General features: G+C 42.5%; 1 protein-coding gene across 1 annotated transcript; it reads left to right on the top strand.

The window, feature by feature from the left end:
• The first annotated feature begins 76,431 nt into the window (after window positions 1-76,431).
• On the top strand, window positions 76,432-134,551 carry STING1 (stimulator of interferon response cGAMP interactor 1). Its single transcript, XM_075859957.1, has 6 exons — window positions 76,432-76,682; window positions 86,189-86,366; window positions 101,882-101,990; window positions 103,174-103,412; window positions 122,180-122,366; window positions 134,395-134,551. Exons 1-6 carry the CDS (start codon window positions 76,432-76,434, stop codon window positions 134,508-134,510), a joined length of 1,080 nt encoding a protein of 359 aa, XP_075716072.1. The 3' UTR covers window positions 134,511-134,551.
• The last annotated feature ends 9,628 nt before the right edge of the window (window positions 134,552-144,179 follow it).

Here is a 144,179-nt window from a genome sequence, read left to right as displayed (position 1 = left end):
ACAAAAATGTATTTATTTTATAAATAAGTGATTTTATTGCACAAACGCTGCAAAACATAACAAAATTATATACATCTGGTATCGCTGTAATCGTACCGACCCGCAGAATAAAGTATAATGGTCATGTATAGCCCAGGGTGAAGGCCATAAAAAAACGAATAAAAAACATTGTCAGAATTGATGGTTTTTGGTCACCTTGCTTGCCAAAAAATGGAATAAAACGTGATCAAAAAAATTTCTGGTACCCCAAAATGGTACCAATGAAAACTACAGATTGTCCCGCAAAGAATAAACCCCCACACAGCTCCGGTGGAGAAAAAATAAAAAAGTTCTGGCTCCCAGAATATGGCGATGCAAAATGTGCAGAATGTTCCAAAAGCAGATAAGATCGGGCGCCATTTATCAGTGCGACACCGGCCACATATCTGCGGATTATTATTTATTTACTGCATTATTATACCCTCTTATTATACCCTGATGTACTCCGCACAGATAACATATACCCTGATGTACTCCGCACAGATAACATATACCCTGATGTACCCCGCACAGATAACATATGCCCCCACATTACAAACTGAAACACCAGTAAAACCCCAAACAGAACAACTACCAAGCTACATCTGCGCCCCAAAAGCCAAATGACTCTCCCTCCCTTCTGAGCCCTGCAGCATGCCCAAACAGCAGTTTACGTCCACAGATATGGCATCGCCATATCCGGGAGAACCCGGTTAATATTTTATGAGGTATTTCTCTTCAGTGGCACAAACTGGGCATAACATGTAGTGCACTAAAATGGCATATGAGTGGAAAATTTTAATTTTCACTCCGCACCATGCGCTGCGCATTAACCCCTTCGCGCACCACAACATAGCATGTCGTAGTGTGGGGGGTGATGTATGGAGCGTCTCACGTGAAAAATAAAGAATTTAAAACGCCAAAATCGCTGTTTTTTTGGTAACCTTGGCTCTAGCTAAAAATTTAATAAAAAGTGCTCAAAAAGTTGTATGTACCAAAAAATGGTACCAATAAAAACGACCGCTTGTCCCTCAATAAATAAGCCCTCATACCGCTCTATTGACTGAAAAATAAAAAAGTTGTGGCTCTTGGAACGCGGGGAGGAAAAAACTAAAAAGGAAAAGAAAAAAATGGATCAGTCCAGAAAGGGTTAATTACTTTCTAATGAAAAACCATTTATGACCACACGTGGGGTATTGCTGTACTCGGGAGAAATTGCTTTACAAATGTTGGGCAGCTTTTACCCCCTTTATCCTTTGTAAAATTGAAAAAAATGCAACATTTTAGTGGAACAAATGTTGATATTCATTTTCATGGCCCAATTCTAATAAATCCTGCAAAAGACTTGTGGGGTCTAAATGCCCACTATATCCCTAGATAGATTCTTTAAGTGGTGTAATTTCCACTTTTGGGGGGTTTCCCCTGTTTTGGCCTCTCAGGGGCTTTGCAAATGCTACATGGCACCCAAAAACCATTTCAGCTAAATTTGAGCTCCAAAAGCCAAATAGCGCTCCTTGCCTTCTAAGCCTTGCTATGGGTCCAAACAGCACTTTATTACCACATATGGCGTATTTATGTAATCGGGAGAAATTGTTTTACAAATGTTGGGGTGCTTTTTCGCCTTTATTCCTTGTAAAAATTAAAAATGGCTACCTTTTTTCAGAAAAAAAGTTGATTTATACCTTTACAGAATAATTCCAATGAATTCAGCAAAACAACCGTGGGGTCAAAATGCTAACTTTACCCCTAGAAAATTCCTTGATGAGTGTAGTTTCCAAAATGGGGTCACTTTCCGGGGGATTCCACTATTTTGTTCCCTCCAGTGCAATTCAAACGCGACACGGCACTGAAAACTATACCAGCAAAATCAGAATTTCAAAATCCAAATGGTGCTCCTTCCCTTCTGAGTCCTGCTGTGGGTCCAAACAGCAGTTTATTACCACATATGGGGTATTGCTATAATCAGGAGAAATTGCTTTACATATGTTGGGGTGTTTTTTCTCTTTTATTCCTTGAAAAAATTACAAATTTCTACGTTTTTTCAGAAAAAAAGTAGATTTTCACCTTCACAAACTAATTCAAATAAATTTAGCAAAAAAACTGTGGGTTCAAAATGCTAATTATACCCCTAGATAAATTCCCTGAGGGGTCTAGTTTCCAAAATGAGGTCACTTTTGGGGGTCTTTATTGTTTTGGCCCCACAAGACCTCTTCAAACCTGACATGGTACCTAAAATATATGCTAAAAAAAAGGAGGCCCCAAAATCCACCAGGTGCTCCTTTGCTTCTGAGGCCGGTGTTTCAGTCCATGACCGCACTAGGGCCACATGTGGAGTATTTCTAAAAACTGCAGAATCTGGGCAATAAATAATAAGTTACATTTCTCGGGTAAAACCTTCTGTGGTATAGAAAAAAATGTATTACAAATGAATTTTGTAAAAAAAAAATGAAATTTGTAACTTTCACCTCTACATTGCTTTAATTCCTGTGAAACGCCTAAAGGGTTAATACACTTTCTGAATGCTGTTTTGAATACTTTGAGGGGTGCAGTTTTCAAAATGGGGTGATTTATGGGGACTTTCTAATATATAAGGCCCTCAAAGCCACTTCAGAACTGAACTGGTCCTTGTAAAAATCGCCTTTTGAAATTTTCTTGAAAATATGAGAAATCGCTGCTACAGTTCTAAGTCTTGTAACGTCCTAGGAAAATAAAAGAATGTTCAAAAAACGATGCAAACATAAAGTAGACATATGGGAAATGTTAACTAGTAACTATTTTGTGTGGTATTACTATCTGTTTTACAAGCAGATACATTTAAATTGAGAAAAATGCTAATTTTTGCAAATTTTCTCCAAATCTTGGTGTTTTTTACAAATAAATATTGAATTTATCAACCAAATTTTTTCACTAACATAAAGTACAATATGTCACGAGAAAGCAATCTCAGAATCGCTTGGATAGGTAAAAGCATTCCGGAGTTATTACCACATAAAGTGACACATGTCAGATTTGAAAAATCGGCTTCGTCCTGAAGGCCAAAACAGGCTCAGTCCTGAAGGGGATAAGGCAGAAACCTTCATCCACCCATGCCAGAGATTGGACGCCCACCAATTTGCAGGAATTAAAAAAAATTTGGGGGTTCACTCTAAATATGGGTATTGTCAAAAAGCCCTCCATTAGGTCTTACTGGTCAACAAGACCCGCCCAAGCCACCCCAGTATATTCTGCAGTAATGCCCAGGTCTCGTTATGAGACAATAATGAGGTTCCTCCACTTCAACGCACAGGCCCCCCCAAGTACCGATGCAAACCGGGATCGGTTGTTCAAAATTAGACCACTGATAAATTCCCTGAATAATTTATTTCTGCAACTCTACACCCCTGAGCAGAATGTAAGTGTGGACGAATCCCTCCTCAACTTCCATGGAAGACTTAGCTTTCGCCAATATCTACCTTCCAAAAGGGCAAGATATGGCGTTAAGCTGCATAAACTGTGCAAAAGCGGGTCAGGATATACCACCGCCTTCAGGATTTAAGAAGGGCGGGACCGCTCAATAAATGTTCCTGGATGCCCCCCTGATCTTTCCACCAGCAGCAAAATTGTGTGGGAGATAATGCAGCCTCTGCTTCACAAGGGGTACCACCTGTACTGCGACAATTTTTATTGCCCCTGTTTAGGCATTTGCATGCTGCAAGGACTGGGGCATGTGGTACCATGCGCAAAAATCGAATTGGTTTTCCACAGCAATTAGTGGGGAAGCGCATGGTAAAGGGGGACTCCTGTGCTTATGCATCTGAAGAATTGCTGGCGGTCAAGTTCAGGGATTGCAAAGATGTGTATGTGCTAAGCACGATTCATACCGCAGGAACAGTGGCAGTGAGGGAAAGAGGGGCAACATCGGACAAGCACAAACCAGTGAGCGTGTCCGAATATAACAAGTACATGGGGGGGGTGTGGATTTAAGCGACCAGGTTTTACAGCCCTATTTAGTAAAGCGAAAAACAAAAACTTGGTACAAAAAAGTGCCCATTTATTTGTTACAGGTGGCAATCCACAATTCATTTGTGCTCTACAAAAAAAACAGAGGCAGAGACACATACCTGGATTTCCAGGAGAAAATGATTTAAGGCCTCATATTTGATGTTCAGGACACCCGAGAATGCCCCCAGTCTGAGGATGTCATGCGACTGACTGAAAGACACTTCATCAGTCGGATTCCCCCAACACCAACCAGAAGCAACCCGCAGAAAAAGTGCCGCGCCTGCAGAAAAGACGGGCACCGCAAAGAGTCCAGATATTTCTGTCCCTCATATCCCTCGCAACCAGGCCTGTGCATTGAGCCATGTTTTAAAAAAATACCACACTGTTCTGCATTATTAGATTTTAGTTAATTCGTTGAAAATATATTTGCCCTACATTACATTTTTATTTTTCCCCTGATTTTACTCCAAGGGTGAGGGAGGGAATGGGTGGGGGGTGGATGTCATGTTTGCTTATTTTCTAAAGTTCATCTGCTGGAGAGCCCCATTTGCATAAACCTGCAATTTCTTATTTTAGAAAACCCCAAAAAATAAATTCCCATTATACCCCTAGATGAATATTTTGGGATTTCTGCTTCAAGAGCAGATATTTTGGAAGTGTTATAGAAACTCTGTTGAGTTTTGTAAAACCAGCTTTGAAAAAAAGCGATTTGTGAAATAAGCTTCTTCTATCGTCCACCCTCCTACTTCTCTATGTGATAAATAAGGCACACATATTTGGTATCCCCATGCACAGGAGAAGTGGAAGAATGTGAAAGGAATTTTGTCCGTGGTCTATACCGTGTGTGAAAAATGCTGGCATAAACTGACGCATTTGCTAAGAAAAAGCTAATTTTATTTTGTTCCATCTTATTCAAGAAACTTTCAGAAGAAAACTGGACTGTCTAAAAATATGATAAACCCCTTGAAGGAAACCTTGTGGGGTCTACTTGTGTGAATGAAGTCATTTATGGGGTGTTTCTAATGTTTCAGCAGCATTAGGCCCCCCAGAAAACAGTATGCGGCTATAAAATCAAATGCAGAATTCCTGGACCGAAAAGGCCAAAAAGCCTCCTTTTATGCCAAGCCCTGGCACATGCCCGCACAGTGAATAAGGCACACATATTTGGTATCCCCATGCACAGGAGAAGTGGAAGAATGTGAAAGGAATTTTGTCCGTGGTCTATACCGTGTGTGAAAAATGCTGGCATAAACTGACGCATTTGCTAAGAAAAAGCTAATTTTATTTTGTTCCATCTTATTCAAGAAACTTTCAGAAGAAAACTGGACTGTCTAAAAATATGATAAACCCCTTGAAGGAAACCTTGTGGGGTCTACTTGTGTGAATGAAGTCATTTATGGGGTGTTTCTAATGTTTCAGCAGCATTAGGCCCCCCAGAAAACAGTATGCGGCTATAAAATCAAATGCAGAATTCCTGGACCGAAAAGGCCAAAAAGCCTCCTTTTATGCCAAGCCCTGGCACATGCCCGCACAGTGAATAAGGCACACATATTTGGTATCCCCATGCACGGGAGAAGTGGAAGAATGTGAAAGGAGATGAATTTTGTACGTGGTCAATACCGTGTGTGAAAAATGCTGGCATAAACTGACGCAATTGCTAAATTCTTGCATTTTTTTTCCAATTTTGCCCACTTTAGAGAAAAAAATAAAAATGATATATACTGACAAATGCCACTAAAACAAAGCCCTATCTGTCCTTTAAAAAGAGTGTAAAATTGAAAGATGAACTTTATTCACCTGCAGAGTTATAGTCATCTAAAGAAGCAAATAGCAAAATTGCGAAATTTGCTCAGGTCATTTAGCTGTAAAACAGCCTAGTCCTTAACCGGTTAAAATATGAGAAATTGCCGCTAAAGTTCTAAGCCTTGTGACGTCCTAGAAAAATAAAAGTACGTTCAAAAAATGATGCAAACATAAAGTAGACATATGGGAAATGTTAATTAGTAACTATTTTGTGTGGTATTACTATCTGTTTCACAAGCACATACGTTTAAATTTAGAAAAATGCTAATTTTTTAAAATTTTCTCTAAAGTTTGGTGTTTTTCAGAAATAAATATCAAATTTATCGACCAATTTTTTTCACTAACATAATGTACAACATGTCACGAGAAAACAATCTCAGAATCGCTTGGATAGGTAAAAGCATTGCGAAGTTATTACCACATAAAGTAACACATGTCAGATTTGAAAAAATCATCTGTGTCCTGAAGGCCACAGGGGGGGCTGTATGGCGTTACCTACAGGGGGGGCTGTATGGCGTTACCTACAGGGGGGGCTGTATGATGTTATCTACAGAGGGGGCTGTATGGTGTTATCTACAGGGGGGCTGTATGGCGTTATCTACAGGGGGGGGGGGCTGTATGGCGTTATCTACAGGGGGGTTGTAAAAAAGGCACTATCTACAAGGGGGGGTTGTGTGACACCCAGTCAAAAGTTTGCTATGGGGCCCAGTCTTTCCTAGTTATGCCCCTGAATAGGGCTGTGCTGGGTCTAGTAAGACCCAGCAGCAGTCTGCCACTAACGGCACCCGGTGATCATGTGACCAGTCACATGATCACCGGGATCAATAGAGTGCTGCCACTGCCTCTATTCATATACACAGTGCTGTGTAGAAGAGATCAGAGAAGATACTGAAAGCTTCTTCTATCTTCTCCTCAGGGTCCCCGGGAGTCACTGACTGCCGGAGACCCGACATTCAGCGGCCCGATCGCTTGGGCAGCAAGCTAAAATGCGCTCCATAAATAGTCTATGGTGCGGGTTTTAAGGACCTCGACCGCCGGCCGTAAATACACAGCCAGCGGTCGGGTACCGGTTAAAGAGATGTAATTCCTAAACCCTTCCCCAAATTGAGATGTGACTACCATTAAACCTGAGAGTCTGCACTTTAAGCCCATATTGATTATATAACTGTATATTCAAATAATTATGGACCTAACTGTATTGTATGCTGTGAGAAACACAGTATTCACAGTAAACACAGTATTCACAGTAAACACAGTATTCACAGTAAACACAGTATTCACAGTAAACACAGTATTCTAGGAACTTCAGCACAGGACAGGATATACTTTATGGGCTGCAAGGAGACTCTCAAGAGAGCATATACATTCTAGGAATTTCAATACCGAACAAGCTACAATGTATGGCTGCAGGGAGAAACTCAAAGGAGCATGTATATTCTAGGCTCAATGCTTAGTGACCAGATAAGCTTTAGCTTCCTCCCTATGTATGTGCAGGGGGCCATCTTGTGGCCAATATAGGGAAATGTTATTACTGTCCTTGTAATGACGTTATGACAATGAGCTAAATGGAATTTGAGATTTGTGGTGTACTGTCTAATCTTTCTAAGTAATAATTAGCCATATGATTCCATATCTATCATCTGTCTATCTATCTATCTATCTATCTATCTATCTATCTATCTATCTATCTATCTATCTATCTATCTATCTATCTATCTATCTATCTATCTATCTATCTATCTATCTATCTATCTATCTATCTATCTGAAAAATAAATGGCGACAGCACACTGCGAACACCAATGCCACCTAAGCCACTAAATATAAATAAATATGCATTACTGCTAAATCTACTTACAAATAGGGAGGTTCTTAGTGCACATTTTGATCAAAAAGTGTTTGCCCACCTGCCACAACAAGGCGACCTCTGTAAGGTGGGGACCTACTCTGCACATACACCCAGAACTGGGACTAAGCCTACATATATATCTGGGGATGGTAGGAACCAGCATTAAACTAATTAAAATCACCCAGGGCATCTATCTATCTATCTATCTATCTATCTATCTATCTATCTATCTATCTATCTATCTATCTATCTATCTATCTATCTATCTATCTATCTATCTATCTATCTATCTATCTATCTAGCAGAAAAATAAATGGCGACAGCACACTGCGAATACCAATGCCACCTAAGCCACTAAATTTAAATAAATATCTATCTACATTGCTCTAAATGTTATAGGAGTGTGGGGGGGTTCGTTATAAATCTATTTTGTGGGGGAGGGGGACTTCTGTATAGTTAATTTTGTAGTGTAAGAGCTTATTATAAATTATATGTGGGGGAGGGGAACTTGGCTGCAAATGTTATGTATTGGGGAGAGAGAATTATTTACAGATCATTTTTGTGGGGGAGAGCAACTTGATTACATGGGTAGGAAAACAGAAAACACAGGGCAGATACACTGTGTAAAACTACACAGAATATCCACCCTGGAAACCGAAGGGCATTCCACCTGAAAAACCGCACCAAATTTTGGTGCAGTTTTTCTGGGTGGCATATCTGCTGCTGAAAAACTGCAGAAATAGTAATTAGAAAAACCTTATACTTACTCCCGGCCATAGTCATAGCGACGAGTATTCTGTTCTAAGCGCAGCCCGGCCTCTTGGGAGGACGCTGTAGCAAGGCCTACCTTAGGGGTGTGCGACCTGTGCCACACGGGGATTCCGCTCCTTCAGGGAGATACAGTGTGGAAAGATATAACACAGCTGAGAATCTCCTCTCTGGGGGTGGAAAAGCAAAATCATGCTGAACTCCGTAAGAGATTAATTAAACCTTGGGGAGTGGGGAGACAAATAGCAGTGGTCAGGAAAAAGGATTTGGAATACAGTTCAAAAGCTCAACCCCGCCAAATAATCTGTTGGAGGTGTCATAACCCTGGGCACATAGCAGCACATTGTCCTTTGGGGTTAGATCCCATGGAATGTGATGTGGCTTGATGATGCTCCTTGTTTGCATACCCTGTCTGCAGTGCTGTGCCATACCGAACAGGGGGTCCCCAGATGTGCCAGGTGACTGTCAATGGCAACTTTGTAACTGCTGTCCTGGGCTCAGGGATCCTGGTAACCCTTCTTAGGGATAATCTTTCATATGTGTTGCATGCGCCTGAAAAAAGCATGGCGGTGATGTCTGTTCATAGGGATGTTAAGGACAATCCCACAAAGTGGGCATGGTAAAAGACTTGGGGTAATTCTCCCAATGTTATTAATGCTATCAATGCTAATGAGGGGGTCTTCTGTGTATGAGTCTGTGATTAATGAAATGCACACTGAAAAGGTAGAGGAAATCACAGATTTACCTGATAATTTGGTGTTCCCCAAGAGCCGGGAGCTGACAAACGGTATTCTTTTTTTGAAATTCACAACAATCTATTATATTGGATGACCAAAGCTATCAATGAAGTTGTGGAACAACTAGTGTTCCCAGGGGCCTATACAAAAATGGTGTTAGACATGGCTCATTCTTAAGTGTTGGGGGTTCATCTAGCTACAGATAAGACTAGAGAGCGTATCTTTCAGAGGCTCTATTGGTTTGGTTGCTATGAAGAAATTGAAAACTACTGTAGATCTTGCCCTACCTGCCAGTTAAATGCTCCCGTGTCTCATTTCAGAAACCCTTTGTTGACCCTTCCTGTCATCGAGGTGCAGTTTAAGCAGATTGCAATGCATATAGTGGGACCATTAGTCAAGTCTGCTAGGGGACATCAGTACATATTGGTAGTTCTAGAATATGCTACCCTATACCGAGAGGTGATTCCTTTGAGAAACATCTCGGCTATGTGTATTGCTCGTGAGTTGTTTCATATATACACTAGGGTGGGTCTTCCCAAAGAAATCTTGATTTATGTCCAAGGTGATGAAAGAATTATGTAAAATTCTTAAGATCAAACCATTAAGAACTTCTGTGTACCCTCCGCAAACAGATGGACTGGTAGAGAGGTTTAATAAGACCTTGAAAGCAATGTTAATAAAAGCTGTTGAAAAAGATGGTAAAGATTGGGATTTTCTTTTGCCATATTTGTTATTATCAATCAGGGAAGATCCGCAGGCCTCTACAGGGTTTTCCCCATTTGAGTTGCCATATTGTAGGCACCCTCATGGTCTGCTTGATGTAGCTAAGGAGACATGGGAGAATGGAAGCCACACCACATAAAAGTGTAATTGATCATATTACACAAATGCAGGATAGAATTTCTAAGGTGATGCCAATAGTGAAGGAACACCTACAAAGCGCACAAAAAGCTCAACGAAGTGTATACAATCGCTCTGCTAGAATTAGGGGGTTCAAGCCAGGTGACCGGGTTCTAATACTAGGTCCTACCGTTGGGAGGATGTTCTTAGCTACACTACCGTTCAAAAGTTTAGGGTCACTTAGAAATTTCCTTATTTTTGCAAGAAAAGCACAGTTTTTTTCAATGAAGATAACATTAAATTAATCAGAAATACACTCTATACATTGTTAATGTGCTAAATGACTATTCTAGCTGCAAACGTCTGGTTTTTAATGCAATATCTACATAGGTGTATAGAGGCTCATTTCCAGCAACCATCACTCCAGTGTTCTAATGGTACATTGTGTTTGCTAACTGTGTTAGAAGGCTAATGGGTGATTAGAAAACACTTGAAACCCCTTGTGCAATTATGTTAGCACCGCTGTAAACAGTTTTGCTGTTTAGAGGAGCTATAAAACTGACCTTCCTTTGAGCTAGTTGAGAATCTGGAGCATTACATTTGTGGGTTCGATGAAACTCTCAAAATGGCTAGAAAAAGAGAGCTTTCATGTAAAACTCGACAGTCTATTCTCGTTCTTAGAAATTAAGGCTATTCCATGCGAGAAATTGCCAAGAAACTGAAGATTTCCTACAACGGTGTATACTACTCCCTTCAGAGGACAGCACACACAGGCTCTAACCAGAGTAGAAAGAGAAGTGGGAGGCCCCGCTGCACAACTGAGCAACAAGACAAGTACATTAGAGTCTCTAGTTTGAGAAATAGACGCCTCACAGGTCCTCAACTGGCAGCTTCATTAAATAGTACCCGCAAAATGCCAGTGTCAACGTCTACAGTGAAGAGGCGACTCCGGGATGCTGGCCTTCAGGGCAGAGTGGCAAAGAAAAAGCCATATCTGAGACTGGCTAATAAAAGGAAAAGATTAATATGGGCAAAAGCACACAGACATTGGACAGAGGAAGATTGGAAAAAAGTGTTATGGACAGACGAATCGAAGTTTGAGGTGTTTGGATCACACAGAAGAACATTTGTGAGACGCAGAACAACTGAAAAGATGCTGGAAGAGTGCCTAACGCCATCTGTCAAGCATGGTGGAGGTAATGTGATGATCTGGGGTTGCTTTGCTGCTGGTAAAGTGGGAGATTTGTACAAGATTTTGAATAAAGAAGGCTATCACTCCATTTTGCAACGCCATGCCATACCCTGTGGACAGCGCTTGATTGGAGCCAATTTCATCCTACAACAGGACAAGGACCCAAAGCACACCTCCAATTATGCAAGAACTATTTAGTGAAGAAGCAGGCAGCTGGTATTCTATCTGTAATGGAGTAGCCAGCGCAGTCACCAGATCTCAACCCCATAGAGCTGTTGTGGGAGCAGCTTGACCGTATGGTACGCAAGAAGTGCCCATCAAGCCAATCCAACTTATGGGAGGGGCTTCTGGAAGAATGGGGTGAAATTTCTCCCGATTACCTCAGCAAATTAACAGCTAGAATGCCAAAGGTCTGCAATGCTGTAATTGCTGCAAATGGAGCATTCTTTGACAAAAGCAAAGTTTGAAGGAGAAAATTATTATTTTAAATAAAAATCATTATTTCTAACCTTGTCAATGTCTTGACTATATTTTCTAGTCATTTTGCAACTCATTTGATAAATATAAGTGTGAGTTTTCATGGAAAACACAAAATTGGGTGACCCCAAACTTTTGAACGGTAGTGTAAGTGGCAGGGACCTTTTGAGATCCTGGAAAAAGTTGGAGATGTAAATTATAGCGTGCATCAGCCAGGCAAAAGGAAACCAGTGCAAATATATCATGTGAACTTGACTAAGCCCTGGAGAGAAAGGGAGTCACTGCCAGCACTAGCTTGCTCTGCCCCTGGTCCTGACCCAGAATTCCATAAGGTGACAATTCCTGATACTTTGTCTTGTTCTCAAAAACAGGAGAGTAAGACATTTTTGCAACACAATAAGGACATGTTTTCTAGCTTGCTGGGTTGCACTAATATTATTGAACATGATATCATTACTGAGCCACAGGTAAAAGTGAAGGTGAAACCTTACAGAATTCCAGAAACCCGTAGATGGGCTATCTCACAAGAAATCCATTTAAAAATCCCAAAGTGAATGGTCTAGCCCAATTGTATTCGTCCCTAAACCAAACGGAAGTTGGCGCTTCTTTAATGATTTTCGGAAACTTAATGAGGTTTCAAAAATGGATGCCTATCCTATGCCCTGGTTGGACAAACTAATTGAAAGGTTAGGACCGGCTAGATACATAACAACTCTGGACCTCACAAAAGGGTATTGGAAAATACCTTTGGCAAAAGAGGCTCAAGAGAAAAACTGCTTTTTCTACCCCTGATGGGTGTTTTCAGTATATCAGGATGCCTTGAGTTGAAAGGAGCCCCTTCCACGTTTCAAAGGGCAATGGATGAAATATTAATTCCCCAAAAGGAATTTGCAGCGGCCTACTTAGGTGACATTGTGATCTTTAGCCTCGATTGGAAAAGCCATTTAAGTAAGGTGCAGGCTGTTTTAGATTCACTTAGAAATCAGGGTTTACTGCCAACCCAGAAAATTGTGCTATTGGCACGGAACAGGCAAAGTACTCGGGCTACATTGTAGGAAGAGATATGATTAAACCTCAAGTCAATAGGGTAGAGGCAATACAAGATTGGCCACGTCCTCTTACAAAAAAGCTAGTGAAGGCTTTCTTGGGCATTGTTGGGTATTACCGACTGTTTGTGTCTAACTTTGCCAGTATTGCAGCTCCTTTGTCTGATCTTGCAGAAGGTAAAAAAACTGTAATGATACAATGGTCCGATGAGGCAGAAAAGCATTTAGAGAGTTGAAAATGGCATTATGTAGAGAGACAGTGTTGACAGCACCAGATTTGCTTATATACAGGGTGGGCCATTTATATGGATACACCTAAATAAAATGGGAATGGTTGGTGATATTAACTTCCTGTTTGTGGCACATTAGTATGTGCGTGGGTGGGGCACCCCTACCTAAACTTGACCTCATACAGGTAAGTACCAAATAAAAATAAAGGAAAAAGAGGGTTAAACCAAATGACCTTTAATTAATGACCATAAAAGTAACTGAAGGAAAACAGGAGGAAAAAAAGGGGGGGGGGGCGCCGTGTTACCATGAGGGGCTATGCTGTAAACAGGCTAATAGCCCCTGTTCATGAATTTTACACCAGAGTTACGAGCTACAAAACCGTCACTGTCCTTCATAATAATCATTGAAAGTAGAACTGTTGTCCCAATGACCTTCTACTATGCTGGGTGCAGGAAGATACTGTCTCTATGGCTTATTTTTACATCTAAATAAAGGGTTTGAGCGGAAAAAATTAAAATAGAAAACACTTGAAGGGGTGCAAATAAGAGACGTAAGTAAATGGACAAGACAGATCAGATGCCAAAATATCCACTGTTATGAACGCGGTCATGGACCGCTGCCGCTCACCCTCGGCGAATGGCCGTGACAGCAGCTTCCCTGCTGTCTGCCAGCATCTCCCTCAGAGACGCCAGCTGGCGTGGCCTACCCGTCCTGGACTTCCTTATAGTGTGCGCTTGTCCTCGGCCTTAAAGGGCCAGCATACGCATTTCCTAAAAGTTCCCTACCCTATCCCCAGTGTACTCTGGACTATAAAAAGGGCTCCGCCCTTTCACCCCTTGCCTAAGCATTGTTAATAATCCCATGTTCGTCTTTGCAAATGGTCCCTTAGTGTCATCCTGTTCCAGTTGTTTCCTGTGCCTTGCTACCTGTATCCTGTATCCCGTGCTGTATTATTTTTCCTGAGCCTGTTTAGTGATTGGAGTCATGTCCTGTTACACCCGTTGTCTAGCGCAACCTGCTGCACCATCTGGACTATTTCAGGTACCCTTGTGCTACGAGGGAAAGGAAGCACAACAATGATACTAGACATTGATAAGACATTCAGTGTTATATTCATATGTCCGGACACCGATCACTGAATAATTACAAGGGACTTGCTTAGTAAAGGATCACAAAATCAAGATTTATTCACTTAGTCTGTTACGCTTCCAATGTGTAAGTTCATATCAACTCCTTTTTTTTCTCTCTCTAAATATCTTCTCACAATCTCCACCTTGTCTCAGCCATGGTACATGATCAATTACCCTGAACTTTAATTGATTAACCAAATTGCCTCCTTCAAATGCTGAGGAACAGGTAGATCTAATTTTTTCCATATTGTACTTCTATGTTTATTGATCTGTTCCATTATCTCAGTCGTGGTTTCACCCACGTAAATTATAACTTTAGGGACACTAAATTGTACGCAACATAACTTGATCTTCATGTGTATCTTCCTCTGATATTATGTTGTGACCACTATAGTAGTAAGATGTGTTTAACCCCTTAACGACCACCAATACGCCTTTTCACGGCAGACGTTAAGGGTACTTATGCCAGAGTACTGCCTTTTCACGGCGCTGTGACATAAGCCCGGCACGGGTGTCCTGTGACGGTTAAAGCGGGTGTCGGGCGGTCTAAAGACAGCCGGGCACCTGCTCTAACGGGTGGGATCGATATCACCCGTTTAACCCCTTAGATGCGGCGCTCAATTTCGAGCGCCACATCAAAGTGGTTTTGGAGGGAGGGTGCTCACTCTCTCACCCCAGCGGCACCCTGCAATTGCAATCGCAGGGTGCTGATGGCAGCCAGGGGCCTAACACATGTTGTGTATTGCCATATCCGGGAGAACCCACATTACAGTTATGGGGTGTATTTCTCCAGTGGCACATGCTGGGCTCAATATATTGGACACTGACATGGCATATATATATAAAAACAATTGCAAATCTCGCTCTGCACCATCTGCTGCGCATTATCTTTTACACAGTATCTGTGGGGTAAAAATGCTCACTACACCTCTAGATGAATTTCTTAAGGGGTGTCGTTTTTAAAATGGGGTCACTTCTCGGGGGTTTCAACTTTACTGGTACCTCAGGGGCTTCTGCATACATGACTTAGCACCAGAAAAGCTCCAGTTGGCCAAATGGTGGTCCTTTCCTTCTGAGCCCTCCCATGGGCCCTAACGGCAGTTTATCGCCACAAATGGGGTATTGCCGCACTCAAGACAAATTGGATAACAAAATTGGGTATTTTGTTCCCTGTGAAAATAAGAAATTTTTAAAAAAATGATATCTTATTGGAAAAAATGTCATTTTGTAATTTCATAGCCAAATATGTGCTGTGAAAAAACTGTGATGAAAATGGTAGCAACAACCATACCGTGTTTCCCCGATAGTAAGACACCCCCGATTGTAAGACGTATCGGGGGTTTCAGGGGGGTCGGCTAATATAAGCCGTACCCCGAAAGTAAGACATATGTCTTACTTTCGAGGAAACACGGGGGTATTGCCGCCTCCTGCCCACTTCCGCGCCGCCCCCCTCTCCATACGTCACCGCGCCGTCCTGTGATGGCGCGGGTACTGAGACTGTACCCACGCGATCAGCGGCAGGAGCACGGCTGTTATACACAGCCTGGCTCCTGCTGCAACTGCCGGAATCGAAGCGCGCGCCGATTCCGGCAGTTTAACCCATTAAATGCCGCTGTCAATAGTGACAGCGGCATTTAATGTGTTTGACAGAGGGCGGAGCTCCCTCTGTCACCCGATCGGCGCCCCCGCAAACAAATCGCGGGTCGCCGTCGGGTTTCCATGACAGCCGGGGGTCTAACAAAGACCCCCAGGTCTGCCTTCAGCATCTGCCTGTTAGGCGATGCCGGAGGCATGACCTAATAGGTTGCCTGTCAGTTTTACACTGACAGGCAATAATGCTTCGGTATACTAAGTATACCAAAGCATTATATATGCGATCGGCACATCGCATAGTGAAGTCCCCTGGTGGGACTAAAAAAAAAAATGTAAAACAGTTAAATAAAGTTTGTGAAAAAAAAAAATATAATAATTCGACAATTTTTTTCCAATATAAGACATACCCCGAAAGTAAGACATAGTGGGGCTTTTGGGGATAAAAAAAAAGTAAGACACTGTCTTACTTTCGGGGAAACATGGTACATTAATTTCTTGAGGGGTGTAGTTTCCAAAATGGGGTCACTTTTGGGGGATTCCTACTGTTTTGGCACCTCAACACCTCTTCAAACCTGCCATGCTGCCTAAAATATATTCTAATAAAAAAAGAGGCCCCAAAATGCACTAGATGCTTCTTTGCTTCTGGGGCTTGTGTTTTAGTCCACGAGCACACTAGAGCCACATGTGGGACATTTCTAAAAACTGCAGAATCTGGACAATACATATTTAGTAGTGTTTCTCTGGTAAAACCTTCTGTGTTACAGAAAAAAAATGGAATAAAATTGAAATTCAGCAAGAAAAATGAAATTCGCTAATTTCACCTCCAATCAATCCTGTGAAATTCCTAAAGGGTTAAAAAACACGTTCTAGATGCTGTTTTGAATACTTTGAGGGGTCTAGTTTTCAAAATAGGGTGTTTTATGGGGGTTTCTAATACATAGGCCCCTCAAAGCCACTTCGGAACCGAACAGGTACCTTAAAAAAAAGGCTTTTGAAATTTTCTTAAAAATATGAGAAATTGCTGTTTATGTTCTAAGCCTTGTAACATCCAAGAAAAATAAAAGAATGTTCAAAAAACGATGCCAATCTAAAGTAGACATATGGGAAATGTCAACTAGTAACTATTTTGGGTGGTATAACCATCTTTTTTACTAGCAGATGCATTTAAATTCTGAAAAATGCCATTTTTTAAAATACATTTTCTCAAAATTTTGCAATTTTTCACCAATAAACACTGAAAATATATCGTCAAAATTTCACCACTAACATAAAGCCCAATGTGTCATGAGAAAACATTCTCAGAATCGCTTGGATAGGTTTAAGCATTCTGACGTTATTAAAACATAAAGTGAAATATGTGAGATTTGAAAAATGGGCTCTGAGCCTTAAGGCCAAAACTAAGCTGCGTCCTTAAGGGGTTAAGGTTCAAAATAGGCTAGTCATTAAGGGGTTAGCTAAATTACCCCAGTTACAGCATCCCAAGCAGGTAAAAGAAACCTTTTTGGGAGGTATCAATTATGTCTGTACTGACTTTTTCAAAGGAACAACTTTAACCATTTTGACCTTTGGATTAACACCTATGACATCATAGAAGGATGATGAAACTCCATGACCTGTTGACAACCTGTTGACAACGCCTCAGAAATTCACTATTTCCTTTACTGACATCTGAAAATGTCAAGATAAAATGAATTCTTTGTGTGAACAATGTTCTTCAGGCCTCCATACCCAAAACCCTTGCTTTACGTTTTTGCAGCAACATTGGATAAACTTATTTCACATTTATTCCACTCATATCCGATTTTGTGTTATCAGAAACCATCATCCTCTCAAGAGTTGGCTGCATATAAGTAAATCCTACATGTGATGAGGGTGGTTGCTATCATACTTGAGCATAATATTCCTGACTGTGGGTTTTACAAACAGGTATGTTATTAGATTCCACCCTCCACGTACACGGATGTTTCTAGATACTGCAAAGATTTGGAATACAGTTCAAAAGCTCAACCCCGCCAAATAATCTGTTGGAGGTGTCATAACCCTGGGCACATAGCAGCACATTGTCCTTTGGGGTTAGATCCCATGGAATGTGATGTGGCTTGATGATGCTCCTTGTTTGCATACCCTGTCTGCAGTGCTGTGCCATACCGAACAGGGGGTCACCAGATGTGCCAGGTGACTGTCAATGGCAACTTTGTAACTGCTGTCCTGGGCTCAGGGATCCTGGTAACCCTTCTTAGGGATAATCTTTCATATGTGTTGCATGCGCCTGAAAAAAGCATGGCGGTGATGTCTGTTCATAGGGATGTTAAGGACAATCCCACAAAGTGGGCATGGTAAAAGACTTGGGGTAATTCTCCCAATGTTATTAATGCTATCAATGCTAATGAGGGGGTCTTCTGTCTATGAGTCTGTGATTAATGAAATGCACACTGAAAAGGTAGAGGAAATCACAGATTTACCTGATAATTTGGTGTTCCCCAAGAGCCGGGAGCTGACAAACGGTATTCTTTTTTTGAAATTCACAACAATCTATTATATTGGATGACCAAAGCTATCAATGAAGTTGTGGAACAACTAGTGTTCCCAGGGGCCTATACAAAAATGGTGTTAGACATGGCTCATTCTTAAGTGTTGGGGGTTCATCTAGCTACAGATAAGACTAGAGAGCGTATCTTTCAGAGGCTCTATTGGTTTGGTTGCTATGAAGAAATTGAAAACTACTGTAGATCTTGCCCTACCTGCCAGTTAAATGCTCCCGTGTCTCATTTCAGAAACCCTTTGTTGACCCTTCCTGTCATCGAGGTGCAGTTTAAAGAGGCTCTGTCACCAGATTTTGCAACCCCTATCTGCTATTGCAGCAGATAGGCGCTGCAATGTAGATTACAGTAACGTTTTTATTTTTAAAAAACGAGCATTTTTGGCCAAGTTATGACCATTTTTGTAGTTATGCAAATGATGCTTGCAAAAGTCCAAGTGGGTGTGTTTAAAAGTAAAAGTCCAAGTGGGCGTGTATTATGTGCGTACATCGGGGCGTTTTTAATACTTTCACTAGCTGGGCGCTCTGAAGAGAAGTAACATCCTCTTCTCTTCAGAACGCCCAGCTTCTGACAGTGCAGATCTGTGACGTCACTCACAGGTCCTGCATCGTGACGGCCACATCGGCACCAGAGGCTACAGTTGATTCTGCAGCAGCATCAGCGTTTGCAGGTAAGATCGACTTACCTGCAAACGCTGATGCTGCTGCAGAATCAACTGTAGCCTCTGGTGCCGATGTGGCCGTCACGATGCAGGACCTGTGAGTGACGTCACAGATCTGCACTGTCACAAGCTGGGCGTTCTGAAGAGAAGAGGATGTTACTTCTCTTCAGAGCGCCCAGCAAGTGAAAGTATTAAAAACGCCCCGATGTACGCACATAATACACGCCCACTTGGACTTTTACTTTTAAACACACCCACTTGGACTTTTGCAAGCCTCATTTGCATAACTACAAAAATGGTCATAACTTGGCCAAAAATGCTCGTTTTTTAAAAATAAAAACGTTACTGTACTCTACATTGCAGCGCCTATCTGCTGCAATAGCAGATAGGGGTTGCAAAATCTGGTGACAGAGCCTCTTTAAGCAGATTGCAATGCATATAGTGGGACCATTAGTCAAGTCTGCTAGGGGACATCAGTACATATTGGTAGTTCTAGATTATGCTACCCTATACCGAGAGGCGATTCCTTTGAGAAACATCTCGGCTATGTGTATTGCTCGTGAGTTGTTTCATATATACACTAGGGTGGGTCTTCCCAAAGAAATCTTGATTTATGTCCAAGGTGATGAAAGAATTATGTAAAATTCTTAAGATCAAACCATTAAGAACTTCTGTGTACCCTCCGCAAACAGATGGACTGGTAGAGAGGTTTAATAAGACCTTGAAAGCAATGTTAATAAAAGCTGTTGAAAAAGATGGTAAAGATTGGGATTTTCTTTTGCCATATTTGTTATTATCAATCAGGGAAGATCCGCAGGCCTCTACAGGGTTTTGTAGAGGCCTGCAAAGATACTGCAAAGATTCCTTAAAGGCAGTCATAGTAAATTGTACTTCCGCTAATTCTGCATAGAGCATCTCATGGAATTCTATATTGCTCCACCATCACAGGATATGCTTCATGTAGTAAAATGTATATACGAATCTGTTCTCAAAGAAGGCCAGAAAGATATTCGCATATGTAGGGACCATATTTGACCCATAGCTGTCCCCTTACATAGTAAAAAGAAGAAGTCCTCTCCAAGGAGAAAATAATTCTTCCTGCGGACCAGTTCTAATAAATCTAAAACATATGCAAGTTGGAGAGTATCCTGTGTTGGATAGCACCCTAGGGACCACAGCCAACCCTCTATTGTGTTTGATAAAAATATAACGCAATATCACGTAAAATTAAACTTAATAGAAGACATCAAGTACATCAATCATCTTTAACAAAATATCGCTGACATAGGAGCACGTAGTGGTGGCAAACTGGCTGATAACCTTACCCAATAAAACAGCTATAGTATTAAAAATGGAATCCCTACCCAAGACAATAGGTCTTCCAGGAGTGTTTATAGGCTTTTGTGAATTTGCAGTAAAATGTACACTATAGGAGTCATCAATTACCTCTATAATTTCTGCACAGAGAGCTCTATCCACCAAAAACCACGACAAGTACAATAAGAGAAAAAATGATGGATCTACCTGTTCTACAACATTTTGTTGAAAGAGGCTATTCAGTAAATCAATTGAAATTCAGGGTAATTGATCATGTACCATTGCTGAGACAATGTGGAGATTGTGAGAAGTTATTGGGAACTTTTTTTTTTTTTTTATGGATTTACACATTGCAAGTGTTGAAGCCTAAGGCATTAAATCTTGATTTTAAGGGTGGCCGGGTGGTGGATGCAGATCCTCCCCTAAGCAAATCCCTTGAAAGTATTAAGTGATCAGCGACCAGACATATAAATGTTATATTGAATATCTTATCAATGTCCGGTATCTTCATTTTGCTGTCTTTATAAACATCTTATTAATATGTGGCATCCCTACTATAGCCTTTCTGATATGTTTTTATCACCTCTGAAACCCCGCACAATTGGAGGCCATACATAGTACGGTCATGATCACACTGTTCTGATAGACGCAGTGTGATAGCAATGCAATGTCACCCCGTCATGAATGTATCACCCCTGTGAAATGGATAAGGCTTGGGATACAATAGGGGAGGAAGCCGGGTAATATTTTTGGTTAGGCATGCACTTATTATAGTTTTTTGCAAACAGACATGCATAGTTATGGTGACAGATCCATGCAAGGTATATCTACTGATGATGCGCATGTTGGGTCTGTCGAATGCCGATAGTGATTTGGCTATGATTGCTGACATGTGAAGTGAGTGCTTGAGGACATTGAACCAGCCTAGTCGCTTTATTCAGGAGATGAGCAGTAGAAAGTAAGGAACGCTGAATTAATGGGACATAATTGATCATGTGGAAGCTGCTCCCGATCACCGGTATACCACCTGGAACAGAATATAATGAAGACTTAGAAGAATAAGAATATGCATAGTCTTTGATGCATTGTAACACGTGGATTGTATACACCTTTTCACAGGGGCGTAACTAGGAAAGACTGGGCCCCATAGCAAACTTTTGACTGGGGCCCCCCCTCCCCTGGGTGTCACACAACCCCCCCCCTTGTAGATAGTGCCTTTTTTACAGCCCCCCCTGTAGAGAACGCCATACAGCCCCCTGTAGATAACGCCATACAGCCCCCCTGTAGATAACGCCATACAGCCCCCCTGTAGATAACGCCATACAGCCCCCTGTAGATAACGCCATACAGCCCCCCTGTAGATAACGCCATACAGCCCCTCCTGTAGATAACGCCATACAGCCCCCCTGTAGATAACACCATACAGCCCCCCTGTAGATAACGCCATACAGCCCCCCTGTAGATAACGCCATACAGCCCCCCTGTAGATAACGCCATACAGCCCCCCTGTAGAGAACGCCATACAGCCCCCCTGTAGATAACGCCATACAGCCCCCCTGTAGATAACGCCATACAGCCCCCTGCAGAGAATGCCATACAGCCCCCCCTGTAGAGAACGCCATACAGCCCCCCCCTGTAGAGAACGCCATACAGCCCCCCCCTGTAGAGAACGCCATACAGCCCCCCCTGTAGAGAACGCCATACAGCCCCCCCTGTAGAGAACGCCATACAGCCCCCCCTGTAGGGAACGCCATACAGCCCCCCCTGTAGGGAACGCCATACAGCTCCCCCCCTGTAGGGAACGCCATACAGCTCCCCCCCTGTAGGGAACGCCATACAGCTCCCCCCCCCTGTAGGGAACGCCATACAGCCACCCCCCTGTAGGGAACGCCATACAGCCACCCCCCTGTAGGGAACGCTATACAGCGTCCCCCCTCCCAAAAAAATGCAACCTACAGTGTGTCCTACAAAATACATGTATCCCCTCTCCACAGAATCTCCACAGGATAGGGGATACATGTGTGATCGCTGGCAGCGATAGGGAGAACGGGGGACTGAAAGTCCCCTGAAGTTCTCCATGACTAACCTCTGACTTCCGGCGTCTGCGCAGCTCAATAAAAATGAAAGGAGCGTTGGTCACGCATGCGCACAAGCACGACCGGCGCTCCATTCATTTCTACGGAGCTGCCGACACAGACCCCTTTCAGTCCCCCGTTCTCCCTATCAATGCCAGCGATCACACATGTATCCCCTATCCTGTGGAGAACTTTTTTATTTGTTGGGCTAACGACGTGATTTTTGCGACGTTTTTTCCGTAGACAATGCAGGTTTCATTTTTTATCGTTTTTATACACCCCTTTTTTGCTATTTTAGAATTTTTATTCATAAAGTTTGAATTTTTTTTTACCCTAAAATAGACCTTTTATTTGTGATCGTCATTGTCTACCGTAAATTTGTATATATTACATGTCTATATTAGGGTAATTAGGTCAGCGCTAGCGTTACAACAATGATTGGCGGGGGGAACGTTTTTTTTTTGGGTTGGGTATTTTATGTGTATTTATTATTTAATTTTTTTTTGCACTTTACTTTACTATTTTTTTATTACTATGGTCTGTCCCCCAAAGGTCAAAGAAGACCTTTGGGGAACTTTATATATTTTTTTTCTTTCTTTTACACCATGCTTTTCCACTGTAACTGGAGCGGCACAGCAGCCCCAGTTACAGGGGAAATCAGCCCTCTCATAGTGACGATTGTCACTAATAGGGCTGTGCTGGGTCTAGTAAGACCCAGCAGCAGTCTGCCACTAACGGCACCCGGCGATCATGTGACCAGTCACATGATCACCGGGAGGAATAGAGACAGCGCCGCTGCTGCTGTCTCTATTCCTGTACACAGCGCGCATTCAGCGCTGTGTAAAAGAGATCAGAGAAGACAGAAGCAGCGAAAGCTGCTCCTATCTTCTCCTCAGGGTCCCCGGCAGTGACTGACTGCCGGAGACCCGACATTCAGCTGCCCGATCGCGCGGGCAGCAAGTTAAAACCCGAGCCGTAAAAAGTCTATGGCTCGGGTTTTAAGGACCCTGACCGCTGGCCGTAAAAAGACAGCCAGCGGTCAGGAACCAGTTAATGGCAGAGCGGGGAGATACCTCCCTGCTCTGCCGTACTGTTCAGTGGCGTCCCGCTGTAGCAGCCATAGCGGCTGCTAGGGAAGCCTCCGGCCATGGTGGGGGCCCGTGCCGGCGGGCGACACGGGCCCCCTCATGCCGCGGGCCCCGTAGCAGCCGCTACTGCTGCTACGGCGGTAGTTACGCCACTGCCTTTTGATAGGTGCTTTAATATGTATTGGGAATGTCACTTCAAGGGGTTGTACCAGAAACAAAAAAATTATCCCCTATTCATAGGATAGGTGATAATTTTCTGATCACCCCCACTGATCTTTAGAATGGGATACTGAACGTCCTGTTCCTCCACCTGTATGGAGCAGCGGTCAGGCATGTGCACTGCACTCCATTCAAAGTCTATGGGAATGATGGAAACAGCTGAGTACAGCGAGAGGGAGAGAGATGGCAGATGACTGAGGGGCAGGCTTAGTCAAGGAGGAATGGTGATGTATGTTCTTTGCAGTTCCGACTGCTGGGACTGCTAGAAATCGCTAAAAGAAGGGTCCTGTCCCGTCCCCCGTTTAAATGGAGCGGTGAAGATGCATTTCCACTACGGCTTCATTCATTCTCAGCTATCTCTGTCAGTCCTATAGAGAATGAATGGAGTGGTAGTGCACACACATGTCAATCGCTCCATTCAAACTGGGGACACAGGGTTCTTGGGATTGCTGGGGGTCCCAGTGGTCGGACCCGCAGCGATCATACATTTATCACGTATCCTGTAGATAGGCAATACATTTATTTTCATGTGACAACCCTTTTAAGCTTAGACTTAAAAATTCAAGAGTCCATAAACCACATATATCATAAAATAAATCTTGTTTATCCAGCATAAAATGGGCAACACCACTAATAAAATCTGCAACAGATTGAAAGAAGGGAAGGTAGGGGTGTGCTGCTACAATCTACTATCTTTAGACAAGCAGGAATCCATGCTCTACACTGGCTCCTGCTAAAGCGCTGCTGTTCACGCACAGAACATCTAATGTAGACCACGCCTGAGGCCAGTTGCGGAAATACCATTGGTGCAACCTGTGCAGTTAGACAGGGACCCAGTAGGAAGGGGGGCCCACTACCGCCTTACAACCAGCTTTGTACGGTCTATTGGATTGCATGTAAGGAACGGAGCTAATTACAATGGTTCACAACTATTGATGGATTTTTAGGAGTTCATATGTTGCGGATTGCATTGCCAAAGGTGAAATCCGCAATGAAAATCTGCGGCAAATCTGCGACGGGTGAACTCCGCCTTAGAGAGACATAAGGGCAGCCATCAAATAATGACAACAAATTAAGGAGATCATATCCATGGTCGCGATGCAGTGTAATGCTAGGGAGCAAGTCCCGAGAAGCTTTATATCCATGGTATATTACTTTCCTAATATCTAAATTAAGTAGATTACAAAGAACTCAAAGACAATGGGGAAACACACACAAAAACTAAAGGCTGTAAACAAACTTTTAAAAGAGGCCATCTAACCAGAGAGACAGATCAGAACCAGCCCGGAACAGTGACCAAACTGTCCAAGTCCAAACAAACACTTCAGACTTGCCCTGATCAACTGCCAACAATTCCTCCATTCTCATGTTCATCTCATTTATCCATTCCTGTAAGGAAGACACATTAGCAGACTTCCAATGACGAGGGATCACCGTTCTGGCTTCAGTCAAATGCCTAAAGACGCCCCTCTTGAGGTGTGGGAGTGACCCAGGAACCATGGAAAGCAACCCAATAGTAGAAGCAATAACCGTATCAAAAGCATCAAAAAGCTTATTCCCAAGATCAAAAATTTTCTCCCAGAAGGGACGGAACTTAGGACAGTCCCACCAAATGTGTAACATGGTTCCAGGAGCACCCCACACCTCCAACAATTTTCTAACACATTAGGGAATATCCTATGAGGAAAGGAGGGGCATCGGTACAATCTTGTGAGGATTTTATAGTTTTTTTTTTCTTGTGCAAAGCAGGAGGTTGGTAATTTGTGAGCTAAGAGGAATGATGTTTGCCAATCTTCCACAGAGTGTTGAATCCCCATCTCCCCATCCCATGCTGTAGTGAATACCAACTGAGAACAAAAATAACGGGCCGGAGGATCCCATGCAGATAGGATGACCTATGAGAAGGAGCAGAAGACAATGACAAATAATGCTCCAAAGGAGTCTTATCCTGTAACAAAGCAGTACAGTCTCTCACGGAAGGAAGAAATACCTTAATTGAAAATATGACCACCAGCTTGCACACCCCCTGGGCAGGCCCCTGAAACTGTAGCGAGAGAGAGAGAGAGTGTCACCAGCAGGTGTAAGGGTCTGAGCCAAATACACACCATCCTGTCTCCTCCAGCAAAGGAATGTATCTACACCCATGGCCAGAGGAAAGGAAGGATTATCAAAAAGAGGAGTCAATCGACCCAGATGGTTAGAGAATTACCAATGACCCGCTCCCAAACAACAAGAAACTGATGTGTGAGAAAGGGTAGAGAAGACATTGGTCTTTGTGAGCTATTCAGCCAGGGCAAGGAGGACAATGCAAGAGAAGATCTACTTTTCTCAATGCGCACCCATTGCTTACCGGCATCTGAGCGGAACCAGTCCACTAGTCTCATCAGGAGTGCAGCTTGGTGATGGTGCTTGAAATCCGGCAAGCCCGCACCACCCTCTAATTTAGGGCGGCTAAGGACAGAGAACCGAATATGTGGTTTCGAGGAACCCCCATACAAATTTGGTAATGGCATGGTTTAACGTCTTAAAGAAGGCAGCGTGTACTATAATAGAGACGGTTTGAAATTTGTACAAGAATTTCGGTAGTATGCCCATTTTAATAGCGTTGATGCAAATAAACCACGACATGCGCCCACACCCATACACCTCCAAGTCTTGCAAAGTACGCTGTAAGACAAGTGTGTAATTCAGCTTAAACAAATCAGACAAGTGAGTGGGAATATGTACTCCAAAGTATGTCAAGGAGTTGGGCTGCCATTTGACCGGGAGGACCAAAGCGAGATGAGCAGCAAGAGGGGCATCCAGAGATGCATTCAAGGCCTCCGATTTAGTATAGTTTACTTTAAAATTACTGAGGTGGCCAAATCGCTCAAACTCCCCAATCAATGAAGGCAAAGAAATCATAGGATCCGTAATGTACAGAAGATCATTAGCATAAAGTGCTAACTTATGGTGTTGGGCACCAATACAAATACCATTTAATGTTGGGGTCAAGCCGCAGCTTTTCATCGAGGAATCTGCGGCAATAATAAGAATACTGTGGATATTTAAATCCGCACAGCGTTCATTATAATGTGTGGATATTTTTGTAAGTGTGTGTTTGAATGATGTATAAGATATCCCATTCATATGCAATGCTGGCGGAATGTGAACGCGTGAACATGGCCTAAAAACTGAAGCAGTCACTTTTATCATTTATTTGTATTACAAATGTTGTATCCCTTGTTGGCTGGCTATGCCACATGTGAACATTAAAGACGCAACCCAGCAGGTACGTGGCTCCCACTCTTACCGCTAATAGTAATAAATCTGACACTGTTCAAATACAGCACCAGATCCATTTTACATTGACACTCGTTGTGTGTGTGTGTGTGTGTGTGTGCGTGCGTGTATGTATATATATATATATATATATATATATATATATACACACACACACACACACATACACTAACCTCTACATGACCTTTGTAACAGTTTATTAGTTTTTTTCTTTAAGTTCCTGTAAATCATAGCACAATTTTCCATGACACACTTGTATAGTTTGGCATAATCTATATGCTTTTGAAAATGAGCTAGAGATAAAAGCTGCGGTGGCTATGTCTGCCTATTGAAATTAAGGAAGCTGAGTCATCAGTCAGAGCAGCTGGCTTGTTATCACACAAAATGATCTGCAAACAATACTTACAGAATAAGTCCTGGACTGCATTGGAAAAAATAATTTCAAACTTTATCTACCCTCCATAAATGCCATGTTTTACATTTCAGTGAATTACTAAAGTGGTCTGTCCTTAGAATTGAGGATAGCCACTTTGTTCCTTACCATACCAACTAAAGGCCAAGGGCCAGGGCCGGTTTTAGACAAAGTGTAGTTAAAAGTTGGGCCCCAAATGCTGAATTAGGGCCTGTTCACATCTGCGTCGGGGTTCCGTTGATGGCTTCCGACAGACCCTTCCAACCCATGAACGCAAGCCAAACGGAAACCATAGCTTTCCATTTGCATTACCATTGATTTCAATGGTAATGTTTCCGTTGCGAATGGTTTCTTTGGTCTCCGTTCCGTAAGATGTTTTTTTGGCGGAAACAATAGCACAGTTGACTGCACTGTTCCGTCCAAAAAACGCAAACCTTATTGAACTGAGACAAACGGAAACCATTTACAACGGAAACCTTACCATTGAAATTAATAGTAATGTAAACGGAAAGCTATGTTTTTTGTTTGGTTTCCGTTCATGGGTTCTCCTAATGGAAAAATCTGACAGAAGCCATCAACTGAAGCTAAACGCTGATGTGAACACACCCTTACTGCATCAATAAGGCAGTCTATACAGAAGGCGGTGTGCAGAGAACTGGATCGCTGATTTCTAGCGTGTCCAGGAGTGTTGCAAGACCCAAAGCATATGTCCCCCTCTCACACAAAAAAATTATCTATATAAATATACAGTTATTATATAATACCACTATACCAGATGAAATATTACCTGCATTCTGTTACTGAATAATACCCCCGCACTGTTACTGAATAATACTGCCACACCATAAATACATAGTGACGGAATAATACCCTCATACTGTTACTGAATTAAAAACACTATACAAAAACCAATATTACCTCCATATAGTGGTAGATGTCAGTTATACACAGGAGCTCTGCAGACATAGTTACATAGTATGGTTGAAAAAATACACGTCCATCAAGTTCAACCAAGGGTGGAAAAAGGGAAGGGAAAAATTTCTACTCATTGACATAGGAGTTGATATTTTTTCATTCTAGGAAATTCTCTAAGCATTTTGTAAAGCCATCTACTGTCCCTGCTGTGACCAGCTCCTGCGGTAGACTATTCCATAGATTCACAATTCTCACAGTAAAGAAGGCTTGTCGCCTCTGCATATTGAACTTTTTTTCTCCAGACGGAGGGAGTGCCCCCTTGTTTTTTGAGGGGGTTTTACATGGAACAGGATTTCACCATATTTTTTGTATGTGCCATTAATATATTTATATAAATTAATCATGTCCCCCCTTAGTCGTCTCTTTTCAAGGCTAAATGGGTTTAATTCTTTTAATCTTTCCTCATAACTTAGATTCCCCATGCCCCTTAGTAGCTTCGTTGCTCTTCTTTGTATTTTTTCCAACTCCATGGCATCCTTCCTATGAACTGTAGCCTAGAACTGAACTGCATATTCTAGATGAGGCCGCACTAATGGTTTGTACAATGATAATATTATATCCCTGTCCCGCAAATCCATGCCTCTTTTAATACACGACAATATAAGTGATTACAGCACATTTATATCTGGTGACTCACACGTGATGTTTTCTCTGATTAGAGTCGTTCACTTTCGCTTTTTTCTCCCTCCGGCCCAGACCACTGACTATTCCAGCCACGACTCGTCTTTGCAGAGTTTGACACACAGTCATGTTGATTTCTTGCTTTTCAAGCACCCTCCCCACCTATACCCCATCTGCTAAACAAACTCGTAATCCACAGTGCCCTAAATGGTAATAATGATCCCCCAGTGCTCGACACCATAAAGGTGCCCCATCAGTAACCGTGCCCCCTTTGTGCCCCCACAGTAATAATGCCCCCTTTGTGACGCCGGTAGATAGTGCCACACACAGATTCCTGTAGATAGTGCCACACAACTCCCCTTAGTAGCTAGTGCCACACAGCCCCTCTTGTATATAGTGCCACACAGCCCCTCTTGTATATAATGCCACATGGCTCCCCTCCCTTGTGTGTGTTTATCTATTTATTTCTGTTACTTATATAGCACCAAAATATTCTGCAGCACTGTGCAAAGGTCCACACTTACTGTCGTCATTGGGGCTCTCAATCTAAGTTTCCCATCAGTATGTTTTTGGGGTGTGGGAGGAAACCGGAGCAGCGGGAGGACCCCAGCGCTGCAAGGCAGCAGTGCTAACCACCGTGTTTGTGTGTGTGTATATGTACAGTGAAGGAAATAAGTATTTGATCCCTTGCTGATTTTGTAAGTTTGCCCACTGTCAAAGACATGAACAGTTTAGAATTTTTAGGCTAGGTTAATTTTACCAGTGAGAGATAGATTATATAAAAAAAACAAAACAGAAAATCACATAGTCAAAATTATATATATTTATTTGCATTGTGCACAGAGAAATAAGTATTTGATCCCTTTGGCAAACAAGACTTAATACTTGGTGGCAAAACCCTTGTTGGCAAGCACAGCAGTCAGACTTTTTTTGTAGTTGATGATGAGGTTTGCACACATGTTAGATGGAATTTTGGCCCACTCCTCTTTGCAGATCATCTGTAAGTCATTAAGATTTCGAGGCTGTCGCTTGGCAACTCGGATCTTCAGCTCCCTCCATAAGTTTTCGATGGGATTAAGGTCTGGAGACTGGCTAGGCCACTCCGTGACCTTAATGTGCTTCTTTTTGAGCCACTCCTTTGTTGCCTTGGCTGTATGTTTCGGGTCATTGTCGTGCTGGAAGATCCAGCCACGAGCCATTTTTAATGTCCTGGTGGAGGGAAGGAGGTTGTCACTCAGGATTTGATGGTACATGGCTCCATCCATTCTCCCACTGATGCGGTGAAGTAGTCCTGTGCCCTTAGCAGAGAAACACCCCCAAAACATAATGTTTCCACCTCCATGCTTGACAGTGGGGACGGTGTTCTTTGGGTCATAGGCAGCATTTCTCTTCCTCCAAACACGGCGAGTTGAGTTAATGCCAAAGAGCTCAATTTTAGTCTCATCTGACCAGAGCACCTTCTCCCAATCACTCTCAGAATCATCCAGATGTTCATTTGCAAACTTCAGACGGGCCTGTACATGTGCCTTCTTGAGCAGGGGGACCTTGCGGGCACTGCAGGATTTTAATCCATTACGGCGTAATGTGTTACCAATGGTTTTCTTGGTGACTGTGGTCCCAGCTGCCTTGAGATCATTAACAAGTTCCCCCCGTGTAGTTTTCGGCTGAGCTCTCACCTTCCTCAAGATCAAGGATACCCCACGAGGTGAGATTTTGCATGGAGCCCCAGATCGATGTCGATTGACAGTCATTTTGTATGTCTTCCATTTTCTTACTATGGCACCAACAGTTGTCTCCTTCTCACCCAGCGTCTTACTTATGGGTTTGTAGCCCATTCCAGCCTTGTGCAGGTCTATGATCTTGTCCCTGACATCCTTAGAAAGCTCTTTGGTCTTGCCCATGTTGTAGAGGTTACAGTCAGACTGATTAATTGAGTCTGTGGACAGGAGTCTTTTATACAGGTGACCATGTAAGACAGCTGTCTTTAATGCAGGCACCAAGTTGATTTGGAGCGTGTAACTGGTCTGGAGTAGGCTGAACTCTTAATGGTTGGTAGGGGATCAAATACTTATTTCTCTGTGCACAATGCAAATAAATATATATAATTTTGACAATGTGATCTTCTGTATTTTTTTTTATATAATCTATCTCTCACTGGTAAAATTAACCTAGCCTAAAAATTCTAGACTATTCATGTCTTTGACAGTGGTCAAACTTACAAAATCAGCAAGGGATCAAATACTTAGTTCCTTCACTGTATGTGTGTGTGTATATATATATATATATATATATATAGTGCTACACAGCCCCCTTTGTATATAGTGCTACACAATCCCCCCTGTATATTGTCACATAGCCACTCCTCCCTTGTATATAGTGCCATACAAAACCCCCTTGTTTATAGTGCTGCACAGAACCCCCTTCTTGTATATAGTGTCATATAGCAGTCCTCCCCCTTGTATATAGTGCCACACAGCGCTCCCCCTTGTGTATAGTGCCACACAGAGCTCCCCCTTATAGTGTCACACCACGCTCCCCCTTGTATATAGTGCCACACAGCACTCCCCCTTGTATATAGTGCCACACAACGCTCCTCCCCCTTGTATATAGTATCACCAGGTGCTCCCCCCTTGTATATAGTGTCACAAAGCGCTTCTCCCAACGTTGTGTATTGTGTCACGCAGCGCTCCTCCCCCCTTGTATTTTGTGTCACACAGTGCTCCCACCTTGTATTTTGTGTCACACAGCGCTTCCCCTTGTGTGTAGTGTCACACAGCACTCCTCCCCCCTTGTATATAGTGTCACACAGCCCCCTCCCCAAAAAAATCATATTGTACTTACCTTGCCCCGTCCCCACGATGGACTGAGCGATGCAAAGCCTCCGGGCGGGACTCATGCCATCACGCCGGCCTGCATAGGGGTTCTTCCCAGCGTCTTATAGGCTGCAGACCTAAATTGGCCTGCAGCCTATAATATTAATTTGTATCTGCATCCTGAGGACGCACATGTAAGTAAATGTGGCTGTCGCTATCACTGGGGCCCCCTTCGGTGCTAACGACCCCCCCCCCGGCGTGAGGGGGGCCTGTGCCGCCCAGCCCATAACTGCTATGGGCCAGGCAGCGCGAGACCCATAGCAACCACGGTCAGGGGGCCCTAAGAGGATGGGGGCCCTGGGCAATTGCCCAGTTTGCCCCCCCCCCCTAATGCCGGCTCCTTCCAAGGGCACACTTAAGATGGGGTTTCTTGGTACCTGGAAAATCCTCTTTCAGCAATTCAGGAGAAAACATCAAGTGAGATACTAAAATTCTTTCTGCTACCTCTAGCTAATTGTGGGAAACATATTAGGACTGGCGTGTCAAACACAAGTCTTAAACTAATTAATGTTGGTGGAAAAGGTGCCAAATAAATTAAGAGGTGCACACCTCTTTCATTTATTAGGCGCATCTTTGGCTGTACGTGCGCCAGAAAGACAAATCTGCACCTGCTATGAGCAGGTGTATAATTTCAACAATATTTATGATAAATCTGTCATTCCAGCAGAGGCCCCGCCTCTTCTGATATTTTTCCCCCTTTTCGATCCACTTTAAGGACCACATCTACAAAAGTTACTAAAGTAACTGGGGCCTATGTAATAAAATACACTGGCCTATGTTACTATAGTAACGACACATAATTACCTATTTTCCTTCCCGAGCGAAGCAGAAGTCCTGACGTCTTCTTGCGTCATGACGTCACGACGCTGTGCGTCATGGATGACTTCATGATGCTAGATGGTGTTGGGACATCCGCTGCACCCGGAGCCGAAAAGGAGGGTAAGTGTAAAGTTATGGTCTGCGAGGGTTCTGTATCTAAGCCTACCTTGTGGTAGGCTTAGATACAGGGTCTAACAGACAGTATCACACATGGACCCTGTATCTAAGCCTACCACATGTTAGCCTCTAACCCCTATTATTACCCTAGTACCCACCGCGACGAGGGGTACTGGGAAGAGCAGGATACGATCCAGTACTTTACCATCTGTAGCGATGGACGGCCACTGTGGCCGCCGCAGGCTGGTATTATTAGGCTGGGAAAGGCCAAAAACAGTGGCCCTTTTCACCCTTGTAATGCTAGGCTGCTGCTATGTTGTATCTGGCTGGTTATAAAAATTGGGGGGGGACCCCACGTAATTATTTTTTTTTAATCTATTTTTTAAATAAATAATATTAAAAATGTAGGGGGGGGGGGGGGCATAGTTTTTTCCAAACTAGCCAGATACAACAAAGCAAAAGCAGCCTAGCATTACCAGGGTGGCAAGGGACACTGTTTTTGGCCTTTCCCATCCTAATCACACCAGCCTGTGGCCGCCCCATTGCCCGACCGTCCTTGCAGATAATCGAGTAATGGATCGCACCCAGATCTTCTGGCATCCCTGGTGGTGGTGAGTACGGGGTAATAATGGGGATTAGTGTTAGCCTCTGCAGCGGCTAACACTAAGCCACACCTTAGTATTGGTCACTGTCAATCAGCCAGCAGCTATTAATAAGGCTGTAGTAATAAAGTTTAAAAAATACTAGGACATAAACTATTATTGAAAAAAAAAAACAACCCTCATTAACCATTTTATTGAGGATTCAAAAAAGCCGTCATCTAAGTAGTCCTCGAATCTGAAGTAGTCCTACGACCGAACCTGTGAAAAAACAGTAACACATAAAAAAGCAAGACAATACTATTCTTACCTTTCCAGGGTCCAGCGCTGGAGCCGCAATGTCAGCGAGCTGGGCCCAATATCTAAGACTATCATGTGTGATACTGTCTGCTGAACCACTGTATCTAATCCTATCCATAGATATAGGGTCAGAGTACTACAGATATGGTAGTAATAGCAGGGAAAAAGGAAATGGGAGGAAACCTCCAGCTCACCAGCTTCACACTCCTGTGTTCAATATCGCCCGGATCAGCCGCGACGGCTCACGGCAGGTAACAGTAGCAAAAAAGAGAAGGATCCAGCGATGTGTGGTATAGGTGGGGGAAACTCCGTTCCCACTTTATTGAAAAGTAATCACACAGATAATCAAACGAAGTAACGGAAGACACCAGGAGGATAACAAGATGGTCGAAATGGCAAGAGATGGAGCCTACGCGTTTCAAGCACTGGCTGTGCTCTTAATCATGGCTTAATCATGGCTAAGACCTACATACTACAGATATGCTGTCTCTCTCTCTCTTTTTCTATCTATCTATCTATCTATCTATCTATCTATCTATCTATCTATCTATCTATCTATCTATCTATCTATCTATCTATCTATCTATCTATCTATCTATCTATCTTTCTATCTATCTATCTATATATATACATACACACACACACACTTTCTTTTGGGGTGTGGACATATGTTAGTACAAGGATGCTTGCTGCTGAGGCCCTGTATCGAAGTCTATCATGTGTGATACTGACTGCTGGGCCACTGTATTTAAGCCTATCATGTATGATACTGTTTGCTGAGACAAGGAGGGTATGTGGGACTACCTACCTACAGGGGACTGTCTGACACTGTCTACAAGGTGGATGTATGGCAGGGGGACTGTGTGTGAAACTATACCAGGAATTTGTGACACTATATACAGGGGGCATTGTGTGGGGAACGCTCTACAGGCGTCTTTGATTAGAGCCCCGATTAATAACTTTGCTTGGGGCCCCAGAAATGCCAAATTTGCCCCTGAGGGTTAGTACAAGGATACTTACTGCTAGGGCCCTGTATCTATGGCTACATTCACACGAGCATGACAGATTTACGCACGTAAAAATACGAACGTAAATCTGGTCGTGTGCATTGCGTTTTGCATCAGTGTGCTTTGCGTGTGGCATATGGTTTTTCATGCACTTGCAAGCACTTTTAAAAAAAATCTAATTGATGCGTGAAACACGGACACGTATGTCTGTGTGCTATCCGTGGTTTTCATGCACCCATTGACTTCAATGGGTGGCTAGGTGCGTGAAAACGCACTAATATAGAACATGCAGGGAGTTTCACGCAACGGATACTCGCTGCATGAAAACTCACGCATTTGTGAATAACCCCATTGAAATCAACGGGTCCGTGTGCTGTGCGTTATTTCAACGCACAGCCCATGGACGAGATTCACGCTCGTCTGAATGCCCTAAATCTATCATGTGTGATACTGTCTGCTAGGGGAGGTGGTAGTCTGACTCCTAGCATCTATGACGTGGTATATTTTGGGAACTTATGGATTACATTCGAAACGCCTCCTGAGCCTATGATTGGTTCAGGACAAAACATATTGTCATTATATGCTATTGGTTAAATCAAATCCAAATTAACGTCATATTGTAAACATTGTAAATGACTGGCTGGAATCAAGCTGCTTCTACTTCGAAAGATATTATTGTAATGGTTTGATGAATAAACACCAGAGAGGGATTTTGAGCATACAAAGCATGGTCTCTTGTGTCATCTTTTCTCTCAGCAGATATATATATATATATATATATATATATATATATATATATCGATTACCTATGATTTGAAACTGGATAAATCACTGAAGGGCGAGTATCGGTTGACATACCTGTGATGGTCCATTTTTGGTGTTATTTATTGTGAGTCATCAGCAGAGAGGAATGATTCTGTAATCAGGTACCACATGATGTGTCTCCAGCCTATGGACAACCCCCTCAGAGGTGCAGTCCACAAGACATAAAGTGTCCCCATTGTCCAGTCTCCACAAGGGATCATCAGGAGGCTCCACCATCACTCAGCTAGAGTGCAGACCAGCAAACCAAGCAGATCCAATTATCTCCCCCACTGTGTCCTCATCCTGGCTGGGGCAGACAAAAATGTGTATGTAGCATTACACCGTGAAATAGGGAAAACTTTGAATGTTGTATTGAATAACCATAGATACGCTTCTAGCACACACTGCCAGCTTGCAATATTATGTGTAAGGGTTGTCATGATCCATGGGTATGTGGACCCACTAGGCCGCACCGCCGTTGCGGAGTAGTATCTGGCCAAACAGTCCTTGTACAAGAGTACCTTTAATAGTCCAGACCGTAATGGAGGCTCTTGTAGACACCAGACGTGGTGTATATTAGCAGGCATGACCGGTGGTACAACACGACTCCAGCAGGTTAAGGCACAAGAACACATCTAGCACGGGATATAGGATACAGGTAGCAGGGCACAGGAACAACGGAAACAGGATAACACTAAGGGACCATTTGCTAAGACAAACATGGGTAAACACAACAATGCTCAGGAAATGAATGAAGGGGCAGAACCCTTTTTCCAGGGTGATCATGGGCTAATTACAGATTTTCCTCATGTGTGTGCACTGGCCCTTTAAGGCCGGGCCCGAGCTCACCCTACGGGAACTAGTGCAGCGAAGTGGAAGTGAGTGTCGGCGTCTCTCAGGAGGGAGATGCCGTCTGGCACTCACTTGTCCAGGCTGTCAGGGGGGGGGGGGCAGGTAAGCACGATGGTCCGCGGTTGTGTTCGTTACAAGGGTCCTTAAAAACCATCAGTTGTATGCATTGTCAGACTGACAAAAGGTAGGAGTCAGTACAGACTGATTTCTAGCACGCATTTGATAATCTGGCTTATTGACTTTAAAGTACATCTGTAGTAGTATAACATCAGACCATCCGGAACTGAATACCGTTGTAAAATAACAACCTGTGTTCAAAGAATTGACCCACATGTGTCGTAGTAGTATAATAACCTACAAATTACAGTTAAAGAGCAAATCCCTATACCCAGATGTAAATAGCAAACTATCAAACAAACTGTGGAAAAAAATGTTTAACCCCTTCCCGACATTTGCCGTACATGTACGTCATGGAAAGCATTGACTTCCCGCAAAATGCCGTACATGTACGTCAAATGTTTGGCACCGGCTCAGAAACTGAGTCGGTGCCATCATCACCGGATCTCAGCTGTATCTTACAGCTGACATCCGACTGTAACGGCGGGGACCGAAATTAGCTTCGATCCCCGCCATTAACCCCTTAAGTGCAGCGCTCAAACGCGATCGCTGCACTTAAGGTGTTTGCAACTCATCGGAGCCCCAGCAATGAAATTGCCGGGGTTCCGGTGGCTGCAATGGCAACCGGAGGCCTAATACTGCCTCCCGGTCTGCCTAGCACCGAAGCCGGTCAAGATCCGCCCGGCGGTGGAGCCTGATCGGCTTCCGTAGCTGCCGGCAAGATGGCGCCGGGTCAGGAGCTGATCCGGCGTCATTAGCGGTGGATGTCAGCTGTACTGTACAGCTGACATCCACCTGTAACGGCAGGAACCGGAGCTAGCTCCGATCCCTGCCATTAACCCCTTCGATGCAGCAATCGAAAGCGATTGCTGCATCGTAGCGGTTACTAGCAGATCGCCAGCCCTGACAGGCAATCGGGACTGGCGACTGCTGTTATGGCAACAGGAGACACAATGGTCTAATGTATTAGAAAAAAAAAAATCTGACCGTTGGACCTTCAAGTCCCCTAGTGGGACTTGAAGAAAAGTGTAAAAAAAGTATAAAAAAGCGTAAAAAAAAGTGCAAAAAATAAAAGTTTGAAAACAATAAAAGTTTCAAGTAATCAAATAAAACACAATCCCCCTTTTACTCTTATCAAGTCCTTTATTATTGAAAAATAATAATAAACCATATGTATTTGGTATCGCCACGACCGTAACGACCTGAGGTATCAAAATATTGTATTATTTATTGCACGCGGTGAACAGCGTAAAAAAAAACGTTACCAGAGTTTCTGATTTTTAGTCACTTTGCCCTACAAATATTAGAATAAAAAGTGATCAAAAAGTCGCACGTATCCAAAAATGGTACCTATAAAAACTATAGCTCGTCCCGCAAAAAACAAGCCCTCATACACCTCTGTCGACAAAAAAACTAAAACGTTATGGTTCTCACAACTTGGCGACAGAAAAAAAATACATTCTTTTTACAAAAGTAATTTTATTGTGAAAAAAGTTGTAAAACATAAAAAAATGCTATAAATTAGGTATCGCCAGAATCGTACGGACCTGCAGAATAAAGTTAACATGTAATTTATAACGCATGGTGAACGCTGTATAAAAAAAACGAAAAAAGCTGTGCCAGAATTGCATTTTTTTGTTTACCTGGCATCCCAAAAAATAGGATAAAAGGTGATCAAAAAGTCACATGTACCCCAAAATGGTACCAATAATAACTACAGCTCATCCCGCAACAAACCAGCCCTCATACCGCTACGTCTATGAAAAATAAAATTAGTTATGGCTCCAATAAGTCAGGAAATAAAAAAATATGCAGTTGTGCCCGAGGGGAACATTTCTTCAGTTTGAAGAGGCGATTTACCAAGGACCTAAAATTAGGGAACCAGGAAAGGGAGGGCCCAAACATATCCGCTGGAAGCGACGGTGCCCGTATTATACCAGGTCAACACTTCCCAGCAAAATTCCTCAAACTACAAAGGTGCAGAGTGTGGACCAAAAGGGGATAAGAAATTACACAATTTATCAGTGCGACACTGGCCTGTGCGGAAAGGATTGCTTCACAGCGTAACACACATCTATGGATTATTTTTTTTTTTCATACCACCTGACTATGCCCCTTATATACTCCGCCCCCGCTTACATGTACCCCCACATTATAAAACACCAGCAATACTCAAACAAATTTAGTACCAAGCAAAATCCGCTCTCCAAAAGCCAAATGGTGCTCCCTCGGCTCTGAACCCTACAGCGTGCCCAAACAGCAGTTTCCTTCAACATATATGGCATCGTCATACCCGGGAGAACCCTTTTAACAATTTTTGGGGTGTGTGTCTCCAGTGTCATAAGCTTGGCATGACATATTTGCCACTGAATGGCATATCTAGGGAAAAATATAAATTTTTAATTTGCACCATCCGCAGTGCATTCATTTATGGAAAAGACCTGTGGGGTGAAAATCCTCACTACACCTCTTAATAAATGCCTTGAGGGGTGCAGTTTCCATAATGGGGTCACTTCTCAGGGGTTTCTTTTTATTATTTCACATCTGAGCCTCTGCAGTTGTGAACCAATACTTTGTAAATCGCCAAATTAGGCCTCCACTCCGCATGGTACACTTCACTCCTGAGCCCTGTCATATGTCCAGGCAAAAGATTAGGGCCACATGTAGGGTGTTTCTAAAACCGGGAAACACTGCATAATAATTAGAGGGCTGTCTTGTTATGGTGGCACAAGCCGGGCACCACATATTGGCATATCTATGGAAGAAAATCCCATTTTCACTCTGCAACATCGAGTGAACACTAATTTCTACAAAACACCTGCAGAGTTAAAATGCTTACTACACCCCTTGGTAAATGCATTGAGGGGTGTCGTTTCCAAAATGGGGTCACTTCTGGGGGGTTTCCACTGTTTTGGGCCCACAGGCGCCCAGAAACCAATCCAGCAACATCTGCACTCCAAATGGCGGTCCTTTCCTTCTGAGCCCTGCCGTTTGCCCAAACAGCAGTTTATGACCACATATGGGGTATTGCCGTACTCGGGAGAAATTGCTTTACAAATTTTGGGTTCTTTTGTTCCTTTATTTGTTGAGAAAATGAAAAAATTTGCGCTAAAGCTACGTCTTATTGAAGAAAAAGGACTGTTTTTATTTTCACTGCCTAATTCTAATAAATTCTATGAAACGTCTGTGGGGTCAAAATGCTTACTACACCCCTAGATGAATTCCTCAAGAGGTGTAGTTTCCTAAATGGAGTCCCTTTTTGGGCGTTTTCATTGTTTTGTCCCCTCAGGGGCTTTGCAAATGTGACATGGCCTCCGCAAACCATTCCTGCTAAATGTGATCTCAAAAAGCCAAATAGTGCTGTTTCCCTTCTAAGCCCTGCCGTGTGTCCAAACAGCCGTTTATTACCACATGTGGGGTTTTTTTTTACTCGGGAGAAATTGCTTTACAAATTTTGTGGTGCTTTTTCTCCTTCAGTCCTTCTGGAAATGATAAAAAATTAGCTAAACCTAGATTTTTTTTGAAAAAATGTAGATTATTATTTTCAGGGCCTACTTCCAATATTTTCTGCAAAAAAACTGTGGGGTCAAATCGCTCACTATACCCCTAGATAATTTCCTCAATGGGTGTAGTCTCCAAAATGGGGTCACTTGTGGGGGGTTTCCACTGTTTTGTCCCCTCAGGGGCTTCGTAAATGTGACATGGCCTCCGCAAACCATTCCTGCTAAATGTGGACTCCAAAAGCCAAATGGCGCTCTTTCCCTTCTAAGCCCTGCCGTGTGTCCAAACAGCCGTTTATTACCACATGTGGGGTATTGTTTTACTCGGGAGAAATTGCTTTACAAATTTTACGGTGCTTTTTCTCCTTCAGTCCTTGTGGAAATGAGAATAAATTAGCTAAACCTACATTTTCTTTGAAAAAATTTAGATTATCATTTTCACAGCCTACTTCCAATAATTTATGCAAAAAACCTGTGGGGTCAAAACGCTCACTATACCCCTAGATAATTTCCTCAATGGGTGTAGTTTCCGAAATGGGGTCACTTGTGGGGGGTTTCCACTGTTTTGTCCCCTCAGGGGCTTTGTAAATGTGACATGGCCTCTCAAACCATTCCTGCTAAATTTGAGCTCCAAAAGCCAAACGGCGCTCTTTCCCTTCTAAGCCCTGCCGTGTGTCCAAATATCCATTTATTACCACATGTGGGGTAGTGTTTTACTCGGGAGAAATTGCTTTACTAATTTTGCGATGCTTTTTCTCCTTTAGTCCTTGTGGAAATGAGAAAAAAAATCGCTAAACCTACATTTTCTTTGAAGAAATGTTGATTTTAATTTTCACGGCCTACTTCCAATAATTTCTGTAAAAAACCTGTGCGGTCAAAATGCTCACTACACCCCTAGATAATTTCCTTGAGGTGTCTAGTTTCCCAGATGGGGTCACTTTTGGGCAATTTTCACTGTTTTGGCACCGCAAGAGCCCTTCAAACCTGACATGGTGCCTAAAATATATTCTAACAAAAATAAGGCCCCAAAATCCACTAGGTGCTCTTTTGCTTCTGAGGCCGGTGCTTCAGTCCAGTAGTACGCTACGGCCACATGTGGGATATTTCCTAAAACTGCAGAAACTGGGCAACAAATATTGAGTTGCATTTCTCTGGTAAAACCTTCTGTGTTATAAAAAAAATTGTATTAAAAATTTATTTCTGCAAAAAAATATGAAATTTGTAAATTTCACCTCTACTTTGCTTTAATTCCTGTGAAATGTGTAAAGGGTTAAGACATTTTCTAAATGCTGTTTTGAATACTTTGAGGGGTGAAGTTTTTAAAATGGGGTGACTTTTTGGGGGTTTCTAATATATAAGGCCCTCAAAACCACTTCACAACTGAACTGGCCCCTGTAAAAATAGCCTTTTGAAATTTTCTTGAAAATGTGAGAAATTGCTGCTAAAGTTCTAAGCCTTGTGAGGTCATAGAAAAATAAAAGGATGTTCAAAAAACGATGCCAATCTAAAGTAGACATATGGGGGATGTTAATTAGCAACAATTTTGTGTGGTATAACTGCCTGTCTTACAAGCAGATACATTTAAATTGAGAAAAATGCTAATTTTTGCAATTTTTCACTATATTTTCGTGTTTTTCACAATTAAATACTGAATGTATCGACCAAATTTTACCACTATCTTAAAGTCCAATGTGTCATGAGAAAACAATCTCAGAATCGCCCGGATAGGTGAAAGCATTTCAACGTTATTACCACATAAAGTGAAACATGTCAGATTTGAAAAATGAGGCTCTGTCAGGAAGGTCAAAAGTGGCTAAAGAGGGAAGGGGTTAAAAAGGCTGGCAGGCAAAAGATAGTTGTTTGCAAGAAAAGTCTGAAAAGCAGACTGATATAAGTTTATACATTGAGCATGGACTGATGAGACAAATAACCACAATATTTCATTGATTTTAGAACTATATTGCATGCTCTCATTCTTAACAGCGGTACAGTGTAAAAATGTTAGTGTCTTGTGTATGGGGTTAAATTAGATTTATTACAGAAAAACGTGGGTCTGAAGAAAAGTGGGGTTATGTGTGTGAGACGAGGCTGCCTGGCTGGTTACAGTGTGAAGTAGCGTCTCTTATCTCTACACATGCGCTGTTCTGTACTTAGTACGCAGAAATGGTAAAATTACAAAATATGGACTGCTGGAATGTGTGGCGCTGTATTGCATCTTCATGTGTTATGAGATGATTTGACGTTGTAATGTTTTGAAGTTAATTCACATGAATTAAAATACAGATCTTTTTGGAAATTCTGACCCATCCAATGAAGTATTCTGCAGTTTTGTTGATGACGTACTTCTGGCATTTTAAAAATGTATGATGATTTTAAAAGTATGCAGTTGTGAGGTATCTAAAAGATAAAATGCTGCTTTGTCAGGAGTCATTTTTTGTTCGATGCTATTGTGTATTCCAGGGGGGCAAATTAGTGCCCCCCAGAGAGTGCCCAACCTCACTATGTTGAGATATGCAGTTTTGAACTCTGCTACGTTACTTGAGGAGTGAAAGATGACATTTTGCGTGGACTCCATCTTGTATGGTTGGCGTCCATTTTTGATTGTTGGAATCCATCTTGTGGCCTGAAGGAGTCATTTTGAGATTAATTAGTCATGGTTGTTTTAAAGCAAATATATCTGTGAGCATTGTCTGAAACAATTCTATGTTATTTGTTCTTGAGATTAATGCTTTTTATTTAGTTTCTTTCTAATATGGAGAATACAGATGAATAGTTACCTATTTTTTGTGTGATAAGGAGCCACTCAACCTTGAAGCCTACGGAGAAAGACCATGTTTTCTATAAGGGAGAGGGTCAGTCTGACTCTTAGCCCTGAAGAAGGGTTTTGTATACTATAAGGGAGGTGGTAGTCTGACTCCTAGCATCTATGACGTGGTATAGTTTGGGAACTTATGGTTTACATTCGAAACGCCTCCTGAGCCTATGATTGGTTCAGGACAATACATATTGTCATTACATGCTATTGGTTAAATCAAATCCAAATTAACGTCATATTGTAAACATTGTAAATGATTGGCTGGAATCAAACTGCTTCGATTTTGAAAGATATTATTGTAATTGTTTTCATAAATGCCAGATAAGCATTTTGAGCATACAAAGCAAAGTCTCTTGTGTTATCTTTTCTCTCAGCAAATATCTATCCTATCTATCTTATCTATCTTATCTATCCTATCTATCTATCTATCTATCTATCTATCTATCTATCTATCTATCTATCTATCTATCTATCTATCTATCTATCTATCTATCTATCTATCTATCTATCTATCTATCTATCTATCTATCTATCTATCGTCCACCGTCCAGCAGCACCAGCCAAAATATGAATGGGTGCGCGCCCCAGGAGCTCGATCACAGCACCAAATTTCCTATAGTCGTCCAAGAATAGGCAGCACTCCAAATTTTTTCACTGTTATTTGGAGTGCTGCCTATTCTTGGACTATCTATCTATCTATCTATCTATCTATCTATCTATCTATCTATCTATCTATCTATCTATCTATCTATCTATCTATCTATCTATCTATCTATCTATCTATCTATCTATCTATCTATCTCCTATGATTTGAAACTGGATAAATCACTGAAGGGCGGGTAACGGTTGACCTTTTAAGACCCTAGCAACGCCCCTGATCTAGCCCTTTTTTGAATGCTGTCGTAGTATCTGCTATTACTACCTCCTTGATGTAGGGCATTTCCTAGTTTGACTACTCTAACTGTAAAAACCCTTTTCTATATTGATGTCTGAATCGCCTTTCTATATGTCTCTAGTGACTGATCTAGTGCTAAGGGACTGGTGCTGGGCTAATGTGGTGCCTATTTTCAAAAAGGGCTCTAGGTCTTGCCTGGGTAATAATAGACCAGCAAGCTTAACATCCATTGTGGGAAAAATTTCGAGAGACTATATACAGGAGTATGTGATATTTTTTTTAATTATAAGTGACAGCCAGCACGGTTTTGATAGTCCAGGACATCACTGAATGAGATAGTTAGTTATTTAGTCCTATACATTCAATACGTTAGTAACTTTAAATAGCCAAACTTGTACTTGGTTTTTTTTCATGCTACATGAGACGCTTCTGTACTCTGCCGACATTATGTTTATGACATGCGCGGCAGGCGCTCTGCTGCCTGATGATATGATGCTTTTAGTTCCCCCCCTGTTAGATGTTTGTATGAGAGGTCTGTTACTTAGTAACATAACCCTTCCAATTTCGCCGTTTTGACGCATGCACGTCTGATACCGGCGAACGCGGAGCAAAGAGGGGGAATATCGTCTGACTATACAACCTCAACTAGCTGAATTTTAATATTTATCAAGTACTGGGCTTCTGATTGGTGAGTGGTCCTGCAGTCTCAACCTTTAACACTGCTGTATATTATTTGATGACACGGTCATTTTTGTATTTTTTTCCTTTACAAATTTGTTTATATATATATATATATATATATATATATATATTCGTTATTCTACGGGTATGTCACTTTCACTGTTGTATCAATACATATTTTTTGATACAAAACTATTTGGTAAAAATCCTTATTAAGGTATCTTTTATATTCTATAGATATTATAATGAGATTAATTCTGCTTATTGGACACATGCTATATAAACCACTGTGAATTTTTGTATCACTATGCTTGAGAAAGCTCCCATTGTGGGACTGAAACGTTACACTGTTTGATGTTGGCTGAAAAAACCCTATATTTTTTCATATTGTCAATTGGAATGTTACAAGATCTTCTTTATATATATTTATATAGTCTTTGGATCGGGACTACTTCCTGGGCACCAATTTACCTTTTTTCCATGGTGAGTGCCGCTTCTCTCTGCTTGATATAATATATGATAAACCGGAGAAAAAGAGTCCATATATATCAAGGTATGAAACAACTAAATATCTTTGTTGAAAAACAGGAATAAAATACATTAAATAACATAGTCAGAGAATCCAAAAAATAGTCCTTACATGGATCACAAATGTATACATTGAGTCTATATATATATATATATTTTAGAAAACACTTGATGGTATACACAGTTACTATGACTCAATGTAACTTCCACATGGGGTGCATTAACATAGGGATGGTATAAAATATGAATAGTATAAAAAAGGTCAATGTGCCTAACTCTGAAGAAGTCTATGGTGGCTCAGAAGTAAGTAAATGATTGCCTAAAAAAATGGCAAAAAAAAGGCCAGAGGTAGATCCAGAGTATGCACTTACCCATGTATAGGAGGTGAAGTGTGACCCAGCAGTGTAGGATAGCGCCCCGACGCGCGTTTCGCCCGTAGCTTTCTCAAGGGGTGCAGATGTTATGATAGTGCCCTGTTTATATGGGGATCGTTAAAGTCATATGATCTCCCCTCTACCAATCAGGAGTCGATCTAAGCGGCGCCTGGCTATGACGGACATGGGTATCGCCGCCGGACCTCAGTGACCCACTGCGCATGCGCGAATCCCGGGACGCGTCACCAGGGAAACAGCGCAGGCGCAGAGAGCCATATTGAACGACCGGCCGACGAACACCAAGCCCTACCTATTTCATATAGGTCCCATCTAGTGAGCCAGGAAATGTGAGTACATAATTCTGTGGAATGCTCGACCTATACTCTCCAAACATGGCCATTTAATCTTTATATAGAGTTTAGAATTTAAAATTTGTTAACAGGTTAAATCCCTGTAAATTAGCGCTAATTTACAGGGATTTAACCTGTTAACAAATTTTAAATTCTAAACTCTATATAAAGATTAAATGGCCATGTTTGGAGAGTATAGGTCGAGCATTCCACAGAATTATGTACTCACATTTCCTGGCTCACTAGATGGGACCTATATGAAATAGGTAGGGCTTGGTGTTCGTCGGCCGGTCGTTCAATATGGCTCTCTGCGCCTGCGCTGTTTCCCTGGTGACGCGTCCCGGGATTCGCGCATGCGCAGTGGGTCACTGAGGTCCGGCGGCGATACCCATGTCCGTCATAGCCAGGCGCCGCTTAGATCGACTCCTGATTGGTAGAGGGGAGATCATATGACTTTAACGATCCCCATATAAACAGGGCACTATCATAACATCTGCACCCCTTGAGAAAGCTACGGGCGAAACGCGCGTCGGGGCGCTATCCTACACTGCTGGGTCACACTTCACCTCCTATACATGGGTAAGTGCATACTCTGGATCTACCTCTGGCCTTTTTTTTTTGCCATTTTTTTAGGCAATCATTTACTTACTTCTGAGCCACCATAGACTTCTTCAGAGTTAGGCACATTGACCTTTTTTATACTATTCATATTTTATACCATCCCTATGTTAATGCACCCCATGTGGAAGTTACATTGAGTCATAGTAACTGTGTATACCATCAAGTGTTTTCTAAAATATATATATATATATAGACTCAATGTATACATTTGTGATCCATGTAAGGACTATTTTTTGGATTCTCTGACTATGTTATTTAATGTATTTTATTCCTGTTTTTCAACAAAGATATTTAGTTGTTTCATACCTTGATATATATGGACTCTTTTTCTCCGGTTTATCATATATTGTTAGAGTCTTTATCTCTAATTTTTCATATGGGTGGTTGAGTGTTTTTCCCACCTCTTATATGCATTTGTCCTGTGAGACATCTTGTCTAATTGATATAATATATATATATTTGTTTAATATTTATTAACACTGTATATTAATTTTTTTTCTCTTACATTTTTAGATACACACTCTTTATGAAGTAATTTGCTGCTTCATGAAGGCAGCAGAGGCCCATTACATCTAAGAAAAAATGAAAAGAAACCTTATTGCCTTCTGATAATTTTGTCTGGAAGGGATGGAAAACGTTATGTGTTTATTATGTGAATGTGTATCATAAGCAATGCTCTATTTGTCTATTTATTATATGTAGATATGACATGCAGATTTAACTTTATCCTATCAATTCATAGTAGCATCTTTATATTGTATTTCTCTTTATCTAATACAATTTAGAGTAAATCCTTTAGGGGTTAATATATCTTTACCAATATATACGGACTTGCTCTATTAAATTGAAGGATTTGTTTTGCATTGCCATATTAATCTACAGACTATTCAAGTCTGCTACTAATAACTATCTGTTTTTAGTGAGATATACATATTCATTACTTATAGTCATTTGTCTACATGACATTGTTTACAATTTGCGATTTCTACATATGATATTTTCCATCTACTCCAGACTTACCAGCTTTAGACGAGCCCCGCGGTTCGCGCATGCGCAGACCGACTAGAACGTTACTGTCTGGTCTGCGCATACGCCGGGGGATACACTCGTCGTTTGCGTTCCACTGGATACATTTCCGGTTTGGACGTCATTCTGGGATGTTTACAGTGCATGCACATGGATGCTGACTCCTCGTGGCCTTCAACAAAGGTATTTAATTATACAATCCACCACATGTGTACCATATGTTTTCAATCTATAGATTAGCCTCTGCAGCTGTTTGAAGGCAGTTTAAGTGCTCATTATGTCACTTTATAACATTTTTGTACACTACATATTTCTATATTTTATAGCCGGTTTATGTAATCAGCTGTAAAACCGTGCACGATGCATGAATATTTATTATGTCAGACTGTAATTTATGTCTATACAGTCTATGTTTACACATTGCATGTTAATTAGATGTATGCTAATTGTTAGCTTCACTTCCTATATGTACTCCACACTGCGTGTAGTGTGTTAAACATCTTGAGAAAGGTTCTTTGACGGACCGAAACGTCGCTGCTCACTTGAGGTGAATAAATCCACCCTTTTTCATCAATCTTGAAGTCCCGGTGCCGTTACTTCTTCCTATGGTTTATATACATATACATATATATATATATATATATATATATATATATATATATATATATATATATATATATATATATATCTCAAAAAGTGTTCATGTCCTTAGAAGAATGTACTTCTACTATAAAGTCCACAGAAATTGACCACAGAGGATGAAAAGGAATAGGAGGATGTTAAAGTGAGAAATGAGATGTCTTGTTCTAAAACAAGTTTGTCCACAAGAAACATATTTCTGAACATCATCCTGGCACCGAAAGGAGCGAGACAAAAGTTGATTAATAAACGTATGTCTCTAGGAGTATTGTGAAGGAAAGGATCTCCATCATAACCTCATTTGATACAGTGTAGTAATCCACTGGAAAAGGTTGCACCCACAATGTTTTTTTTGCAGGTAGAATGGTGGACTCAGGAGTGTATACCTGCAAAACCTTTAAAATACATCCTGAATAAGGCATCTGCTTTCCAGTTACGAGATTCTGGTCTGAAGGAAACCATAAAATTGAATCTTGCAAAAAATAAAGACCATCACGCCTAAACAAGATTTCGATGGTCAGTCAGAACTTTATACAGAGTGAAAGAGATGCCTCCGTTACGTGATTGCCAATAATTCTTTTATTACAACTGGCAGAATAAAGGACATGGGTGAAGCAACTTATCACCAACTCTTTAGGACAACACTGCTCCGACTGCTGAGCATCGACTACAACAACAAGTAGTAAATCTGGATTAGGATGAACTAAGAAAGGAGTAAAGGTAAAAAGAGTCTTTAATTGGGCAAATTCAGCTTCAGCTCTCAAAGACCACTTAAATTCCATCCTGGGTAAGTTACGTTTTTGGACAAATGCTTCTCGAGGTCCTTAAAGGGAATCTGTCGCTAGAATTTTTTATTTTTTTTTAGTTAAACAATTATTATTTAAGTGATTACACATTGTTTTAATTTTTTCAATTTTTTCACAAGTCAGGAAATATTATAAATTAGATTCTAATTTATAAAATTTCCATGTGCTGACCACTAGAGGGAGCAGTTCCAAAAATTGAAGCATGGTCAATGTGCTAAAGCAACCTCATTGCTTTATGCTGCAAATTTGGGGTGGACGCACTCTCACTAGTGTCCTCACACAATCCCCCCTCCCTTCTTCTAGCTAGTGCCAGGAGAAGGAGGGGTTTGAATCTTCAAACCTGCTACACTGTGTGCCGCCATTTCCTGAGCGACTGCACAGTGTAGGAGGATTAGATACAGTGCTCAGCAGACCGTATAACACGAACATACACGAACATAATACACACATCACATACACGAACATAAATTACCTTCTCCTGCCGCCGCCTCCGCTCCTATTCGTTGCGCCTTCGCTTCCTTGAACATATGGCCGGAAGCCGTGGCCGGAAGTCTTCATCTTCCTGTCCGGCCGCGGCTTCCACATGAAAATAGCGCCGGATTTCGCTCTGCGAGCGAGCTTCATTTTGGGCTGTGTAGGAGTGGCGCATGCGCCGCTCCCACACAGACGGCGTACGCTTCAGAGAATGGAACGGCTTCCGTTCGCATTCCCTATGGGGATGTATGTGCCGTATTCCATCTCCATATGTGTCGTTAATCGACACATACAGAGATGAAAAGAAAATGGCAACCCCCATACAGAAGTAAAAGTAAGAACAAAGTAAAAAGTAGAACATGAGAACACGAATAAATAAAATTTGTTAATATCGTATTAAAAGCAATATGATAAAAAAAAAAAAATCATGACACCTTCCCATTAATACATTTTCACTTCTATAGCTTGGATCATGGATCTTACCAGGGTCCATGCACAACACATCTTGAGAATTTATGTACACCAGAAACTGAATCTGTGTCTTTTCATAGATGGCTCAAAACCATGAAAACTTGCTTACTATGTTGTTCAAGGTTCTCAGGGAATATTCAATTATGTTGTCCAAACAAACTACCACAAAACTATCCAGAAAGTCCCGAAACACATAATTTATAAAGTGCTGAAACAGAGCTGGTGCATTACAAAGCCCAAATTGCATGACAAGAGATTCAAAACGCCCATACTGTGTTCAAAAAGCTGTCTTCCACTCTTTCCCAGGATCCAGGTCCTATGTGGACTAGATTGTAGGCCCCACGCAGATCAAGCTAAGAAAAGATCTTGGTTGACTACACTCTCTCAAGTAATTTTGTAATAAATGAAAGAGGGTAATGATTCTTGACAGTTGTTTGATTCTGTTCTCTATAGACAATGCAAGGACGTAAAGTGTAATTCTTGTTAGGTAAAAAGAATAAAGCCGCTCCTGCAGGAGACATCAAATGGCATATGAATGTTTTGGTTAAATTCTCCTTAACCCCTTCCCCTACAATATCACAATATTTACACCCATGGTGAATGGCGTAAAAATTTAAACGCCAGAGTCGCTGGAATAAAAAGTGATCAAAATGTCTCATGTACCCCAAAATGGTACCTATAGAAACTACAGCACATTCCACTCAAATCGACAAAAATAAAAAAGTTATGACTTTCAAAATATGGCTACACAAAATAAATTCTTAACAATTCGTTTTTTCCTTGTAAAAGTAGTAAAACATAAAAAATGTGTCATCTCCCTAATCGTATTGACCCTCAGTATAAAGTTAGCATGTCATTTTTATGCAACAGCGAACGTCGTCGTGGCGGAACGGGAGTGGTGTTCTGGCACCAAGTGTCAGATTATGTCAGTCTTTCCCACCCTAACCGCCTTTAGACAGTTGTTCTTAACCCTTTCAAGACCGAGCTCATTTTTGGCCTTCAGGACCAGCCCCATTTTTTCAAATCTGACGTGTTACTTTATGTGGTAATAACTCCGGAATGCTTTTGCCTATCCAAGCGATTCTGAGATTGTTTTCTCGTGACATATTGTACTTTATATTAGTGGAAAAATTTGGTCAATAAATTCATTGCTTATTTGTGAAAAACACCAAAATTCAGAGAAAATTTGCAAAAATTATGATTTTTCTAATTTTAAATGTATCTGCTTGTAAAACAGATAGTAATACCACACAAAATAGTTACTATTTCAAATATTCCATATGTCTACTTTATATTTGCATCATTTTTTGAACATTATTTTATTTTTCTAGGACGCTACAAGGCTTTCAAGAAAATTTCAAAAGGCGATTTTTACAGGGACCAGTTCAGTTCTAAAGCGGCTTTGAGGGCCTTATGTACTAGATAGACCCCATAAATCACCCCATATTAAAAACGTCACCCCTCAAAGTATTCAAAACCGCATTCAGAAAGTTTCTTAACCCTTTAGGCGTTTCACAGGAATTAAAACAATGTAGAGGGGAAATTGACAAATTTTTTTTTTTTTTGCTGCAATTCATTTGTAATACATTTTTTTCTGTAACACAGAAGGTTTTAACAGAGAAACGCAACACAATATTTATTGCCCAGATTCTGCCGTTTTTAGAAATATCCCACATGTGGCCTTAGTGTGATAATGGACTGAAACACCAGCCTCAGAAGCAAAGGAGCACCTAGTGGATTTTGTGGCCTCCTTTTTTTTAGAATATATTTTAGGCACCATGTCGGGTTTGAAGAGTTTGGAAACTGCACCCCTGAAGGAATTTATCTAGGGGTATAGTTAGCATCTTGACCCCACAGGTCTTCTGCAATATTTATTGGAGTTTGCCTGTGAAAGTGAAAATCTACTTTTTTTCTGAAAAAATATAAAAAAAAAGATATTTGCAAGGAATAAAGAATAAAAAGCACCCAAAAACTTGTAAAGCTACTTCTCCCGATTACAGCAATACCCCATATGTCGTACTAAACTGCTGTTTGGACCCACGGCAGAGCTCAGAAGGGAAGGAGCGCTATTTGGATTTTGAAGCGCAGATTTTGCTGGATTGGTTTTCAGTGCCATGTCGCGTTTGCAACGCCCTGGAGGGAGCAAAATGGTGGAAACCCCCAAAAGTGACCATTTTGAAGACTACACCCCTCAAGGAATTTTTCTAGGGGTATAGTTAGCATTTTGACCCCACAGTTTTTTTGCTGAATTTAGTGGAATTAGGCCGTGAAAATGAAAATCTACTTTTTTCTGAAAAAACATAGAAATGTTTAATTTTTACAATGAATAAAGGAGAAAAATCACCCCAAAATTTGTAAAGCAATTTGTCCTGATTACAGAAATACGCCATATGTGGTAATAAACTGCTGTTTGGACCCACGGCAAGTCTCAGAAGGGAAGGAACAATATTTGGCTTTTGGAGCTCAAATTTTGCTGAAATGGTTTTCAGGTGTCATGTCGCATTTGCAAAGCTCCTGAGGTACCAAAACAGTGGAAACCTCCCAAAAGTCCCTTTAGGGGACTGGAACGAGCGATCATTAGGTCGCTGGTACAATACACTGCAGTACTAATGTATTGCAGTATAATATAATTTTTACAGGCTCCTGTAACAGCGCAATCGCTGTTCCTGTCCATTAGTCCTGGGTGTCAGCTGTAATACACAGCGGACACCTGCAGAATATGGCGCGGTCGCAGCGCATGAGCCCGCTCCATATATAACCCCCCGCACCACGACATGCTATTAAGTCGTGGTGCGCGAAGGCATTAATGCGCAGCGGGTGGTGCAAAGTGAGAATTAAAATTTTCCACTGATATGACATTTTAACGCACAATATGTTGTGCCCAGTTTGTGCCACTGAAGACAAATACCTCATACAATGTTGAGCGGGTTCTCCCGGATATAAAATATCATATATGTGGACATAAGCTGGTGTTTGGGCACGCTGTGGGGCTCAGAAGGGAGGGAGCGCCATTTGGCTTTTGGAGAGCAGAGTTTGCTTGGTAACTGTTCTGTTTGGGGTTTTGCTGGTATTTCAGTTTATGATGTGGGGGTATGTGTAAATTGGGCAGTGTACATCAGGACATAATAAGAGGGTATAATAATTCGGTAAATAAATAATAATTCGCAGATATGTGGCCTATGTTGCACTGATAAATGGCGCACGATCTTATCAGCTTTTGGACACTGCACAATTTCTGTCGCTATATTCTGAGAGCCAGAACTTTTTTTATTTTTTCTTCACCAGAGTCGTGCGAGGACTTATTTGTTGCGGGACAATCTGTAGTTTTCACTGGTACCATTTTAGGGTACATGTGATTTTTTTTATTTTTTTATCACTTTTTATTAGATTTTTTTGGCAAGCAAAGTGCCCAAAAAACAAATTCTGCCAATGTTTTTTTGTCTTTTTTTTTTTTTTTTACACTTTTCACCGTGCGCTATAAATGACATTTTACTTTATTCTGCGGGTCGATACGATTACGGCGATACCAGATGTATATAGTTTTTTTTATGTTTTGTGGCATTTGCGCAATAAAATCACTTTTCGATAAAATTATTTATTTTTTGTGTCACCATATTCTGAGAGCCATAACTTTTTTATTTTTCAGTCAAAAAAGCTGTGTAAGGGTTTGTTTTTTGCGGGACGGATTGTCGTTTTTATTGGTACTATTTTAGGGTACATGCGACTTTTTGATCACTTTTTATCCTATATTTTTGGAGGGTTGATGACCAAAAAAATAGTGATTCTGACATAGTTTTCTAATTCTTTTTTTTTGCGCTGTTCACCGTGCGGGAAAAATAATACTATAGTTTTATAGATTGGGTCGGTACGAACGCGGTGATACCAAATATGTGTACTTTTTTTTAACATTTTCATTTTTTTCCTATAATAAAAGACTTATTATAGGAAAATAAAGCATTTTTTGTAACATTTATAACTTGTTTTTACACTTTTATAAAACATTTTTATTACTTTATTTTTTACTTTTTACTTGAAGACTAGCAGCATTGATCGCTGCTATAATACATTACACTACCTAGGTAGTGTAACATATTATAAACTGTCAGTGTGACGCTGAGAGTCACACTAAGGGTATGTGCACACACACTAATTACGTCCGTAATTGACGGACGTAATTCGGCCGCAAGTACCGGACCGAACACAGTGCAGGGAGCCGGGCTCCTAGCATCATACTTATGTACGATGCTAGGAGTCCCTGCCTCGCTGCAGGACAACTGTCCCGTACTGTAATCATGTTTTCAGTACGGGACAGTCGTCCTGCAGAGAGGCAGGGACTCCTAGCATCGTACATAACTATGATGCTAGGAGCCCGGCCCCCTGCAGTGTGTTCGGTCCGGGTCTTCCGGCCGAAATACGTCCGTCAATTACGGACGTAATTAGTGTGTGTGCACATACCCTGACAGGAAGCTTATGAGGATCGGCCTCCGGCTGGTTCTCATAGGCTGCTGTGCATGGCAGACCCAGGGGCCGTTATATGGCCTCCGGTTCTGCCTTATAACCGACTGCAGTACCCGCAATCGGTCCCCGGGAAAGTTTGTTGTAGCAACAAACTTTCCAGTTTGTTGTAGTAACAAACTTTCCAGTTCGTTGCTACAACAAGCTTTCCCTGCGATCACTTGACCGGGACCTGAACCAATTAGGTCCCGGTCATGTCTCCGGGACCAGAGGCAGGGGTTAACAGCGCGATACGGGTGTCAGCGCTACTCTGAGACACCCGGATCGGATCATGCTTTTAACACCCACCGTGAATTGACGTCGGCGCTACACAGAGCCCAGCAAATGCCGACGTGAATTTACAGTGGGCGGTCGGGAAGCGGTTAATAAAGCCCGGTGATCGGCCACTGTATCATCCCTTTTATTCCCCTCCTGGACTCTCCCATTATTCCCCTCTATCTCCCCTCATAGAATTTCCCCTTTTGGACTGTTCTGTGCGCAGAAGGCGTGGTTGGTGTTGCATGACAGTTGCTAAGAAAAAGCAGTTGGAGGTTGGAGTCAGCCATTTACAGATGAGGTACCCAGGGTCCAGAGTAAATTTACCATCAACCAATATACTTTATCACAGCGAGTGGTAGGTGTACTTTGTCCCTCTGTGTCTCCCTCAAATAAACACGCTGCTTTATCTGTTAAACTATTTTCTGTGTCCGCCTGATTATTTCACTCACAACGGCGATACCAAACACCCGGTATCACCACATTTGGTGGCAGCGGTGTGATAATAATCCAGCCCGTACAATGGGGAAACGGCAGGGGACAGGTACTCGCGGGACCATCCAGCGCTTTGCGGCCAGATAGTTAAAAACAGCAGAGAGAGTGCACACAGGATACGATGCCTGCTTTGACCCCAGAAATGTCTTTCGTCAGCCATGGTGTTCCGGTGGACCCCAGCAGCAGCCCCTACCTCAAAAACACCAAGAGGACATTGCAGGAGCTTTGCCAAGTTCGAGGGATCCAGTTCGAGTCGACTGAGGTAAAGGCCGTGCTGGCAAGCTCATTGTGTGGAACAGAGCGCACCACGAGTTGAGTGACGAAGAGGACGACGATAAATAGGGGAACGGCCCCAGTGACCGATCTGACAGTCGGGGGTCCCTACACAGCACCCCCTCTTCGGCCACCGCCACTCTCATAGGTGAGATGCTAGCCGCCCTGGGCCCTAATTGTACCGAGCACGAGAGGGCCTGCGTAATGGAGTCGGTGCTCCGTATCCCAGTGCGAATCCCCATCCCAACGTGTGCACCAGTGCCCCAGCCGCCCAGCGGCTACGGAGGGCCACACCTGTGGTTCAGCGACGTGCCCGCCTTTAACGAGGCCACCACGGACGTTGACACGCACCTCCATGTATTTGAGTCTATCATGTAGGTGCATACCATTCAAACCTCGGAATGGGCAAAGTATGCGGGCCCCAGCCTAACGGGCAAAGCTTTGGAAGTTTATCGGGCGCTAAGTGTGGAGTACTGCCGTGATTATTACTGCCTGAAGGAGGCCCTGCTCTAGTGCTTCGCCATCACCCCAGAGATCTACCAAGTCAAGTTCCGGACTATGGGGTTCCCGGCCCACAGCACCTATGCAGAGTTTGCTACCCAGTGGCTGAGGGGAAAATAGGCGAACAGCGCAGAAGCTATTGAGAGTCTCTTCATCCTGGAGCAGGTCCTCCTGAAGATATGCGGCAACAGAACCGAGCTCAGTACATATATATACAGCACCAGAACAAATACAGTTCAGTACAGAGATCATTTGCAAATTCAGTTTAACCCCTGCTGTATAAATTGTACGACATAAAACAACTGCTCCTAGTATAGCCTGAACAATGGTTAGGTTATGCTGGGAGTTGCTATTTAACATAAAAGAATGCTACCATCCGTCATCTCACTGCAGATCATACAGTGACTACAGTACTGATCGGGCACAGGGAGAATAAACATTTACATTGAGTGACTCACAGGTGATGTCTCAGATTATTTTTCGTTCTTTTTTCTCTTTTTTTTCTCCATCTGGCCCATTTCTTCAGCTCCTCACTTTTCCAACATCCACTTACGTATAAAGGAAGATTACATTTCTCATGATGCCACACTCTATGCTTCTAAATATAATAGTATCATAAACTGTGCCCCTGAATATAATAGTACTATACACTGTACTCCTGAATATAATAGTACTATACACTGTACTCCTGAATATAATAGCACTATACATTGTGCCCCTGAATATAATACTACCTTACATTGAACCCCTGAATATAATAGTACTATACACTGTGATCCTGAATATAATAGTACTATACACTGTACTCCTGAAGATACTAGTACTATACACTGTACTCCTGAATATAATAGCACTATACACTGTGCCCCTGAATATAATACAACCTTACACTGCGCCGCTGAATATAATACTACATTACACTGCACCCCTGAATATAATAGTACTATACACTGTGCTCCTGAATATAATAGTACTATACACTGTGCTCCTGAATAGCACTATACACTGTACTCCTGAATATAATAGCACTATACACTGTACTCCTGAATATAATAGCACTATACACTGTGCTCCTGAATATAATAGTATTATACACTGTGCTCCTGAATATAATAGTACTATACACTGTACTCCTGAATATTATAGTACTATACACTGCTCCTGAATATAATAGTACTATACACTGTACTCCTGAATATACTAGTGCTTAACACTGTACTCCTGAATATAATAGTATTATACACTGTGCTCCTGAATGTAATCGTACTATACACTGTACTCCTGAATATAATAGTACTATACACTGTACTCCTGAATACACTAGTACTATAATATACACTGTACTCCTGAATATTATAGCAATATACACTGCGCCCCTGAATATAATAGTACTATACACTGCGCCGCTGAATTAAATTTGTCAAACACTGTTAAGTAAAACACCACACACACTAACAATGCCCCCTGTAGATAGCAACAGTCACAATGCCCCCTGTAGATAGCGACAGACACAATACCCCATGTAGATAGCGACAGTCACAATGCCCTCTGTAGAAAATGCCCCCTGTAGATAGCGCCAGTTGCAATGCCCTATGTAGATAACGTCCCCTGTAGACAGTGCCAGTTACAATGCCCTATGTAGATTGTGCCAGTTACAATGTCCTAAGTAGATAATGACCCCTGTAGATAGTGCTAGTTACAATGCCCTCTGTAGATAACGTCCCCTGTAGATGGTGCCAGTTACAATAACCTATGTAGATAAAGACCCCTGTAGATAACGCCACTTACAATGTCCTCTGTAGATAATGACCCCTGCATCTTTTACCCCCAACGCTGCCCAGAACAAAAAAAAACAACTTTCTCACCTGTCCCCGTTCCCGCTTCTTCTTCTAGCGCCGCAGGACTGGTCCGAGACCAGAGGGTGTCATCCAGTGTAATGGCGCAGTCGGCGTGATGACATCATCGCGCCGACTATGTCATTAGTAAAGTGGCGAATGGGGGGAAGGGAACGAATAGTAATTCCTAAGGATGCGGATATAATTGGGTGAGAGGTTCCGCTTCACTCTGCTTCTCTGAACCGGCTGTAAATTTAACTGGGCCCCCTTCCAGCCTCGGGCCCTGGGCACTTGCCCACATTGCCCTCATTATAATCCACCCCTCTGTGTCTCCCTCAGATAAACACGCTGTTTTAACTGTTAAACTATTTTCTGTTATTACTTTTCTGCCTGATTACTTCACCCACAACGGCGATACCAAACACCCGGTATCACCACAGTCATAAAAACAAAAGAACAATAAATGGTGTAGTGAAAAACTACAACTTATCCCACAAAAGATAAGCCCTCATATGGTTATATTGAAAGAACAATAAAAAAGTTATGGTTTTTTGAAATGTGGGGAGGAAAAAAATAAAAAATAAAAAATGGGTCCGGCGGGGATGGGTTAAAATATTTATCCAGAGCCTTCAATTTGAACTTAGAAAGTAGATAGACGAGTCTACAAGGTATGGCAGCTACATGCAAAAGTTCATTTGAATTTTCATAATGCCGGTGGAGAGGTAGTTGGTCGGCATTCTTGTCACAAACCTCTTTAAATTTTTTATATGGCTCAGGGAGGTTTTCTGTGTTGGTAATCAAATCTCCAGAAATTCTCACTTGAGAGAGAATAGAATTTTTCAGCTGACAATTTTAGTTGACAGTATTCTAAAGTAAAAGTTAAACCTCTTGACTTACTATCTATTGAGGTATTATGGATGGCAAGCATTGGAATTACCAAAATTACTGAAAACTTTAGAGAGGAGAATAAGTGAAAACATATCTTCTCACGAAGATCAGGATCAATTATTAACTCATGTTCAATAGTAACTGGACCAAAGCTTAAAAAGGTGACCTGTTAACAATTTGGTGCCTACAGTTAGGTCCAGAATTATTTGGACAGTGACACAATATTCATGATTTGGGCTATGCATGCCACCACATTGGATTTGAAATGAAACAACTGAGATGCAATTGAAGTGTAGACCTTCAGATTTAATTCAAGGGGTTGAACAAAAATATCCCGTGAAACGTTTAGGAATTGCAACCATTTTTCTACACAGCCTCCTCATTTCAGGGGCTCAAAAGTAATTGGACAAATTAACATTACCATAAATAAAATGGTTTTTTTTAAATACTTTGTAGAGAATCCTTTGCAGGCAATGACTGCCTGAAGTCTGGAACCCATGGACATCACCAGACACTGGGTTTCCTCCTTTGTGATACTCTGCCAGGTCTTTACTGCAGCTGTCTTCAGTTGTTGCTTGTTTCTGGGTCTTTCTGCCTTATGTTTTGTCTTAAAGAGGCTCTGTCACCAGATTCTCAAATCCCTATCGCCTGTTGCATGTGATCGGCACTGCAATGTAGATAACAGTAACGTTTTGTTTTTTTTAAAAACGTTCATTTTTGGCCAAGTTATGAGCTATTTTATATATATGCAAATTAGGTTTTAAATGGACAACTGGGCGTGTTTTTTTTCGTATGTCCAACTGGGCGTGTATTGTGTTTTTAACTGGGCGTGTTTATTGTTTTACTAGCTGGGTGTTGTGAATAGAAGTGTATGATGCTGACGAATCAGTGACCAATCAGCATCATGCACTCCTCTCCATTCATTTACACAGCACATAGTGTTATTACTAGAACGATGTGCAGCCACATACACAAGTGTCCTGATAATGAATACACATGACCTCCAGCCTGGACGTCATGTGTATTCAGAATCCTGACACTTCTGAATCTTTTCTGTGAGATTTCCAGCAAGCCACGCGTAATCTCGCGAGTTTACGAGGTAAACGAGATTTCGTTTTAAGCAAGTGAAATGCATGCTCGATCGGGTTGAGATTTGGTGATTGACTTGGCCATTGCAAAATAGTTAACTTCTTTGCCTTAAAAAAACTCCTGCTTTGCTTTCACAGTATGTTTTGGGTCATTGTCCATCTGTACTTTGAAGCGACGTCCAATCAACCTTGCTGCATTTGGTTGAATCTGAGCAGAAAGTATATCCCTGAGCACTTCAGAATTCACCCGGCTGCTTCTGTCTTCAGTCACATCAAAAATAAACACTAGCGACCCAGTGCCTTTGGCAGCCATGCATGCCCATGCCATCACACTTTGGATCATGAGCTGTTCCAAGCCTTCTCCATACTTTTCTTCCTCCCATCATTCTGGTACAGGTTGATCTTAGCTTCTTCTGTCCAAAGAATGCTGTTCCAGAACTGGGCTGGCTTCTTTAGATGTTGTTTGGCAAAGTCTAATCTGGCCTTTCTATTTTTGAGGCTGATTAATGGTTTGCACCTTCTGGTGAACCCTCTCTCTATTTGCTCTCATGAAGTCTTCTCTTTATGGTAGACTTGGATACTGATACACCTACTTCCAGGAGAGTGTTCTTCACTTGGGTAGATGCAGTGAATGGGTTTTTCTCCACCTTGGAAAGGATTCTGCGATCATCCACCCCTCTTGTCTTCCGTGAACGTCCCTTTTTCGCTCTCTTTTTTTTTTTTTCCAAGAATGTACCAAACTGTTGATTTGGCCACCACTAACATTTGTGTTATCTCTCTGATGGATTTCTTTATTTTTTTTTCAGCCTAACGATGGTCTGTTTCACTTGCATTGAGAGCTCCTTTGACCTCATGTTGTGGGTTCACAGCAACAGCTTCCAAATGCAGATGCCACACCTGGAATCAACACCAGACCTTTTACCTGCTTAAATGATGATGCATTAATGAGGGAATAGCCCATGCAGACCATTAAATAGCTTTTGAGATATTTGTCAAAATTACCTTTGGTCCCTTGAAAAAGAGGCAGCTACATATTAAAGAGCTGTAATTCCTAAACCCATCCTCAAATTAGAATGTGAATACCCTCAAATTCCAGACCTGATCCAGACCAGACTAGGTTGCAAATCTCCAAGACCGACAACTCATCGAGTTAATATACCCTCCATCTCTTTGGATGTTGTGCTCCCAGCACAACACAACCAGGTTAGCAGATTTGACCACCCTTGAACACCTTAACCTTTGTGTTTCTTTTTTGCTTATATATAGCTATCCAAACGGACCCATGTTTTCCCGTATTATTTGGACATGGAGCAGCAATTAGAAATCAGCTGATTCAAATACTCAGACATCCTTTGAACCTGTAACTAACCTCATGGACAATACGAAGAATGGATAATTTCCTAAATTGAAGAGAATCGAGAGACAAACTGGTGCATCAATACACCGCAAGTACTTTTTTCATTAAACCCACCAATGTTACCTCTGATTATCGTCCCGAGGACATCCAGTGTATGACAGACTTATTTAAAGAATTAGAGAATCACTGTAAAGTTGAACTCCATCATCACATTGATGTGATTTTCCTATCTATTTACCTCAAATAAAAAAATCTCTCCCAGAGCGTTACGAATTCCCATTATTTCCTCTTTACTACCGAGTGGGAAACACATATGGAATTATGCACCAGAGGGATGATAGAGCGACTTCTATCAAAAAGACAGCAACTTTGTGACACATTAACATCCCAAATCGAGTCTATAATCAATAGTCTGACTGAATTTAATCAACATCCCGACTTTCATTTTATCAACCAGAACATCACTAATCGTATTTTTAAACAAGAACAGGAGCTAGTTGAGAAGAAATCACTGAAATTAGCCAGAGGCAGGTTAGACTACCTCACCGACCAAACCAAATCAAATCATGGAACAAACACGACCTCCCCAGAAACAACCCACCCAAACCAAATACGCAACAACCTATACCCTCCCAAAGTAAAACTGCACACCAACATCGGACAGAATCTAAAACCCATACATACAGGAACAAACAAAATGACCCTGGGTTTGAGCACAACAGACAGAAAAAGCTTGTTCTCAATAGTAAATATCTAGAATCTAAGAATGAACACACCAACCCGTCTGTACCAGTTCAAGCACCCCCTCACACTCCTTCCCCCCCTAAGCACCCCACGCACCTGACAGACTCCGTTATCCCAGAACCTTCAAACCTGACTAATTTATCTATCCTCAAGGTCTATGACATTACCCCCACTAAAGCACCCCTGCCCCGGCCTCTGCAAGCATGTCCGCTGAAGAACACATGCCCTCAAGTCCCTTGCCCTTCTCCCTGAGCTTACCCACCTCTCCGACCACTACTATAGATAACACATTAGCTGGCAACAATGTCTCAGTACCCTTTCTAACTTCAATACTACAATACGCCCCCAAATGATATTTTTTTTTAGGGGTGACCACTACACAGGGCCCCCCACTGTCAATGATCACGGATTACTTCTGTCCCAAAAAAAGGAAAAACCTTACAGAGGAGCCAGGGGAGGTAAAAAGAAGAAAATAATGAAAACCACTACCCCCAAACTGACACCTCTATTTTTAATCTTTCAGATTATGCCCTTAACTCATCCGAAATATCCCTCCTAAAAAAAGGTTTATTTTTCTGCCCCCACTGCTACAGCCAAGGGTTTTGATTTTAATTTTTGATCTACACCGATTTACAAGAAAACTTACACTCAAGAAATTTTCAACTACTAGCGAATAAAACAAATATAAGTATAAACACTGCACCATCTACCGATCCACCAGACCCCTTTAATCTCACTGATCTCAAACCCCCATCTAAATTTCATCCCCTTGCCAATCAAGGGAATTTCATCAGTACATTCCACCATCTAGTACTCCAAGATCTACAAACACTTGAGACATGCCGATTCCCAGCAAAAATACATCTATCCCACAACGAAAATTCAGCCGTAAAACATTTGAAACAAAACAAACAAATTGTGATCCGCTCGGCAGACAAGGGCGGAGGGACGGTGATTCAAAATATTAATGATTATCATTCCGAAGCACTCAGGATATTACAGGATAAAAATTACTATATCTGAATTCCACAGCGATCACTACTCTAAATGGGTAATGAACATACCCTTCAGCCAGTACAAAAGAGTAAGAAAGAACTGTACATTACAGAAAGATTTTTATAAACAGAGTTGCATCCTGTACAAAAGATTTGAAGAAAAAGGATCCCTCACAACAACTTTTATCACAAGCATATAAAAAGACTGCCAAACACACAACAAGACTGCCTACCATCCACAGACGCACAAATTCCAGCTAAACATAACCACCCTAACACTAATGGGTGTTCTAAACTCCGCTTTAATTTAATCACCACCTATAATTGTACCCATAAACAAAAATGGGCAAACACTGGCACATTTTAGAACATCCCTTTCTTCGTGATATTATCCCCCCCAAACCATTAATCACATAAAAAAGAGCACTGACTATTAAAAATATTCTAGCCCCCAGTGGGATCACATTCATCCCACAGCCACAACAACCACCTTTAAGTAATAAAAATAAAGTAGGCAGCTTTAGATGCGGAACAAAAAGCAGAGGTACAGCTAGGTTCTCCAGCACCCGGGGCAAAGATTCAGTTTGACGCCCCCCACCCCTTTCCCGACAGCTCCATCCCCCTCGCCATGTTTGTTTTCTCTACCAATCAATGACGTGTCATCTCTTTTTCACATTTTTTTTATGTAACTCCAGCATAAAATCATTTGTACATTTTGCAATATATTTCTATACACAACACCAGAACCAAGCTCATTACATATATGGAGCACCAGAACCGAGCTCATTACACATATACACCGCCAAAACCAAGCTCAGTACATATATACAACACCAGAACCAAGCTCATTACATATATACAGTGCCAGAACAAAGCGCATATATATATATATATATATATATATATATATATACACTACCGTTCAAAAGTTTGGGGTCACCCAGACAATTTTGTGTTTTCCATGAAAACTCACACTTATACTTATCAAATGAGTTGCAAAATGACTAGAAAACATAGTGAAGATATTGACAAGGTTAGAAATAATGATTTTTATTTGAAATAATAATTTTCTCCTTCAAACTTTGCTTTTGTCAAGGAATGCTCCATTTGCAGCAATTCCAGCATTGCAGACCTTTGGCATTCTAGCTGTTAATTTGCTGAGGTAATCGGGAGAAATTTCCCCCCATGCTTCCAGAAGCCCCTCCCACAAGTTGGATTGGCTTGATGGGCACTTCTTGCGTACCATACGGTCAAGCTGCTCCCACAACAGCTCTATGGGGTTGAGATCTGGTGACTGCGCTGGCCACTCCATTACAGATAGAATACCAGCTGCCTGCTTCTTCCCTAAATAGTTCTTGCATAATTTGGAGGTGTGCTTTGGGTCATTGTCCTGTTGTCGGATGAAATTGGCTCCAATCAAGCGCTGTCCACAGGGTATGGCATGGCGTTGCAAAATGGAGTGATAGCCTTCCTTATTCAAAATCCCTTTTACATTGTACACATCTCCCACTTTACCAGCACCAAAGCCACCCCAGACCATCACATTACCTCCACCATGCTTGACAGATGGCGTCAGGCACTCTTCCAGCATCTTTTCAGTTGTTCTGCGTCTCACAAATGTTCTTCTGTGTGATCCAAACACCTCAAACTTCCATTCGTCTGTCCATAACACTTTTTTCCAATCTTCCTCTGTCCAATGTCTGTGTGCTTTTGCCCATATTAATCTTTTCCTTTTATTAGCCAGTCTCAGATATGGCTTTTTCTTTGTCACTCTGCCCTGAAGGCCAGCATCCCGGAGTCGCCTCTTAACTGTAGACGTTGACACTGGCGTTTTGCGGGTACTATTTAATGAAGCTGCCAGTTGAGGACCTGTGAGGCGTCTATTTCTCAAACTAGAGACTCTAATGTACAGGGTGGGCCATTTATATGGATACACCTATTTTGAAGTCAGCCATTTTGTATCCAACTTTAGTTTTTTCAATGGGAAGAGGGTCATGTGACACATCAAACTTATCGAGAATTTCACAAGAAAAACAATGGTGTGCTTGGTTTTAATGTTACTTTATTCTTTCATGAGTTATTTACAAGTTTCTGACCACTTATAAAATGTGTTCAAAGTGCTGCCCATTGTTTTGGATTGTCAATGCAACCCTCTTCTCCCACTCTTCACACACTGATAGCAACACCGCAGAAGAAATGCTAGCACAGGCTTCCAGTATCCGTAGTTTCAGTTGCTGCACATCTCGTATCTTCACAGCATAGACAATTGCCTTCAGATGACCCCAAAGATAAAAGTCTTAGGGGGTCAGATCGGGAGACCTAGGGGGCCATTCAACTGGCCCACGACGACCAATCCACTTTCCAGGAAACTGTTCATCTAAGAATGCTCGGACCTGACACCCATAATGTGGTGGTGCACCATCTTGCTGGAAAAACTCAGGGAACATGCCAGCTTCAGTGCATAAAGAGGGGAACACATCATCATGTAGCAATTTCAGATATCACGTGGCCTTGAGGTTCCCATTGATGAAGAATGGCCCCACTATCTTTGTACCCCATATACCACACCATACCATCAATTTTTGTGTTCCAACAGTCTTGGAGGGATCTATCCAATGTGGGTTAGTGTCAGACCAATAGCGGTGGTTTTGTTTGTTAACTTCACCATTCACATAAAAGTTTGCCTCATCACTGAACAAAATGTTCTGTGTAAACTGAGGGTCCTGTTCCAATTTTTGTTTTGCCCATTCTGCAAATTCAGTGCGCCGATCTGGGTCATCCTCGTTGAGATGCTGCAGCAGCTGGAGTTTGTAAGGGTGCCATTTGTGAGTAGCTAATATCTGCCAAAGGGATGTTCAACTGATGCCACTCTCCAGTGACATGCGGTGAGTGCTACGCTGTCGGCTCTTGCTGAATGAAGCTAGGACAGCCACTGATGTTTCTTCATTAGTGACAGTTTTCATGCGTCCACATTTGGGCAAATCCAACACTGAACCAGTTTCACGAAACTTGGCAAGCAGTTTGCAAACTGTAGCATGGGAGATGGGTGGTCTCGTAGGGTGTTTTGCATTGAAATCTGCTGCAATGACCCGGGTACTGCGTTCACCAGACATCAACACAATTTCTATCCGCTCCTCACGTGTTAACCTCTGCGACATGTCAATGGCTGTAAATAAAGAGAAGCTTGTAAATAACTCATGAAAGAATAAAGTAACGTTAAAACCAAGCACACCATTGTTTTTCTTGTGAAATTCTCGATAAGTTTGATGTGTCACATGACCCTCTTCCCATTGAAAAAACTAAAGTTGGATACAAAATGGCCGACTTCAAAATGGCCGCCATGGTCAACACCCAGCTTGAAAAGTTTCCCCCCTCCCATATACTAATGTGCCACAAACAGGAAGTTAATATCACCAACCATTCCCATTTTATTTAGGTGTATCCATATAAATGGCCCACCCTGTACTTGTCTTGTTGCTCAGTTGTGCAGCGGGCCTCCCACTTCTCTTTCTACTCTGTTTAGAGCCTGTTTGTGCTGTCCTCTGAAGGGAGTAGTACACACCATTGTAGGAAATCTTCAGTTTCTTGGCAATTTCTCGCATGGAATAGCCTTCATTTCTAAGAACAAGAATAGACTGTCGAGTTTCACATGAAAGCTCTCTTTTTCTAGCCATTTTGAGAGTTTAATCGAACCCACAAATGTAATGTTCCAGATTCTCAACTAGCTCAAAGGAAGGTCAGTTTTATAGCTCCTCTAAACAGCAAAACTGTTTACAGCGGTGGTAATATAATTGCACAAGGGTTTTCAAGTGTTTTCTAATCATCCATTAGCCTTCTAACACAGTTAGCAAACACAATGTACCATTAGAACACTGGAGTGATGGTTGCTGGAAATGGGCCTCTATACACCTATGTAGATATTGCATTAAAAACCAGACGTTTGCAGCTAGAATAGTCATTTAGCACATTAACAATGTATAGAGTGTATTTCTGATTAATTTAATGTTATCTTCATTGAAAAACACTGTGCTTTTCTTGCAAAAATAAGGACATTTCTGTGACCCTAAACTTTTGAACGGTAGTAGTCATACTATACATATACATATACATAAAACACTTCCCTTTACAGCAGGGTCTCAAACTCGGCCGTGTAAGTGGGCCACATATAGAAAAAAATTTGAAGTTGACAAGCCGCATTACTTTCAAATTTGATACAAAATTATTGTTAATCAATTAGTTATGTGAACTACTATAAAAATACTACATTACTATAATAATAACGCTAGGTTTAAACTTAATGGAAATTTGCGCGCTTTCTCTATGTGCTTCTTTTAACAATCCAGTTTTCCAGTTTAAGGGTCGCTAACTGCAATGTGGTGGTTCAGTTGGCAGCATTTGGAGACACGAAAATCAAGATTGGGCAGCCCCTTTTTAGATAGTGCCACAGAGCCCTCTGTAGATAATGCCACAGTGCCCTCTGTAGATACTGCCACAGACCCACCCATAGATAATGCCACAGTTCCCTCTGTAGATAATGCCACAGTGCCCTCTGTAGATAGTGCTACAGTGCCCTCTGTAGATGCCACCCTTAGATAAAAATGTTGCAGCGCCCTCTGTAGATACTGCCACAGTGCCTTCTGTACATACTGCCACAGTGCCCTCTGTAGATAATGCCACACACCCCTTGTAGATAGTGCCACACACACCCCTTGTAGATAGTGCCACACACACCCCTCGTAGATAGTGCCACACACACACACACACACACACACACACACACACACACACACACCTCCCCCCCAGTAGATAGCTCCATTGGGGCTCCCTCTAGGAGTGGAATCCCCAGCCAGAGCATTGCCAACGTTTTGGTCGAGGATTCTTCTGCTGGAGGAGCCCCTGACGTCACTGTCCATAGACAGTGATGTCAGGGGATCCTCCTAGACCGGAATGTGATGTCAGGGGCAACCCCAGAGCCGGTGTCCCAGAGCAGAGCACTAGTATAGGCTCTGCTCTGGAACTCTGGGGAAGCCACTGACATCCATGTCCATATATGGACAGTGATGTCAGGGGCTTGTCCAGAGCTGGAGTCCCGGAGCAGAGCCGCTTCTAGCACTTTGCCTGTGATTTCAGCTCTGTTCCTGACATTACTGTCCATATATGGACAGTGATGTCAGGGCATCCCCAGAGCTGGAGTCCCGGGCAGCGCTCTTCCTTGGACTCCAGCTCTGCTCCTGACATCACTGTCTAAATATGGACAGTGATGTCAGAGCATCCCCAGAGCTGGTGTCCCAGCCTGGGACTCCAGCTCTGTTCCTGACATCACTGTCTATATATGCAACTAGCGCTCTGCTCTGGGACTCCGGCTCTGGGGAAGGTTCCCCCTGCAGGAGGTGCCACTGACATCACTGCTCTTATATGGACAGTCAAGTCAGGGCTCTCTCTATGAGCGTAATTCCCGGCCAGGTTGTCAGAATCGCTTTGGCCGGGGATTCCGGCGCTCCAAGAGTAGCCCATGACTTCACTGTCCATATAAGGGGCACCTCCTGCAGCGGAATCACCGGCCAGAGCATTACCGACACCTGGCCGGGGATTCCGCTCATAGAGGGAGCCACTGACGACGTCACTGTCCATATATGAACAATGAAGTCAGGGGCTCCTCCTGGAGCTCCGAAATCCTCGGCCAGAGTATTTCCGACGCCTGACAGGGGATTCCGCTCATAGAGGGAGCCACAATGGCTCTATCTACAGGGACAGGGAGGGGGTTGGTGGCTATCTACTGGGGCATATATGGCACTATCTAAAGGGGGCGTATGTGGCACTATCTACAGGGGGCGTATGTGGCACTATCTACAGGGGGCGTATGTGGCACTATCTTTAGGGGGGGCGTATGTGGCACTATATACAAGGGGAGTATGTGGCATCATCTACAGGTAGGTATGTGGCATCATCTACAGGGGGGTGTGGCATTATCTACAGGGGGCTTCTGTGCATGCGTGGCTGGCGCTCCATTCATTTCTATGGAGCTGCCGGACAAAGGCCCCCGGAAGTCCCATGGAGCACTTTGGGGGACTTTCTGTTCCCCGTTCTCCTTAGCGCTGGGGGTCCCAGTGGTCGGATAGGGGATACATGTGTTTTGAGGGACAATCCCTTTAACTAGGCTACAGCCCGTTTTTTTTTTTGTGGGGGTTGGGGCTGTACGACGCTATCTACAGAAGGGTGGGCTGTATGGTGCTATCTACAGGGGGGCTGTATGGTACTATCTATAGGAGGGGGGCTGTAGGGGGCTATCTACAGGAGACGGGGCTGTATGGTGCCATCTATAGGAGGGGGACTGTATGGCGCTATCTATAGAAGGGGAGGCTTTATGTCGCTATCTACAGGAGGGGGATGTATGGCACTTTCTACGGGGGGCTGTAAGGCGCGATTTCTGTGGGGATCTATGACGCTATCCACAGGGGGCTGTATAGCGCTATCTACAAGGGGGCCTTATGGCGCTATCTACAAGGGGGTGGTGGGGGGCACTATCTACAAGTGGGTGTGACACTATCAACAGAGGTGGCTGTTTGGCACTATCTACAGGGGGCACTATCTACAAGGGGGTGCTGTGTAGCAGAATATACAAGGGGGCACTATCTGCGAGAGGGGGCTGTGCGTTGCACCCAGGAGAGGGGGGGGGGCCAGTCAAAAGTTTGCTGTGGGGTCCAGTCTTTCCTAGTTACGCCCCTGGCATGCACGCTGCGAACTGTTGGAGATGAGGTCTGTTGCGGTTCCAGTATTTTTACAGCAAGACTAGTGTTGCCCACGTATGCTAGTTTTGCTGTTAAACCCCACGACAGTAAGGGAAGTACACTACTGTGAACAGAACCCTATTTTGTTTTCCAGCTACTGCTAAACTGGTCATGAAGCTACATTGTCTGAAAAAAAAATAATAATAATAATCATATTGTGGTCGATCTGCTAATTCAGATGAATGCAAACCGAATAGTTAAAAATTCCACGTTTAGGTTCCCTTTTACTGAACATCTACTTTTGGTTTCATTTCCTAGCCTGAGTCTGAGAATGTGAAAACCACTTCCAGTGATTCTACTACAGCTTCAAGTGTCGATCAGTAGAAGCATTAAAGGTACGATTCTTTATATTATTAGTAAATGTCTAGATCATGTAGAAATATCATGGTTTTAAGTTCTTAGTAATACTAGTAAGCCTGTTCCCGCACTATGACGTAATAGCATGTTGCGGGGGGGTTGATGTTTGGAGCTGAGCTGGCTCCGTACACTGCGCGGTGTCGGCTGTGCATTACAGCTGACGCCTGGGACTAACGGCCATGAACAGCGATCACGTTGTTCCTGGCTGTTTAACCCCTTAAATGCTGCGATCAATCACGATCGCAGCGTCTAAGATGTTAGAAAGAGGGGGGCGCCCCCTCCAACAGCTCATCGCCCTCCCCCGCGATGCGATCGCGGGTTACAGACGGTTGTCATGGCAACCCAGGGGCCTAATGCAGGCCCCCAGGACTGCCTTTCTTCATCTCCTCTTGAGCCATCCCTCCGACAGAGCTTGACAGGAGCCTCTAAAAATTACAATATGTGGCAATATTGCAGTGTATTGTACCAACGATTGCTGTACTAATGATCGCTGGTTCAATTGGTATCGACGCGTCCGTAAAAGTCCGAGCTATTAAAATATAACATTATTTAACCCGCACGGTGAACGTCGTAAAAAATAAAAAATGTAAACGCCTATTTTTCAGTGACTTCATATCCCACAAAAAATTAAATAAAAAGTGATCAAAAGTCTCATGTAGCCCACAATGTTACCAATAGAAACTACAGCTCGCCCTGCAAAACATAACTCCTCATACCACTCAATCGACTGAAAAATAAAAAAGTTATGGCTCTCAGAATATGGCGACAAACCTCATATATTATTTTTAACAATTCGTTTATTCCTAGTAAAAGTAGTAAAACATGAAAATAAATATATAAATTTGGTATCGCCGTAATCGTATTGAACAGTAGAATAAAGTTAACATGCCATTTTTACCGTATGTCAAAGCTGTAAAAACGAAACCCCTCAAAAGATTGAGGAATCACAGTTTTTTTCCTATTCCACCCCACAAAGATTTTTTTCCCAGTTTGCCAATACATTATATGGTACAATAAATGGTGCCATGAAAAACTTCAACTTGTCCTGCAAAAAGCAAGCCCTCATTTGACTTTATTAATGGAAAAATAAAAAAGTTATGGCTTTTGGAAGGTGGGGAGGAAAAAATGAAAACGAAAATCTAAAAAATGGCTGTGGCGGGAATTGTCCAATTATTAAAGCTGATTTTGTGTAAAAACATGCTGTGATGAATTTGCCCTTCCTGGGGTTGTCAGTAAAATATCAACTTTAAATTTAACAAGTATTTTTTACTAAGTCAGGGATTTGTGTGTTCTATCAGAGAAAGTCGAAAAAATATCTTTCTGTAGCATGGCAGTTCCAATTTAGACTGTCACGTGACAGAATACATGTTGCATAAATGGACACAGATGACAGGAGCTTTTCCTGGCGTGGAATCCGCGGTCACAGCGTCGGCAACGCTGTGGACGGGGATTCTGCTTCATGAGTTTCCCCTGATGTCACTGTCCATATATGGACAGAGACATCAAGCGGAGTGCCCCAGGAGTGGAATCCCCGACCACACGGGGATTCTACTCCTTCAGGAAACTACAGTGGCGCTATTTACAGGAAGGGGGGTGCTATCTACAAGAGGGCTGTGTGGCACTCCCAACCAGGTGGCTGTGTGGCACTCCCAACCAGGGGCTGTGTGGCACTCCCTACCAGGGGGCTGTGTGGCGTTCCCTTCCAGGGGTCTGTGTGGCGTTCCCTTCCAGGGGTCTGTGTGGCGTTCCCTACCAGGGGGCTGTGTGGCGCACCCTACCAGGGGGCTGTGTGGCGCTCCCTACCAGGGGGCTATGTGGTGCTCCCTACCAGGGGGCTGTGTGGCGCTCCCTACCAGGGGGCTGTGTGGCGCTCCCTACCAGAGGGCTGTGTGGCGCTCTCTACAAGGGAGCTGTGTGGCGCTCTCTACAAGGGGGCTGTGTGGCGCTCTCTACAAGGGCTGTGTGGCGCTACCTACAAGGGGGCTGTGTGGCGCTACCTACAAGGGGCTGTGTGGACCTACATACAATGGGCTGTGTGGCGCTACCTACAGGGGGATACTGTGAGTGGGGGGCTGATGGTTATTTTACTGTGAGTGGTGGGTTGATGGTCATTTTACTGTGAGTGGGGGGCTGATGGTCTTCAAGTGGTTTCCGCCTCTGACCTCAAATTGAAATTAATAGGAGGCAGAAAATACCTGCGGAGCCATCTATCCTAAGGTCGGCCCTGAATCTGTGTATGGAAATCTGCCGGCTTTTCCGAGCAGAATCCACATCAATAAGTGACATGTCACTTATTGAGGCAGATTTTAAATCAGTGGAAACAACTTTCTCAAAGTCTGTACGGACACGGAATCCATGTGAAATCCAGGACATGTGAACGTAGCCTTGGAAGGCACAGGTTTTCAGGTTTTTAGTGGAGTTAGGCCTCCTGCACATGACAATAGCTATCTGCACGGTCCATGATTACGGCACGGACAGGCAGCGGATTGTCACCCGTGGGCCATGCACAATCGCAGACCGCGCCCACACAAGATGTGCATTAATTTCAATGAGCCCGGACCACATTTACGGACCACGTAATGACATGTCCTATTTTTTTGCGGTCCGAGCTCTAGGCAATGCACGAACTGTGGAAACCACGGTCTTGTGCATTGGCCCATAGGTTAGGAGGTGTTTTATACTATCCGCAATTGCGGATATTATATGGTCGCAAAACTACGGTCTTCTGCATAATGCCTTAGGACCCATGCACACAAACGTATTTTTGCAGCCGCAATTCTCCCGCAAATCTGCAGGTGAATTGAGGCCCCATTCATTTTAATGGGCCCATGCACACGACCATTGTTTCCACGGTCCGTGCATGGCCCAGGAGCCTGGACCACAAAAAGAACGGACATGTCTTATTACGGCCATGATTTGCGGTCCAGGCTCATAGAAATTAATGCACGCGGCCACGTGCACGGCCCGCAATTTGCGGGCGGCCAGCGGGAGACACTCCGCAGCCGTCCGATCCGAAAATCACGGCCGTGCACATTGCTACGGTCGTGTGCATGAGGCCTTAGTCTTTACTATTCCTGTATGCTATAGCCTACAATGTATTCAGTAAGGTGTAATCATTACTAATCACAATTGTCTTTTTTTTTTTAATAGCAACTCTAAAACTTCTTGCACTTTAATAAATATGATATGTTATTATACTTAATTTCCCAATATTATAAACACCATAAATAGATGTTTAAGAGACATTACATAAAAGAGTAAGTGTTTTTTTGTTCTATTGCACATTTGAAATACATGCATTTGGAAAAAAAATGATGTCCATCTTATCTATAAAGTGCTTGTCCATATAGCTGTTGCATATGTGTTCCTTAAACACACTGGTACAGCTGTTTTACATGTGAAGTTTTACAGTCAGGAAAATACTTAAAATGATATGTTCCCTTTAAGGGTATGTTCACACGGCCAAATTTCAGACGTATACGAGGCGTATTATGCCTCGTTTTACGTCTGAAAATACGGCTCCAATACGTCGGCAAACATCTGCCCATTCATTTGAATGGGTTTGCCGACGTACTGTGCAGACGACCTGTTATTTACGCGTCGTCGTTTGACAGCTGTCAAACGACGACGCGTAAAAATACAGCCTCGTCAAAAGAAGTGCAGGACACTTCTTTGGACGTTTTTGGAGCTGTTTTCTCATAGACTCCAATGAAAACAGCTCCAAAAACGGACGTAAAAAACGCCGCGAAAACGGCGCGAAAAACGCAGCGAAAAATGCGAGTTGGTAAAAAAACGTCTGAAAAGCAGGGTCTGTTTTCCCTTCAAAACAGCTCTGGATTTTCAGATGTTTTTGTTGACTACGTGTGAACATACCCTAAAGAAAGTTTGTAAATGTGAACTTGGCCTTGTCTGTATTACATTGTCAATTTAACTAAGTGTATGATGCGTATTGTGTATCTATATACTTCTTAAGATATTTGGTTTGGAAGGACATACTTTGAGTTACCTGCTGAACTATATAAGGCGACTCAAAATATTTGTGTAAAATAATAATTAACTATTCTTCAGAAGTGTAGAAAAATGGGTGGATTCCCAAGAGAAAAATAGACATCATATTATGGTGGTGTTCCATTTCTTGCATCACACTGGTGTGTCCACAAAGTGAAAAAGGTATTAAAGCAAACTCATGAACAAGATACTGATAGACACGGTGTTTAGCTGCCATAATATTAAAGGGAAGGATCGAAACATTTTGACATGTCAAAAGTTGAAATAGAAACAAATTTAGCACTAGTTTGGAACTATTTTCCATGTGTTAGGAACTGTGATGTGTTGGCGATCTCTACATTCTACATTTCAATTGATGTTATCTGTGGGGCACCTGTGACCCTAATGATGTCTAGAATGATGCATAGCACACCTCCCATTCGTCTTCTGACATGGAGTTCCCTGGATTTCCTCTTGTTGGAAATCTCTCATTCACTGGAATGGAACTGCATGCGCCATATAGTCCCATTGCAAAGAATTGAGAGAAAAAGACCAGGAAGACTCCTCTTTACCTGTTTACATGTTTGTTTGTTTGTTTGTTTCTTTACCCCTTAAAGAGTAACTGTCGTTTCAGGTGAATTTTCTGAATAAGTCCTCATGTGTGTGTACATGAGGAATAACAGTATATCTGCATTTTTTAGCAGTTTTCCTTTGCAGGCTCCATTTGTCTAATTATCAGTTTTCCCTTAACTCAGTTTCAGAAGGGGTAAAGACTAGCTGCTATGATGTCTTTCATACACAGCACAGAGGGAAGAGGAGGTCCTGCTCCCCTATAACTCTGTCTCTCTCTCTCTCTCTCACACACTCTCTCTCTCTCTCACACTCACACACACACACACACACACACACACAAGCAGCGACATGTGGAACATTATAGATAAGTAATGAACAATGTTTCTGTTTATCCTGCACTTGGGTGAGATCGTTAAAACACTTACTAGAAGCCGTGTCTGTGTGTGTGTGTCTCTCTGTCTCTATCTCTATGCAGCAGCTCTCTTATCCTCCCCCTCCTAGCTCCGTGGACATCTTTTGGCAGCAGCTGTAACTTGGTTTCTCAGTGAGGCTGATAATTAATTACTGCTTCTCTGAAGCATCTAAGTGGCAAAAGAAGCATTTTATATGGTTAGATATTTTACAAAAAAAGTATTTAGTCTTGTACTTTTGATTTGAACAACAGTGACAGCTAATTTTGTATTTTTTCACCTTTACCTCACTGAATTCCAAAAGCCATAACTTTTTTGTCGTGCTGCCCTGATAATAGTAATCCCATTATCAGAAACCTCCTTGTAACCCTGAGCGATCCCTGTCAGAAGCTACGGAACATCAGGATGATCACTGGCAGTACAAGTAGAACGGTACCTGAAAAGTAAAAGCTAAACCAGAAAGCACGTAATAAATCCAGCAGGACAATAACAGTAAAAGGGTAACTAGAAAGTATGTAATAAATCCAGCAGTAATAGTAAAAAATAAACCAGAAAGCACGTAAGAAATCCTGCAGGATAATAACCACTCCACACTAAACCAAGAAGAACCCGGCTTCAAACAAAGAAACTAAACTGACAAGCAGAGATAATACCATTACTGAAGTACATAGATAGACGTAGTATAATGTAATTGCTGGGTCTGAACACACAAAGCAACAGAGAGAAATCCAGACCCAGCCCAATCTGCACCCAGGAAAAATCTAAAGGATAATCTGAGTGAAATATAATAGAGAAGTCCAAACACTGAGATACTTAGCAGAGTTGCAGTAGCAGAAACTAGATACAATAAACAATAAGGGTATGTTCACACGCTTACTAAAAAACGTCTGAAAATACGGAGCTGTTTTCAAGGGAAAACCGCTCCTGATTTTCAGACGGTTTTTAAGCAAACTCGCGTTTTTCGCGTGTTTTTTTATGGCCGTTTTTGGAGCTGTTTTTTCATAGAGTCTATGAAAAACGGCTCCAAAAACGGCTGAAGAAGTGACATGCACTTCTTTTTCACGGCCGTTTTTTTACGTGGCCGTTTTGAAAAACGGCCATGTAAAAAAAGCCGCGTCGGAACAGAACGCCGTTTTTCCAATTGAAATCAATGGGCAGATGTTTGGAGGCGTACTGCTTCCGATTTTTCAGCCGTTTTTCAAAACGTTTATGGCCCGGAAAACGGCTGAAAACACTACGTGTGAACATAAGCTAAGGCTCTGATTTTCAGCCGTTTTAAGCATCGAGCGTTTTTTGATGCATTTTTACGGCCGTTTTTGGAGCTGTTTTTCTATTGAACCAATGAAAAATGGCTGAAAAGTGGCTCAACAAGTGAATGCATTTCTTTTTACGGGGCTTTTTTTTAAAGGACGTTTTTTCAAACGGCCACGTAAAAAAACGCCCCGTCAGAACGAAACACCGTTTTTCCCATCAAAATCAATGGGCATATGTTTGGAGGCGTTCAGCTTCCGTTTTAATAATCCGTGTGAACATACCCTTACTGGCACATGAGTAGGCACTTTTAATAGGGCACTGCCTAATATGAGAGGACGCTTGACCTGACAGCTGATTGATCTGGCGTCTCAGTACTGTAGCAGGCTGGCCAGATTAATCAGCTGTTTGACTGCCCAGCTGCCCAGCCTAGAAGCAGGTAAGATATTTTTTTGGTTGACTTTGCTGTGAGTTCTCACTCAAAAATTAAAGTTACAACCACAGTAGCAAGACTCTGGGAGTAAATGTTATGTTATTTGTGTTTTATTTTGTGTAAATATGACATCAACTTTTTCTATATATTTTTTTATTTTTCAGATGACACCTACAATAAGAAATAACTTTGAAACTAGCTCAATTATTCCACAACCGAGAGGAAATCGAGCTGGTAAAACCGCCTTCTTCTGTATTCTTGCATGTACACTCCTTCTCTACCTATTTGGAATCGGAAATTACACCAGGAGTCAAATTGCCTATACAATGGTATTTCATTGTGTAATTGCACAAAGTTGGCACTTTATGGTTGGCCTATGTGAGTTTTCTGAAGAACTTACTCATGTTCACAGCAGGTAAGTGCAGATTTTAGTAAAGGATGTTAAATAAGTTAAAATAAATTCAATCTCATCTCATTGAATAAACTGTCATGTTAGGCTGTGTTTACAACTGTGTAGTAGCTTCCAATAATATTGGAAGCCACAACGCTGTACCGGATCCATTATATGACAGAGACCTTTGACTTATAATGGGGTCCATCAGGTTCCATCGTGGTTTCTGAATTTAGCTTCTGACATGTGAACATAGCCTTACTTTTTTATCATATAGAAGGACATTTTGCTATAATTTAGGGCAGAGCTTCCCAACCTTTTTCTAATCGGGACTCACCGACCAGAACATGGTGATGACATGGTGGTGTCTTGGCCTCACCATTGGTTCAAAGTCCCATTCCAAAATTAAAAATGTTTCTGTCTTTTATATGTCTCCTGAACTAAGTATAACATTAAAATAGGCATAAAAGGAGTCAGTTAGGTTGCAATATTAAAGATTAGTTAAGCCAGGGAAAGGCCTGTGTAGCATATGATCACCTTCATCAAAATTGCCTCCTTTGCGGAGTCTCACTAACAACTTGTAGGGGCCTCACCAGTGAGGCCCGCCTCGCTGTTTGAGAAAAACTGACTTGGGGTACTCTATGTTCACGTGTGCCATTTTGTGTGTGTTTTGGTTGCTATGGCCAGATGTTACAGTGTAGGGGACAGAATTTAAGAAAAATCACTAAACAAAATACAATTCTGACCGCAGGTTTTGGCTCCTGCAGGCTGCTGCAGCTATGGAAGAAGTCTCCGCCTCCTCTCCCATGTCACCTGCGTAGACACCAAGCGCAAAATTTATTCGGACTCCCCGCCAGGTTCTTAAACTAATTCCGACCCCTAAATTATTTATACCTCGAATCAGACATCCAACTTAATTCGGTCTCATGACCAGACCCCTAAATTAATTTACTCCCCTAATTGGAACTCCAAATTAATACAGACACCTGATCAGACCCCTAATTAATTGAACTCCCCTACCAAATTATTTTAGATCCTCAACCAGACTCATAAATTTATTTTGAGCCCCCCTCAGCAGACCACCAAATGAATTCAGTCTTCTGACCAGACCTCTAAATTAATTCAGACTACTGACTAGATCCCTTAATTAATTTAATACCTCATCAGACCCCTAGATTAACCTCATCACGCGCTGTGCTGCAACTGTACGTCCTGCAGAGGGCTTGCATCCCGCACCAGGACGTACAGTTGCGGAGCGGTTCCCGGCGCACACTGTCTTAACGGACAGTGTCCAGGAACCGGGAAGTCAGCTGTCCCCTACAGCTGAAATCCAGTCTTGCCAGTCAGTGGACCATCATTGCTGATTTCGGCAATTAACCCCATAAATGCGGCGACTGATTACGGACGTAATGTGCTCGTGTGAATCCAGCCTTAGAATACATTACACTACGTAGCTAGTGTAATGTACTCTAGCAGCGATCAAAGCTGCAAGTCTAAATGTCCCCTAGTGGGACAAGTAAAAAAAAGTAAAAAAAAAAAAGGTAATAAAAATGTTTTTAAAAAAAGGGTAAAAATAAAGTTTATAAGTTATATAAACAAAAAAATTCATTTTTTCCTATAATAAGTCTTTTATTATAGGAAAAAATTAACACGTTAAAAATAGTACACATATCTGGAATCACCGCGTTCGTAACGACCCCAACTATAAAACTATAATGCTTGGAAAAAGGAACAAAAAAAAAGAGATGGCGCTCCCCTGGGGTGATATTGTATATACTGATGGTATTTTGTATGTAGTGAAGTTGTAATCGACTCACGTGATAGAGTTGTGCAGGATCGTCAGCACAACTTAACTTTATTGCTCGTCTGGTGAAATTTCTGGTACACTGTGCTAGCCTCTAGAGCAGACCCACGGTGGATACCTCCTGTGCTGGAGTTTCCTCAACGTGGTCATCAAACGTTCTTATCTGGATAAAAATTGCTCCTTGTATCAGGCGCTTCTGTGTAGCTGATGTGATGATCACCACTGGCCTATTAGGTAAATGTTTGAACAATTTATTGGATAACTCGTATTAAAACAATACAATATGCCTGACGAAGACCTAAGTTTGAGGTTGAAATGCGTTGCAGCAGTCCCTCTTTTATCTCTTTTATTGTTTTAATGCGAGTTATCCAATAAATTGTTCAAACATTTACCTAATGGGTCCATGGTGATCATCGCATCAGCTACACAGAAGCGCCCGATACAAGGAGCAATTTTTTATCCAGATAAGCACGTTTGATAAAACGATAATGTTATTTTTCCCGCACGATGAACACCCCAAAAAAAATCAATAAAAAACCACACCAGAATCGCAATTTTCTGGTCACCTCCCCCCCAAAATAGAGAATAAAAATGTATCCAAAAGTCGCATTTAACCCGAAAAAAGTACCAATAAAAACTACAACCTGTCCCGCAAAAAATTAGCCCTTACACAGTTTTTTTTACTAAAAAATAAAAAAGTTATGGTTCTCAGAATATGGTGACAGAAAATAAATTATTTTATAAAAAAGTGATTTTATTGCATAAACGCTGCAAAACATAAAGAAACCTATATACATATGGTATCGTCGTAATCATACAGACCTGCAAAATAAAGTAAAATTTTCATTTATAGTGCACGGTAAACGCCGCAAAAAATAAACTAAAAGACATTGTCAGAATTGCTTGTTTTTGGTCACCCAGCTTGCAAAAAAGTTTAATAAAAAGTGATCAAAAAATCGCATATACTCCAAAATTGTACCAATGAAAACTACAGATTGTCCCGCAACAAATAAGCCCTCACACAGCTCCGGTGGAGAAAAAAATAAAGAAGTTCTGGCTCTCAGAATATGGTGATGCAAAATGTGCAGAGGGTTCAAAAAGCAGATAAGATCTGGCGCCATTTATCAGTGCGACACTGGCCACACATAGGCGGTTTATTATTTATTTACCCTATTATTATACCCTCTTATTATGCCCTGATGTGCTCCGCACAGCTTACATATGCCCCCACATTATAAACTGAAACACCAGTAAAACCCCAAACAGAAATATTACCAAGCAAAATCTGCGCTCCAAAAGCAATATGGCGCTCCCTCCCGTCTGACCCCTGCAGCGTACCCAAACAGCAGTTTGCGCCCACATATATGGCATCACCATACCCGGGAGAACCCGCTTAACTTTTTATGAGGTATTTGTCTTCAGTGGCACAAACTGGGCACAACATATTATGCACTAAAATGGCATATCAGTGGAAAATTGCAATATTCACTTTCAACCATCCGCTGTGCATTAACCCCTTTGCGCACTATGACTTAATTGCACGTCATGGTGCAGGGGTTGATGTATGGAGCGGGCTCACATGCTGAGACGGCTCCATACGCTGCGGGTGTCAGCTGTGTATTACAGCTGACACCTGGGACTAACATACAGGAACAGCGATCGTGCTGTTACAGAAGCCTGTGAAAGAAACAATATACTGCAATACATTAGTATTACAGTATATTGTACCAGCGATCCAATGATCGCTGGTTCAAGTCCCCTAAGTGGACTAATAAAATCTGTAGAAGAATTAACGTTTTTAGTAGTGAGAAAAAAAAACAACCTTTTCCCATTTTTCTTCTAAAGTAATGTAAAAAAATAAATAAACAATATTACAATATACCATTATTTAACTTGCACGGTGAACACTGTATAAAACTTAAATAATTTAAACCGAAAAAAAAAATGGACGTTTTTTTGTCACCTTAGCTTGAAAAAAAAATGTAATACAACTTTTTGATCACTTTTTATGTACCAAAAAATGGTACCAATAAAAACTACAGCTCGTCCCGCAAAAAATAAGACCTCCCACCGCTCAATCGACCGAAAAATAAAAAAGTTACGGCTTTCAGAATGTGGTGAAACAAAACAATTTTTATTTTAACAATTAGATTTTTCTTTGTAAAAGTAGTATAATATAAGAAAAAACAATATAAATTTGGCATCACCTTAATTGTATTGAGCCGCAGAATAAAGTAAAGTTTACGTTTTTACCGCACGGCGAAAGCTGTAAAAACGAAAACCCCCAGAAAATGGAATCAGATTTTTTGCCAATTTCAGCCCGCAAATAATTTTTTTTCAGTTTGAGTGTACATTTTATGGCACTTTAAATGGTGTCAATAGAAACTACAACTCCTCCCGCAAGAAAAAGCCCTCACAACACTCTGACAGAAAAAGAAAAAAGTTAGGGGTCTTGGAAGGCGGAGAGTGAAAAACGAAAATAAGAAAGGAAAAAATTGATCAGTCCTGAAAGGGTTAATTCATCTATAATGAAAAAATTTATGACCACATGTAGGGTATTTCCGTACTCGGGAGAAATTGCTTTACAAAAATTGGTTGTTTTTTTTCTCCTTTATCCCTTGTGAAAATGAGAAAATGCAACATTTTAGTGGAAAAAATTGTGATATTCATTTTTGCGGCCTAATTCTAATAAATTCTGCAAAAAACCTGTGGGGTGTAAATGCTCACTATACCCCTAGAAAAATTCCTTGAGGGGTGTAGTTTCCAAAATGGGATCACTTTTGCGGGGTTTCCACTGTTTTGGTCTCTCCAGGGTGTTGCAAACGCGACATGGCACCGAAAACCAATCCAGCAAAATCCATGCTCCAAAATCCAAAAGGCGCTCCTTCCCTTCTGAGCGCTGCCATGGGTGTAATCAGCAGTTTATTACCACATATGGGGTATTGCCGTAATCAGGAGAAAATGTTTTACAAATGTTGTGGTTCATTTTTTCCCTTATTCCTCGTAAAGTAGAGGTGCCTAAAATATATTCTAAAAAAAAAGAGGCCCAATATCCACTAGGTGCTTCTTTGCTTCTGAGGCCGGTGTTTCAGTCCCTTAGCACACTAGGACCACATGTGGGATATTTCTAAAAACTGCAGAATCTGTGCAATAAAATATTGCATTGCATTTCTCTGGTAAAACCTTCTGTGTTACAAAAAAAAATGTATTAGAAATGAATTTTGGCAAAAAAAAAAAAAATGTGCACATTTCACCTCTACATTGCTTTAATTCCTGTGAAACGCCTAAAGGGTTAAAAGACTTTGTGAATACTGATTCCAATACCTTGAGGGGTGCAGTTTTCAAAATGGGATGATTTATGGGGATTTTCTAATATATAAGGCCCTCAAAGCCACTTTAGAACTGAACTGGTCCCTGAAAAAATGGCCTTTTGAAATTTTCTTTAAAATATGAAAAATTGTGTAGTACCGTGTTAGCCAGAGACAATATGAAATGTTAAATACTTTTGTGTCAAAAAAGACAAAAGTATAATAGGTATGATACCTTTATTGGCTAACCATAAAAGTTCTATATGCAAGCTTTCAGAGCACAGAGGCCCCTTCTTCAGGCAGTTTACAAATGAATGACTTAGAAAAAAGCACAACATTTAGATGTTACACAAAGACAATTAGTACATGAGGTGATACATCATTAAGATAAGCCGGGGCAATAAAACTGAGGTTATAGGGGTGATGACTTAGGAGTTAAGGCATCTGGAGTCAGTCTGATGGGGGACGTGACGTGTGTCCATGTAGTGGCTCATAAATCCTGGTGTTAGATTGAGGCCTTGTGTCAATGACTGGAATTTTATCATCATCTTGAATTCCCAAATTTTTCTCTCTCTGTTGTTTTTAAAATGACCCTTCAGAATGAGTACCTTTAAATCTGCCAAACTGTGGTCTGGTCCAGAGAAGTGTTTTCCCACGGGTGTATCCACCTCCTGTTTTATTGTATGTCTGTGAAGATTCATCCTGGTTTGTAGTTTTTGTATTGTTTCTCCAATGTAGATTCCTTTATTGATGCACCTTGTACACAGGATCATGTACACTACATTGGAGGATGTACAGGAGAACGTGCCAGTGATTTTATAGTCCTGCTGCGTGTTTGGTATCTGGATGGTGTTTGATGACCAGATGTTGGTACAGGTCTTGCATTTTCTACTGTTGCAAGGAAAAGTGCCAGTCTCTGATGGTGGTGAGAGGGCACTTCTGACCAGGAGATTCCTTAGGTTTGGTGGCTGTTTGTATGGAAGGAGTGGTAAATCTGGGAATATTTCCTTCAGTTTATTGTCTTTGTTAAATATAGGTTGGAGATCAGCAGCAATTTTCCTCAAGATGTTCATTTGGGGGTTGTATATGACCACTAGGGGAACCCTGCTGTTGTCTTCCTTCTTTTTGTACTCCAGAAGATTGCTCCTTGGAATTCTTGTTGCTCTGTAGATCTGATCATCTATAATCCTTGGATGGTATCCCTGTTGTAAGAATGTATTCCTCAGTGATAGCAGGTGTTGTTTTGTGTCTTCACAGTCTGAACAGATCCGTATGTATCGCAGAGCCTGGCTGTAGATGATGGATTTCTTTATGTGTCTCGGATGGAACAGCTTCCATCCGAGACACATAAAGAAATCCATCATCTACAGCCAGGCTCTGCGATACATACGGATCTGTTCAGACTGTGAAGACACAAAACAACACCTGCTATCACTGAGGAATACATTCTTACAACAGGGATACCATCCAAGGATTATAGATGATCAGATCTACAGAGCAACAAGAATTCCAAGGAGCAATCTTCTGGAGTACAAAAAGAAGGAAGACAACAGCAGGGTTCCCCTAGTGGTCATATACAACCCCCAAATGAACATCTTGAGGAAAATTGCTGCTGATCTCCAACCTATATTTAACAAAGACAATAAACTGAAGGAAATATTCCCAGATTTACCACTCCTTGCATACAAACAGCCACCAAACCTAAGGAATCTCCTGGTCAGAAGTGCCCTCTCACCACCATCAGAGACTGGCACTTTTCCTTGCAACAGTAGAAAATGCAAGACCTGTACCAACATCTGGTCATCAAACACCATCCAGATACCAAACACGCAGCAGGACTATAAAATCACTGGCACGTTCTCCTGTACATCCTCCAATGTAGTGTACATGATCCTGTGTACAAGGTGCATCAATAAAGGAATCTACATTGGAGAAACAATACAAAAACTACAAACCAGGATGAATCTTCACAGACATACAATAAAACAGGAGGTGGATACACCCGTGGGAAAACACTTCTCTGGACCAGACCACAGTTTGGCAGATTTAAAGGTACTCATTCTGAAGGGTCATTTTAAAAACAACAGAGAGAGAAAAATTTGGGAATTCAAGATGATGATAAAATTCCAGTCATTGACACAAGGCCTCAATCTAACACCAGGATTTATGAGCCACTACATGGACACACGTCACGTCCCCCATCAGACTGACTCCAGATGCCTTAACTCCTAAGTCATCACCCCTATAACCTCAGTTTTATTGCCCCGGCTTATCTTAATGATGTATCACCTCATGTACTAATTGTCTTTGTGTAACATCTAAATGTTGTGCTTTTTTCTAAGTCATTCATTTGTAAACTGCCTGAAGAAGGGGCCTCTGTGCTCTGAAAGCTTGCATATAGAACTTTTATGGTTAGCCAATAAAGGTATCATACCTATTATACTTTTGTCTTTTTTGACACAAAAGTATTTAACATTTCACTTTAAAATATGAGAAATTGCTGCTAAAGTTCTAAGCCTTGTAACGTCCTAGAAAAATAAAAGTACGTTCAAAAAACGATGCAAACATAAAGTAGACATATGGGAAATTTTAATTAGTAACTATTTTGTGTGGTATTACTATCTATTTTACAAGCAGATACGTTTACATTTAGAAAAATGCCAATTTTTGCAAATGTTCTCTACATTTTGGTGTTTTTCAGAAATAAATACCAAATTTATCGACCAAAGATTTTTCACTAATATAAAGAAAATGTCATGAGAAAACAATCTCAGAATAGATTGGATAGGTAAAAGCATTCCAGAGTTATTACTACATAAAGTAACACGTCAGATTTGAAAAAATCGACTGTGTCCTAAAGGCCAAAACAGACTGTGTCCAGAAGGGGTTAATTCAGGCCGAAAAACCAGACTCCTACATTAATTCAGACCCAAAGACTCCTACATTAATTCAGACTCCCAACCTGACCCCTAAATTAATTCAGTTTCACGATCAGATCCCTAAATTAATTTAGCCTTATGACCCGAACCCTAAATTGATTCAGACCCACAACCAGGGCCTTAAATTAATTCTGGCCCCTAAATTAATTTACAAACTTAATCAGACCCCCAAAAGAATTCAAACTCCCAACCTGACCCCTAAATTATTTCAGCCCCCTGACCAGACCCTTAAATTATTTCAGTCCCATATATTAATTTAGACCCCCCCCCAAGCAGAGCGCCGAATAAATTCAAATTAATTCAAACTCCAGACAAGATCCCTAAATTTATTTATACCCCAATCAGACCCCTACATTAATTCAGGCTCAAGACAAGACCACTGCGTTAATTCAAACCCCAGGCCAGACCTCTTCATTAATTCAGACCCCGAGCCAGACTCCTAGACTCCCAACCTGACCCCCAAATTCAGACCCCAGACCTCTAATTTAATTTACACCCCCAATCAGAACTCTAAGTTAATTTACACCCAAGACCAGACCCACCCAAAAAAATATTCAGACTACTATGTACTTAACACTCCCGTGTCCTGTTGCCTCCACTTTCGGGCGCCTCTTCTCTGTTGCCTGACATTCCTCACGCTGTGGCCTTACTTCACAAGACTGACGCTGGACAGCATTAGGATGTCAGGACGTTGTATGCGCTGTCACACATAACGTTGTGATGCTAGCCAGCATCAGTCTTGTGAAGAAGTGCCCCAGCATTACTGAATTTGGAGAAGTTATTATATTATATGATATTGCAGGGTCTATTCCTTATAAGGCAACGGCAGCAGTGGTGGACTGTGGCGGCTGAGACCCTTTTTAAAAAAAAAAATTTCCCAGGCCCCTGGGACTAGAGTACCAGCGGTACTGCCCTGATAGAACACCTGACGACAGGTACTTTATGGGGGGAATTAATTAAGACTGGTGTTTCATATGTCAGTCTTAATATGAAGAGCGCTAAAGTAAAAATAAATTAGGTGCATTTCTGTCTGTCCGTGTGACACAGAGTGAAATCATTGATTTCTGCTATATTATGCCAATGTCTGGCGTAAATTATATAATAAATATGTCGCACTACAATTGGCCCTGTCCCCCTTCTTTAAGCTTCGCCTATCTTTTAGAAAAATGCCATGAGCGTTGGAAATGGCACAAAAGTTGAAATGTTTTTTTAAGCATCTTTTCTACAGTTTGCTACCTTTCTACACCAAAAATCTGGCGTAGAAACTTGAATTTATTCCCCCCTTTGTGTTTATTTACCCCAACTCACTATAATTTTTTATTTTCTGCTTATACTAAAAAATTTCTCCAGCCTGGCACATTTGTAGTGATTAAGCGGATAAAAGTAGTAAAGACAAAAGATTTTGAGTAAATAGCTAAACGATAACACCATAATAATAATGATAATGAAATAATAAAATAAAAATCTTCCATTTTAAAGGTATAATGGAGACTACCTGAAAGCATTTCAAGCCAGTGTCAATACCAGGAATACATTTCTTATAACCTTAACTGCCATTTTCTGCTACATTCTTTATAAAGAAGAGCCGTTACCAGGAATGATTCAGGTGGTGTTGCTGTTTCTCTGCAATTTCTTATGCTGGTGTTTTGGATTTCAGGTATGTAACAATTGAATTTTACTTTGACATGTGTTATTTTTAGGTTTAGGTATAGATGTCGTTATGGTGAATCAATATAATATGTGTATATGTTGGACTCCAGTGACAAGCCTCATCAACAACAAGAAGGCCCAATTGCATATGACTTTTTTTTACTATTTTACAAATCTGTTCTTTATATTTTATGTGCTATGTGCCAGGGTTGTAAACCGTCCTTAAATTTACAGACAGTCCGCAAAAAATTGGTGTTTTTTTTCTTCTGCCGTCCGTAGTGTCCAGCAGAGAAAAGCACTGTCTGTGATTTAGTCTCCATCCCCCGAAACGTTGCATTGCGCATGCGCCAAAATGTACATGTGCAGTACAAACAAGGGAAAGGTAGGAGGAGCGAAGGAGGACGGAGCCAAGTGAATGATGGTCTGAGTGAGGTCTGTGCCAGGAGTGGACCAGTCCAATCAATTGACATCACCTTAGTGACGTGAGGTCAGGTGACTCAGGTCAAGCGACTGGACTGGTTCACTCCCAGGTTGGCACCGACCTCACTCAGACCGCCGCCGCATCATTCACTTGGTTCCGTCTGCCCTCCTTCTGCTCCTAAATGTGAGTGACGTCAGGCAGAGCGGAGAGCAGTGGTGGCGGTGGCCAGGGCTAGCCTTAGGATAGAAAGTGCCCCGTGCAAAATTTTCTTTTGGCACCCCACCCCATCATAAAAAAAATTCCCCATGTAAAAGTACAATGCCCCCCACAGTATAATGCCCCTTTAGTGCCCCCAGACAGTGTAATACCCCATACAGTATAATGCCCCCCGTAGCTGCCCATACAGTATAATAATAATATTTAATAATAATATAATATATTATAACCCCCTTAAGGACACAGTATTTTGTCCTCCAAGTGTGCCCACACAGTATAATGCTCCTTAAGGGCCACACACAGTATATTGCCCTTGTAGTGCCCCTACACAGTATAATGTCCCCTTAGTGGCCCCCACACAGTATAATGCCCCCTTAGTGGCCCCCCACAGTATAATGTCCCCCTCCCCTCCCCACCCCTGGATGCCACACACAGCCCCCTGTAGATTGTGCAATACAGCCCCCCTGTATATTCTGTCATACAGCCCCCTCACCTCCCCCTTGTAGACAGTGCCCCCTCAGCTCCCCCTTGTAGACAGTGCCACCTCTCCCTTGTAGATAGTGCCATACAGCTCCCCCCTCCCCGTGTAGATAGCGCTATACAGCCCCCACCTCCCCCTTGTAGAAAGCACCATATAGCCTCCCACCTCCCCCTTGTAGACAGCGCCAAACAGCCCCCCACTTGTAGACAGCGCCATACAGCCCCTCAATACCCCCTTATAGCCTGTGCCCCCGTAACAAATAAAACATAAACTTTATATTCACCTTTATGTTCCCGCGATGAACTGAGCTGCAGGATCCTTGTGTAGGCTGGAGTGATCCAGTAATATCATCACGCCGGCCTGCGCAGGGATCCTAAGGACACAGATACTATAGATTATGACATCGCTACCACTGTAGCAGCCATAGTGGCTGCTAGCGGCGCCACCAAGCATGGGGGGGCCCGTTCCGACGGGCGGCACGGGCCCCCTCATGCTGCGGGCCTCCATGGCTGCTACAGCGGTAGTTACGCCGAGAGCTGGGAAGGAGTGCCCGGGCGGAAAGGTGTCAGCACAGCGCCCCGTTCAACCTGCCGGAGTGATGCGCCCTGTGTGATGCCACAGGTCGCACACCCCAAAGGCCGGCCCTGGCAGCGGCGGTGGGATGGAGTGAGTGGGACTCACCAATCACAGCCCAGCTTGCATCCTTCCCGCACTAAGTGGGAAAACTACAAGCGGGGCTGTGATTGGTGAGTCTCACTCCAGTCCCAGCAGAGGCAGCAGCCAGCAGTGCAGTGTGCACCCTGACCCGCAGCAGACTCCACTCACCGACACCGTGATTGACCATCTGAGCGAGTGTCTGAATCTCCCTGGCTCCGACTGGCGGGTGACTACATACTGTCAATGACTAGTATGTATCTCTATATCTGTAGAGTAGTGGTTAGCATGTTTCTCTTTTTTACATGTTAAGGGTCCCCCGTTTCAAAGCCAGTAAGAAGTTGTTTTTTTTTAAAATATCTCTATTATATTACTGTAATAGTTTTTTAATTCAACTTGAGTCATGCCCGTACTCAACTTTACTATCCCACTCATGTGATCCCTTATAAAAAGGTGTTACTTATGCTCTTTATGACTAACTCTTGATTTAGTAATGTGTCCGTAAAAATTTTGGTCTGTTCATAATTTTAAGCTCACTTGTCCAGAAATTACTGAAGTGGAAGTTGGCAACCCTGCTATGTGCAATCCGCTTAGTAAGGAAGAGCAGTCTGTTAGGGTGGGCCCAATGTGCCACAATCCAATGCTATGCAATTATATAAGATATTTTTTAAAACATAGGGTACCGCTCTCTGTGGAGGCTTTCATTGACTGTGGGGGCAGTGTGAATAGTCCAGAGTTTTCGACCTGATTTTTTTCTTTTTTTATGGACAACTTCAGTAAAAATCACGGCCAGCCCACATTTTTTACGGACAAATTAGAAAACCATAATGAAACATATAACGATAATATATGTCTAAAGCTCAGAATGCTATTATGTGATCATTTACTGTGAACTGTAAATGATGATAATTACATCAACCTGTACAAGCCCTCCAGCTTCTAAGAAATCATGCACACATCAACTTTTTTTTTTACGAACACTTGAAAAAAACCTCATTGACTGGTCACTGTATTATGGAAACTTGTTGCCATTATGCAGGCACTCCGGCTGTAGCTGACTGTCAGTGGCATGTGAGATAATTTGGGGTGAGGCTTATGAATAACAAATTTATTTAAAAAAAGCAAGTCTGTTAGAAATCTATACACACACATGATTTTCTTCAAGACGTTAATCAATTTGAAAAAAAACTTTTCTGCATTGAGATTTTATTTATATTTTCAGTAAACTTAATAATAGGAACACAAAGAAAGAAAGAAAGTAAGAAAGAAAGAGAAAGGGGAATACAATAAGCAATGGTGCATATTTATCAACAAACATATACAGTTTATGTGAAAGATAGAGAACCATGGGAGAAAGTACCAGGGGGAACTAAAAGAAGAGAGAAAGTGATGTCTATTTACTAATTAAATACAGGGTGAGCAAAAAGTCACTGTGCACTACTTAAATATATGCAGACTTCTTGCATCAGAACCATTCTAAAAGGATTGCCCTTGGCAAACAATTAGATTCCAGCTTTATGTGCCTAGAAGCGTATGGGCACCACTTTCAACATCCACTGTAACACGAGACGATAGCTGGTAGGAGCACCATGATATTTTGCTCACACTGTACATTGGCTTAGCGAGAGTTAAAGAGGCTCTGTCACCACATTATAAGTGCCTTATCTTGTACATAATGTGATCGGCGCTGTAATCTAGTTTACAGCAATGTTTTTTATTTAGAAAAACTATCATTTTTGACGGAGTTATAACCTATATTAGCTTTATGCTAATGAGTTTCTCAATGGACAACTGGGCGTGTTTTACTATATAACCAAGTGGGCATTGTACAGAGGAGTGTATGATGCTGACCAATCAGTGAACAATCAGCGTCATACACTTCTCTCCATTAATTTACACTGCAGATAGCGATATAGCTATATCGCTATGTCCAGTCACATAAACACACTATTACGCTACTCATGTGGCGTGACAATGAATATACATTACCTCCAGCCGGGACGTGATGTGTATTCATTCTCCTGACCACTTCTGTAGCGTCTCTGTGATTTACAGCATAGCAGGCGTAGTCTCGCGTATTACGCTGTAAGCTGTCATCCACAGCGAGATCTCGCTGTGCTGTGCTGTAAATAACAGAGACGCTACAGAAGTGGTCAGGAGAATGAATACACATCACGTCCTGGCTGGAGGTAATGTATATTCATTGTCATGACACATGAGTAGCGCTCTAGAGTGTTTATGTGACTGCACATAGCGATATAGCTACAGTCAAGGAAATAAGTATTTGATCCCTTGCTGATTTTGTAAGTTTGCCCACTGTCAAAGACATGAACAGTCTAGAATTTTTAGTCTAGGTTAATTTTACCAGTGAGAGATAGATTATATTTAAAAAAAAACAGAAAATCACATTGTCACAATTATATATATTTATTTGCATTTTGCACAGAGAAAAAAGTATTTTTTATCCCTTTGGCAAACAAGACTTAATTCTTGGTGGCAAAACCCTTGTTGGCAAGCACAGCAGTCAGACGGTTTTTGTAGTTGATGATGAGGTTTGCACACATGTTAGATGGAATTTTGGCCCACTCCTCTTTGCAGATCATCTGTAAATCATTAAGATTTCGAGGCTGTCGCTTGGCAACTCAGATCTTCAGCTCCCTCCATAAGTTTTCAATGGGATTAAGGTCTGGAGACTGGCTAGGCCACTCCATGATCTTAATGTGCTTCTTTTTGAGCCACTCCTTCGTTGCCTTGGCTGTATGTTTCGGGTCATTGTCATGCTGGAAGACCCAGCCACGAGCCATTTTTAATGACCAGGTGAAGGGAAGGAGGTTGTCACTCAGGATTTGACGATACATGGCTCCATCCATTCTCCCATTGATGCGGTGAAGTAGTCCTGTGCCCTTAGCAGAGAAACACCCCCAAAACATAATGTTTCCACCTCCATGCTTGACAGTGGGGATGGTGTTCTTTGGGTCATAGGCAGCATTTCTCTTCCTCCAAACACGGCGAGTTGAGTTAATGCCAAAGAGCTAAATTTTAGTCTCATCTGACCACAGCACCTTCTCCCAATCACTCTCAGAATCATCCAGATGTTCATTTGCAAACTTCAGACGAGCCTGTACATGTGCCTTCTTGAGCAGGGGGACCTTGCGGGCACTGCAGGATTTTAATCCATTACGGCGTAATGTGTTACCAATGGTTTTCTTGGTGACTGTGGTCCCAGCTGCCTTGAGATCATTAACAAGTTCCCCCCGTGTAGTTTTCGGCTGAGCTCTCACCTTCCTCAGGATCAAGGATACGCCACGAGGTGAGATTTCGATCGATTGACAGTCATTTTGTATGTCTTCCATTTTCTTACTATTGCACCAACAGTTGTCTCCTTCTCACCCAGTGTCTTACTTATGGTTTTGTAGCCCATTCCAGCCTTGTGCAGTCTATGATCTTGTCCCTGACATCCTTAGAAAGCTCTTTGGTCTTGCCCATGTTGTAGAGGTTAGAGTCAGACTGATTAATTGAGTCTGTGGACAGGAGTCTTTTATACAGGTGACCATTTAAGACAGCTGTCTTTAATGCAGTCACCAAGTTGATTTGGGGCGTGTAACTGGTCTGGAGGAGGCTGAACGCTTAATGGTTGGTAGGGGATCAAATACTTATTTCTCTGTGCACAATGCAAATAAATATATCTAATTTTGACTATGTGATTTTCTTTTTTTTTTTTTTTTTTATATAATCTATCTCTCACTGGTAAAATTAACCTAGCCTAAAAATTCTAGACTGTTCATGTCTTTGACAGTGGGCAAACTTACAAAATCAGCAAGGGATCAAATACTTATTTCCTTCACTGTATATCGCTATCTGCAGTGTAAATGAATGGAGAGGAGTGTATGGCGCTGATTGGTCAGCGTCATACACTCCTCTATACAACACCCACTTGGTCATATAGTAAAACGCGCCCAGTTGTCCATTGAGAAACTCATTAGCATAAAGCTAATATAGGTCATAACTCCGTCAAAAATTATCTTTTTTCGAAATAAAAAACCACTGCTGTAATCTACATTACAGCGCCGATCACATTATGTAGAAGATAGGGCACTTATAATGTGGTGACAGAGTCTCTTTAAAGAATGGTGAATAAAAATATAAATAAAAAATTGAGCACGGTAAATGAAAAGAGAACCAAAAAGAAGAGAATTGTTTGAATTAAAAGCACTAATTATAACCTCCAAATAAGCCTGTGTTCTCAGGCAGGATGCCTGAGTTATGACCTGGAAAGACCATATAAACAATGCAAAAAATGTGACATGAAACATTGGACAAATATTGTTGCCGAACTACAGCAAGATAAACAGACAGCCAAAGACTGTATAACACTGAATGAGCACAGAGGGCACCTTTATGTATGCTAGGGTTCTTATATGCCATTTTGTGCTTCCGCATATCACTGAGCTCTGGTCATGCATTTGTTTTCTTGGTCACGTGTAGCCAACTTCATATCACAACCACAGCCACGGATTCTTCTATTGTTAAATTCTCCTATATATAATTGTCATACACTGTCCCTGCCTCGAGGTCGTATCCTATGACAAAATATCGGAACATCATAAATTATGTTTATAAGACACAGCTAGTGTACGATGTAACAGATATATTAAGAAGTACACGCCTCTTATTAAAGCTGTTGCATCTTTCGACTGGCCATGGACCATAATTGGATCATAACTACCGCGGCTGTGCACCATCCATTCCCCACCATCAGACATAAAATGAAAAAAATGTATACTCATCATATCGCTCCTCTTCGCTATTCCCCTCTGTGTCCCCTCAGGCTCCCTCATCATGCTGCGGCTAATACAAGGTCTTGATGCTGAGCATCGTCAGAGTCCTATATGAGATGCAGCACTGAGTGCTGCATCAAACACGATGTTGCCCAGCGTCAGTGCCTTGTATGAGCCGTAGCATGCTAAAGGAGCCAGAGGGGAAAGCCAGAGTGGTGAGGTGAGAATTCATTTTTATGTTTATTTGTCCAACATTGAAATCTAGGAGCTGGCATAGATTGCGGTTATAATTCACGCCAGTTTTCTGTTGTAAATTATAATAAATTTGTTGATGACCGATAACACCATCCCCTTTTAGTAAGCCACCCCCATTTTCCTAAAAGCTGAAAAGCAGTTATAATCTATTTGTTGATGACCGATGACACCATCCCCTTTTAGTAAGCCACCCCCATTTTTCTAAAAGTTGAAAAGGCAGCGTAATATGCCCAGAAGTCTCAATATTCAATGCATATTGCAACTTTTGGGCCCTTTTGTGACATTTCTCCAGAAAACTGACGTAGAAAGGTTGATAAATTCCCTTGAATGTGCTGGCTCCTTAATGCGCAGCTCAATACTGAAACCTCAGCCATGAAAATAAAGATGATTTACTTAGGCCGGATTCACACGAGTGGGTACGTTTTGCACGCGCAAAAGATGCTGTGTTTTGCGTGTGCAAAAGGTCCATAAAAGCTCCATGTGTCAGCAGCATATGACACTCTACTTTTATGTTTGTAAACAGAAAAGCACGTGGTGCTTTTCTGTTTTCATTCATAGTTTTGACTACTGTAGCGCGCATCATGCGCGGCACACGGAAGTGTGTCCGTGTGCCGTGCGTGGTTTTCATGCACCCATTGACTTCAATGGGTGCGTGATGCGCGAAAAACGGGCAAATATAGGACATGTCGTGAGTTTTATGCAGCGGACATACACTGCGTGAAAATCACTGACAGTCTGAACGGCCCCATTGACTAACATAGGTCCGTGCGACGCACGTGACAATCACGCGCGTTGCACGGACGTATTATACGTTCGTCTGAATAAGCCCTTATATTCAGACGTAACATAAACACTGCAGAATTTCTTTTCAGATTTTCTGTGTGGAAATTCTGCAGCATTTTTGCCATGTAAATTTACATGATGCGGAATGAGAATCTAATACAGCAAGACAGTTCCCGCCGGTGTTTTGTGCAAGTTTTTTCTTTAGCGGGTGGATGGGATTTCATATCTCATGTACTTTGCTGCTACTGAAAATGCTGCGGAATTTCTTCACAGTAAAGCCGGACAGAAATTCCACAGTGTTTACGCTACGTGTAAACGTACCCTAACTCTTCTATAGCTAACATTGTCTTTTATGGAGTCAGGGTCTTTTCAACCACTTCTTATGGCAATGTCCCTACATAAAAGGCTATTGGACACAGGTGATTATATTTCTAAATTACATAATGGGAGTCCCAATTCCTCTGACCCCTAAACTGTGTTTGTTGGGACTGATAGATTCCCCTCAGTACTCCTCATCTCAATGTCAATTATTGAAAGAAACGCTTTTTCAAGTCAGGAAGCTGATCTCACGCAACTGAATGAATGACACAATCAGTTCCCAGAACAGTAGGCTGGCAGTGTAAATAGGTTCCGGCCCTATAAGAAAATTGTGTACTTACATCGAGGAGCCCTGGAGAAGTGTCACGCTATATGGTCTCCATGAATCCAATTGTCACGGCGCGGGGTGTGGAACCACTGGGCCGTACCGCGTAGCGGGATAGCAGCTGGCCAACTAGGTACAAAACAATGTCTATAGTCCAGAAAGTGTACCTGAGGCAATGTAGACAGTAGCGGTGACACAACTTGACTTTCACTGTAGATGGCACAGTAGATGCAGCGGAAGACACGACTTGACTTTCACTGTAGATGGTACAGTAGATGCAGTGGAAGACACGACTTGACTTTCACTGTAGATAGTACAGTAGATGCTGTGGAAGACACGACTTCTCTTTCACTGTAGATGGCACAGAGGCACGGTAGCATGGGATATAGGGTATAGGCAGCAGTAACGGGTAACACTGGGAACTGGAAAACACTGGAAGACCATTTGCAAGACAAAATTTAGGTATACAACAATGCTCAGGCAAGGATCAAGTGAGCAGAGCCATTTTTATAGCCCAGCAGCATTCTGGGCTAATTACTGATTAATAACAACTGGACACGTACTGGCCCTTTAAGGCTGTGCTCGTGCGGGCATGTGCGCCCTGCGGAAAACAGTCCCAGAACCCGTAAGTTTGTGCCGGCGTCTCCATGGAGGGAAATGCCACTGAGAACACAGACGTCCGTGTCCGGGGCCGTCAGAGGGTAAGTCTGAACGACGGCCCTCGGCCATAGACGTTACAGTATCCCCCCTCTTACACCCCTCTTCTTGGGGCCAGAGCGGGAGAGAAATCTCTTCACAAGGACAGGGGCATCAATGTTCTCCTCTGGCTCCCAAGACCTCTCCTCTGGACCAAATACCCTCCAATCCACCAAATAAAATGTCCTTCCTCCCACTTTCTTGGTGGCCAGGATCTCCCTCACTTCGAAGGTCCCTGATGAGCCACCAGGAGCCACTGCGGAACTGGGAGTCCTGGAGTAGTGGTTCAGGACCACAGGCTTCAGCAAGGAGACATGGAAGGAGATAGGAATCTTGAGGATAGGAGGCAGCCGAAGCTTGTAAAACACAGGATTGATTTGTAGCAGAATCTCTAAGGGTCCGAGGAACCTGGGAGCAAACTTGCAAGACGGCACCCTCAGCCAGATACTCCAGGAAGACAGCCAGACCTTTGTACCTGGAAGAAACTGGGGAGGTTCTCATCTTCTAGTGTATGCCTTCCTCTTCATGCGGTCCACCGCCAGCAGAATAGAAGATTGTGTCTGTTGCCATATCTGCAGAAAGTCCCTGAAGGTAGAGTCAGCTGCATGCACCTGGGACATAGTAGAGACAGGAAGAGGTATATGAGGATATTGGCCGTAGACGATGAAGAACGGACTGGAGGTGGTGGACTCACTAGTATGGTTATTATAGGTGAACTCAGCTCACGGGAGCAGCTGCACCCATTCATCATGCCGTCTGGAGACAAAGTGCCGCAGATAGTTCTCCATAATCTGGGTAACCAGATTATGGAGATAGTTCTCCATAATCTGGTTAACCCTTTCGACTTGTCCATTGGATTGAGGATGAAAAGCTAAGGAGAAGTCCAACTTTATACCGAGGGGGCCGCAGAGTGCTCTCCAGAACTTTGAGGTGAACTGGACCCCTCGATCCGAGACAATATGCAGAGGCAAGCCGTGCAGACGGAAGATGTGTTGAACGAAGAGGTCGGCCAGTCGAGCAGCAGAAGGCAGGCCAGTGAGGGGAACAAAATGAGCCATTTTAGAAAACCGATCCACCACCACCCAGATCACACTGCATCCCGCAGAGAAAGGGAGATCTGTGACAAAGTCCATAGCAGCATGCTGCCAGGGGGAATCGGGCACAGGCAGTGGTTGGAGCAGACCGGCTGGTCTGGAGTGGGCAACTTTGTTTGCTGCGCACACCGTACAGGAGGAGACAAAGTCCATGACGTCTTTGGGCAGCGTGGGCCACCAGAACTGACGGGTAATTGGGTCTCGGGTCTTATGGGCACCCGCGTGACCTGCTAGCTTAGAACTGTGACCCCAGCGAAGAATTCTTCCTCCGTCTGTCAGACGTACAAATGTTCTTCCCGGAGGAATGTCTCTAACTTGTGGAGGGTTAACAGAATAGATGCAGGAAGGGTCGATAATATTCTGTGGGGACTCCACAGTGTCCTCTGTTTCAAACGACCTAGACACGGCATCGGCCCTCACATTCTTGTCGGCAGGTTGATAGTGGAGTTCGAACCGGAACCGAGCAAAGAACAACAACTACCTGGCTTTACAAGGATTCAGCCGTTGAACCGTCTGTAGATAGGTCAGGATAGAATGAGCTGCACCTTCCAGTATGTGTCTCCACTCCTGCAGGGCCAGCTTGATGGCCAGTAACTCCCGATCCTCAATCGAGTAGTTGCGCTCTGCGGGAGAAAACAGCTTAGAATACTAGCCACATACCACAGTCTTGCCTTTCGAACTTCTCTGGAACAAAAGTGCACCACCACCAACAGAGGAAGCAACCACCTCTAATGAAAACTGTAGGGATACATCAGGGTGATGAAGAATAGAGACTGATGTGAACGCCTTTTTTAAGGTTTTAAATGCGACTTCTGCTTCTGGAGTCCACACATTGGCATTCATGCCCTTTTTAGTGAGGGTGGAGATGGGAGCTGTTAATGAAGAGAAGTTGGGGATGAACAGCCGGTAGGAGTTGGCGAATGCCAGGAAGCGTTGTATGGCCCTTAAGCCTTGGGGACGTGGTCTTTTCAGGACAGTCTTTACCTTCTCAGGGTCCATCTTGAGACCCTGATCGGAGATGATATAGCCCAGGAAGGGTAGAGACTTCTTTTCAAACACGCACTTCTCCAGCTTGACATAAAGATGATTTTCCCTTAATCGAAGCAACACCTGGCGGTCATGACCCTGATGAGTCACAAGATCTGGGGAAAAAAATTTAAATGTTATCTAGATACACCACAACACAGATATAGAGGAGATCACAAAAAATTTAATTGACAAATTCTTGTAACACCGCGGGGACATTACACAGGCCGAAGGGCATGACCAGATATTCGTAGTGTCCATGACGTGTATTAAATGCAGTCTTCCACTCGTCACCCTGACTAATCCGGATTAGATTGTAAGCCCCCCACAGGTCTAGCTTAGAAAAAAAATTTGCCCCCCGTATGCGATCAAACAGTTCCGAAATCAAAGTCAATGGGTACCTGTTCTTCACCGTGATCTGGTTGAGGCCTCGGCAGTCAATGCAGGGTCGGAGGGATCCATCTTTCTTCTTGACAAAGAAAAATCCAGCTTCGGCCGGGGATGAGGATTTTTGTATGAAGCCCCTCTCCAGATTCTCCTTAATGTAGGCTGACATAGACTGGGTCTCAGGCAAGGAGAGAGGGTATACTCTACCGCGAGGAGGGGACGAATCAGGAACCAAGATGATAGGGAAATCATATGCTCGATGTGGTGGCAATGTCTCTGCTTCCTTCTTGTTGAAGACATCTGAGAACAGAGAGTAACAAGGAGGCCACCCTGCCAGTGACTGATGCGGAGGAGACTGAGGCGGATGGTCATGCACCAGACAACGGTCGTGACACTTGGGGCCCCACTGGAGAACCTCTCTAGAGTTCCAATCCAGGACTGGGGTGTGTAGACGGAGCCAAGGCAAACCCAGCAGCACAGGGTTGACGGCCTAGGGCAGGACAAACAAGATGAGTTCAGAGTGAAGAACTCCCACTTGGAGTCTTAACGGCTTGGTCACAGACAAAACTGGGTCAGGCAAAGGCAGTCCATCTACCGAGGCAACAATCAACGGCCTTTCCAGCAGAACAGTGGGCAACAGAAGAAGATCCACAAGGTCTTGGCAGATGAAATTGGCTGCAGAGCCAGAGTCCAGGTAGGCAGAGACTGGATGGGACCTCTCGCCAGTGACGATGGTCACAGGAATGAACAATTTGGAGGAGAGCTCTCTATTAAGTGCAGTATCGCCCAGGGTTGTCTCTCCAATCAATCCTAGACGTTGGTTTTTTTTGGCTTCTGGGGACACAGACGCACGACATGGCCGGCGAGGCCGCAATATAAACAGAGTCCAGAGGTGCGCCTGCGCTGTTTCTCTTGAACGGACAGTTTAAGCCGATCCACCTGCATCGGAACCTCTGGTGGAGCAGTAGAAGAAGGCAAGAGAGGTTGCTGGATGTTGGGTGCCAGTCTAGGAAGCCGTTTCTCCTGTCAAATCTCTTGAGATCTCTCTCTGAGCCCTATGTCCACTCGAGTAGCAAGTAGAATCAGGTCGTCCAAGGCAACTGGTAGATCTCGAGCAGCAAGTTCGTCCTTGATCTCGGGCGATAGGCAATGCCAGAAGGACGCTACCAACAACTCATTGTTCCAGGACAGTTCTCCTGCCAGGCTCCGGAACGAGATGGTGTATTCGCCCACGGAGGCGTCCTCCTGGCGAAGGTTCAAGATAGCAGTGGCTGCCAACGGGACTCGTCCAGGTTCCTCGAATACAGTACAGAATAACCGCTCAAAGCCCTGGAAGTCTCGGGGTCTCGGGTCTCTGTCGTTCCCAGATTGGGTTCGCCCACGCCAGCGCCTTTCCGGCAAGTAAAAACATAATGAAGGCGATCCTGGCTCCGTCCGAAGGAAATGCTCAGGCGTTTCCGGGGCGAAGTGGATATGGCATTGGTTCGGAAATCCCCTGCACGTACTTGCATCTCCATGGAAACGAGGTGGCAATGGCAGCGAGAACCGAGGATCCGAACCGGAGCTGTCAGGAGGTGTAGCAGGAGGATCGATCCGAGGAGCTTGAATAGGAGCAGAGAAGGAAGCAACTAGCGCCCCTAGCTGCTATGCCATGGAGTCTACTGCCACAAGGAGTTGATCCTGTCGTGCTCGCAGATCCTGCAGGTCAGCCTGCATTTTTTGGGAGGGTGACAGGCCCTTGAATTCAGCGGAATCCATGGCCTGAGCGTACTGTCACGGCGCGGGGTGTGGACCCCCTGGGCCGTACCACGTAGCGGGATAGCAGCTGGCCAACTAGGTACAAAACAATGTCTATAGTCCAGAAAGGGTACCCGAGGCAATGTAGACAGTAGCGGTGACACAACTTGACTTTCACTGTAGATGGCACAGTAGATGCAGCGGAAGACACCACTTGACTTTCACTGTAGATGGTACAGTAGATGCAGCGGAAGACACAACTTCACTTTTACTGTAGATGGCACAGAGGCACGGTAGCACGGGATAAAGGGTACAGGCAGCAGGAACGGGTAACACTGGGAACTGGAAAACACTGGGAGACCATTTTTAAGACAAACTTTATGTATACAACAACACTCAGGCAAGGATCATGGGGGCAGAGTCCTTTTTATAGTCCAGCAGCATTTTGGGCTAATTACTGATTAATAACAACTGGATGAGTACTGGCCCTTTAAGGTCATGCACGGGCGGGCACGTGCGCCCTGCAGGAAACAGTCCCAGAACCCGGAAGTGAGTGCCGGCGTCTCCCTGGAGGGAGATGCCGCCGAGAACGCAGACGTCCATGTCCGGGGCCGTCAGAGGGTAAGTCTGAACGACGGCCCTCGGCCATAGACGTTACACCAATCCTCTCACACAGTGCAGTTCAACTTACCCCAATTATGTGTTTCCGCTATACCTAATTTCTTTGCTTTTCTTCACAATGTTGGTCCTCTGGGGATAGAGCCCCTAATAAACCCCACTGTACGTATACAATTTATTGATATGGAAATTTAAGTGCATCTGTTGTCTATTACTGCGTTGATCATTTAATAAACAAACCTTCCTTCTTTAGATGCATTCATTGCGTATGCTGGGTCTATATTTCTCTTTATATCTTAATATATATATACTTTAGCTTTGCAACCGTTTCAGATACATTTATTCAATATTTTTGTTTGTTTCCTGACTCGAGAGACACTATACAACGTATTTCTGTTTTAATCCATTTTTTGTATTACATGTAACATGCAAACACATCCGTATTGTTTAATTTGAAATTCCTCTTACTCTTATTCTCCTTAATAAAATATTTTTAGGAAAAAAACAAAACATGTCTTTTATATATCACAGAAGACAAAATGACCGAAGAAACAAAAGTCTGTGTGATGAGCACAAACCAACAGACAGGTGGATAGAGAAATCAGATATGTAAAATGTGGCATTGCTGTTAAATAAGTAACCTTGCATGTACTCAGATCTCTGTTCCACAACAACATCCAATCATCTTCTGAATCACTGACATATGTAGAACAATAATTAAACCAATTATATGTCTAAAATGATTATCCCCATAGTGTATAATTTCCCTTTGTTATAATGATGCCTGTAGTGTAAAATCTTAGGTCGCTTTCGGAAGGCTGTAATATGGGCTTATTTTTTTTTCCACTTTCTGGCTGCAATACCCGGAATTCTACTAAACCACACTTAGATCACTATAGGATCCTTTAAGTCTGTCTCAGTACAACCGTGTGGTATTTTGTCCAGAATACAGACTCTAAAATGCGCCCATATAACAAGGCATTAGTTGTCTATATGACTTTGCTGAATGTTGATCCATTGATTTCTTCAGTTAATTATCTGAATCTCATGTGCTCATTCCAATATATCTCCACCTTTGCAACCAATTTATTTAAATTATAGAATAGGTGATATTTGTCTCAGTACTGGTGGCCCCAATGCTGGGACCCCCACTGATCGCAAGAACAGGGGTTCCGAACCCCAGTTTCTCCTTACTGCACCCCCCGAAATGAGGAGAAGCTTGAATGGAGGAGTGGTGGGTGCTGTACTTGGCTGTTTCCGTCATTACCATAGAGTTTAAATGGAGCGTTAGCGCGCATGGTTGACCGCCTCTCCATTCAAAGTTCTCCTCACTGCGATCAGGACCCTAGTTCTCCTATTGGTGAGTGTCCGAGCAGTGGGATCCCCAGCAATTAGAATTATCACCTATTCCGTGGATACATGATAATTGTTGATTCTGGTACAACCCCTTTAACTGCCCAAATGTCGCAATTTTCCCTGCATATTGCGACTTTTGGGGATTTAATAAAATCTCTCATAGTCTTTATATTCTGCTCCCCTGAATAGGAAGGACAGTCTCCATGGTTCTATCCATGAGAGCCGACTGTAATATTGCTGATATTGCAGTTGATTTATTGGAGTATTGTAGTAATTCCATGCTACATGTCAGGTATATAGAATGCCACTGAAATCTGTGAAACTGTGAGTATTTTGTTATTAGGGTTTTAACAGCATTAACATTTATTTTCCTGTAGGACCCAACACAGGCAGCGATATCTCAAATAACTGAAAAGAAAAAGTTGAATGTGGCTCATGGACTTGCCTGGTCTTATTATGTTGGATATTTAAAGTTTATCTTGCCAGGTATAAAACCTTGTATTACGTGTTGTGACCGTTGAGCAGGTATATGGCAAAAATAAAGTGTAAAAATAAAGAGTAGCAACATCTAACCTCATCTAGCGTCATGATAGACCGTCTTTAGGTCTGATCCACTTCGGATCCTCTCGGGAAATCGTGCTGTGGTCAGTATATCTTCTCTATTTATTTTTGAGTCGCCATATTCTGAGAGCCATACCTCTCAAAATGTGTTGACATTTTCATTGTTGCTATTTTGGAGTACATATGACTTTTTGGTCACTTTTTATTATGTTTTTTGGGAGGCAGCGTGAACAAAAAGTAACTCATTGTTTCTTATTTAACTTTTTTATGGCAATCACCTTGAGTTAAATAATGTGACAATTTTATCGTTTGGGACGCTACGGACATGGCAATAACAATCGTGTATATTTTCATTTATTTTTAAAATTTTACACCATTTTTAATTTAGAAAAAAAGTGTTTCCTTTTCACGAAATTCAGTTTCTGCCATATACAAATCTATTTGGCGCCCTTTTGTTTCATCTTTTCTTTGTGAATAACAATAAACTCAAGACAATTTTTAATTTAAAGGTATTTGCTTGGCATCCATTCTGTTTACTCCAGAAAAGTTAAAAGTCTGTTCCTTTATATGTTGGGAATATTATAATACTGAACGCTTCCTTATTTATTACATATACTGAGGGGTGGGATGCAAATGATATGGTTATATTGCATATAATACACATCAATGGCAATTTTCCATTGACATGTTTGTAAATAATATTAGTATAAACTTCACATTTAGATGTCAGAACCTCAGGCACCTATGGCCTCATACTTTTATAGGGTTACGGAAGTCCTTGGTGACTTCTAATATTTAAATGTAGGGGGTACATTATGCCAGATATTGTGCACATGTTCAATGAGATCCACAAACCCCCCAAAAATATTCAATACATTATTGCAGACAAATTTACATTCGCTCTCTGTTATCCATGCAGTGGAACATAGGATAGCAATACATTTCATGAGCATATATCTTGTTGTTAGTAAATAATATTCAATGGCTGGGATGTAACATAAAAATGATTACCATATATCAGTTGCTGTATTAGAATATTTAGACAATTTAGCTTCAATTCCACTGCCTATAAAATGTTTCATCTATCAATTGCACTTTTGTTTTATAGTCTTAAAAAGTTTGATAAAAAAATTCAATGAAGAGAACAACAATTTATTGAGGTCTCCAGAAACTCTGAAGCTGTATATTCTGATGCCTTTAAGTTGCAAAATATATAATGACTTAGAGGAGGTAGACAATAATATAACATATATCAAAGAGATTCCTCCATTCTACATGGATCGGGCTGGCATCAAAGCAAGAATATTTAAAAACAATGTCTATCGCATTCTGGATGAAGAGCACCGGGTATGTTGCATTTTATACATATACTGTACCTAGTAAGCACAGGCATAATTAGATCTTATGACTTTTACTTGCTCTGAAACCGATATAATTTACAGTAAATGCGTGAGGTTTTTGCAATTACCGTGGCTCGGCAGCATTGTGCACCCTAAATCTCCTGCAGTGATCTAATCAACTATAATCATTATTAGGTCATTATTACCATGATTGATCTGCCTCTTGACCCCTTAAAAACATACCATGTACTATTACGTCGCTGTCATTAAGGACTTAATGCAATCCAATGTATATGACCACTGTAACGTCTATGGCCACGGCCCGTCGATCGGTCGTTAACCCCGACGGCCGTGGCCATGGACAGCTTACCTGCCTGCAGCGTCGTCCCCCAGTCAGGCGCCAGCACTCTCTTCCGGATTCCGAGTGTCTCCGGCGGGTGCGCGCGCCCGCGCGTGCACGGCCTTAAAGGGCCAGTGCGCGCGTTTTTGCAAAAACTGCAATCTGGCCCAGGATGCCCTGGGCTATAAAAAGGGCTCTGCCCTCTTGCCCTTTGCCAGAGCGTTGTTAGTTTTCCCGTTGTTCGTCTTGCTTATGGTCTCCCAGTGTCTTCCAGCCTCCCAGTGTACCCTGCTCCTGTATTCCGTATCCCGTATCCTGTTTCCGTGCTACCTAGTGCTATTGCCGTGCTGTGCTACCTACCGTGCTGTCCTACAGTCTACGCTGCCCTGCTACGCCTCACCGAACGACTTCCCTCCGCCTGGTTCTGGACGTGTCCGCCTTGCTACTGCCTACGATTGCCTCAGGTACTCTCGCTGAACCATTGAACTGTGTACTTTCCGGTTTGGCCAGCTGTCATCCCCGCTACGCGGTACGGCCCAGTGGGTCCACACCCCGCATCGTGACAGTACGCTCTGGCCATGGACCCCGCTGGCCAATTCAAGGGCTTGTCACCCTCCCAAGCCATGCAGGCGGATCTGCTGGATCTCCGAACTAGGCAGGACCAGCTCCTCGTGGCCGTGGACTCTATGGCGCAGCAGCTAGGGACGCTAGTTGCCTCCATTCCTGCTTCTATGCAAGTTCCTCAAGCCGACCCTCCTGTTGCTCCTTCTGGCAGTTCCTGTACGGACCCTCGGTTCTCGCTGCCATTGCCCTCTCAGTTCGATGGAGACGCCAGTGCTTGTCGGGGGTTCCTGAACCAATGCCACATTCATTTTACCCTGCACTCTCGGGCATTTCCATCAGATGGAGCCAAGATCGCATTTATCATCTCCCTCCTGACCGGCAAGGCCCTGGCATGGGCTAACCCTATCTGGGAACGTCAGGGACCCGAGACCCGAGACTTCCAGGAGTTCGTACGAATATTCCGAACCGTTTTTGAGGAGCCAGGGCGAGTCTCATCAGCCGCCACCGCCATCTTCAACCTTCGCCAAGAGGACAACTCCATGGGCGAGTATACTATTCAGTTCCGGACTCTGGCAGGGGAGCTATCCTGGAACAATGAGGCATTTGTGGCATCCTATTGGCATGGCCTGTCGCCCGAGATCAAGGACGAACTGTCTGCTCGAGACCTGCCTCCCGCGTTGGACGACTTGATTCTGCTTGCCACTCGGGTTGACATAAGGCTGAGGGAGAGATCACATGAGGTTCGTCAGGAGCGCCGGCGTCCTAGACTGGCGCCCAACTTTCAGAAACCCCTCTTGCCTGCTTCTGTCGCTTTGCCCGAGGTTCCGATGCAAGTTGACCGACTAAAATTATCGGTCCAGGAGAAACAGCGCAGGCGCACCTCTGGACTGTGCTTATATTGCGGCCTCGCTGGCCACGTCGTGCGTCTGTGTCCCCAAAAAACCCCAGCGCCTAGGCTTGGTTGGAGAGACAACCCCAGGCGTCAACACATTGAAGCAAGAACTCTCCTCCAAGCTATTTATCCCTGTAACCATCATTGCTGGCAAGGCCAGGTCAGGTCTCCGCATATCTGGACTCCGGCTCGGCAGCCAACTTCATCTGCCAGGATCTTGTGGATCTCCTACAGTTGCCTACTACCCCGCTTGAAAGGCCGCTGATCGTTGCCTTGGTGGATGGACTGCCATTACAAGATCCAGTTGTGTCCATAACCAAACCGTTGAAACTCCAAGTGGGAGCCCTTCATGCTGAGATCATCTCTCTGTTCGTCCTGTCCAAGGCCGTCAACCCCGTGCTGCTGGGGTTGCCTTGGCTTCGTCTGCACGCCCCCGTCCTGGATTGGAACTCTGGAGAGGTTCTCCAGTGGGGCCCGAAGTGTCTTGACCGCTGTCTGAGTCACATCCAGTCGCCACAGCCCACTCATCTTCAGTCGTTGGCAGGTTTGCTCCTCTGTTTCTCCATGTTCGGCGATGTCTTCAATAAAAAGGAGGCCGAGACCTTGCCGCCACACCGGGCATATGACTGCCCAATCGACCTGGTTCTGGAATCGTCTCCCCCTCGTGGTAGAGTGTACCCTCTCTCCTTGCCAGAGACCCAGTCCATGTCGGCTTACATCAAGGAGAACCTGGAGAGGGGTTTCATTCGTAAATCTTCATCCCCGGCCGGAGCAGGGTTCTTCTTTGTTAAAAAGAAAGATGGATCATTACGACCTTGCATCGACTACCGAGGCCTAAACCAGATCACGGTGAAGAACAGGTATCCTCTGCCTTTAATTTCTGAACTGTTTGATCGCATACGGGGGGCAAATTTTTTTTCTAAACTGGACCTGCGGGGGGCCTATAATCTGATCCAGATTCATCGAGGTGACGAGTGGAAGACTGCCTTTAATACTCGTGATGGGCATTACGAATACTTAGTCATGCCCTTCGGCCTGTGTAACGCTCCCGCAGTATTTCAAGAATTTGTCAATGACATTTTTCGTGATCTCCTTTATGTTTGTGTTGTGGTGTATCTCGATGACATTCTGATTTTTTCCCCAGACCCAGTAACTCATCAAAGTCATGTCCGCCAGGTGTTGCTCCGTCTAAGAGTGAATCGACTTTACGCCAAGTTGGAGAAGTGTGTGTTCGAGAAGAGGTCTCTATCCTTCCTGGGCTATATTATCTCAGATCAGGGTCTCAAGATGGATCCCCAGAAGGTAAAGGCCGTCCTGGAGTGGCCATGCCCACAAGGCTTAAGGGCCATCCAACGCTTTCTAGGATTCGCCAACTTCTACCGACTCTTCATCCCCAACTTCTCATCTTTGACAGCACCTATCTCCACCCTCACTAAGAAAGGTATGAATGCCAAGATGTGGACCCCGGAGCCGCATTTGAATCCTTAAGGAAAGCCTTCACATCTGCCTCCATTCTGCACCATCCGGACGTATCCTTACAGTTTTCGTTAGAGGTGGACGCCTCCTCGGTGGGTGCTGGTGCACTGTTGTTCCAGAAAAGACCAAAAGGCAAGGCCGTGGTATGCGGCTACTATTCCAAGCTGTTTTCTCCCGCAGAGCGTAACTACTCGATTGGGGACCGGGAGTTACTGGCCATCAAACTGGCTCTGCAGGAGTGGAGACACCTACTGGAAGGCGCGGTTCACCCTATCCTGATCTTCACGGAGCACAAGAATTTGACCTACCTACAGACGGCACAGCGGTTGAATCCTCGTCAAGCCAGGTGGTCGTTGTTCTTTGCTCGGTTCCGGTTCGAACTCCACTACCGTCCCGCCGGCAAGAATGTGAGGGCCGATGCCTTGTCTAGATCTTTCGAGACCGAGGACGCCATGGAATCTCCACAGAATATCATTGACCCATCCTGTATCTTCTCTGTGAATCCCCTGCAAGTCAGAGACATTCCTCCGGGTAGGACTTTTGTGCGTCTGGTTGACCGAGGAAGAATTCTTCGCTGGGGTCACAGCTCTAAGCTGGCAGGTCACGCGGGTGCTCGTAAGACCCAAGAGTTAATCACCCGTCAGTTCTGGTGGCCCACGCTGCCCAAAGATGTCATGGACTTTGTCTCCTCTGTGCAGCAAATAAAGTTGCTCACTCCAGACCTGTGGGCCTGCTCCAACCACTGCCTGTGCCCGTTGCCCCGTGGCAACATGTCGCTATGGACTTCGTCACGGATATTCCTCCTTCTGCGAGTTGCAGTGTGATCTGGGTGGTGGTGGATCGATTTTACAAGATGGCTCACTTCATCCCGTTGACCGCTCTGCCGTCTGCTACACGGTTGGCTGACCTCTTCATACAGCACATCTTCCGTCTGCACGGATTGCCCCTGCATATTGTCTCGGACAGAGGTGTCCAGTTCACCTCGAAGTTTTGGAGAGCACTCTGCGGGCTCCTTGGTGTGAAATTGGACTTCTCTTCGGCCTATCATCCCCAGTCCAACGGGCAAGTCGAGAGAGTTAACCAGATTATGGAGAACTACCTACGTCACTTTGTGTCCAGGCGCCATGATGATTGGGAGCAGTTGCTCCCGTGGGCAGAGTTCTCCTATAGCAACCACACCAGTGAGTCGACCACATCCAGTCCATTTTTCATCGTCTATGGCCAACATCCTCGTATACCTCTTCCTGTTTCTACAATGTCCCAGGTGCCTGCAGCCGACTCCACCTTCAGGGACTTTCTACAGATATGGCAACAGACCCGATCTTCTATCCTCTTGGCGGTGGACCGCATGAAGAGAAAGGCAGATACAAGAAGACGGGTTCCTCCGCAGGTCCTTCCAGGGACTAAAGTCTGGCTGTCTTCTAGGAATATCCGGCTGAAGGTGCCGTCATGCAAATTTGCCCCGAGGTTCCTTGGTCCCTTTGAAGTCCTGCTACAAGTTAACCCGGTATCCTACAAGCTGCGGCTCCCCCCCACTCTCAGGATTCCTAACTCCTTTCACATCTCCCTGCTAAAACCGGTGGTCCTGAACCGATACTCCAGGACTCCTAGTCCCACAGTGGTTCCTGGCGGCCCATCTGGGACTTTCGAGGTAAAGGAGATTCTGGCTACCAAGAAGGTGGGAGGAAGGACATTTTATTTGGTGGACTGTAGGGGGTTCGGCCCAGAAGAGAGGTCTTGGGAGCCAGAGGAGAACATCGATGCCCCTGCCCTTGTGAGGAAGTTTCTCTCTCGCTCTGGTCCCAAGAAGAGGGGGCGTAAGAGGGGGGATACTGTAACGTCTATGGCCACGGCCCGTCGATCGGTCGTTAACCCCGACGGCCGTGGCCATGGACAGCTTACCTGCCTGCAGCGTCTTCCCCCAGTCAGGCGCCGGCACTCTCTTCCGGATTCCGAGTGTCTCCGGCGGGTGCGCACACCCGCGCGTGCACGGCCTTAAAGGGCCAGTGCGCGCGTTTTAGCAAAAACTGCAATCTGGCCCAGGATGCCCTGGGCTATAAAAAGGGCTCTGCCCTCTTGCCCTTTGCCAGAGCGTTGTTAGTTTTCCCGTTGTTCGTCTTGCTTATGGTCTCCCAGTGTCTTCCAGCCTCCCAGTGTACCCTGCTCCTGTATTCCGTATCCTGTATCCTGTTTCCGTGCTACCTAGTGCTATTGCCGTCCTGTGCTACCTACCGTGCTGTCCTACAGTCTACGCTGCCCTGCTACGCCTCACCGAACGACTTCCCTCCGCCTGGTTCTGGACGTGTCCGCCTCGCTACTGCCTACGATTGCCTCAGGTACTCTCGCTGAACCATTGAACTGTGTACTTTCCGGTTTGGCCAGCTGCCATCCCCGCTACGTGGTACGGCCCAGTGCGTCCGCACCCCGCATCGTGACAACCACCCTCTTTACTCAACTCCCAGCATCAGCGATCACTGCAATTGGCCGGTCAATTCAAACCGGCCAATCGTGGCTTTTTTGTCACTTTAACCTATCACTGTTGTGTATTCATAGGGTGCTGGCGCCACCTACCGATTGCTACGATTGGCCGGTCTGCATAGACAGACCAATGTCCAACTAGTGATCCCTAAATTTCCCTTTCCCAGTCCCTGCTCCTGTTTTTTGGGCCTTTTTTTATATATATAAAACTGCAAAATCGTTAAAAAAGGACATTAGGGTAGCAGTAGTTTAGGTGAGCTGATTAGGTGTAGCTAGTACCTGTATAGGTAGGACATTGGGGTACCAGTAGTTTAGGTGAGCTGATTAGGTGTAGCTAGTACCTGTATAGGTAGGACTTTAGGGTAGCAGTAGTTTAAGTGAGCTGATAAGGTGTAGCTAGTACCTGTATAGGTAGGACATTAGGCTAGCAGTAGTTTAGGTGAGCTGATTAGATGTAGCTAGTACCTGTATAGGTAGGACATTAGGGTAGCTGTAGTTTAGGTGAGCTGATTAGGTGTAGCTAGTACCTGTATAGGTAGGACATTAGGGTAGCAGTAGTTTAGGTGAGCTGATTAGGTGTAGCTAGTACCTGTATAGGTAGGACATTAGGGTAGCAGTAGTTTAGGTGAGCTGATTAGGTGTAGCTAGTACCTGTATAGGTAGGACATTGGGGTAGCAGTAGTTTAGGTGAGATGATTAGGTGTAGCTAGTACCTGTATAGGTACGGCATTAGGGTAGCGGATTTATAGGTTAGCATCCGTTTTATAATAAAAAACAATACACAGCATTTGATGTCATTTTAGCTATACAATTTTTCTAAAGTTAGTGTCAATTTACTGTAGTATATTTCTTATACTACAGTTTTTCTAAAATATAGTGTTACATTTAGTATCAGTGGTTACTGTAGCCTTATCGTTTTAGTCTAAATTTACTGTAGTATTCAGTAATTATAATACTACAGTCTTTTTTAGCACTGATATATAGCACTACAGATTTAGCCTCCATTAGTGATGGACATTCAGTTTTTTTTTTTACTGAATTATGTTCACTAAATTTTCCATAGCGTAGCTTTAGAGCATTAGTCAGAATTTACCGCAGTATAATTTTTAAACTACAGTTTTTTAGCGTTGCAGATTCAGCTTCACAAAACTTTAGTTAGTGTCAGGTAATCAGGTAATCAGGTAATCAGGAAATTCTTTATAGTTTTATATTGCCATAATTTGTTCAGTAATTTTTTTATTTTCCTTTTTTCTTCTCTTTTCCAATTTTGATATGCTCGTGCAAAAGCACAACAAAAACAACCCACTGTGTAAAATTAAATTCAGTATTGCACGTGTTCAAGCACAACACCACGCCCCCTAATAAAAAGGTCCCAGTCATCCCAAAGGGTCTATTCAGCAGAGGAGGCATATGCTCTCCTGGCCACTGATTCCAACGAGCGAGAAGAGAAATTTGCCCCAGACATATTGTCCCCCTCCTTCTCCTCCACATCATCATTCGGTGACCCAATACATAAGCTGAGGAAACCCCCAGATAAGTGATCTTGTGTGGCTCCCACCCCAAGAATTATGAGTCTCAGATCCCTGATTTCATAGGCAGCTCAGGAACTAATTTTGAGACTGAAGGCCTCACACAAGATTTTTTGAAGGTATTTTTCTAGTGAGGATATTGTGAATTTAAAGGGAATGTTTCGCGAATTAAAAAATTATTTTTAAGTAAGTTACTTATTATTATTATATTTTTTAAGTTTTTTGCTGTATTTTTTTTTCTTCCACATGGTGGGAAGTATTAAAAATGAAATAATAATTTGACATATTTTGCTGTGTTGGCCACTAGAGGGAGCACGTCCCAGAATTACAGCAAGGTGAATAAGGGAAAGCAACCTGACTCACAGCTGCTGTAAATGTGGGAGGAAATCTTACCCCCTCCCTATTTTTGGCTACAAGCCAGGAAAAGGTGTCTTCAAATTTCTGAGCAGTGTCCGACTCCCATTTTGGGAGAGCTTTTACAATGCAAATGGTAGAAGCTATAAGACACACCAAAAGGCTAAGAATGATGAAAGTGAAGTAAATGACTTTTCAATGGACAGGTTCACATGGTGAGTATTTGACGTGGTTTTTTGGCGCATTTTACGTGCCAAAAACCTCATCAAAAAATGCTTGATTACGCTTTTAATTTACATAATTGGTAAAGTGCACTGTTAGTACATACAACTCGCTTTTTTACACACACGTTTTTAAAAAACGCGTTGTGTAAATAAAGACGTGTCAAGTCAATTCCTTTAATGTAAAACGTGCCAAATGTTCCCATAGTCAATGTGAGTCTTAATTATGCGCCAAAAAGCGCACACAAAATGTGTAAAAAAACACGTGAAAATTAAGTGATGATTAAGCTTCTCATTTACATCAATGGGAAAGCAAGCCATTAGTTATTTACGCAAGCGTTTTAAAAAAAACTTGTTGTGTAAAATAGAAGCGTTGGATCAGTTATTTGGTGAATAAATTGCGTCAAATGTTCCCAGAGTCAGTGGGAGTCCATACTACGCGCCCAAATACATGCAAAAAGCGCACATAAAAACTGCAAAAAAAAACCTGCAAAAAAAAAAGTAATTGTGAATGGCCCCATAGAAGTTAATGGGTCAGTGTGCTATCCGTTAAAAAAATGGATAGCACACTGAAGCATTTCACTGAAGTGGGCTTGAGGCCATAGCCTTATTTTTTTTGCAAGTTCCGCTGGAACTATTAGACTACGTCGTAGATTCGGTGGACTACTGCGTTGATCTACGTTTTTTGTTTAAATAAAATGGTTAGCGAGGATTGTGTGGAGGAGTTTTTATTTCAATAAAAATATTTTCTTATGTCTCTGTTTTTTAATACATTATTAGCGCCTTAGTAATGGCAGTTGTCTGTTTGACGACATCCATTACTATGGCGGGGGCTTAGTGTTACCCAGTAAAACGGCTAATACTAACCCCCATTATTACCTCGATACCCACAGTGGTATTGGGAAGAGCCGGGTATGATCCAGTAAATGACCATCTGTTGTGAAGGTTGAGTGCCGTCGGCGGACGCAGGCTGGTATTGAGGCTGGGAAGAGCCAAAAACCGTGACTTTTCCCACCCTGGTAATGCTAGGCTACTGCTGCTGTGTTGTATCTGGCTAGTTATAAAAAATGGGGGGGCCCCCACATGATTTTATTATTTTTTTTTTAAAATGATTTTCATAATCAGCCAGATACAACATAGCTGCAGCCTAGCTTTGCCAGGGTGGGAAAAGTCATGGTTTCTGGCCCTTTCTCAGCCTAATAATACCAGCTTGCGGCTGCCCCAGTGACCAGCCATCACAACAGACGGTCGGGTACTGGTTCGTACCCGGCTCTTCCCGATACCCCTGGTGGCGGTGGGTACCGGGGTAATAATGGGGGGGGGGTTAGTGCTAGCTTTTTACTGGCTAACACTAACCCCTGCCTTAGTAATGGACGTCGTCAAACAGGCAACTGCCATTACTAAGGCACTAATAAAGTATTAAGAAAACACAGAGACATAAGAAAATATTGTTATTGAAATAAAAACTCCCCCACACAATCCTCTTTAACCATTTTATTAAAAAAGTCCAATAGGTCCAGCAGAACCTGCAAAACAAAAAAAATAATCTTGGCAATATGAAAAATATAAATACTTATACTCACCTACAGCAACTTCTGTCTTTTCCCCACAATAAATACTAGATGTCCCCACAAGCACCCTGCACGCACCCCCCACACACATACGCCCACGCAAACCATCACACAACCCCCCCACAGACACCCCCCCAACAGCACCCTGCATGCACCCCCACACACACACACACCCACCATCACACAACCCCCCCACAAGCACCCTGCACACAACTCCCCCCCCCCCACAGTGTGTGGCGCAGGTGCATGTTTGGGGGGCATTTGTGTGTGTGTGTGGGGGGGGGTGCTCACCGCTGATTCTTCAAAACAGCTTATAAGCGGCTTTGAAGGATCCGCGGCGCCCGTGCATACTCTGCTGCACAAAAATAGCACACAGCTCTGCTGCGTGCATGCACACACACACAAGCACACACACACACACACACACACAACTCTGTGCGCATGTATACACACACATTCACACACACAGCTCTAATACGCGCGCGCACACACACTCACACACACAACTTTGCTACGCACACAGCTCTGCTACACACACATAGCTCTACTATGCACAAAGCTCTGCTACACACACACACACACACACCGCTCTTCTACACACACACACATATACACACACAGTTCCATCAGGTGTGCAAGGGGGCCGCGAGCGGCGGGGGCGGGAGAGGGGGCCACGAGGTGGGGGTCAAGAGGGGGGATCACGAGGGGGGGCGTGATGGGGGCCGTGAAAGGGGGGCTGTGAGAGAGAGACAAGACAGATAGACAGACACACACCTTACCTGCAGTGCGGCCGGTCTTCAAAAAGGCGCCGGATATCCCCTTACAAACCATTTTCTATGCTGGGTCGCTGTGAACTGCGCTTGAGCAGTACAGAGCGAGACTGCAGAAGCACAGGATGTAAGGAACGGGTCCCGTTCGTTATGTCCTATGCACTGTATCTGCCGTATTCCATCTGTGTATGTGTCGTTAAGAAAGTAAGAAAGTGTTAATAACAAAAAACATTGTGTGTGAAAAAATAAATAAAGTCAATATAATATTTTATTAAATAAAAACACATAAATTAATTAAGAAAAAAAATCATGACACCTTTCCTTTAATGGTGGCCCAGACCAATTTATATGCCCAGCAATTTATTGCCCAGAACCCCACTTCATCATATGCTAGACCCTTCAAGTGGACCCATTTAGATGCAGCGGGGATGTTCAAATTTTGGGGCCTTCTGCTGGTAGTAAAGGAGCCACAGATCAGGCAACACTGGAGTACAGATATTTTGAACACCCCGATTTAGCACATGGCCATGACCCGGACACGCTTTAAGGCTATTCTTACATTTTTGCATAATAATAATATTGCACAGTGCCCACCCCGTGATGACCCCACGTATGACCGCCTATTCAAATTCAGACCAGTCATTGATCATTTCTGTACTAAATTTCAACAAGCGTATACCCCCCAAAAGAACATTGCAATAGATGAGTCTCTGGTAGATTTTAAGGGGTAGCTAAAATTCTGCCAATACCTGCCCAGTAAGAGGGCAAGGTATGGGATAAAAATGTGCAAACTGTTCTATAGTAGCTCAGGGTACACATATAGGTTTCGGGTGTATGAAGGGAAGAACTACAGGATTAAACCACCAGTATGCTCCCCGTCCTGGGAGTTAGTTGGAAAATAGTGTGGGATTTAATGTACCCACTGCTGAACCAGGGTTACCACCTATACTTCGATAATGTATATACTATTTAAGTGCTTCTCCACCAGAAATACTGCAGCATGCGGCACCGTGCACAAAAATCAGAGAGACCTCCCTAAAACACAGCTTGGCCAGAAGGGGTAAGAGCGGGGCAGTATGCAGCAAGAACATGTTGTTCGTTAAGTAAAAGTTCAAGAGGGATGTCCTTCACTTGACCACAATACACGGTGACGGCAGCACTCCTGTCACTGTATGAGGTAGCACTACAATGACCCCCAAGCCAGATTGCATCGTGGGCTATAATAAGTACTTGGAAGGGGTTGATCTCTCAGATCAAGTGCTGAAGCCGTATAGTGCCATGCGAAAAACAAGGGTGTGGTACAAAAAGGTGGCCGTGCACATGGTACAGATGGCATTGTATAACGCTTACGTTCTATCCAGATGTGCAGGCCAGACAGGGAAATTCCTTAATTTTCAAGAGGTGGTTATCAAGGCACTTTTGCTTGAAAACCAGGAAGGGCCCAAGCACAACTGCTGAAAGAGAGCGCATCTGTATTGTACCAGGGTAACACTTTCCCAAATTGAAAAGAATGGAAGGTTCCAAAAAAGGTGCAGAGTGTGCTCCAAAAGAGGATCAGAAAGGACACCGATTATAAGTGTGATACCGGCCCCAAAAAACATAGCCTGTGCATAAAGGATTGCTTCAAGGCTTACCACACATCAATGGCTTATTAATTTTATTATATAGGTATCCTTAACTCTGATTTGCTTTTCACAGCTTACAATTGTCTCCACATAACAAATTGAAATACCAGTACATACGGCCAAATTAAAATAAATTCAGCAAAAAAAATTGTGGGATCAAAATGCTAACTATGCCCTTAGATAAGTTCCTTGAGGGGTTTAGTTTCCTAAACGGGGTCACTTTTGGGGGCTTCCACTGTTTCGTCCCACAGGGGCTTTGCAAATGTGAAATGACCTCTGCAAACCGTTCTAGCAAAATTTCAGCTCCAAAAGCCAAGTGGCGCTCCTTCACTTCTGGGCCCTGCCGTGTGTCCAATGGCAGTTTATGACCACATACAGGGTATTACCGTACTCTGGAGATATTGCTTTACAAATGTTGGGGCTTCTTTTTCTCCTTTAGACCTTGTGGAAATGAAAAACATTTAGCTAAAACGACATTTTCTTGTAAAAAAACTATAGATTTTAATTTTCTTGTAAAAAAATATAGATTTTAATTTTCACGGCCTACTTCCAATCATTTTTGCAATAAACATGTGGGGTCAAAATGCTAACTATACACTCAGAAAAGTTCCTTGAGGGGTGTAGTTTCCTAAATGGGGTCACTTTTGGTGTGTTTCCACTGATTAGGTCCCTCAGGGGCTTTGCAAATGCAACATGGCCTCCACAAATCATTCCAGCAAAATTTGAGCTCCAAAAGCCTAATTCCCTCCTGAGCCCTGCCGTGTGTCAAAACAGTACTTTATTACTACATATGTGGTATTTCCGTACTCAGGAGAAATTGCGTTACAAATCTTGGGGTGCTTTTTCTACTAAAAATGTATAGTTTCTACATTTTATTGGAAAAAATCTAGATTTTCATTTCCACTGCGTAATTCCACTAAAATTAGCACAAAAAACTGGTGGGTCAAAATAATCACTATATCCCTCTATAATTTCTTCGAGGGGTGTAGTTTGCCAAATGGTGTCTTTTTTTGGGTGTTTCCACTGTTTTCCCACCCCAAGACCTCTTCAAACCAGACATGACTAAAATATATTTTATTAAAAAGGAGGCCCCAAAACAGGCTTTTATCCACCTTGTATCCAAGCCAGAACAACATGTTTAGTCTTTAATTTAGATAGATAGATAGATAGATAGATAGATAGATAGATAGATAGATAGATAGATAGATAGATAGATAGATAGATAGATAGATAGATAGAGACAGACAATAAAAGACAAAACAATTAAAAAGCGTGTACATGAGCCAAACCCAAAATCCTTGAATGGTTTAGAACATATGCCACACCTGGAGAAAGGCAAATAACCAACCAAAGGATATTATATGTTTTTTAACCCCTTCAGGACTGAGCCTGTTTTGGCCTTCAGGACGAAGCAGATTTTTCAAATCTGACATGTGTCCCTTTATGTGGTAATAACTCCGGAATGCTTTTGCCTATCCAAGTGATTCTGAGATTGTTTTCTCGTGACATATTGTACTTTATGTAAGGGAAAAAATTTGGTCGATAAATTCAATATTTATTTGTAAAAAACACCAAGATTTGAAGAAAATTTGCAAAAATTAGCATTTTTCTAAATTTAAATGTATCTGCTTGTAAAAAAGATAGTAATACCACACAAAATAGTCACTAGTTAACATTTCCCATATGTCTATTTTAGTTTGGCATTGTTTTTTGAACATTCTTTTATTTTTCTAGGACGTTACAAGACTTAGAACTTTAGCAGAGATTTCTCATATTTTAAAAAAATTTCAAAAGGCGATTTTTACAAGGACCAGTTCAGTTCTGAAGTGGCTTTGAGGGCCTTATATATTAGAAAGTCCCCATAAATCAACCCATTTAGAAAACTGCACCCCTCAAAGTATTCAAAAGAACATTTCGAAAGTGTTTTAACCTTTTAGGCGTTTCACAGGAATTAAAGTAGTTGTGAAATGTACAAATGTCATTTTTTTTTTACAAAATTCATTTGTAATACATTTTTTTCTATACCACAGAAGGTTTTACCCAAGAAATGTAACTTATTATTTATTGCCCAGATTCTGCAGTTTTTAGAAATATCCCACATGTGGCCCTAGTGCGCTAATTTACTGAAATACAGGCCTCAGAAGCAAAGGAGCACCTAGTGGATTTTGGGGCCTCCTTTTTTTTAGCATATATTTTAGGTACCATGTCAGGTTTGAAGAGGTCTTGTGGGGCCAAAACAATAAAGACCCCCCAAAAGTGACCTCATTTTGGAAACTACACCCCTCAGGGAATTTATCTAGGGGTATAGTTAGCATTTTGAACCGACAGTGTTTTTGCTAAATTTATTTGAATTAGTATGTAAAAATGAAAATCTACTTTTTTTCTGAAAAAACGTAGAAATGTTTAATTTTTTCAAGGAATAAAAGAGAAAAAACACCCCAACATATGTAAAGCAATTTCTCCCGATTATAGTAATACCCCATATGTGGTAATAAACTGCTGTTTGGACCCACAGCAGGACTCAGAAGGGAAGGAGCACCATTTGGATTTTGAAACTCTGATTTTGCTGAAATAGTTTTCAGTGCTGTGTCGCGTTTGAAATTCACTGGAGGGAACAAAATAGTGGAAACCCCCGGAAAGTGACCCCATTTTGGAAACTACACTCATCAAGTAATTTTTCTTGGGGTAAAGTTAGCTTTTTGACCCCACAGTTGTTTTGCTGAATTCATTGGAATTATTCTGTAAAGGTAAAAATCTACTTTTTTTCTGAAAAAAGGTAGCCATTTTTAATTTTTACAAGGAATAAAGGAGAAAAAGCACCCCAACATTTGTAAAACAATTTCTCCCGATGACGGAAATATGCCATATGTGGTAATAAACTGCTGTTTGGAACCACAGCAGGGCTTAGAAGGGAAGGAGCGCTATTTGTCTTTTGGAGCTCAAATTTAGCTGAAATGGTTTTTGGGTGCCATGTCGCATTTGCAATGCCCCTGAGAGGCCAAAACAGTGGAAACCCGCCAAAAGTGGAAATTACACCACTTAAAGAATCTATCTAGGGATATAGTGGGCATTTAGACCCCACAAGTCTTTTGCAGGATTTATTAGAATTAGGCAGTGAAAATGATATATCGATATTTCTTACACTAAAATGTTGCATTTTTTCAATTTCACAAAGGATAAAGGGGGTAAAAGCTGCCCAACATTTGTAAAGCAATTTCTCCCAAGTACGACAATACCCCACGTGTGGTCATAAATGGTTTTTCATTAGAAAGTAATTAACCCTTTCTGGACTGATCCATTTTTTTCTTTTCCTTTTTAGTTTTTTCCTCCCCGCGTTCCAAGAGCCACAACTTTTTTATTTTTCAGTCAATAGAGCGGTATGAGGGCTTATTTATTGAGGGACGAGCGGTCGTTTTTATTGGTACCATTTTTTTGGTACATACAACTTTTTGAGCACTTTTTATTACATTTTTAGGTAGAGCCGAGGTGACCAAAAAACAATGATTTTGCAATTTTAAATGCTTTATTTTTCACGTGAGACGCTCCATACATCACCCCCCACACTACGACATGCTATGTCGTGGTGCGCGCAGGGGTTAATGTGCAGCGGATGGTGCAGAGTGAAAATTAAAATTTTCCACTCATATGCCATTTTAGCGCACTACATGTTATGCCCAGTTTGTGCCACTGAAGACAAATACCTCATAAAATATTAACCGGGTTCTCCCGGATATGGCGATGCCATATCTATGGACGTAAACTGGTGTTTAGGCACGCTGCAGGGCTCAGAAGGGAGGGAGCGGCATTTTGCTTTTGGGGCGCAGATGTAGCGTGGTAGTAGTTCTGTTTGGGGTTTTACTGGTGTTTCAGTTTATAATGTGGGGGCATATGTAAGCTGTGCGGAGTACATCAGGGGCATAATAAGATGGTATAATAATGGTGTAAACAAATAATAATCCGCAGATGTGTGGCCAGTGTCGCACTGATAAATGGCGCCCAATCTTATCCGCTTTTGGAACACTCTGCACATTTTGCATCGCCATATTCTGAGAGCCAGAACAGTTTTATTTTTTCTCCACCGGAGCTGTGTGAGGGTTTATTCTTTGCGGGACAATCTGTAGTTTTCATTGGTACCATTTCAGGGTACCAGAATTTTTTTTGATCACGTTTTATTCCATTTTTTGGCAAGCAAGGTGACCAAAAACCATCAATTCTGACAAGGTTTTTTATTCTTTTTTTTTATGGCGTTCACCCTAGGCTATAAATTACCATTATATTTTATACTGCGGGTCGGTACGATTATGGCGATACCATATGTATATAATTTTTTTATGTTTTGCAGCGTTTGTGCAATAAAATCACTTATTTATAAAATAAATAATTTTTTGTGTCACCATATTCTGAGAGCAATAACTTTTTTATTTTTCAGTCAAAAACGCGGTGTAAGGGCTTGTTTTTTTGCGGGACGGGTTGTAGTTTGTATTGGTACCATTTTGGCGTACATGTGACTTTTTGATAACTTTTTATTGTATATTTTGGGAGGGTTGGTAACCAAAAAATTGTGATTCGGGCACTGTATCTTGTTTCTTTTTTTCGCGGTGTTCACCGTGCGGGAAAAAGAATATTACAGTTTTATAGTTTCACACTGACAGGAAGCATCGGAGGACCGGCCGGAGGCTGATCCTCCGAGGCTTCCGTACATGGCAACCCGGAGGTCATTGTCTGGCCTCTGGTTGCCGTGAGAAGGATCGCCAGCCCCCGCAAATACATGTGGGGGGGCTGCCGATCCGCTGTAAACCTCTTCAATGTGGTGATCGCAATCGACCACCGCATCGAAGGGGTTAATTGCCGATTTCAGCGGCGACTGGCCGCTATTCGGCAACGGGGAGAGCAGGGCAGACGCCCTGCACAGTTAACCGCCGCTGAGGTGTAGCGCCGCGCAGCGTTTAACTGTCAAAGCACTGACGTTACTGCACGTCAAGGTGCGCGAAGTTACTGCACACATTGACGTGCATTAACGTCAAGGTGCGGGAAGGGGTTAAAACATGCACAATAATAAAAACAAATTGCATAAATGTAAACAACTATGCAACTATAAGCAAGTGATACAATATCAAAAAAAAATTGCAAAAATAGTGGGTGTATAAAGAGATCTCTGAACAACCATCTAAGGATTCTTTCACATCTGCATCGGGACTCCGTTCATGGGTTCCATCTGAGCTTTCCGTCAGGGGAACCCATGAATGGAATCCAAACTTAAACAATCGTTGTGTAAGGGTTCCGTCGTTTTGACGCAATGAATAGCACAGTCGCCTATGGAATTGATTCTGTCAAAACGACAGAACCCTTAGACAATGGTGACAAACTGAAACGTTTGGATTTTGTTCATGGGGTCCCCTAACGAAAAGCTCAGACAGAACCCTTGAACGGAGTCCTGACGCAAATGTGAACGAGGCTTTGAAGAGTAAGGGCATGTTCACATGTGTAGGAATTGCTGTTGAATTCCGTTCTGGACAGTCCGCTGTAGAAATCTGCAGCAGCCGTTTTTTCCATTGTTTTCTATACCAATTTAGGTAACTTAGTTCAGACGTTGCAGAAAATAACAGTGCGGAAATGTAGGCTGCGTTGCAGAATTTTCATTCCGCAAGATGTATGGCCGCCAGTGGAGAAGCAGAGGATTTTCACTGCAGATTTCAGCCTTTGCAATGCAAAGGCTGAAATCTGCGGCATGTCCGCTGTGATATCTGCAACATCTGAATTACCTGTCAAATATGCAAAGGTTGCTGCAGATTCGTAGCGTAATTGCTGCGAATTTGCAGCGACATTTGCAGTGGAAAAATTCTGCCACGTGTTAACATGCCCTAACTGCACTTTCAAAAAACGTTGATATTTCATAGAGGCATATCAGAAGTTTTGATCAGTGGGGGTCCATGTGCTGAGACCCCCATCAATGGCTGAAACAAATGTGCAGAATCGCTCAGCTGAGTGCTCCACACCTTCGGCTGTGATCAGCGTTCCTCGTCTTTAGCCTAACAAGAAGTGCCAGTCACAGCCGAAGTTGCATAACGCTTGGCTCAGTGCTTTTCACCTTTGTTTTAGTCATTTGTAGGGGTCGCAGTCCCCGAATCTCCACCAATCAAAACTTCTGGTATGTCTCTATGGCATATCAAAAGTTTTTAAAAGTGCAGATAATCTTTAAATATCCATTGGCTCCAAATGAGTTCGACAAATCCGTAACACTTCGAACAAATAATGGAATATAAAGAAATAGAGTTGGTAGATGAATATAAAAGTATCTAATTATGCATGTTTGATATCCTATAACTCCAAGTGGGTTAGAGAACCGCCTGTGTATCACCATACAAACATATTCATCTGGGGTTAGTTCCCTCATATCATATGTTTGATTACAGATTTTGGGCTAAAAAACATATTAAAAGTATACCAAAGAAAAATGGCAGGGTGCAAGGGGCACTATGTTATATTTTTAGTCGTCCATTTCTTCACACATACTTCCCCTCATTGAAAGGTTTTCCTGGTGCCATCTTTAAATCATTTAGATAGAAGGCTTATAGGTCCACCCCGCAGCAAAAATTATTGAAAATCTTGGTTACATATAGTAGTTTCATACTATCAGCACAGAAATAACAGTCGCATGTGTAATTCAAGTTGACAACTCCTTGGTTTTTTTTTGTTTTCTATTACAAAAAGGTTGGAAATAGCTTCACCCATTGCTCCTAAACTGTTATTTTGTACATAGTTTATAGGATTTATGTGCAGTAGAGTGTCCTAAAACTCCACAAAACTGGTGGTTGACTTTCAGAATACACGTATGCCATATCTGCTAGTAGGCTGAACACTTTTGTTTGTCCCGGACAATCTATTGTGTAATGATTATGTTTTCATCTACGGCTTGTCTTCACTCCTGTTTTTTTTTCTGTTTACATGTCATAGCCATACTATTGTATAGCAGAGTATGCTACACCTCTTGTATCTCTGTATGAAATGTCAGATACAGCTAGTGCCGCCTTTAGCAAACAGGATCGCATTGAGCAAGCCAAACTGTTCTACAGCACCTTGAAGGATATCCTAGAAAGCTCACTGGAATGCCACAATACTTTTCGATTAGTGATATATGATGGTAAGGTTAACTATTTTTATCCACTAAAATTATTATAAGCCATTTTATCCAAATGTATCTTCTAAACATATTTAAATGTATCACTATTTACATTGCAAGAGCAAAATACATTTGTCTGTGTTTTCTGCTAGATCCTTTATATTAACTCATGTTGTGAAATATCTGAAAGGCGTTCCTGTTTCCGCGGAACTTGAGGCTTTATGCTATTGTATTTTCTCTCAAACAGCAGCGGTCATTGGGTTCAGAGGAAAAGAATAAATATTCATTTGAATGACTATGGAAAGGAAGTACATTTTGTTCATTTGCTGTGAACATTATCCTCTTTTACTGGATGGATTTATTTCAGGCACTTTAATGATGTAATAAGTTGATATACATTTGTGGAATAGGGATTCTGCAACCCTGCTCGTGCCAAGATAATGTTACACTGACTTATATAACACTAAAGAGAAATACTAGCAATAGGGAAGGGGTAGCATTGTGGTTTGAAGTACATTATACATATTCACTTAGGAATGAGGGAATATAAACAATGCATTATTCATGTTTGTGATGTTAAAGGGGTTTTCCCATAAGAGGCATTTATGACATTGCCATGCTTTTTCTGAGGATATCCACAGGATATGTCATAAATGTCAGATAGATGCGGGTCCCACCTCTAGGACCACCCTATCTCTAGAACGGGACCCCCTAAACCCCGTTCCACTGTTCTGTGTTGTGTCTGAATCGTGTGATATTCGACCATGAATTACGGAAACAGCGTAGCTTGCTGAGCTACGCTGTTTCTGTAACTCCCATAGTAGTGAATAACAGTTACGAAAGCAGCGTAGCAAGCGAGCTACGCTGTTTTCGTAACTACCATTGAGTTCTTTGGGACTTACAGAAACAGCGTAGCTCAGGGAGCTATGCTGTTTCCGTAATTCATGGTCGGAAATCACACACTTCAGCTACAACACAGAGCAGTAGAACGGGGTTTAGGGGGCCCCGTTCTAGAAATAGGGAAACTCCTTTAAGTGTTACTTAATATTACTAATATTTATTAATGCAACAAAGGAGCATAGAAAAGGGTGCAATAATAGTTTATACATTTCTCTGTGAAAGAAAAGATTTGTAGCAGGTGTAAAAGACATGAACAGGATAAAGTATAATGTCTCTCTTAAAGGGGTTATCCGGGGACCGAAAATTGCTTTGGATTTATATTTTGATGTGAAAAGAAGTCACTTACTAATGTACTTTAAATTTTAATTCTGTACTGAATCATACAGTACAAACCCGGTGAATTGGTGCCAGAAGACCTGTAGTGTCCTAATATTGATGACGCGCCAATACGGCCTGACGTGACTCAGGGCTTGCCTTCTGTTCAGTTCATGTCGGCGTGTTATCAAGTGCATGACCACCAGAGGCTCGCATATTGCCTATCGCTGGTGTCCCAGAACAGACCATCAGCTAGCGCTCTGCCCGGAACTCTAGTACTGCTCCCAATGTCACCATCCACATATGGACAGTGACATCAGTAGTTTCCTATCGCTGGAGTCCTCGAGCAGAGCATCAGCTGATGCTCTGCCTGGGGACTCTAGCACTGCTGACGACGTCACTGTCTATATATGGACAGTGACATCAGGTGTTCCCTATCGCTTCGAGGAGAGTATAAGCTGATGCTCTCCCTGGGAACTCCAGCACTGCTGATGACATCACTGTCCATATATGGACAGAGAGGTCAGGAGCAGTGCTGGAGTCCCCAGGCAGATCACCCAGCACTGCTGCCGACGTCACTGTCACTGTCTATATATGGACAGTGACGTCAGCAGCAGTTCTGGAGTCCCTGGGCAGAGCATCAGCTGATGCTCTGCTTGGGGGCTCCAGCGATAGGGAACTCCTGACATGACTGTCCATATACTCCAAAACTGCTTATGACGTCACTTTCCATGTATAGACAGTGACAGTGACATCGGCAGCAGTGCTGGATGCTCTGCCTGGGGACTCCAGCACTTCTCCTGACCTCTCTGCCCAAATATGGACAGTGACGTCAGGAGTTCCCTATTGCTGGAGTCCCCGAGCAGAGCATCAGCTGATGCTCTGCCCAGGGACTCCAGCACTGTTCCCAACGTCACTGTCCATATATGGACAGTGATGTCAGGAGTTCCCTATCGCTCTAGTCCCCGAGCAGAGCATAAGCTGATGCTCTGCCTGGGTTCTCCAGCACTGCTGATGACATCACTGTCCATATATGGACAGTGACGTCAGCAGTTCCCTAACGCTGGAGTACCCGAGCAGAGCATCAGCTGATGCTCTGCCTGGGGACTACAGAACTACTGCCGACGTCACTGTCCATATATAGACAGTGACGTCGGCAGCAGTGCTGGATGCTCTGCCCGGGAACTCCAGCACTGCTCCGGACCTCTCGGTCCCTATATGGACAGTGATGTCAATAGCCATTTTTCCAATAGCCTTCTGGCTTGTCCAGGTGATCTTTAGCAAACTGGAGACAGGCAGCAATGTTATTTTTGGAGAGCAGCGGATTTCTAAAACAAATCACAGAGAAAATAACTATATTTCTTTAAAATCACTGAAAAAGGCCATACTTATTCATACAAGGGCAGGTACAAACACCAGTACCCAACAGGATGCAGACAAACCCCAATGCTACATATAGGGAGATTACGGCTTTCTCCTTGCAATCCTGCCATGCACACCATTGTTCTGTATCCTCCTGATGGTGGACTCATGAACATTTACATTAGCTAATGTGAGAAAGGCCTTTAGTTGCTTAGAGGTTACTTTGGGCTCCTTTGTAAACTCACAGACTATTATACATTTTGCTCTTGGTGTGATCTTTGTTGGTAGACCACTCCTGGGACGGTAATAATGGTCTTGAATTTCCTCCATTTGTACACAATCTGTCTGACTGTAGATTGCTGGAGTCCAAGCTCTTTAGAGATCGTTTTGTAACATTTTCCAGCATTATGAGCATCAACAACTCTTCTTCCGAGGTTCTCATAAATCTCTTTTGTTTGTGCCATGATACACATCAACAGACATGAGTTGTAGAGATCAGACTTTGATAGATCCCTGTTCTTTAACCCCTTTAGGACACAGGCTGCTTTGGCCTTGTGGACACAGATGATTTTTTCAAATCTGACATGTATCACTTTATGTGGTAATAACTTGGGAATGCTTTTACCTATCCAAGCGATTCTGAGATTGTTTTCTCGTGACATATTGTACTTTAAGTTAGTGAAAAAATTTGGTTGATAAATTCAATATTTATTTGTGAAAAACACCAAAATTTACAGAAAATGTGTAAAAATTACATTTAAATTTAGAAAAATGCTATCTACTTGTAAAACAGATAGTAATACCACACAAAATAGTTACTAGTTAACATTTCCCATATGTCTACTATATGTTTGCATCATTTTTTGAACGTCCTTTTAATTTTCCGGGATGTTACAAGGCTTAGAACTTTAGCAGCAATTTCTCACATTTTCACGAAAATTTCAAAAGACTATTTTTTTAGTGACCAGTTTAGATCCGAAGCGGCTTTGAGGGCCTTATATATTAGAAAGTGCCAATAAAATGCCCAATTTGAAAACTGCACCCCTCAAAGTATTCAAAACAGCATTCAGAAAGTTTATTAACCCTAAAGCCGTTTCACAGGATTTAAAGCAAAGTACAGGTGAAATTGACAAATTTAATATTTTTTTCCGAAATTCTTTTTTTCCGAAATTCCGAAATGCATTTTTTAATGTAACACAGAAGGTTTTACCCAAGAAATGCAACTCAATATTTATTGCCAAGATTCTGCTGTTTTTAGAAATATCCCACATGTGGCCCTAGAGCGCTAGTGGACTGAGGCACCAGCCTCAGAAGCAAAGGAGCACCTATTGAATTTCAGGGCCTCCTTTTTTTAGAATATATTTTAGGCACCATGTCAGGTTTGAAGAGGTCTTGTGGTGCCAAACCAGTGGAAACCCTCCAAAAGTGACCCCATTCTGGAAACTATACACCACAAGGAATTTTTCTAGCGGTATAGTTAGCATTTTGTCCCCACAGTTTTTTTTGCAGAATTTAGTGGAATTAGTCTGTGAAGATGAAAATCTACTTTTTTTCTGAAAAAACATAGAATTTTTTCATTTTTACAAGGAGTAAAGAAAAAAAACTCCCCAACATTTATAAAGCAATTTCTCCCGATTACGGCAATACCTCATATGTGGTAATAAACTGCTGTTTGGACTCACAGCGGGGCTCAGAAGCAAAAGAGCGCCCTTTGGATTTTGGAGCACAGATTTTGCTAGAATAGTTTTTGGTGCCATGTCATGTTTGCAATGCCCTGGAGGGACCAAAACAGTGGAAACCCCCCAAAAGTGACCACATTCTGGAAACTACACCCCTCAAAGAATTTTTCTAGCGGTATACTTAGCATTTTTACCCCACAGTTTTTTTGCAGAATTTAGTGGAATTAGTCTGTGAAGATGAAAATCTACTTTTTTTTCATAAAAAGCATAGAATTTTTTCATTTTTACAAGGAATAAAGAAGAAAAAACACCCCAACATTTGTAAAGCAATTTATTATGATTACGGCAATACCCCATAAGTGGTAATAAACTGCTGTTTAGACCCACGGCAGGGCTCAGAGGGGAAGGAGAACCATTTGAAGCACAGCTTTTGCTGGAAAGGTTTTCGGGTGCCATGTCGCATTTTCAGAGCTCCTGAGATACCAGTATAGTGGAAACACCAAAGAAGTGACCCCATTTTGGAAACTGCCCCCTCAAAGAATTTATCTAAGTGTGTGATCACTTTTATGACACCATATTTTTTGGGGCTGAATTTAGTAGAAATCTGCCATTAAAAATAAAATGTTACATTTTTCACAAATGCGCCATTTATAGGACAGATTTTTCAGACACCGCATGTAAGTGCAGCTTCTCTCAATGTTTATTGGGATTTTTCTTCTGAGTTTAGAAATAGCCATAAAGTAGTCTAAATATGTTGTCTGGACACTTAGCAGTGCCTGGAAGTGAAGAAACACTACAAGGGTTTTCAGGCCTTATTTTTACTTTGATGATTTTTATCCACATGCATAGGCCTGAAAAAATTGTGCAGATCATTGTTGTATTCATCTAGGGGTATATTGAAGTTTTTTTTTTTAGAGTGTCCAATTTTAAAAATGGGTAAAAGACCAGAATGATGAAGGGAGGGGTGGGGGTTTTAAAAGTATAACATTTTTAATCCAGGGAGGTGTGGTAGATGCGGAAGCACTACTTCATGCACAGTCCGGGTTTAGATGGGCAAGTGTCGCACTGATATGTGGTATCCTTACGGATACCCCTTTTTGTGCAGACACAGTTTCTGTGCCCTGCCTTTTTTTGATGTAGCAGGCACTTCACTAGGAAAGTGCTGCCCAGGAACAATTCGGCAAACATTACTTGGAGCAGCAGACGTTTCCCCCACCTCGTCTCCATATAAAAGAAAATGTATAATTTTCTCTTGGTACTCCAAGTATGTACCCGGATTGCCAGCTTTCCTAAAAATTAAAAATGAGTTATATAGTGCCAGCTGGACAAGGTACACTGCCAATTTCTTGTACCAGATTTTACACTTTCTGATGGCACTATATGGTTTCAACACCTGATCATTCAGGTCAACACCCCCCATGAATTTATTGTATGCCTGAATGCACACAGGCTTCATCGTGGATGATGTGAATCCACGTGTGGGAACAGGGGTGCAGCTGGTGTCATGTATAGATGACAGCATACAGACCTCTTTTTTGTCTCTAATTTGAGACACAGGATCCCATCCTGCAGCAATGCCCTGCTTTCGCCAATTTGCAGGGATTGGCTGATGAGGGTCTTGGGAAGGTGCCTCTGATTTTTTCACACCGTCCCACATGCCACAATTTTTTTGTCTTTTAGACATTTGAACAGGGGTACACTTGTATACCAGTTGTCCAAGTACAAGTTGTATGCCTAATCAAGCAGTGGGTGCAGGAGGTCCCACACTATCTTCCCTGTTGTTGACAGGACGGGGGGACAATTTGGGGGCTGTATTGTCCTGTCCTTCCCCTCATAAATCCGGAAAGCGTGTGTGTATCCGGTGTCCGATTCACACAGCTTGTACATTTTTATCCCGTACCTGGAGCTCTTATTTGGTAAATATTGGCGAAACTTCAGCCTGCCCTTGAAGTGCACCAGGGATTTATCTATAGATATTTCTTATTGAGGGGTGTAGACTGATGAAAAATATGGGGATAAAATGTTAATGAGGGGCCTAATTTGAAAAATTCTATCGAAGTTTAGGTCATCTGCAGGGGGGCATTGGGAATTGTCACTAAAGTGAATAAATTTATGGAGGGCCTCAAAGCGGAATCTGGTCATAGTATTGCGGTACAGCGGACAATGATACAGAATGTCCATGGACCAGTAGGATCTCACTTCGGGATTTTTAGTGAGACCCATGTTGAGGACTAACCCCCAATACTTGTGCATTTCTTCACAATTAGTCCGTTGCCACCGATTGGCCTGGGCATTAAAGTCGTTGGGGTGTTCCAAAATAAACTGCTGGGCGTAAATGTTGGTTTGATCAACCATGAGCTGGATCAAATTGTCTGTCAAGAACAATTTGAAAAATCCAATAATAGGCAGCCCTTCTGTCTGTATGTGAATGCCTGCTGCAGCAGTAAATTCTGGGATTTGGGGGGTGTAATTGGTTGGGGTTGACCAATCACTGCTGACTGTACCAGGGTCAGGCAGATCGGCAGTTTCAGGGTCAGGCAGAACCTGGGCACTAACCCTCCTGCAACTACGAGGAGGTTCCTGACTGTCACTGGAGGAGGAGGATGAGAGAAAGAACTGTGGTTCCTTACCACTCGGGGAGTCCGTATCGGACGCGATCATGGCATACGCCTCTTCAGCGGTGTAAAGTCTTGCTGCCATTTTGGGTGTGTGTGTGCGTACGTATATATATATATATATATCTAAATATATATATGTATATGTATGTATATGTAGTGTTTACACACACGTAGCTCAGAGAACTGTAGCAAAGTCTAACAAAGATTTGTTTTTTGTTTTTTTTGTTTTATAGCACTCAGTAAAACTTACTAACGGACACTGAGGCTGACTGACTCGGACGCTATGTATTGACACTGACTGGATTGACGCTGACTAACTGACACTTACTAACATGTGATGAGACTGACAGCAATGGATTGACGCTGACTAACTGACTGACACTTACTGAGAAGTGACGCGACTGACAGTAATGGCTTGGCGCTGACAACAGATTGACGCAGACTAACTGACAACGGACTCTGACTGACACTGACTAACTGACGCGATTAATTTACGTAAACGAGCAACTACCTACGAACTAAATCAAATTATTATTTGTGATCAAAAAAGAAAAAATATCTCCCTTATACACTGGGAGGCGGTGGGGAACAGGGGAAGTGAAAATTAGTTTTTTTTTCTCTATTTTCACTGACTACACGATACAGGCTCTCATCTCTCCAACTACTAAACACCAACTAAGAGATCAGAGCCTGTATCCTGTATTTTTCACCCGCCCTGCAAGAAAACGCACTATGATTGGTGGGTCTGAACAGACCCACCAATCACAGCTCTCGCCAGCAATGGACCAAAAGCAGCAGTCCATTGCCGGTCACGTGGGACATGGGGGAAGGTAGGGGGACCTTTGTAACCATTCCCGGACTTAACTACGAGTTTTACAGTTATAACAATGTGATCTGTGGATCTGTACAAATCCACCAACCACATCGATCGCCGGCATCGGACCGCTAATCCGGGTCCCTTGCCGATGACTCGGGAGTGTTAGCTGTCAGGGACAGCTTCTATCCCTGTTCCCGTCGCACACAGCCACCGGCTGTGTACACAGGGAACGATTCAGTAACTGTACGTCCTCGTGCGGGAAGTAACCTCCCGCAACGACGTACAGTTACTTACTCATGTGGGTAGGGGTTAAATAGAACATATCACCCGCTCACACCTGATTGTCAGTCCATTGATTGAAAACACCTGTCTCTAATTTCACCTACAAATTTTCTGCTAATCTTAAGGGTATGTTCACACGAGGTCATTACGTCCGTAATTGACGGACGTATTTCGGCCGCAAGTACCGGACCGAACACAGTGCAGGGAGCCGGGCTCCTAGCATCATAGTTATGTACGACGCTAGGAGTCTCTGCCTCTCCGTGGAACTACTGTCCCGTACTGAAAACATGATTACAGTATGGGACAGTTGTCCCGCAGCGAGGCAGGGACTCCTAGCATCGTACATAACTATGATGCTAGGAGCCCGGCTCCCTGCACTGTGTTCGGTCCGGTACTTGCGGACGTAATGACCTCGTGTGAACATACCCTAACGGTTCACATACTTTTTCACTCACAGATATGTGATATTGAATCATTATTCTCAATGAATAAATGACCAAGTCTAATATTTTGTTTTACTTATTTGTTTGATTTGGTTCTCTTTATCTATTTTTGGGACTTGTGTGAAAATCTGACATAGTTTTAGGTCAAATTTATGCAGAAATATAGAGCATTATGAAGGGTTCACAAACTTTCAAGCACCACTGTATACCGTATCTGTGCAGGGGATTTGGAGCTACAACCACTATAAAGATATCGAAAAATTTATTAAGCACAGAATTTTTTACCTAAAGATCACAATGTGTTAAAAGGTGGAGAAAATGCCTCCCATTGATTTCAATAGGAGGCGGAGGCATTTTTTCCAGCTCGCGCTTTTAGCCGCTCACGGGAAAAAAAAGCGACATGCTATTTCTTCCCACGGTTCCGTCTCTGATCCCCTATTGAAATCAATGGGAGGCAGAGAAACGCTGCAAGAAAGTGCAGGCAGGTGAAAATCTTCCTCAAAATTCCATGTGAACAGGGCCTTAGCGTTTTCTTGCATTCATATCCCAGGAGGTTCGCTACAGTGCCATGGGATGTTAATCTTCTTTATAAAGATAGACGCAGTGGAAATAGGCACATCATGGTCTCTGGGGAATGCATAAGACCAAAAAAACTGATAAAAATTAGCAATTTCTAAACTCTGGTTCCTGCAATTCACTTAAGGGGAGTTTATTAACAAAGTGAATCCCTTGTTAGAAATTTTATATGTATGCACTTTTATTTACTTCCAAAGGTACTATATTATTTTGTATTCAACATCAATATCTACTGAACAGGTGAAAAATGCTAGATCAGTGGTGGTCCAATCACTGGGTCCCCAACCGATAACCAGAACGGGGATCCTGGTCCCCTGTTCCCCCAAGCCGCAAGGCATTTGAATGGAGCAGAGGTCCGGCATGCGTGTTGTCGCTCCATTCAAAGTCTATGGGGGTGATGGACACAGCCAAGCGCTGTGCATTGTAAGAGGGGTAAACACAGTAACTGAGTTATGTTCATGTAATTATAGTGTTTCTGTGAACAGGTGGCGATAACTTCCTCTGGGACGAGAATCTTTTGTTGCAGGGTAACCTCTTCATGTATACGGTATTGGGTATTGTGGGCCCTGGGCATTCAGGGGTTTTGGGAAGTCCCAGGAACTGTATTGTAGAAGCCTCTGAGATGTACAAACATATGCACGAAGTCACGTTTCCTCTGCCACTGTTTAGGCATTTGTCACAGCGATCGTTTAACGGACACGTCGGGGAACTCCAGTGAAGTAACTCCCTCTGCTTTCGGGAACCTCCAATGATAATTTTCCATATATGGAAGCTCCAGAGATATCTGTCCATATATGGATCAATGGAGCTCCTCGCACATACGTTTAACGAAGTCCTGTAACAGATGCCATACAGTATCATCTGTCAACCATAGGCCCACAAGTAAAAAACAACGTATACCATGCTACTCATTTATTTGCGGGATCCGGTGGGATGGAAAATCATAATCTACTACATTATTCTATCATTAATAAAAAAATATATATATATACACTGACGTGTACTAGCCCATGGAGGCCAAAAGGAGGCTCTTTTTTTTGCTTCCGTGGGGCTAATGTAGCCGTATGGACATGTTTAGAATGTACGTCAGGAGCTTTCACAATGGGGCAGATTTAATAATGCAGTCTAACGCTTAGATAGCATACACTTAGACCAGGTAGTCAGAAGATGCGGCAACGTTAGCAAAGTGGTGCATACTGTATGATAAATTTGGCGCATCTTGCTAGACATGTTAGACATTTTTCTCTTCCTTATACCACCTCTTCATTGACTTAGTTCATGCCAGTTTTTTTGTGCATTTTAAGGACTTGGAGGGTTTTGCAGGCAGAAAAAATCTGCCTCAAAATTCCTTGTCGGGAGTAAAAAATGCAACGAAAAACGCTTTCTCTGCCTTCCATTGATTTCAATGGGAGGTCAGAGACGGAACCGTGGCAAGAAAGAACATGCCACTTATTTTTCCCTATTGGTTTCGGACATTTTTTGCCGCTGATTCGGATACGGTTTTGGCGTCAAAATCAGCGACAATAAACTGGGCCTAACTTATGCCCCCTTTACGCTAAGCCACACCCATTTTCTAGACGCTTTTGAAAAGTTAATACTGATGTGCTAACATCAGCTTTTTGGTGCAAATCAATTCATAAATGTGTCTAAACTGATTTGTGGCAAATAAAAGCCGCAGTTTACCAGGGGAAGAGCTGTGGGAATAATCATGTGAACATGAACACAAGGGCATATAGGTCTCTATTACCATTATGGCAAATCAATGAAAAATCAAAATGGTGCAACTAACAGTTATCTGGAATATGCCTTTCCATAGTTGAATAACATAAAAAACAGTTGCAAATTGCTTTATGGACATAAATAATCTATTTACTACTGAATTACAACATTTTCCACTATAAACATTTGAGCTTAAATTTGTTTAACTATTATTACTTAAAAAAGTTATAATAAGAACTAAATGTATTATTTAATGTACTGTTTTTTCTTGTTTTTTTTTTCAAATTTACTATATGCCCAAAAGTATGTGGACACCCCTCCTAATTATTGAGTTCAGGCGTTAAAGCCATAACTATTGCAAACAGCTGCATAAAATCAAGCACACAGCCATGCAATCTCCATAAAGAAATTTCTCAGTAGTATGGGTTATATTGAAAGCTTAGTGGCTTTAAATAGGATGCAACCTTTGCAAGCTGGCAGAATAGGTCACCGAGGGCTGAAGCCCCGTGTGTACGTAAAAACTGCCTATCCTCTGTTGCAACACTCACTACTTGATGGATGTCAGGAGAACTCCACCTACCAGAATGCATAGTCCATACTGTAATATTTGGTGGAGGTTGTTTTCCATGGTTTGGTCTAGACCCATTGTTTAAAGTGAAGGTTAATGTCAATGATTCAGCATATAAAAAACATTTTACACAATTGTGTGCTTCCAACTTTGTGGGAATAGTTTGGGGAAGGCTCTTTCCGGTTCTGACATGACTGTGTCCCTTTGCACAAAGCAAGGTCCATAAAAACATGGTGTGAGGCGTTTGGTGTGGAGGAACTCGAGTGGCTGCACAAAGCCCTCAACCCCATCAAACACCTGGGCTAAATTGGAACACCGATTGCTAGCCAGACCTTCTCATCCAACATCAGTGTCTCACCTCACCAATGCTATTTTGGATAAATGGGCACAAATTCAGAGTCACACTGCAAAATTTTGTGGAAAGACTTCCCAGAAGAGTGAATACTTTTATAGCCCAACTCCATATTAACACCCATGGTTTTGTAGAGTGTACAGCAGACTCATATAGGTGTGATGGTCAGGTGTCCACATACTTTTGGCCATGTAGTGTAGGTTTATTATTTAATTAAAGGAAAGAATTAGCTGGTTGATGGTCACATAAATGGGTACAATATTTATGCAAGTGGAACATTTTGTGCAGTGCCCCTAGCTACGTGCAACGCCGTTATATTAGCTCTGCACTAGGTTTATAAATGTCACTCCCTACTTGTCATAAATTTAATTATTATTATTATTATTAATAATTATGAATCTTCTATATTTCCTTTCAGACTGTCCAGGGACTGAAGAATTTCAAGAGAATTACCTTTCCCATATAATACTGAAACATTTAAAGCAACAACATTCTGAGGAATATGATCTTGAATTTAGAACATTGAGGAGCTAATTAAATATCTGGTTGCCATTTGTTTCAAGAGATTAAAAATCCAATATCTACTGTAAGTCGAAATCCTTAGCATTTGCATCCAATGGTCTGAACTACTTTGTCAGTTCAAATCATAACTGGAAACTCTAAGGGTTCATTCACACGAACGTGAATATCGTCCGTGTGACGGCCGTTAAAATAACGGCCATCACACGGACCCATATATTTCAATGGGGGCGTTCACGCGACCGTTGTTTCAACGAAGCGTGTGAACGGTCCGTTGAAAAATAGGACATGTCCTATTTTACTGCATGTCACGCATCCTGTCATAGACTCTAGTCTGTGGGGAATCCGTGACAACTCGTTCCACACGAGTCCACCTCGGACGTGGAAAATGGCAGTTCGTGTGAATGTCGCCTTAGCATATGTTATGTCACTGGTTGCCAAACAGTAGATTGTGATCTACTTGTAGACCTCAGAGCAGTAGATCTTGACGTTAGGCCACCAGGCTGCTTTTCTTCTGGCTTTTATACAGGACTTGGCTTTCGACTTGTAGGTTCATGTTCCAGTGTGATCGCTACCACCCTTTTTTAGTGAAAAGCTATTCGCTGGTGTAGCTCCCATGCAGTGTTATTGCTACTATACACTCTAACCACAGGTGCTTCTAACATTTTTGCTTGTTGAGGAAAAATTATTTATATGGTGCTCCCTCTTCTGCCAAAATTTTGTCCAAGGAAGGAGTTCAGTCTGAGGCAAAATTCTCATCATTGATGGTGCACCCCTAACTCTAGAACAGGATTTTAAAGCAGAGATAAAGAACACCACAATCAAGTACGAAGAAAATATAGACGGCATAGCTGTGGAGCAAATGTGGCTGTGGTCACTTTTATGGGAGCACTAGGGCATCTGATAAAGGAGTATGCAAAAAAATTTGCAACACCGTCCATTTTGTACCTGTCTCTAGTTGTCTAGTAGAATCACCCATAAAAAGTAGATCTCATATTTAAAAATGTGGCTACCCCTGACTGATGTGATAGTTTGCAAATTAAATAGTATCATATAGAGGCCGATTTCATTTTTACACTTCCTGTATTGTACAGGTTGTCATATCCTATTTCGTGGTCCTAACATCTGTTACTTGGTTACCTTACAATAAAGAGTCATTTCTGTTATATCTGACATATAAAACCAAGCAGAAATTACCCTGCAATATAATTCCTTAGGCATTGGTATTTTACTCCGTTATCATTACTTCTCTACAAGGTGCCAATGGTCTAGTCCCGACTAAAGTGTAATACCCAAAATGTAACTATCCCTTTTCTCATGTCAATATGAGCTGTAGAGCAAGTAAATACAGAAAGCAGTACCAGGAGGAGGAAGTTGGACCTACAATTTTAAAAATAATACCTCAGTCAGAACTAAACCATTGGTCCTTTGTTCCTTCACTTCTGTTGTTTGTTTGTTTTTTTATTCAGATTTTTTTATTAGAATTTAACAATATGCAGAGAATATACAAACAGACAAATTATCTCGGCCAACAGGAAAATTGGGAATACAAAAACAAACTAAAGTATGTGACCTGGGCATAGTACAATCGTAAATCCGGTAAACAGTCGGATCAATATCTGGTCATAAAAATGGGAAAAAAACTAAACTGCAATTATCAAAAAACACAATTGAGCGTATTTCGAGCCAAGGAACACAAAGCACAGACTAGAAGAAACGGATTTAGCCCCTTGGAGACACTGCCAATTTCGGTTTTTTCATTTTCGTTTTTTCCTCCCTGCCTTCCAAAAGCCATAATCTCTTAGCTTTTTTGTCGACATAGCCGTATGAGGGCTTGTTTTTTGCGGGACAAGTTGTATTTTCTTATGGCACCATTTATTGTACAGTATAATGTACTGGGAAGCTGAAAAAATATATTTGTGTGGTGAAATGCGGAAAAAAACTGAGATTATGCAATTTTTTGGGGGTTTTGTTTTTATGGTTGTCCATCAAAAATGTTTTGCGTGGCCATGTCCTGAGAGCCATAACTTTTTTATTTTTCTGTCAATTTAGTGATGTGAGCACTTAATTTTTGCGGGGCGAGCTGTAGGTTTTAACCGATACCATTTTGGGGTATATGCAACTTTTCATCACTTTTTATTTATTTTTTTTGGAGTGCTAAGGTGACAAAAAAACAGCAGTTTGCGTGTTTTATATATATACATTTTTACTATGTTCACTGAGTGGGTTAAATAACACTATATTGTGATAGTTCTGACTTTTACGGAGGCAGTGATACCAGTTGTGTTAACTTTTATATATTTTTTCATTGATTTAGGGAAAATGGGAAAAGGGGGGGATTATTTGAACTTTTAATACTTTTTTTTTTGGAACAAAAAAACCCATTAATATTTAACAGTTTTTTTTTACTTTGTTCATTAGTCCCCCTAGGGGGCTTGAACCAGCAATCATTGGATCGCTTGTATGATATACTGCAATACTAATGGTGCCAATAAAAACTACAGCTCGACCTATAAAAAATAAGCACCCAAACCGCTCAATCGATGAAAAAATATATAAGTTATGGCTCTCAGAATGTGGTGAAACAGAACAAATTTTTTGATCACTCTATTTATTTTTTTTAGCGCTAAGGTGACCAACAAACAACGATTCTGGGGTTTTCATTTTTTTTTTACACCATTCACCGAGCGAGTTAAATAATGGTATATTGTAATAATTCAGACTTTTACGAATGCAGCGATACCAATTTTTTTTTATTTTTTACATTGTGTTTGGGGGAAAATGGGAAAAGGTTTTTTTTTTGCACTTTTAGTATTTTTTTATTTTTATTTACACTCCTGAAAATGTATCTAACTTTTTTTTTACATTTTATTAGTCCCCCTGGGTTACTTGAACCAGCGATCGTTAGAATACACTGCGGTACAAATGTTTTGCAGTATATTGTCATTCTTACAGGCTTCCGCTAAGCTCTGCCGGAAGCATAGCTTAGCAGAGGCAGACTGAAGGCAGACCTGGGGGTCTTCATTAGGTCCCCGGGCTGCCATGACAACCTTCGGCGCCCCCCGTAACTTCCATAGAACTGAATAGTATAGTTAGGGAAACAGCGTAGCTCGCTTTCTACGCTGCTTCCATAACTGCCATTCTCTACTATTGGAGTTACGGAAACAGCGTAGCTCAGCGAGTTATGCTGTTTCCGAAACTCCCGACCATGTAATTAGTAAGTGGCCGGGAGGCAGCGTGAGCACAAAAAGCTAGAACATGGATTAGGGGGCCTCATTCCAGAGATAGGTGGGGGTCCCAGAGGTGGGACCCGCATTTATCTGATATTTATGACATATCCTGTGGATATGTCATAAATGTCCCTCATGGGAAAACTTCTTCAACTAGTTAAAAGGACAGGAAGAGCGTAATTGCTGTTCCTGGCCGTTAGAGCAGCATGTCAGCTGTAAAACACAGCTGACACCTTCAGTGTATCCAGCGGGCTCCGCGCGTGAGCCCTCGCCAAACTTTAGGTGCTGGCACGTCATGTGTCGGGAACGGGTTAAGGAATTGGTCAGGGGGGGGGTCTGAGCAGCCGCGCTCCTTGACTACCGACTATAAGAAGCTTGGACTTTTTAGCAAGATTTATTCTTGCTAAAAAGTGCGTCTTATAATCCGAAGAATATGGTAGTTCTTCTGAATTCCACAATGACGCAGTCAGCCTTTCCATCCTCATTGCGAGGTGTCCTTCATAGCAGCTGGGGTACAGGCCTGGCCATTACTGATTATATGGCAAAGAACTGATCCTTTCCAAGAATGTATGGGAGATCACTAACATGTAGTACAAGCAATACAGGGGATCTAGCTAATGGAAGGCCAATGACTTAGCAGGAGAACCTGTGGACACCCTCCCAGAACTCCCCTAAGGCAGGGCAGGTCCAGAACACATGTCAGAACAAACCCACACCATATTGGGTGAATAGAGTATAGTTTCTAGGGAACATAGTACAAGCAAGAGAGGCGTTTATAACCTGCCTCCTGGTATTTATTAGCAATACAGGACTTTTTGTTCATAGGTAAATGTTATGCAGACTCTTCTTAATAATAGATCCAAAGGTTAGAGGTATGGGCAGCACAGCAGAACAGCAAAGTCTCCAGATCCTACAGTATGCAGACAAGAACAAGAGGAAGAGTCAGCACTCCAAGTTGAAAATATCAAAAAGAGGGATTTATTCGCCCATATGTGCAATAAAGTAGTGCAACATTTCAGATGCTCAATGCAGCCTTTGTCAAGCAGTAATACACAGGGTTTTTATACAGCCCACAGTGGGTGGAGTAACATGGCACCGAAACACTGTACTTCAATCAGGCGATTAACTGATGACTGGTCAAATTGAGACTATTAGATCCCTGTATGATGGCTTTCACAATGCCGCTGTGTATCCTATATATACTGTGCATATCTGGGAGCACATCTGACATATGACCGGCCACGTTGTTCTAGTAATGATGGTGGTCTATGCCATGACAATATTGGCCTATGTCCCATCATCCTGTACAATTGACAATGCTAGTAATAGCAGACTGCAATGGTCACTATTCTATTTATTCCCTTCACTAATATTTAAGCCTGAGTGGTTTGAACGTGTTTTTCGTATGTATGGCCGCGCACGCGTCCTTGGCTGCGGCCGTTGCTATGGTCACGGCATTAACTTTCCTCTGACTGAACGTCAGGTGACAATGTGTAGTCACATGACCACAGTAGTGACCAGCGCAGTTGATTTCTTTAGTCGCTATTGATTAAACACTAGCGTATGGTCATGTGACTATGTTTAGTTACATGACCGATCTTTTGACATGTGCAATTGCCACTGTTAGATGCTGGAGCAGGCTCCGTTTGAGTGCTATTGATTTACATAGTCCTATGTTTCCTCAGCTTGGGTGAGTGCCAAGATGTTTTGCATACAAAACCTGATAACTAATGATTTCAGCAGATGTCTGTATTTTGAAAGGCTTCTTTACAGTGAGAACTGTGAATTTATGGAATAGCCTACCGCAGGAGCTGGTCACAGCAGGGACAGTAGATGGCTTTAAAAAAGGGTTAGATAATTTCCTAGAACAAAAAAATATTAGCTCCTATGTGTAGAAATTTTTCCTTCCCTTTTCCCTTCCCTTGGTTGAACTTGATGGACATGTGTCTTTTTTCAGCCGTACTAACTATGTAACTATATGTAACTATGTAACTATGTACAATGATATTGGACAATTATTTATACAGTATTTTCTGATCAAATCTTTGTTTATTACCATTATGTGTGTTCTAATGTTACTATTATGAGATACTACATTGTGCACTTTTAGGATTTGTTTTATGTAAATTTTCTCTGTTACTCCACCCACTGTGGGCTGTATAAAAAATCTTGTTACACCTGTGTTACTGCTTGACAAAGGCTGCATTGAACAGCTGAAACGTTGCACTACTTTATTGCACATATGGGAGAATGAATCCATCTACAGTGGATATAAATGTCTACACACCCCTGTCAAAATTTCCAATTTTTGTCATGTTACAAAATCAGTACAAGATGAATAATTTCAGAACTTTTTCCACCTTTAATGTGACCCATAATCTGTACAATTCCATTGAAAAACAAACGGCAATAATTTATAGGGGAAAAATTAAAATAAAAAACAAAAATAATGTGGTTGCATAAATGTGAACACCCTCTTATTATTGGGGATGTGGTTGGGTTCAGAATTAGCCAATCACGTTTAAATTCATGTTATAAAAAAGAAGTCAGTACACAGCTGCCATTATTTAAAGTAATTCTGAGTAACCCCATATAAAGTTCAGCTGTTCTATTAGGATTTTCCAGATATTTTCTTTGTTGCATGTGACAGCAAAAGCCACGGCCCTTAAAGAGCTTACAACACATCAAACGGATCTAATTGTTGAAAGGCATCAGTCGGGAGAAGGGTACCAAAGAATTTCCAAGGCATTAGATATACCATGGAACACAGTGAAGACAGTTATCACATTGGGTGCGTGGACCCACTGGGTCGTACCACCTTGACGGTATATCAGCTGGCCAGGAGGATACAAGTCAAAGTCAATAGTTTGGATAGGTGTACCTGTGGTAACTTCAGACAGTAGCAAAGAGGCTCGGATGGGACTTTGGCAGCAGGCAGACACCAGGCGTGGTCTAACCAGGAAGGCGTAGTACACAGCACAACACGACTCCAACTCTAAACGGCACTTGAACCAAGATAGCACGGGCTACAGGAAACAGGTAGCAGGAACGGGAACACTGGGAACTGGGAAATACTTAAGGGAGCATTTGCAGAGATGAAAATAGGTAAACAACAGCAATGCTCAGGCAATGCAGGAAGGGGCAGGGCCCTTCTTATAGTCCAGGCTGCTCATAGGCTAATTTGGTAACAAATTCAGGTGCACCCTACGGGACACAGCAGAGAGAAGCGGAAGTGAGCGCTGGCGTCTCCTGAGGAGGGGATGCGAGCCAGCGCTCACATATCCATGGCTGCGGCCGTCATGAGGTGGGTGATACTGACAGCCCGCGTCCATGGGTGTTACAACAGTCATCAAGAAGTGTATAACATTTGGCATAACAGTGACATTATCAAGAACTGGATGTACCTCAAAACTTGATGAAAAGACAAGACTAAAATTGGTCCGGGAGGCTACCAAGAAGCCTACAGCAACATTGGAGAAGCTGCAGGACTTTCTGGCAGGTACTGGTTGTGTAGTGAATGTGACAACAATCTCCTGTTTTCTGCATAAGTTTGGGCTGTGGGGTAGGGTGGCAAGATGGAAGCCTTTTCTAACAAATAGATACATCCAAGCCCGGCTATGTTTTGCAAAGATCTACATCAAGTCTGCCAAAAGCATCTGGGAAAACGTGTTATGGTCTGATGAGACCAAGTTTGAACTTTTTGGCCATAATTCAAAAAGGTATGTTTTGCGCAAAGCCAACACTGCACATCACCAAAAGAACACCATAACCACAGTGAAGCATGGTGGGGGCAGCATTATGCTCTGGGGCTGTTTTTCTATGGCTGGAACTGGGGCTTTAGTCAAGGTGGGGCAAATTATGAACAGTTCCAAATATCAGTCAATACTGGCACAAAACCTGCAGGCCTCTGCTAAAAAGCTGAAGATGAAACGGAATTTCACCTTTCAGCACGACAACGACCCAAAGCATACCTCCAAATCAACAAAAGAATGGCTTCAGCAGAAGATCAAAGTTTTGGAATGGCCCAGCCAGAGCCCAAACCTGAATCCCATTGAAAATCTATGGGGTGACCTGAAGAGGACTGTACACAGGAGATGTCCTCGCAATCTGACAGATTTGGAGTGCTTTTGCAAGGAAGAATGGGCAACAATTGCCAAGTCAAGATGTGCCATGCTGTTAGACTTCTACCCAAAAAGACTGAATGCTGGAAACTGCCCATATCAGGTAAATCTACAAACAGTATCTCTGTATTTTGACAGTCAGTAACCCAGTTCTTAGCAAATATGTTTAATTCCTGCTTCTAGCGTCTGTTGCATGCACGCTCTCCCCTCTCCAGCTCTTACACTGTCCGTAGCAGAGACACTCCCCCGTGCCAGTTCGGCAGACAAGTACAAGACTGATCTCTCACAAGAGATCAATCTTATCCTTGTCTGCCGACAGCTGAAGCGTGAGAGCGTGCACGCGCACATGCTCTCCTCTCTCCAGCTCTTGCTGTAACACTGTCCGTAGCTGATTGGACAGTGTCACAGCCATAGTAACACGCTCCCTTGCCATTACACACCCCATTGACAGTTCAGGGCGTTATTTAAATATCGGGCGCCAAATATAACGGCGATATATAAATAACGGAGGAGGGTAGAAAAAATATATAAAGTGCCCCAGGGTTTGTGCAGTGTTGCACTCAGCTGCACATGTATGGGGAGGTGAAAGGTTCTCTTTAAGGTTTTTCTACATTATTTATATCACAGTCAAATGCTGTTCAAGATGGTCACTACATTCAGATTTTGTTCCCTGGAGTCAAAATACATTTTGTTTGGCTTCTGTTATAAGCACTGGACAAGGAGCGATTCATCACCACGCAAGACACTGTTGCAAAACAGTATAAAATATGATGTATAATGTTATTTTTTGTTTGAAGTTTACAGAATTTTCCAAGAAAGGTATAATTTATCAAGATATGTAATATTTCTTACCAAAATCTATTAATCCCAAACAAGAATCGTCTATCTTTTTCATAGGTGACAAAGTTTGCGACACTGAAAGTTACATTTTGAATATCGTAGCGAATGCTTAAAATACACATTTCTTTGAAAAGTTTATTGACTATTTGTTATTTTTATTTGGCATTTAAACCTGCTTTGAAACATTTATATTCAGTCAAATTGTTATAGTCTGCACAGGTATTTCATCAGAATAATGAAATGTCAGAGCTGTGCACATTAAGGAAATGTAAGTTATGTAACAAATTTATTTTAATAGATGACACCAGGTTTTGTAGTTTAGTTGTAGGGCCACATTAAAGTGTTTAAATAGTGCTTAACGAGTTTGTCCGCTTTTGACAATAATTTTTCATTCGACAGGTAGCCTGATGATAAGCAGTGTGTCTGGCTTCTAGGACCCCCATCGATCAACTGTAATCTGCGAAGGAAGCTAATAACAATTCTTCCATTTCCCTGCAGCACCACCACAGGGAAGATTAAGCATAACACAGTTCCCCTTTGATATCAATAGGCTGTTCATGTTATGCACGGACAGAGCTGGCTTTAGGATAGATAGCGTCCTGTGCAAAATGATATTTCGGCACCCCACCCTATCATAAAAAAAATGCCCTGAATGGGCAAAGATTCATGCAGACACACTCCATAATCTCGTAGAAAGCCTTCCCCGAAGAGTGGAAGCTGTCTGAGCTGTAAATTGGGAGAAACTCCATATTAATACCTATAGATTTAGAATAGGGTGTCATAAAAGCTCCTGTAGGTGTAACTTGTATATGTCCCAATACTTGTATCCATATAGTGTACATTAGGTAAAGGAATATAACAAAGGGAAGCATAGTAAGGCTAAAAACGGTCTGCCTGTGTGGAAGTGAGAGGCAGGGTCTAAATGTCATCAAAATGTTGCATGAGCCCCAAAATGGTACCAATAAAAATTCCAGCCCAACCCACAAAAGACAAGCCCCCACAGAACTCCTTTGACAAAAAAATAAAAAAGTTATGGCTCTAGTAATGCGGAAACAATGAAAATCATACTGATGTGCAGGCCAGAGGGGAACATTCCTTTCTGTAGTAGAACATAAGAAAACTATATCAATTTGGTATCACCGTAATCGAACACGCCGAATAAAGTTAACATGTCATATATACTGCACAGTGAAAAAGATTTAATGAAAAATAATGGCAGTATTGCTGTTGCCAGTGGCGTAACTACCGCGGTAGCAGCTGTAGTTGCTGCTACGGGGCCCGCGGCTTGAGGGGGCCCATGCTGCCAGCTGACACGCCCCCCATATGCCCGGTGGTGCCGCTAGCAGCCGTTATGGCTGCTACAGCGGTAGCGCCGCTACTACGGGGCCCACGCCGCCAAGCCTCTAACATGTATGGGCCGGGCGACACAGGCTCTATAATGCCCGTAGGCATCGCTAGCACCAGAGGGGCCCCTAGTGCTAGCGACAGCCACC

This window comes from Rhinoderma darwinii, chromosome 3 (genome assembly GCF_050947455.1).
Source record: "Rhinoderma darwinii isolate aRhiDar2 chromosome 3, aRhiDar2.hap1, whole genome shotgun sequence".
NCBI classification, from domain to species: domain Eukaryota; kingdom Metazoa; phylum Chordata; class Amphibia; order Anura; family Rhinodermatidae; genus Rhinoderma; species Rhinoderma darwinii.
Note: the sequence above shows the minus strand (reverse complement) of the source record. Positions and strands in the feature narration are given on the sequence as shown.

Bases quoted from the DNA above. Each gene is read 5' to 3' on its own strand.
- STING1 (XM_075859957.1), top strand. From the start codon at position 76,432: ATGACACCTACAATAAGAAATAACTTTGAAACTAGCTCAATTATTCCA. The intron at 101,991-103,173 runs GTATAAAACCTT...TTTGTTTTATAG, and splicing joins TTTAAAGTTTATCTTGCCAG to TCTTAAAAAGTTTGATAAAA. The intron at 103,413-122,179 runs GTATGTTGCATT...TACATGTCATAG, and splicing joins TTCTGGATGAAGAGCACCGG to CCATACTATTGTATAGCAGA.